The sequence below is a fragment of the Microtus pennsylvanicus genome, chromosome 5, assembly GCF_037038515.1.
Source record: "Microtus pennsylvanicus isolate mMicPen1 chromosome 5, mMicPen1.hap1, whole genome shotgun sequence".
Lineage (NCBI taxonomy): Eukaryota > Metazoa > Chordata > Mammalia > Rodentia > Cricetidae > Microtus > Microtus pennsylvanicus.
Genome location: NC_134583.1, coordinates 122,457,848 through 122,563,020, shown reverse-complemented (window position 1 = coordinate 122,563,020; position 105,173 = coordinate 122,457,848). Strand labels below are relative to the sequence as shown.

Below are 105,173 nucleotides of genomic sequence, written 5' to 3'. Positions count from 1 at the left end.
TGTGAGCCACCATGTGGTTGCTGGGAATTGAACTCAGGACCTCTGGGAGAGCAGCCAGTGCTCTTAACCGCTGAGCCATCTCTCCAGCCCCCGTTAATTTTTCTTATTATATACAATCTTACTATGTTAAACTTAAAATTTTCATTTTGTTTAGAAAGAAAAAAGGGAAATGTTGGGGAATATTATTTTCAGGTATGTGACTTTTGTTTACATTGCATTTATTTAACTCTGTGAAACTGTGATTCTTTGCTGTTTAAAACACTTGATGATCCTAATAAAGAGGCAGGAACAAGGATAGGTGGGGCTGGCAGGCAGAGAGGATAAATAAAAGGAGAACCGAGGAAGAGGAGCAAAAGAACAAGGAGAGGTGGACATCAGGGGGCAGCCACACAGCTACACAGCAAGCCACAGAGAAAGAACTAAAGAAAGGTAAACAGAAATAGAGAGAGATAAAAGACCAGAGGCTACAGGTAGTGGGGATAATTTAAGTTAAGAAAAACTGGCAAGAAACAAGCCAATTTAAGGCTGGGCATTCATAACAAAGAATAAGCCTTTATGTGTGATTTATTTGGGAGCAGGGTGGTGGGCTCCTCAAAAACCCAAAGAGCAAAACATTTCACAATAAGAACATGTGTGGTCAAAGAACAAGAGAAAGGCATAAATCAAGGTGCTTCCTGAATGCACTGGAAGGACCCCCATGCGGGCTACTGTGCAGCGGAGAACACACCTGTAGGTTTCCAGGGCTGACTGGTGAGATTTTTAGCTTCTGGGTTGGTGGAAGGCTGTGTTCTTTGATACATCTTTATTGTTTGTTTTTGAGACAGGCTCTTTATGTAGTCCTAGCTGCCCTGAAGCTCACTACGTAGACCAGGCTGGCCTTGAACTCACAGAAATCCTCCTGCTTCTGCCCTTCAGGTCCTAGGACTAAAGGTGTTCGCCACAAATGCCTAAGCAAACACATGTCCTCTCCCTTATCCTAAAAATTAAATCCCACCATTTACAGAGGCTTCCCCTTCGCCTGTCATCTGTCCTTGATGAAACCATGGATGCAATCCTCACCGTGTCCCTTCCCTTCCTGGGTATTCCCTACTTTCCTTTCCCTCACACCCTGGCTAAGTTCTCCCTGGCTGGGATGCAGGTACAGTCTGCTGAGGCCCAGGACGCCTGCAGCCCAGGCTCTGGAAGCTGAGAGCAGCTTCAGGGTGGGCCCTTGCTTGTCTCTGCTCACACCCTGCTGGTCGTCTACATACAGTCCTGGGAAAAGACAAATAAAACCCTTTCTTGGCTCCATATTCTGCTCATGCGGAGGGAAAAGGTCTCTTTGACTTCCTATAGATCGTCCCAGCCAGGGCTTGGGCCTGGAGACACCACGCTGAGCACAAGATCAAAGGAGTTGATGAGCCTCCTTAAACCCTTTCTGAAGTCGGATCAAGCAAAATAAGCTAAGAAATAAGAGGACCACAATTCTTCAAGTACTCTTCCAAAGTACTTGAATATTTATATACACTGTAGTTTATAGCTAACCAATAAAATTACTTTATTATTCACAGACCAATAAAAAGTTTAATGGCAAGTCAAAGGATCCGCTAACTATTTTGGAGTAACTTGCTAATTTTCTAGGAAGACCAATTAGAAGAAATATACCTACCACCTCCCCCCCCCCCCGACCTTCCTGAACTTATAACTGCTTTCAGGTCCCAAGTTAGGAAATCTATAGTCTTAACATTAAAAGTCATGAGCCTGGATTGGAGAGATGGCTCAGTGGTTAAGACAGCTTGCTGCACTTCCAGAGAACCTAGGTTCAGTTCCCAGCACTCACATCGGGGAGCTCATCCCACGTGTCACTCCAGCTCTGGGGACCCCCCCCCCGTCTCTGTCTCTGTCTCTCTGTCTCTATCTATTTCACAGACACACACACACACACACACACACACCTACAAACACATAAATTAAAAAAATGTTTTGGCTAGACATGGGTGCACACACCTTAATCCCAGCAACTGATGGGCAGGTGGGTCTCTGTGAGTTCGAAGCCAGCCTGGTTGACATATGTAATTTCAGCCACCCCGAGCTACACAGTGAGAACCTGTCTCAAATGAAAAATAAATAGATCAATAAACAAAATAAAATACTTTTTAAAGTATAATGCACCCCTTTTCTCATTATGCTACAGTAAGTGTTTCGTTTCTGCTTAGCATTGGCAGCTAAAGATGTGCGCGTGAGGATTTCACACACATTTGGATCGGGTGCCCCAGTCCTGTAGTCTTAAATTTCTCCACTTCTTAGTGTCTTTGTCTTTGGCGACTTTCTTTCTCAGGTTCTCCATGAGGGCGAAGGTGGCTAACAGCTCTCTAAGCTCATGTCCTCCCAGGCTAGAAGTGGACTAGATCTGACTCTTGAGTCACACACATACTTACCTGGGTGTGACTTCCAACAACACAGACCATTGCAGTAAAACTCGCCTGCAGTCTGTGGCTATCTGCCACCCTTGGAAGATGGAGGCTGTGTGTGTGTGTGTGTGTGTGTGTGTGTGTGTGTGTGTGTGTGTGTGTGTGTGATAGAACACTGGTATCATTAAACAATAACACAAGTCATTTATTCCAACCTTAATTGTTTCTAAGAGCACGGTAGGAACTGGCATCACTGTAGGCCCCTGAATGGAGCTTGTTACGTTTCTCTGCACCAAGGCTTCTCAGCCTTCCTAAGCTGTGACCCTGTAGTACAGTTCCACACGCTGTGGTGACCCCAACCATAAACTTGCTTTCGTTGGTACTTCCTAACTGTAATTTTGCTACTGTTATGAATGGTAAGACGAATATTTTTTTGAGATGGAGATTTGCCGACGGGATCATGACCCACAGGTTGGCAATCACTGCTATGAGCTGGCCCTGTTTTTACCCAAGTCCTCCAAACAGAAGTGGCTGTGTCAAAACCACCCTAGACTCTTCCACCCTCTGAGGGAGCACTGCGTTCCCTTCTCATCTCCATCCTCCCGGGGGGCTCCTCTTCCACTGTCTCTGTAGACCGCCACTAAGCTCTGGAGCATCTCTTAGGAACAGGACTTAGAATGGCTGTTTAGCTGCTCCAGATTAATACCTGCCTGGTACCCTGTGAGAGGCAGCTTCAGCAGCCTGTTCCTCTAATCGGCTTATGGCTATGACCCGGTTCACGCAAGAGAAGGCTCTGCTGTGGGGCCAAGCCATTGAGTAGCTGCTCTTCTACAGTGTCCCCCTGAGGACAGCGAAAATTCAGACCCAGAGCATCCTGACAGGCAGGGGTCACCAAAGCTGACAAACATTTTGTGTTTTGACTCTTCTGCAGTGTCCCCCTGAGGACAGTGAAAATTCAGACCCAGAGCATCCTGACAGGCAGGGGTCACCAAAGCTGACGAACATTTTGTGTTTTGACTCTTCTGCAGTGTCCCCCTGAGGACAGTGAAAATTCAGACCCAGAGCATCCTGACAGGCAGGAGTCACCAAAGCTGACAAACATTTTGTGTTTTGACTTAATGAAAATTACTGGCGGCAGAAGGAAGCATATATTTATAAAAATTTTTAAAGATTTATTTGTTTTTTTAGCCGGGCGGTGGTGGCGCAAGCCTTTAATCCCAGCACTCGGGAGGCAGAGGCAGGCGGATCTCTGTGAGTTCGAGACCAGCCTGGTCTACAGAGCTAGTTCCAGGACAGGCTCCAAAACCACAGAGAAACCCTGTCTCGAAAAACCAAAAAAAAAAAAAAAAAAAAAAAAGATTTATTTGTTTTTATTTTATGTGTGTGGGTGTTTTGCCTGTATGTGTGTCTGTGCTCCATGTACATGCCTGATTTGAGCCGAGGCCAGGAGGACATGTCTGATCCTCTGGAACTGGAGTTACAGATGATTGTGAGCGGCCATGTGGGTGCTGGGACTCAAACCCAGGTCCCCTGGAAGAGCAGTCAGTGCTCGTACCAAGTGCTCCATCCTTCCACTCTCTATAAGTTTTAATGTTACAATTGACCTTACACCTCACAAGACAACCCCATCACAACCCTCTCTATCTATCCCCCACCTTTCAGGAGGGTCCCATGTACGCTAGACTGGCTTTGAACTCATTATGTAGCCAAAGGTGATCTTGAACTTCTGATCTTCCTGACTCCACCTCCCAAGTACTGAGATGACAGGTATGTGCCACCTCGGCCAGTGTGTGGTGCTGGGGCTTGAACCCAAGGCCTCAGGTATGCTGTCAACCATTCGAACAGCCGAGCTATATCCCTGGTCCTACATAGATCTCTTCTGATTAGTTTATTCCAGTCCTCTCAACTGAGGATACTGATTATAGAACTCCGTCTGTCACGGCCTGCTAGACTCAGGACGACTCTCACTCCTGTTTACTTTCTATTGTTTTTATTTACTTACTTAGTGTTCCTGTGCATATGTAAGGGTCAGAAGGCAACTTTCCCGGAGCACACTCAGGTCCTCAGACTTGGTGGCAGCTAGCACCTTTACCCACTGAGCCATCTCGCTGGCCTGTGTGTTTTCTAGTCTCAGCTCATGATCCTCTAGTTGCTTGCTCACACCAGACCTGCTTGTGGTTCTGAAAATTTGCCAAGCTGCTCTTGGCTTCAGAGCTTTGCAGCTTCTTCTACCTGAAAGGCTCTGCCTTAGCTCTGTGCAGCGCTGATTCTTCCTCATTTTGGTCTCAGAAAATGACACATTTGCAGAGACTTCCCCATCACCTTTACGGTCAAAGAAATCTCTCGCCCTTGGTTTTAGCTAGATTCCTCATCTGAGCACCAAAAAGGAAAAAGAAATATGTTGAGTAACTGCCTTTCCCCTTCCTTCAAGGACTGTTGTGATAACTGCCAACCCTGCTGTAGCTGAGAGAAGTTAATTCTTAGATGCAACGGGTGCCCAGGCAGGGATTAATCCTTCACCATTAATCTGTTGTGTCCCCTGGCTTTTTTTCTTTACAGTCCTCTCCACTCCATGCTGATCTGGTAAATAATTTATTTCCTGTCACATCACTGCGGAATATGACTTCCAGAATGGCAGGGAGCCTGTTGTCTGTTGGGCAGGCCGAATCCCAAATGCCCAGCACAGCCCTGTTCTGTGTCAAAAGTGCAGTGAGTTTCCCATGATGAGAGGAAAAGTTATTGTGGACTGGGCGTTTCAATGTTCTTGGCCTCTTATCCAAAGACTTGAAAACAAGGGATCGCACAGATTTGCAAAAGAAGCAAAATAATTTCATTCAGAGCCAAGTAAGAGTACAGATTAGGGAGAGATCCCCTGCCAAGATTGTCAGTGGGCCCCAGGAGAGAGTGTTGAAGGGCTCCAGGCAGCAGCTGACTCTCCACATGGCCTACAGGAAGGAGGGGTTGGTCAACAAGGGGTGTATTTTGGGTGGTTCTCTTTTGACTGATAGGTTAGGTCATATATTCGCTTTTCTTACTGTGCATGTCTGTCTCTTCCTGGATTGCATCACACACACAGCCAATTATTCATAGCACAGTTGGTGAGTAGGAGTCTCTCTAAAAGGGAGGACACGGCTTCGCCTTACTGAAAACATATATAAAACCAGCCCAGGCCAGATCAGCTCCCCTCCCCTTTTTTTCTTCTTTATATGTGGATATGTCGGGAATATACTTGAACAGAAACTATTTGAGTGTTACCAGTTCCAGGTCTGGAAATGTATGCTATGGTTGGGAGATGGAAGCAGGTGTGCACTCTCACAAGGGGATGTGGAGCCCCTGACTAAATGAGAGTCTCGGGGCCCTAAACCATTCCTGGACTCGCCGGCCTCAGAAGAGTGTTACACCAGTCACCGTTTAGACCTTGGTGACGCCCTCAGGCAATTAGCCTCAAACTTCAGTGCACCAACCAAAGAACCGATCTCTGAGAGGCAGTAGCCTGGTTCTTCAGGACCTGATCCTTAGGAGAAAGGAGCATGTTTCGATTAGGGACGGGAGAGATGACTCAGAGGGAAAGACGCTGTCAAGCCTCATGGCCACGTGGTAGGAGAGCGTTGACTCCCAGAAGTTGTCTTCTGACCTCCTAGTGAAACCCCTGCCTCAAGTGTCCCCTACCCCAGTAAATAAATAAATGTTAAAAAGAGAAAAGTTTAAATAGAGCTGAGTCAAAACATTCCAATGTTGTTTTAATTTCAAAATGGAATCTTGGCTTTTAGTTCATCTGGCTTTCATAAGGAATGCTTGGCTCTAAGCCACATTAGAAAAGTGTATACACAGAAAACACAGTTGTGGTTAGTTAGTAATAACAACTTTTATCAGCCAGGCATAATGGAGCACACTTTTAACTCCAGTACCCAGCAGAGGCAGAGACAGGTGGATTTATGGGAGTTTGTGGCCAGCATGGTCTACATAGCAAATTCTAGGACAGCCAGAGCCACAAAATAGAGACCCTGTTTTAAAAACAAAAAGAGTAACGGTTATTATCTCTTTAGGTAATAGTTTTTCTGTGTTACTTGAAAAGGAGGAGGCAAGCTCATTGTTTCACAGGCAACTGAAGCATTTGCTAATTTTTTTAAATAAAAATCTGGAATATTTATGCTTTACTAAAAAATTTCTTCCCTCAGTGTTCAGATGGCAAAGGAGGAGAATAATACAGGTGACCCAGCAGTTTCTAGATAAATGCTCCAGAGAACTGGATGCAGTAACTTCAGTAGATATGTGTGCACTTTGGGTCATAGCCTTAGGCACAATAACAAAAGGGAAACCCCACTGAAATGCCCAGGGGACAAGCGCATTAACAGAACATATTGTATTTAGACGGTGAGATATATTCATCAGTAAAAAGGAAAGAAATCCTGACACGCAGTCCAGCACAGGTGGAACGAAGGGCCTTTCTCTATCTGAAATAAGCCAGACGCTAAAAGGACAGGTATTGTGGCTTCTATTTATGAAGGTGTCCCGGGTGGAGGAATCTTTGAGGATACTGAGAAGAGGGATTGCTGGGGCTAGGGAGGGGGAGTCCCTCTATGGTGAGAGCAGTTTCAATTTGGGGAAATTAAAAGGTCCTGGTGATGGACGACAGGGCGATGGTGATGGATTGTACCTACAGCCGATGAGCTGTGCGCTTTAAAACGATCCAAACGATACACTTTATGCTGTCTAGTTTACTATGATCTTTTAAGAGTAGAGGAATCCATTAACTATAGCTAACGAGAATTTTGAGATAAAGGCTTATCTTAGCTATGTGTGCATAGTGATAGAAGATGCCTGCAATCTTCAGATCTACTAGGTAGCTAGATCCCTTAACCGGGAAGTGAAGCCCTGCAATCGCGGCAACACCTCCAAGCACTTGCGATCTTTTACAAGCAGAAATCTTTCGCGGAGTCTGAGAAAATGGGGTGTCTGGTTCCTGTAGTCTGTGATTCCTTGCTTTTAAATTCTCAAAATTGTTCTGAGAGACTTTGCTCTGGAGGGGAAAAAAATAGATGGGAAGAGGGGAGAGACCTGGTGGTGCACCCTCTGCAATCCCGCACTTGGGGAGTGGAGGATGATCAAAGGTTCGAGGCCAGGCTTCACCTCGGAGTAAACTCATCGCGCAGCAGAGAATTTGAGTTTTCTAGGTTGGAGGTGGTGCGGGTGCGCGGGGTGGGGGTTGGGAGGTGGATCCTAGCCCGAGCAACGCACCGCGGGTGCCTCAGTTTCCCGGGAGAGGCCTGGGAGCCCTGGCCCTGACGTGGCGGGGCTGCGGGCTGGGCGGCCGCCAGGGGGCGCGAGCGCGGGAAGCGGAGCTGGGGGCCGCGGGGCGGAAGCGGCACGGAGGGAGGCGGGGCGGCGCGGAGTCACCCGGATCGGCCCGCCCGCCGCCGCCACCGAGGGGAGGTGACCGCGGCCCGCCCGGGCCACCAGTGGCCGCGCGCGGAGGGAACGCCGGGCGTAGAGAGCAGGTCGGTGCTGGGCCGGGCGCTGGCCGGGTGGCGGGGACGGTCGCCTGCGGGGCTGGCAGAGCTGCTTCGGATTGCGCTGCGCTCGGCGACGTGAGGCTGGGACGCCACGGGCCCTCGCTGTCCTCACGCACGGTTGCAGGGTACCGGGGGCTCCCGCAGCCCTAGAGGCCGTTCTGGGCCCGGGCGCGGGGCCGAGGAGTCCAGCCCAGACGCTGTCACTGAGCCGCCGCTGCCTCTTGGCTGGAGCTGAAGGACTCAGCTCCAGTTCTGTCCCTTGTCGCTGCTGTTGCCGGTGGGCATGCGAGGCCGGGATTGCGTGACAGGCAGGCAGGGATGGTTTCCCAAGCGAGCCTAGAGGACTATTTAGCTGGAGATGCAGCTTTGCTTTAGTGGAGTTTTTAGGTACCCAGGGCGCCTGCACTACTGCCAGGCATCCGTGTGTCAGAGGAGGGTGGTGCTGTCTGTCACTCGAATAAAAGGATATTGGGATGACCAAACAGGCCGGTGTCTGATGTGTATTAAGAACCTCGAAGAGTGTTGGGGGGCGCAGGGTTGAATGTAAAAACCAACCTGAAAAGCGTCGTCGTATGTAGAGTGAACGTTTCAGGGCTGTCGTTGTTCTGTAAGCTGCCTTTAGGTCTGTCTTACAGTAATCCTTTACAGTCACCAGAGCACCTCGTGAAACTTCCTGATTAGTAATGGTGTGGTGTGTGACAAGCGACTACGACACTGATGCACGGGTCGGAAGCATAGTTCAGACTCCACTTTACTTAGTCAAGCGCCACACAGTGCAGGTAGAACTGATTAACCCACAGTCGAATTTTGTGACGCCCCGACCTGATTTCTCAGTTAGCACTGCACTGATACAAAGTGGAAGCAAAAGCAGCGCCAGGCTGTAATGTGCGAGTTAGTGTATCCATCAGGACTCCATCTTCTAAACTACATGATCCCTCAGGCCCTCTTCCACTGCTAAAGTCTTTAATTTGAGTGTTAACTTGAAATAGATAACAAGTACAGTACAGTTGGGGGGGGGATTAATTCTATTATTCTATTGTGGGGAATTAATTCTATAATAGTTTATAGCAGACCTTCAATTTCGTTATTACTCCCAACTCTCCCACTTACATAATGAATATTGGACTAAATGAAACCTGCCCCCCCACATTGCTCATGCTTCTGTGTTAGTGTCTAGAACTGAGAACTTGGCGTGTAGTGCAGAACCACCAAGTCTGGCGTGGGAGTGGGGTACATGTTGTCACAGGTGATTTTTTTCAATCAGTCCGAGAACATTCTGACTAAAACTGATAACTTTTGTGCCGTAGTCACATCGTGCGTGTTTTTGGCTGACATCTGATAGGAGTCTTTATAGATGCTGTCCAAATAAGTATGAATTATTCGTCTTTTAATCCACCAAGCAGGCCTCCCGACCTTTTCTTCCTACACACCCACTCTTTTCTGACCCTGTTCTCTGAGCACCCCCTTTGCTTGCAGAGACCCCTCTTCACATTCCTCCTTCGCACGCAGGGCAGGGCTCCCCCAGAGTGCCCGTTGAGCTTGCATGACTTTCTCCTACAGGACGGGAAGTCCTGGATCCCGAGATACCATTTAAGATCTGAAAGCTAATGCAAGCTTTTAGATCATCGTTAACATGGACAGCGCCGCTCCTGCCAAGGGGCTGAGCAGACTACATTTGGATACTTAATGGCCACGTGTGCAGATTGTCCTAAGGGATGTCTCAGAGCAGAACCCCTTCTTCTGCCTTAGAAGGAAGCCCTTTCTGCATGGTGCATTCCTGTGCTTCAAATTCATCGCTGTTCCCAGCCCTCTGGGTCACTTTGATCTGTACTAGGCTGAAATAAACGCAAAAGGAATATTTTAAGCTACAGATTGTTTAGTCTTAAATTTGGGGGCGGATTTTAAAGAATGATTCAAAGAGTACAAGAAGAGGCTTGCTACCTATTGGCAGATACAAAATTTGGCTTATGTTTCCAGGCTTATTATTCTGTCTTTTGGGACAGAATACAAGTCAGTTAATGTCACTTATAACTTGTCACCGTTACAGGATCATCTATGAAATTCTCAAGCATATTTTCTTGTTAAAGTGTTCTTAAAATTAATTTAGAATATTTCTCAAAAGCTCTACACCCATGAATACGGAATGGTTTCCTATTCTATCCGGCCATGAAAGCATCTGAATAAAATAATTTCAAGACTGGCAAACTCAGTCTTGCTGTCGGGAGCTCATTATGAGGTAGCCTGTGGCCTGGAGAGCAGGGAGATGGAAAGGCCTAGCCATAGCCAGACCCCCACACCCTCTGCCATGAAAGAACTATTATATTCACCGGGTGCTAACTTTTGTGTAGGCAGTTAATCCTTGGTGTCTAACAGAAAGCCATGCTGCCTGGTGCGGTGTGTGGTGGCTCACGATTTAATCCTCAGGTGGATCGCTGTGAGCTCACGGCCACCCTCTATGTAGTGAGCTTCAGGCTCGCCAAGACTACATAGTGAGACCTTGTCTTAAAAAAAAAAAGTAAAATAAAAAGCAGCCACAAGGAAGAAAGTAGGCGGAGTAGCTAAAATGAGGTATTTCATTTTGGGTTTGCAAGTCTTTTCTGCAGCCCAAAGATAGGTGGCTACTAAGAACTGAGAGTATGTTAAGGTGTTGTGCAGAGTGTGAGTCCGAGGGTTGTGCTCTGACCCTCAATGGTTCGTTCGTTCATTCATTCATTAATTCATTCATTCATTCATTCATTCAGCAAGTATTTTTGGAGCACTTCTATGAGTCAGGAAAGTGGGCAAAGGCCTGGTGAGGTACAGCCCCTGAGAGACATAAGCAAGCTTAGTTGTCCTCAGAATACATGGGCAATTCTAAGCTGTGTAGATAGAAAACACGGGGAGAGGGGCTGGGGGGCTTTTACTTTTTATGCAGAGCGATGAGAGCCTCTCCTGAGAGGTTGCTTGATCTCTGACTTGACTGAGAGAGTAGGAGGTGGAGGTGGAGCAAGTCCCAGCCAGACACTGGAGCAGGAGCCTGCTGGGTAGGTGGGAGGGCTGACAGGGTCACAGAAGCCAAGCAGGGAGGCGTGGGAAGAGGCAGATTAAGAGGTGGGGGGAGCGGGGAAGGGCACCTCAGTATAGCCATTATAAAAGATCTGGCTTCCACCCCGAGGAAGGGGAAGCCTTTACGGGGTTTTCTCTGCCATTGAAGAGGTTGAGAGTAGATGTTGAGAGAGAGAAGGTTGTGTGGCCCTAAATCAGAATTCTTCTCTGGGCTTTCATTTCCTCATCTGCAGAATAATTGGGTCCCCTCTTGCTCAAGAATTTTAAGATTTCGGGTCACGTGGAATACTTCTTCAGGGAGGCAAGGAGAGCGTGGAGGAGGATGAGATTCTTAACATAAAAGCTTCAGATGACCTGAAAGCTTGATACCAACCCACCTGGAGCTGGCCAGGGCTATGAGTTAAATCCTGTCTCAAAAAAAAAAAAGTTCCTTTAAATCTTCTCACTTTCAAACTTTCCAGTCTCTAAGTTCCCTTTCTGCCTGAATCGGGATCAAAAACTGCCACTCACCCGCAGATCTGGCAGCCAGAGCATCTTTGTCAGGGAAATCTGGAACTTTTGAGAAGGAAACAGCCCGAATTTTTGTCCATTTGAGTTTAGTTGCTGTTGTTTTTGAGGCAGGGTCTCTCTGTGTAGCCCAGGCTGTCCTGGCACTCCATCTGTAGATAGCCTTGAACCCACAGAGATCTGCTTGCCTCTCCTCTGCAGTGTGGGGGATTAAAGGTGTGCACCACCATGCCCAGCCCCATTTCAGCTGTTTTATCACAATCTAAAAGATTTATTTTGTGTTCAGTTCTGTTATCCCACTCCCCTGTCCCATGTGTTCTTTAAACATTTGTTGAGATTTATTTATTTTATATAAGTGAGTGTTCTGTTTGCATGTGTACCGCATGCATGCCTGGTGCCAGATCCCATAGAACTGGAGTTAAAGATGGTGGTGACCCACCCTATGGGTGCTAGGAATTAAACCCAGGTCCTGAAGAGCAGCCAGTGCTCTAAACGGCTGAGCCATTGCTCCAGCACCTCCCAGGTGCTCTCTTCAATTTCACTGTGCGTTTTGCTTGAGTAGGATCTTACAAGGTGGAGGTATTTGATTTATGTATTTGAACTCTAGTGCTGTGGCTCTTCTTTTCCCCCGGGTGCTGTTGGTGTGTGCTCCTGCTTCATGTGCCACAATTGCCTGTTCTCTGTGTAACAGGTGAGTGCTCAGGTTGACCTACTCCCCCGCACTGCAGTAGTTACAGCAGTGAACTCTTTCTCCTATGTGTCTGCTTAGAAAGCTGTGTAACCTTTCTGTGGGATGTGAACTTAGAAGAACACTATTGCAGATGAGCTTTCATGGACTGAGGTTGAGTAAATGATCCCAGACTCATTTCTACAATAGCTGTTGTAGTTGGATGGTTTTTTTTTCCCATCCACCAGTTCCCAAATAACTGACGTGGAGACTTAATATTAATTATAATTGCTTGGCCAACCGCTCAGGCTTGTTACTAGCTAACTCTTACTTTTTAAATTAACCCATATTTCTTATCTATGCTTTGCTGTATGGCTTGTGGTTGTCCTACAGCATGACTTGCTCCCTCTGTATCTCCTGGCAGCTCCTCTCACTCTGCCCTCCTTCTTCCCAGCCTCCTCTGTGTCCGGCTGTCCCACCTATACTTCCTGTCTAGCTTTTTATTAAACCAATTTAAGTAACAAATCTTCACATAGGAACCGGCAGATGGGACAGAAAAGTCTTTCTATAAGCTGTCCCCATCTCTGTTCTGCCAGAAGTATCTGTGTCCCCATGTTTCACCAACTTCAGCTTTGCAGACCTTTTCTGACCTTGTAAGAGCCAGGTGACCGCTTGTTATCCTTATTTGTATTTTTGTCTTACTGGTCATTTCGAGCATCTCTTAGACGTACAGCTTCCTGTAAATGCAAGCTCTTTCTGTGTCATCTGTTGGTCCCTGTGGTGTCACTGGTGCAGAAGTGATTGTAATGGAAGTGCTCCTTGGTACAGAAGTGATTGTAATGGAAGTGCTCCTTGGTACAGAAGTGATTGTAATGGAAGTGCTCCTTGGTACAGAAGTGATTGTAATGGAAGTGCTCCTTGGTGCGGTTATACTCTGATGCTATCTTCTCGTCTGCTCTATTCTATTGTCATTTGTTTTTCTTTGGTCAAAATAAATCCTTAATTTTATATTATCAAATAAGTTATTTCACCTAGGTTTATGCATCTCAAATTTTGTTTTAAAAACTCCTTCCTGGGATTGGAGTGATGTAGAAGGGTCTTTATCTATCTGTTGCTTTCATTGGTTAATTAATAAAGAAAACTACTTGGCCTGATAGGGCAGAATTTAGATAGGCGGAGTAGACCAAACAGAATGCTGGAAGAAGGGAAATGAGGCACACGCTATAGCTCTCTTCTCTAAGATGGACGCAGGTTAAGATCCTTCCTGGTAAGCTACCATCTCATGGTGCTACACAGATTATTAGAAATGGGTTAATCAAGATGTGAGACTAGAGCTAATGGGCCAAGCAGTGTTTAAAAGAATACAGTTTCTGTGTAATCTGTGTAATTATTTCGGGTGTAAAGCTAGCTGGGAGGCAGGAAACAGCCTGCAGCTCTTTCTACATTGGAGAGATGCTCAGTGGTTAAGAGCACTTGTTCTTCTAGAGAACCCAAGCTCAGGTCTCAGGACCCACATCAGGCAACTCCTAAGCACAAAAGAGAATCTGATGCCTTTTCTGACTAGCATAGGAATTGCCCTCATACACACACACACACACACACACACACACACACACACACAGAGAGAGAGAGAGAGAGAGAGAGAGAGAGAGAGAGAGAGAGAGAGAGAATTAAAAATTAAATTGAAATTAAAAATTTTTAAATGCCATCTCTGGGTTACCTCTATGACTTTAATTCTTACAGATATTTTATCAATGTTGCATCCAGCTCTATTCTGTTTTCCTCCATTTGATGAGCCAGGGTTTTAAATAGCATCTCTCAGGGGTAGGACAGGGGAAAGAATTGGGGGGAAAGGGAGAGAGGGAGAGAGGGAGCAGGGAGGAAGAGGGGGAGAGAGAGTTATTGAGCCACGGCACCCTTTCCCCTTCTCTGTGATCGCCATGGCATACTGTCCTATAGCTCCATGCCCACTGGTCAGTGGTTCCACGCATGTTTCATTCCACTGGTCTGTAGTTCTTGCTCCGGGTTTTTTTGTTTCACTTTTTACTATAATGATGTCATAGTCATTTTCTGACGGCCAGCACAGCGACTCATTCATTTTAAGGTTTATGTAACTGTTCCTGGACCAAAGTTTACTTTTCCTTATAAATTTGGAGCACATTCATTAAGTTACTCAGAAATTTTATTTTGAGATATTTTTATTGGGATTATATTAAATGTGTAAATTATTTGAATAGGCTCGATATCTTCGTAATGGTGACGTGTTCTACTGAAAGAATGTAAATGTTTTTCCACTTACCTTATTTTTCTAGCATTTTTTTAGAGCTTGGAATTAATTTAAAACTGACAGAAGAGTTCTAACAATAGTACCAGGAGCTCCTGTATGCTGCTTCTCTGGAAAAACCCAATGTTAGCGTCCGGCCGTTGCTTCATGACACCCTCTGCATGTCACGTTTCCCTCATCCTTTTGAGCTGGGCACAGTCTCCTTCGAGTTTTCACCTCTAGGTACATCAGCACCTTGGGCCAAACTCAAGGCCTCGCGCATGCTAGGCAAGCGTTCTACCGCCGAGCTGTCCTCAGTCCTTCATTATGGAAACTCCTTCATGAAACCCTAGAAGGGCGTTCTTGAGACTTTATGTTTTGATCCTATAGTGAATCATATTTCTTATTTTCTAGATGGCAATCTGTAGTTTAAGATGCCTAACATGGCTTTTTCTCTCATTTTTTTGTGCCAGCTACTAAATTCTGAAACATGAATGCATTTCTGTAGGAAAGCTTACAAGTGTTTTTATTAGGAGCAATATCCTTTTTTTTTATTACTTAACCTTGGCCTGCTTTGTGGGGCTACAAAATATACAAATTAGGAAATTGGTATTTCTCAGTTCTGTATTTTCTTTCTTTCTTTTTTAAACCAGCAGCACCCGGAATGTCTCCCACCCAAGTACTAACCAAACTCAACCCTGCTTAGCTTCCCCACTCAGATTTAGGATGATGCTACTGTAGACAATTCTGTATTTTCTTAAAAATTTCAATAGTCCCATACACTATGCATTGTCAATCTTTTGTGAAAAGAAGGTTAAAGGATTTCATCAAAACTCTAGTTGAAATGTCTTTAAATTGGTACAAACTGTATATTAATATGAATATAGTCCTAGTCAGGCTTGGTGCAATCTGACCAAAGAATGCTGTGCCTTCAAAAGCCCCTCGAGGTGCCCTGAAGCCTCTGCAGGGAAACCATCAGCACAGTACAGTGAGTGCTTGACAGAGTCTACCAACGGCATTTCAAAACTAGTAACAGTAACAGTAATAAAATAATCCACTCCGGTGCTCAGCAGCAGAGGAAGGTGTTGCCATGGGATCCGAGTCTGTAGGCCTTGTGTCCTGATTGTTCTAAACAGACCTTGTGCATGGCAGCCTCGCTTCAGGGTGTCATTCATTTTGTCTTCTAGCCCCCCCCCCCCAGGTAGTTCATATCCTTGAAACAGTGGTGGTTGTGTAGCTTCTTCCCCGTCTGTGTGCCTTATTTCTTTCTCTTTTCTTATAGCGTTGGCCAGGGCTTCCAGGACCACGTCAGAATGTTCCACCAGATGCGTCCTTGAGAGGCTGAAAAGAGTAAGCCTAAATTTTTCCCACTTTGCATGGCAGCTTTTCATTTGTTTAATATTTGGTGGGTTTGGTTTTGTTTTAGACGGGGGTCTCGCTATGTCGCCTTGGCTGCTCTGGAATTCTATATGGAGCAGGCTGGCCTCAGACTCACTGAGATCCACCTGCTTCTGCCTTCCAGTGCTGGGATAAAGGCTTCTGTTCATATGTGTGCCCTTTATCAGGAGCAGGTGTTTCCTCCTGCTTGTAATTTATTGAGCTTTTCTATCAAGGATGGCTGGATAGATAGATTAAACCTTATGGAAAACTTTGCCAGATTTTTCCTCCAGGAAATAAGATGGCTCCACTCCAGCTGCAAACCCAAATCTGACGCATTATGGCTAAGTTGTTACTAGCAGGACATAAATAAGAGGCTTCAATATTTCCTCACTCTACATCCGTTAATGTATGGTCAAATCCCAAGAGTCTAACGTAAACTTGTTTCCCAGTGAGCTCTCACTTTTCCTTCTGATGCGGAGAGTCAGAACTGAAAAGGCTGTGTGAAGGAGGAAGGGTCATGGTGAGCATTGCCGCTGTACTGGTCAGTGTGATAGTCAATAAAGACACGAAAAACCAGTTCCCTTGCTCTGGGTCAGTTTCTACTCCTGGTGTAAATCTTCAGGGTATTTCAAGAGAAAACTGCAGTTATTTAGCAGGTAGAGACGTAGATGGCTCCCTGGTAACAGTTATGCTTGTTGGTGGACTGCTGGGCCGTTAGCTACCATTGTCCCTTCTCTCCCACTTCAGATCAGTATCCCCCCATTATAAAAAACTGTATGTATTAAACACAGAGAGTTTGTAAAATATAGAAAAGCAAACTTATAATCCTGGCTTTGGTGCCAACCTCTTAAAGGCTTTATTTCACTCCCATCTGGTTGTGGAGGAGGAGATGTGCTTAAGCCAAGGTTTCAGTGCCTTCCTCTTTTTTCAGGGATAATCTGAGCTCACCTTGATCTCATCTTGGTCCCCTAGGAAGGATCAAGGAGGGGAGCAGGCTATGATTAGCTTTAGGTATGGGGAGAGAAGCCTGTGGGTCGCCTGGCTGAGCCCAGGGGAGCCACCATGCACTGTACACCAAGCTCAACATTGTAGTTGAACATGGAGCATCCGTGGTCTAGAGCCCGACAGAGCGGGTCCCAAATCTGGGAGCAGAGGGTACCACTTTGGTGATTTTTACCCTTTAGCATCAATTCAGTCCCTGGTTCTTCTTTCTTCACATCACATTTTCATTTAAAGTCAGGGTCTCAGTGTGTAGTCCTGGTCTTTGGCCTGCTGGACTTGCTATGTAGACCAGGCTGGCCTGGAACTCGCAAGTATCCTCCTGCCTCAGCCTCCAAGTGCTGGGACTATAGGTATACAGTATCACACACTTGGCTTTTGTTTTCTTTCGACTCCAAAATAAACCTCCAGATAGTCATTTTGTTTCCCTAATCCCGGTCTTGTGGGCTGTCCTATATGGACATGTAACAAGCAGGGAGTGAGCAAACTCCTAGTTAGCATTCCTGTCAGCAAGTTGAACTTGTCAGCAAGTTCAACTCCACACAAGGGCGCTTCCTCCTCATGGTCATCCCTTTCTCCTGATTTGCTGGAGTGTTTGTTTCCAGTTTGCATTAACCCTTGCCTCTTTCTGGAATCCCTGAGAGAGAGAGACAAGATTTTTTTTTTCTGTCAAGTTATCCCAGGCACCTCTGTCACTGTGCCCCTACAAGTGAATCTATCTTGTGACCCAGAGACAGGAAACCCACAGGATGAGAAATGACGGTTCTCAGCCTCCTTCTAAGGTGAGGGTGGGGTAGTGGGATTTCATTGTTCCCTGAGAATGTAAAGAGGGCCAGGCACACCATCCACCCAGAGAGACACTGCTGGGGGCAGGAAGAGCATGCTACCCTTTCCTGAAAGCAGAGTAAGGATTTGTGATGGGAGAGGCACCGGGAGAGAATGGCTGGTGCTGACGTTCAGCCACGGGTCCTGGCCGCGTGCAGGCTGGGCATTGTTCTCATGACTTGATTCTTTTAGCGTGAATGAGCCTGCCTCATCAGCAGAAAAAGTTGCAATGGATGTGTCGAGCTGTACTTCACTCCCCAACCTCACGCCCCATGACCTCCTCTTTCTGGTTTGTTCTCTCCTCCCATGCCTAGTAAACTAGACACTTTTTTTCACCTTTTCTGTTGTTTCTAACAATAAGTATTATTCTGGATCTCACTCTGGGCTGTTGTGCCAGAAGTCACATTCACAGCGTGGTGTGGGATGTTAGCAGTCAGCTGCTGCAAGGTCGTGATAATGCTGTCCCCAGGCCATGGCCCCTGCCTAGTGCCCAGCACTCCAGCTACTCAGTCAGTTCCCAAGCGCTGCTGCCCCGGCCTGATCCAAAGCTGCTCCTGTACACGCATGTCCTTCTGTCTCTTCACTTTCTCCCAGTCAGCAGGTCTCTTTCTCTCTTGTAACAGTACATGTGGCAGTAGGTGTCTTATTCTAGTTATTGGTATGTCTTCTGTCCAATTTACAGTTTCATTAGCTGTCCAAATTCAAACGAAGGGAAGCTAGAACCGATGGTGGTGCACACTTGTAAGGAGGATTGCAAGTTCAAGGCCAGCCTGATTTATGGGGGAGACCTTATCTCCAATATGATGTGATGACTGATATGATAGTTAATATAATATCCAGCAGTGAGCTTGTTAGCCAGTTCCATAAATGCTCAGCTCAATTAATCTTCAGGATGATTATGTGGAAGGTAATGCTTTAGCCCTGTTTAAGGTGGAGACGCTCGATGTATATTGATAAGGAACCTTCTGTAGAGTTCTGTTGCTGACTGAAACAGATCTCTGCCCTAAAGATTTGGATTAGTTTATCCGCATAGACCCTGCTGTTTGCTGTGGTGCACCAAGGCCAACGAGGGCTAACCTCAAACTCACGGTGGTCCTGTCTCGGGGTCCCAAGTGCTAGGACTACAGAAATACACCTTCAACTTTTAAATTAATTAATTTAATATATGTGTTTATTTGCTTATGTGTGTCTCTTGTGGGTTCACATGTACCACAGTGCACTTGTGGAGGTCCGACAACAACCTTGCCCTTCTATCTTGCTCAAGACAGAGTCTTCTTGCCATTGCATAAACCAGGCTCTCACTGTGCTGCCAGCTTCTGGAGATGGTCCTGTCTCTGCCTCTGCCTCCCTGTTGGGACATGCTGGAATGCAGATACACACTGCTGCCTCCCTGTTGGGACATGCTGGAATGCAGATACACACTGCTGCCTCCCCGTTGGGACACACTAAGATGCAGATGTACACCCCTGTTGGGACATGCTGGGATACAGATGTGTGTACCACTGAGACCAGCTTTTGGGTGGCTTCTGGGGGTCATCAGTCTTGTATAGCCTAACTGAGCCATTTCCCCAGCACCATTATTTTCTTAAATAATTTATTTAAAAAGATAGATCCAAGAAAATGACAGAGTTTGTAATTCATCCATTTCTTGAGCAGTCTTTAATTTGTTTGTTCTAAATTTAAATTAAAATATTTTGCTTATAATCTGTTGAAGAAACTGGCCATTTGTCCTAATGTTTCCTACAATATGGATTTTTTTTTAAGAGCTTGGTTGGCTCAATTTCACTCTAGTTTCTATAGTGAGTTAGCTTACAACTTACCCTTTCATCTGATAGCCATTGCAAAAGGTTCCAAATTGCTCAATCACTATACATAGAATTCACTGGCCCATATAATTTGGTCTTGCCCTGAGGTCATTTCTGAGGAGTCTTCTAGAGTGTTCCAGGTGTCAGAGAGTGACATTATCTATAGCCACCCATTTCCATATCAACACATTGTGCCTTGAAAGGATTTTGTAACTATCTGGCAGGGAAGTTTCCCTGTTCCCTAGTGCTGGGGGTGGAGGGTGGGGTGGGGGCCTCTAGCTTTCTTCTTTAGGGACTGTGTGTTACTTTAAGGATTCCCAAGCTCAGTGGCAGGACCTTGTTGGCATGTCATCTAACAGTATAGATCTGTTATGGGAAAACCCTGAGGACCCCTGGAGGGGTAGTGAGGGTAGAGTGAGTTTGCTTTGGAACCATACTCTACAGGTGCATGTTGTGGTCCTAGAGACTCAGCAGCTCTCAGGACTGGGTGTCATGATGCTAATACAGAAGATTCTGAACCCATAGATTTTAGTACCCAAGGTTCTGGCTGCCGGTGTCTGGAGTCAGTAACTCTTGTATCTGGATCACTGTGGACTTCCAGGTTCCTTTCCTTTCTTCCTTTACTTTGGGGGCTTTGTTGCCTTTGCCTTCCATCACCTGGTGCTTCTGATGCTTCTGTAGGTTAGCAAACCAGTGTTCAAGTAGCACACATGAATGCTGTTGAAGTTTGATCTGTCATTGATTCAAAGGTTCTAAGAAGAAAATATATCAGTGTTGATGTGTGATTCCCCTCTGTATGCTGTGAATAAAGAAGCCGATTTGGCCAATAGCCAAGCAGAATAGGGTCAGGTGGGAAATCCAAGCAAAGATATAGGAGAAAGGGGGGCAGAGTCTGGGAGATGCCAGCAGCTGCTGAAGGAGTAAGATGCCAAAGCATTACTGGTAAGCTGTGGGGCATGTGGTCATATACAGATCAGTAGAGAAGGCTTAATTTAAATGGTAAGGGCTTGTTAATAATAATCCTGAGCTGGTAGGACAAACAGTTTGTAATTAATATTAAGCCTGAGTGGTTATTCAGGAACTGGTGGGTGGGAGAGAAACCTCCAGTTACACAGTGTCAGTATTTGAGATAGTGTCACAGTTAGTCTTAAGGTCAAATAGTTAATAAACTAAGACACAGAGAAGGACATTCAGTGAACTGCTTAGAGCCCTAAGGAGACTGGTCACACTAGTAATAGGTTTGCTTTTATTAACGAATTAGTTAACGGTAAATTACTGAAAAGCTTCCAAGTGAATTTGACCAATATGCTCAAAGTTTATTCTTATATTCCATAGAGGAAATTCAAACTGGGTCAGTTATCTCTTATTATGACTTGAAATGCTTAAAATTAAAATTAGCTTTTTGCAGGGCAGATGTTAATCAGGGCGACCTGCAGCCCTGCGGCCTCACGTTGTCTCCCTTTGCAATGATGAGAGAAAAATAAGAAGCGCTTCAGGTCGGCATGGGGGCACACTGTAATCATAAGACTTGGGAGACTGAGGCAGGAGGATTGCCACAAGTTTGAGGCCAGCTTGGGCTACACAGTGAGTTTCTGGCTAGCATGAAGTACACTGTAAAATCTTTTCTCAAAAAAAAACTCTAAAAATCAAAGGCAAAAAATTAAAAAAATACTCATTATTTATGCCTAGCCAAGGGAAGCATCAATGCATACAAAAGGTGGTGACAGAGGTGAAGGCCACCTGCGGTTGCAGGCTGGTAGTCTGACTATAGTGCTGAATTACAGTCTTGTTTTGTTTTGTTTTTTGAGACAGGGTTTCTCTGTAGCTTTGGCTGTCTTGGCTGTCCTGGGACTCACTCTGTAGACGGGGGTGATCTCTAACTCACAGAGATCCGCCTGCTTCTGCCTTCCTGAGTGCTGAGATTAAAGGCATGCGCCACCTCCGCCTGACCTTGTGTTGCATTCTTGCTGTGCAGTGAAGACAGTTGCTTTGCTGTGTCTTATTTATCTGCCTGTGTTGTTTTCACTTGGGCAGAGGGCCAAGCAGGTGCACAGGTACGTGGGGCCTTAGAGTACTGGATGGCATTTGGTTTGCCTGACACTGGGGTGCCTGATTAGGAGGAGGAGGGCAGGAGATGAGGACAAACCTGGGGTGGGGACTAGGTCTTAACAAGGTGTGTCTGCCCAGCGGGGGAGTTTTACTGCAGGTGGCAGGTGGAAGAACCCCAGGCATAGAGAAGTGTGTGGGTTTGCGGTTTCCTAGCCACAATGTGAGGAGCAAGGCAGAGGGAGATGAGATTTGGAGGCAGCGTGCAGGATCCTTAGAAAAGACAGGTGGAGGCAGATGGCTGTGTTTGATGATTTAACGTCAGAGCTAATGTTCTTTCCTAGAAGTACAGGGCATTTTTTATGTAAGTAAACAAATTAATTTCATATCCCCCTTTTATCCCCAGAAGGTATTTGGCAAAGGCTTTCTTGGACCCACACATAGGGATCTCCTTTGTGACTGCCAAAGCCTGTGGCTATTATGAACACACAGCTCGCGTACTCCTGGTAGAAAGGGATGTCCTCTGCTCTTTCCCCATGATCAGTACCCACAGAGTCACGTTTCTCCCTCTTCTCAAGTACACAATTGCAATTTAGAGAAGTTAGCTCTGCCCAGAAACGCTGCCTTGACTGTGTTATTTATGCTGCGATTAGTCTGGGTGATGATGGTCCTCCTCCTCTGTCTCTCCCCTCCCCCATGATTGGCACCATCACAGCAAGCACCTCTAGCCCCTACTCTTCCCCTGACACATGACCAGCCAGCATTTTCTGAATGTCTGCCTTTTGTTAGGAGGTGTTCCCGATGTTTAGTGACATTTCAGATTTAATCCATGTCTTACACTGTGAAGTAGACGACTATTATCTTAATTTATAGATGAAGAAACTAACATTCTGAGGAGTTGCCTATTGACTTTTCCGAGGTCACAGAGCTAGAGATGGAAGCTAGGGTTGGGGGTGTGACTCACTTAGTTGTGAGTTTGTCTAGCGCGCGTGCAGCCCTGGTTTATATCGCATCACATGTACCAGGTGCTGTGGCCAATCATGGCAGATACTGGCAGGTACATGCCAATAATCTCAGCTCCTAGGAGGTGGAGCCAGGCCATCTGTAGCTACATAGTGAGTTCAGGGTCAGCCTGGGATACAAAAGACTTGTCTAAAACACACACACACATACGAAAAAGGAGGAGGAAATTGAAACTAATGATGTCTCACTTAAGGGTCAGATCCTGTTATTTATTTATTTATTAATTCAATCTAATAGTAAATATGATTTCCCATTTTAAATTTGCTCATTATTTCTGGGTAGAGCATTGCATAGAATGCATCAGGCTCTGGGGTCAGTATTCAGCAACACACACACACACACACATAAACTTCTTTTAAGAATACTTATTTATATGTACACGACTGTGTGTATGTGTGTCTTGCTATAGCACATGTGTGGAGGTCAGAAGAAAATTTGCAGGAGTCAGTTCTCTCCCACCACGTGAGCTCCAGGGATTGAACTCGGGTCACCAGCTGAGTGCCTTTACCTGCTGATATCTCACGGTCCCAACAAATTGTTCTTTGATGTTTTCCCACCTGGTGAACATGCAGGTAACACCGCGCTGCCCTTGTTTCCATCCTAGAGCAGACAGAAGTTGCAAGAATAGAATGCTTATTAAAATATGAATTCAGGTAAAGCTTCAGGGGTAGGACTGATTAAGCTGTTAATGTGTCTGCCATTTTCCAAGGTAGAGCATTCATGTAAGCCTTTGCCATTTTGAGTAAAGTATTGAGATTTCTGAAGCAAAAGAGATACTAACTCTTTAAAATTAAAATAATCATCTATCTTAAGACATCCCAGTCAGTATATGAGCTGGTGACTTTCAGTGTGTTCCCAGCACTGTCGTCACTAACTCCAGAACATTTTCACTCCCCCAAAGGAACCTAACACTTATTAGCTCATTCCCCCATTCCTCTTCCTTAGGATCTCTAATTTTATTTTAAAGCTTTGTCTTATTTTCTTTATTTTTACTTTATATGAATTCAGTACCCAAGAAAGCCAGAAGAGAACGCTGAATCCCACAGGACTCCAGGTAAAATGGTTGTGACTGCCTGCCTGTGGGTGCTGGCACGGACGCTGGCACCCAGCTCCTTTGACAACAAGCCAGTGCTCTTACTCACCGAGCTGCCTCTTCAGCCCCAGAATCTTTCATTTTAAAACCTTGTAACACCTCAGGGCTATGAAAAAGGGTTTGAGGGCCAGGTATGGTGGCGCACGCCTTTAATCCCAGCCCTAAGGAGGCAGAGGCAGGTGGATCTTTGTGAGTTTGAGGCCAGCCTGGTCTATAGAGCAAGCGTATTTAAAAAGAACAGATGTTGAAAATATCATCCCAGAATTGGCTCTCTGCGGTGCAGATAATCCTATCTGTACAGGTGCTGTCTGAGTTCTTCACATATATGAAAATATCATCCCAGAATTGGCTCTCTGCGGTGCAGATAATCCTATCTGTACAGGTGCTGTCTGAGTTCTTCACACATATGAAAATATCATCCCAGAATTGGCTCTCTGCGGTGCAGATAATCCTATCTGTACAGGTGCTGTCTGAGTTCTTCACATATATGAAAATATCATCCCAGAATTGGCTCTCTGCGGTGCAGATAATCCTATCTGTACAGGTGCTGTCTGAGTTCTTCACATATATGAAAATATCATCCCAGAATTGGCTCTCTGCGGTGCAGATAATCCTATCTGTACAGGTGCTGTCTGAGTTCTTCACATATATGAAAATATCATCCCAGAATTGGCTCTCTGCGGTGCAGATAATCCTATCTGTACAGGTGCTGTCTGAATTCTTCACATATATGAATTCATTTAACTGTCATACATGTGGAGAAGTCAGGATGCAGAAAAGTTGAGCTGTGTGTTTTAAATCCTGAAAGTCTAGCGAGGGATGGAGCCTGGATACATATCCAGCTGGCCTGGCTCTGTAGTCTCTGCGTAATGGTTCCATGTGCCTTAAACTGAGAGTTTCTACTTGAAAATGACAGGGCGGCCTGGAAACACCGTGCTGAGAGAATGACACCAAGACCTCATATTGTATGAGTTCAGTAGAATCCAAAATGTCCAGAAGGGACAGACCTGTGCAGAAAGTAGAATAAATAGTGTTTGCCAGGGGCCAGAACAAGAGGGGAGGAGCCAGAGGGAGAGGAGAAAGGGCCTGCAGAGGGGGAGGAAGGGGAAAGAGAGTTCCTGGTTCACTTTCTGAGGCTAGGCAGGCTCTCACTTGTTAAGTCTGACCGGGTCAGAGAAGAGGCTTATAGCCTGGGGAGGTAGCTCAGTGGCAGTGCTGGTCTCGCATGTACATCCGGTATTGTGGGAGAAAGGGGGAGAATTGAGTTTTCGATATCTTATAGTTATATATAGTTATAGTTGGGAGCATAGTATAGAAATCTCTAACTAAATAGTTGCAACTCAAAACTTTGAGTTTAAAAAGGGCTAGCTAGCATCCAACCCAAGAATTCAAAAGTTTGGCGTTTGAAAATGTCACTACCGGTAGCATTACCAGGATAAGGGAGGGCAGGTGCTCATCTCAGTGGAGACAGAAAAGCATTACTAAGCTTCAACCATTTATTATTTTTTATCTTTTAAAGCTTTCTTGAAAGATTTATTTGTTGCCTCTGTGTGAGAGAGTATTGCCTTCATACAGGTGTGTGCATTGCCTGCATGCCTGTGCCTTTAGAGGTCATAAGAGGGTGATGGATCCCTAGAACTGAGTTAAGAACTGTTATGAGCTGCCATGTGGGTGCTGGGAACTGAACCCTGGTCCTCTGCAAGAACTGCTGGTGCTATTAACCTCTGAGCCATCTATCTAGCCTTACTTATCGTTGTAAAAGCAAAGCAAAATGGTGTGGAGAACTAGACAGAACAAAACAATGGCCTCTGACCCCCGTGTCTGAGCAAGAATCATAGTGCTAGCTGGCCCAAAATAGATCTCTGGAGTCTCTAGGTCAGTGGTTCTCAACCTGGGGGTCCAATGACCCTTCTACAGGGGTCACCTAAGACCATCAGAAAATATAGACATTTACATTATGATTCATAAGAGTAGCAAAACTCAGGAAGTAGCAACAAGAATAAGTTTATGGTTGGGGTCAGCACAACATGAGGAGCTGTACTGAAGGGCTCAGCTAGGAAGGTTGAGAACCACTGCTCTAGGACACAGTTCATTGGTTGGCCAGTGATTATATGTTTTTGCTATTTGTAAGTCAATTAGCTTTTCAGTCTATGTCAACTGCCAGACATTACCATTAGTATCTGTACCATAACTAAAGCCCAGGTTTTGCTCTCTGTCGTGGCAATCTGTGATTTAAATCTTTCCCTATTTCTTTCTAGCTTGATCTTATCCCAACTGCTATTAAAATAATATGGTAGCTGGAAAGATGGCTCAGCAGTTAAGAGCACTGCCCTTCACTCCCAGATGCTCTGGGTTAGACTCCCAGCACCAGCCTGGTGGCTCATAACAGTTTGTAATTCCAGTCCCAAGGGACCTGACGCCATCTTCTGGCCTCTGAGGGCATTGCATGCATGTGACGCACAGACATAAGCAGGCTGGACACTTAAACATGTGAAATAAAAACAAAGGTTTAAGCCTGGCGGTGGTGGCGCACGCCTTTAATCCCAGCACTCAGGAGGCAGAGGCAGAGGCAGGCGGATCTCTGTGAGTTCGAGACCAGCCTGGTCTACAAGAGCTAGTTCCAGGACAGGCTCCAAAACCACAGAGAAACCCTGTCTCGAAAAACAAAACAAAACAAAACAAAACAAAAAAAAAAACAAAGGTTTAAAAAACTTACAAAAAAAATAATAAATCCCCAGATTAGTCAACTTCTTACAATTTGTGTAATGTAAGTAACTTTCAAATTTCCATATGTGTGAGGTGACCCTGACTGCTTCCACTTTGAATTGCCTCATCTCTAGAAGGGTTAGATTTGTCTTCCTTTTCCTTTTTCCTTTTTTTCTTTTTTCTTTTTTTGGTGGGGAATGGGTGGGTTGAGGCAGAGTCTCACTATGTAGCCTTAGCTGCTCTGGAATTCACTATGTATACCAGGCTGTATTTGAACTCACAAAGCACATACCACCATGCCTGCCCCATCTCTGCTGACTTTGCTGCTCCTCCTCCAGGCCCTGTGACTTCACAGGCGGTGCTGTCCTTTAGCCATCCTCGTGCTGTCTGACCTTGCGGGGCTCTGTCAGGGTTTATTACTCCCTTTCCTACAAAACTTCAGCTTAGCTTAAAGTACTTGCAACCCTTTCTCCTTCCTTACGCTTATGGGGAGCGGCACCCCTTACCAAATCAGACTGAAAATCGTTAACTCCTGGTGTGTTTTATTCAGTTATTACTAATAACCAAAGCTTAAATCGAAATTGTAAAGAGTGAGTGAGAGCTGAGACTGAAATTACAAGCTTTGCTCATTCACTTTTCCATGCGCTTTCCCCACGAGGTGTGGTCCTTCGTATTTGGGGAAGGGAAGGCCTGGCCGTCTGTGTTAGGACATTAAGTCCTTTTCGACCATCTAAGTCACTTGCATCTTGGTGTTTTCTCTTGTGCACCGTGAAAAGGAACTTCTGTCTAATGTGTTGACTTCTTCTCTAAGAGGCCGTGGTCATTTTTGTTGTGTGTAAAGCTACAAGCCTATTTTCCATGGTGCTCGGTTACTGACAGTCTTTAAAATGACCCAGATTCCCTACCCTGGGAATAGATGCTGATATTCTTAACTCCAGCCAGCCAGTTTTCTCCACATTCTTTCTCTCCGAATCTTCAGTTTTCTTAATCCCTTTCTTGATTTTTTCTTTCAAAACATCAAGAATACTTTGCAGGCTAAAATAGGCTGGGGGATAAAAGAATTCCTGTGTCTTTATAAATCTTCTGAGGCTGAAAGGCAAGCTCCTACTCGAACCAGTAGATAAGAAAAGAAACACGATGCCTGCATCCGGGATCTCTAGCAGGTGACTCCGCCCCTCCTGAGAGCCTCCGGGCTGCCTGCTTCCACTGCTCACGCGCTATCTGCAGCCGCACCCTCGAGTTTCACTCAACTTTCACCCAATCTCGACTTGTGCAACCGCTATCGTATAGATTCTGTGACACGGGCACTGCGGTGGGGCTCTGGATCTTAAGGTGTTGTTAAGCTGCTCAGCTCAGACACGTCCCATTTATCTAGTGACGAGTCAGTGGGCTTTAGGTTTTCACTCATAAATGAGATTCACACATGATTTAAGATATGTCAGTCTGAGAGCATACTTTAAGGAGCTCCTGGGTTAAGTCTTTTGAAAAAAAATTCCCCCATAAATGCCTTAAAATGTTGTAGTTGTGGGGCTTGCCTCTGTTAACACGGTTTTGTTCAAAAAGAGAAAACTGATGTAAAGGTGAATGGGCAATTTCTTTTTTTAAAAAAAGAGATTAAACTGAGAAAGAGAGGGAACGTTAGCTCCCTGGGTGGAGGGTGGAAGCCTTAGTTCCAGCTCCTGCCAGGATAGTTTACAGGAGGATCATGGTATCTCCTGCATGGCATTTGCTACAACTCTGAGGACCGAAGGGCTCTCCCATAATTGACGGAAGCTCAGCCACAGACCCCAGGCTGAGAATGCTGCCTTCCTTGTCGGGACAAGTTTGAGCTGTGACGACCGTTGCAGGTGAAAGGTTAAGGCAGGCTGTTCCTGCAGACGCCTTTATTTTTCCCCCTTAGTTTCTGAAATCATTCCCTCCAAGCCAGAGTGTGGTTCCTTTGTTTCAAGGGTCCACAGGCCCTAGAACCAGAGTCCACTAGAGATGGGGGAGGAGGTGGTGCTGAGGAAAAGCCCTATGGCACTCCCTCTCGCATCTGGAGGGGTCCCCCCAGTTTGTAGCATTTACTTCCTGTTCATCCTCTGGTACTTTCGTTGAAGAATCGCCTGGCAGCAACTGCTGACCTCCTGTCCAAAGTCAGCTGCCAGTGGCACAGAGCCGTGGAGGAAATGCTGTGTCCTGGCTTCTCTCACTTCCTTCCTTCCTGAAGCTGCTCCAGACTTCATGTTCTGACACCTCCCGTCCTTCCACATGGAGGAAAGCACACTTGTCTGTGTTATCAGAAAGACATGCGCTGTTGCTTGTGATGGTGAACACTTCTCTCTGCAGGCCCTGACATCTTTAAAGTGCATTCCCCAGAGGTCATATTTTCTGGAGAATTCAGTTATAAAACTAGGGAAATCTCAATATCTTCATAAAGCATACCCAGAAAGGCAGGAGAAACAGCAGACTCTGCTGCCTTTCAGTCAAGGAGACCTCTTCAGAGAATTTGTTCTGGATGTAGATGGTGTCACTGCACTTTCTGAGAGAATAGACTTGCTAAGTTCTGAGGGAGAATAAGGGCGGGCCCAGGCACTAGTATTTTTTTTTAAGTGTTTTGTTGTTGATGTTTTTTTAAATTTTGTGTGTTTAGTGTGTTGCTGGCTTGTGTGTATATGTACCACGTGCACGTGTGCCACCTCTGGAAGCCAGAAGAGGGCATTGGATCTCCTGGAACTGGAGTTATAGGCAGCTGTGATCCACCATGTGGCTGCTGGGAACCAAACCTGGGTCCTTCTGCAAGAACAGCAAATGCTCTTAACTGCTGAACCATCTCTCCAGCTCCCTAATATGGTTTTTAAACTTTCTAAACTGATGTCCTTGACATCTCTCTCTCTCTTTCCTATACTCTTGGCTTCCCTTTTTTTTTTCAATGCATAAAGCTCTAGGCATCTTTTGGGTCTGTGTCACCTGGGGCTCAGTAGAAGCAGAGAACTTACTGTAGGCCAAGTTTTTCATCAGGCCCACTGGTCAGCTCTGTCCTGCCAGCTGGTCCCAAATAACTACACAGAGACTTAATTATAAATACTCTACTGATAGCTTAGGCTTGTTACTAACTAGCTTTTACATCTTAAATTAAGCCATATTTTATCCCTGTTCTACCATGTGCTCGGTACCTTATCTCAGCACAGCATGTTCATCTCCCCCTTCATCTGCATGTACTCGAGATTCCCAGGACTCCACCCTTCTTCCTTACAACGTTCTCTCTGCCCCCCAAATCCTCCCCAGTCCTCAGCCAGTGAGCTCTTTATTAGTCAGTGAGAGTCACACATAGTTTCAGTGTACAAAAGGATTGTTCCGTAATAGCATACTCCATCTGATAATTTGAGGAGTTCAACTTAGAACGGACAGGTGTAGGGAAAATAACAAAGGATTATACCTTCCACCAAGGCTAATAGGGCAGAGGGATGGGATCATCACTTGACTGGGGCAGGAGTTCTGTTTGGAGAGGGTCTCATGGCTGTAGCCTTTCATGGGGCAACATCACCACCTCATTCCAGCAGGGAGGGGACCAGCTTCTGCCTCTGCCTTTAGATTCCTGCTAACCCAGTGGTTGAAGCCAGCAAGAATCTAGAGGCAAGCGCCTGAATTTGGAGCTTGAGGTTGTCTTGGGGCCTAGAGTAGGCTCGAGGCCAGAACTGGGAGGACAGATGTTCTGTGTCCACAGTGTGTCCCAGGTCTAGACCTTTACCCAGAGGCTGTGCGGGAATTACTCATTAAGCTGATTGATATCAGTATCTATTGGGGTGAAAGTTTACAGCTCATGAGCTCAGATTTTTAACAGATTGTTCAGGATTGTGGATATAGTGTTTATATGTTGCTTATTAAAAATAATGTCTCCCAGGCTTTCTTCTACATTCAGTCATGTTTTATACTATGTTAGGCATGTTGGTTTTTTATTGTGGTAAATGAATATAACATAAGTGTTACCATTTTGAACCCGTGAAGTGTACAGTTTGTATCATTAGTTCTCTCACATCCATCCCTGGAACTTGCTCGTTCTCCCAAACTGAACAGCTTTGCCCACTTAACACTGGCTCCCTGGCCATTCCCGTGCTCTCCCGGCCCCGGACACTGCTGTTCTTCCTGTCTCTGTGCTCTGGCTGATCTGAGTACTTCAACTAAGTGGAATCCTGAATGTGTTTGTCCCTGTGTCTGGCCTATTTCACTTAGTATAATGTCTTCAGGTTTCATCCCTGCTGTGGTATGTGCTGCTATTTTTTTTTCCTTTTTAAGAAGGTTGAATATTTTGTTTATCTATCTTCTGATGAACACTTGGATTACATGACATGCTGTAAAGTCCTACTTGTGAATAGTTTCATTATTTTTATAGCTTTAAGTTTCATATGTTCAGGGCTGGAGAGATGGCTCAGTGGGTAAGAGCACTAGCTGCTCTTGCAGAGGACCTGGGTTCACTTCCCAGCACACATGGCAGCTCACAACCATTTGTAACTCTAGTCCCAGGGAATTCACTTTCTCTGGACTCTGCAGCCACTAGGAATACACATGGTGCATAGATATACATGCAAGCAAAACATCCACACGTAGAAAATAAAGGTATGTGCAGTCTTCAAGATGATTACAAACTAAGTCTGTGGAGTGGAAATATAGAAGATGGAGGTGGCCTTAAGTATAAGACAGGGACACCATTTGGAGGAAATAGGGATGGGAAGTATTTAAATATGTGGAGACATGTAACCTGCTATGCATAAAAGAAGTGACATGTAAACATGGGAACGAGTCTAGACACGAGAATCCAACCAAGGCCCCACACTCTTCTACTGAGCCACACCCTGTCTCCAGTTGGACTATTCGGATTGGATAGGACTACTAAGTACCGTGCGCAAGGTGGAGAAAAGTCTAAAAAAATTAAATGAGGACAAGCAAGGGCCCTGTTTTGTTTGTTTGTTTGTTCATTTCTGAGACAGGTCTCTTTGTATCCCTAGCTGTACTAGAACTCATTACGTAGATCAGTCTGACCTTGAACTCACAGAGATCTGCCTGCCCCTGCCCGAGTGCTGGGTTTAAAGGTGTGCACCACCACACTTGGTCCAAATTTACTTATGTGTATGTATGTATGTTTACATTCACACATGCATGCATACATTCTCATAAGTGTCTGTAGAGGCCAGGAGAGCATGTTGGATTCCCTGGATCTGGAATTGCAGGGGCTGCAAACCTCCTGACAGGGGAGCTGGGAATCTAACTTTGGTCTGCTGTAAGAGCAGCAGGTGGTCTCAACTGCTGAGCCATTTCTCCAGCCCCCAGATAAGTTTAAAGACATATAACTAAAGGAGCTTCTCTCCTGACTGCCATGGTCATTAATGTGTTCTGTTCCCCTTCGAGCGGGGACTGTGGTCCATAGCCTTTGAGCAGGTTTATGGTCCAAAGCTGTCCTTGAATTCATGATGCCTGTGCTGTATTTTGAATCACCAAGATTAGCATCCTTAGAACATGTTTGGGGAGGGGCGGCCGTGGGAGGGGCTAAACTAAGCTTTTTGGGTTCAGGACTCGCCCATTTCCCACACAGTTTGGATGTTCTTGGAATGACATTTGAGCAAAACTAAATTAGGAGGCACTGACCCATAATAAATGTTAAAATAGCCATAGGAGGCAGAGCTCAGTAAAGTGTTTGTCATACAAGCAGGAGGACCCAAGTTCAGATCCTCAACAACCACATAGAAAACCAGGGCGCTGCCAGGGTGCTGGCATGCACCTGTAACCCTAACGCTTGGGGAGAGGATGGTCTCGCCAAATCAGTGAGCTCTAGGTTCAGTGAGAAACCTTGTCAGAGAAGAGGTCAGCAAGATGGCTTAGTAGGGGAGGGTGTGCATCCTGATGACCTGAGTTTGATCCCCAGGACCTATATGATCAAAGGAGAGAACTGATTCCTGCAAGTTGTCCTCTGACCTCCAGTGTGCTCTGTGTCATGCATACATATGTATCACATGTACCACACATACATGCAAACATACATAATAAATAATATGTGAAAAAACACTAAAAATTAGAATACCTGACCTCAACCTCTTGTCTCCAGCACACATACACATGCACATGTACATATGCATTTGCACACATGCACACATACACACACTCTGACACACGGATGAATATATACACCTGGATACACAGACACACATGGACACACACACGGGGAGACACACATGGATGGACACACATAAACATGGACGAATGGACAGATGGATATACACACGGACATGCACAATCACTGCAGACTTAAGACATACCCTCTCCCTAAACAGATAAGGTTGTTTCCTTCTGAGCTACTGCTTAGGTTTTGTAGAGTTTACTATTCTCAGCAGGGAAGCTGCTCTGGTTCAGGTTAGATCGCTTACTTCAACAGGGAGGAGTCTAAACGCTGCTGTCAGGCCCATCCTGGTCAGAGGAGCACTGTTGGAAGAAATGTGTTAAAGGCTGTCCCGTGGCTGGTTCTCCTTCTGGAGCCAAATTTTTGTCTTGCCTGGGAATTGAATTTGATTGACTCTGTTTGGCTAGATAAATATTTGTTGACAGTTTTAATAAATTATAGAAGATGGAGAGACTTTAAATTCTAAATAACTAATGTAAAAATGATATTTAGGAAAAAAATTAATCACTGACATTTTAGTGGGCAGAAAATAATTATAATTTTGGCCAAGGGGGAAAAGTCCTTAATTTAAGAAAATAAACAAATTGATAAACAAATATAGAGCTGGGTATGGTGGCATATGCCTGTAACTGGGAAGACCAAGGCAAATGGATTGCCATGAGTTCAAGACCAGCCTAAGCTACCAAGTAAGAGCTTGATGTATCTAAAAAAGAGATAATAAAACTTTTAAAAATTAAAAATAACAGCAATGAATTATGGTTAAGACATGTATGCCCAAGTGGTGGGCATTTCTTTGATGTTTTCCTTTTGCAATCTATGAAAATATCAGCTGATGACTGGATAAGGGGCTAGAATCTGTGATAAAGTCCCTGGGGTCAGATGTCATGCTACAATTACGGTGGTGAGCATAAAATTCTGTCTATTTCCACGCTTAACAATTTCCCCGACAATGTTGATGAAACCAAGGAGGAAAGTGATGGTCCAGTGGGTTTGAAGGAAAGATTGCTGTGATCTAAGATCAGCAATGTTTTCAGTAAGACCATGAGCCTAGCAGCCCCGGGCTTGAGCTCTGCCTCTGGGTTAGCTGTTTGCTAGCTGTCGAATTTGGGTGGATTGCTAAGGTGTGGTGCCGGGATTTGAGCCTTGCTGCCCACAGTGCAATGATTGGTGCAGGCTCCTGGCACATATGGCGTGGTGGGTTCTCAGAGAGTAGCTGTTCTTAGTGTCCTTTAGGCTGTTCAGAGCCAAGAAGTTGGGTTACTCACGCCACTCCTGAGTCAAACTCAGACAAACTGGAGACTGAAGCTGTTTATGCCTGAGATGGTTGGTTTACCTTTAGGTGGGCAGAACTGTGGCTCAGATATGAGTATTTCAGATATTTCCACCAGGTCCACCAGTCACTTAAGCTTTCCCACACTGGCATTGCTGCAGATCCTCAGGCAAAGACACAAGCTCTTCCTTCACAGACTTCCCCTTCCTAAAGGGTTTGGAGAATCACCTTTCCCAGGATCTTTATATTTGACACACAGAGCACCTCTTCAGAGGAGGAAACAGGTGTTCACCAGTAGAAAGGGGTGGCGTCCAGCATCTTTTGGATGTCCCTGACACCATGCTGTATTGGACAGTAATTTCCCCAGCTTTCCCACAGCCCATCTGTCCTGTAGTTTCTTCTGTGAACTTCCATCTGGAGTTGGAACAGCTTACAGAAGCCACTAATGATTAAGCTCTGAAGTGTACCCTTGGGTTTCTATAATGGCCCCAGCACGGATGGCGACCGGTGCTTCTCAGAGTGTGTACAGGGCAGGGCAACTCCAGATGAGTCCATCACCTGCATAAAGTGGGGGACATCGACCCCACCTTTGCACACATGAATCATGGAGGCTGTGACTCTTGCACCCTTCCAGGGTGTGTGTCTCTTGGGATTACACACTCATTCCAGCAGAGTGGGAGGTCGGTTAGTAAAGACTTTATTGAACCAGGTTCTCTGCGAGTGAGTCATTTTCCGGCAGCGTGACAAGGTGCCAGGAAGAACGCCTAACTCCTTCAGCTTGCAGGACTAAAGTGCAAGGAATCCCTGGGTCTGAGGCTGTGTCCTAACAGTTCAGTGAGCAAGCTGCACAATCACTTGGACACTGAGAGCTTTGAGAAAATGTATCGGAAAATTATGTCCATCTTGATCCAACCCTGAGGACTTATTTTAATAACGTAGATGGTTAAGAGATTTGTCAAATGCTTGGTTTTCTGTTTTGGAAAAAATTCTTAGACACTACCCTTGTGCAGAAGTCTGACATCTGGTGACTTCAGATGCTTGGAAGACAGCCAGAAATGAGAAAGGGGTCTCAGAGCACGTGAGAACTGTAGGGAGCCTCCAGTGCCAATGTGCGTCCTTTACCTCTGCAGGAGTCAGCCTGCCTTCTAGAGTTGACCTACTTTTGTTTTTCTGGGGACTTTTAGCAATGTTGATGCTATGGGTTGTAAACAGCGAACTAGAAAGTGGATTGAATTGGATATGGTGGCACCTTTAGTCCCAACATTTGGGAGGCAGAAGCAGGTGGATCTCTGTATGTTCAAGGCCAGCCTTGTCTACATAGCAAGTTCCAGCATGGGCGACACAGTAAGATTCTGTCTCAAAAAAAAAATTAAAATTAAAAAAGAATGAAAAAACTGATTGGAGGGTGAGGTGGCTGAAAAGATAATTTGCTGGTTCAGAGCACTGGCTGCTCTTCTGGAGAACCCAGTGTCAGTTCCCAGCACCACATGGCTGCTCACAACCGTCTGTAACCCCAGTTCCAGGGGATCCAACATCCTCTTCTAGTAGGTGCCAGACACACATATAGGCAAAACACCCATATGCGTAAAATAAAAATAGATAAATCTATTTAAAAAAATGAAACCAATGAAGGAGATGAGCTGAAAGCAGAGCAGGCTGGCACCGCAGGAGGAAGGCCTGGGGGCTTGTAACCGCCGAGGACAGCGGCTGTGGTAAGTCAGCAGAGGGCTGTATGGCTGCAGGTATGAACTTGCTTCTGGAAGTCCGAGTAAGCCATGTTCATTTGGTGCCTTCTTTGGGAGATGTCAGAAAGACTCAGACAAGATCTGACTGCATAGTCCAGGCTGATCTAGGTCTCAAAGTTCTCCAGTCTCAGCCTCCTGAGTTCTGGGATTCATGGGCATGTACCATCACACTCCACCCCATGTGCTTGTTCTTAAACATGGTCAAAGTTAAATTAACCATGTTGAAATAGGACGTATTGAAGTGTCTATCTGCTTGAAGACAGTACATTCTTTGGTGATCAGTGGCACAGATTTGAACTTGTCGTTAATTGTGGAAGTGACTTATAGTAGACACTAATGTTTATTGAGAAGCTACTGTGCCCGTCATGTCCTTGGCACATTCGTACAGCGAGGCTTTGGTGACAGACGTTTGAACTCCCATTCTGTCCCTGACTTCCAGTGTGGCCTTAGAATTTATCACTTCTTTGAACCTGTTCCTCATCTGCCCAATGGGAACCGATGACACACGTCATTGTGAGGACTCATTGATGTGGAACACGGTACAGTGCGTGGCATGAGGAAGCACTGTGTAGATGTTGTCACTGATCTTTATCACTGTAGTCATCCTCATGACGATCACTGTGAGCGTATTAATATCTTCATCTCTCAGGTCATGGAAACGGAAGGCCTGAGAGTAAGTGATGTGTGCAGCAAAGTAGTAAAGCTGGGGTTTGAATGCCGCCCTCCGTCACGGCAGAAGCTGGGGTTTGAATGCCGCCCTCCGTCACGGCAGAAGCCTGGTATTTTACGTGCACACTATGCTATCTCTTCGAAGTATATTTATATAAATACTAGATTTGGGTTTTGGTTTGTTTGGTTTTCTTTTTTGTCTGTTTGTTTTAAACAGGTCCTCACTAAGTAGCCCTGGCTTACCTAGAGCTCATCATATAGAGCAGTCTGATATCCAGCTCACAGAGACCTGCTTGTCTCTCTGCCCCTGGAGTGCTGGAGTTAGGCACAGCTAATTAGATGGTTTTAATAGATGCTCAGTAGTAGAACACTTGTGTGGGATGCGTGAGGCCCCGGGTTCTATGCAAAGCACCATGGAAGGGAAAGCGAAAGCAGAAATCCTGTGGTGTAAGGGGGCGAGGAGTGCAGGGGCCACTTCTCCTTTTACTGTGGCCCCAGTCATCTCATTACTGAAAAAATCCCAGTGATACAGGAATAAGCTACTTTGACCAAATGTGTAATGTTTAATTATCGAGCATGGTTAAAAAAATCAATATGCTGAGGCATTTATTAGATACTTCCTTCGTTCTTTTCACACCAGTGAAAGTCATAAACCACAGTTATAGCTGTCTTACTTTCTTTCCATTAGGCATTTGGTTCTTTTTAAATATTTATATATACTTATTTACTTCGTGTGTGTGTGTGTGAACCATGTATATGTGGTTGCCCTCAGAGGCCAGAAGAGGATTTTGTTTGGATTCCCATGAGCTAGAATTATAGGCAGTTGTGAGTCACCTGACATGGATGCTGGCAACCAAACTCGTGTCCCCTAGAAAAGCAGTAAGGACTCTTAACTGCTGAGCTCTCCCTCCAGCCCCTGCTTCTCTCTCCTGTCATAGGTCCTGGGAATCAAACTCTGTCAGGCTTGGAGACAGTCACCTTTATCAGCTGAGCCCCCTCACTGGCCTGTCTTGGTGCTTTTCGATGAGGCTACTCATATGTGAGAAGAAAAATAATCTCCACCTTCAGCAACACTGAATGAGTCTTTGAGGAGCCTGGAGAGCTGGGGCTGCCCCTGTGCAGCCCCTGGGAAGGCATTTGGGGAATGTCGGTCTGATCGTGGCTGAGCCTTTCCGAGTGAACACACACATACATCTCGTGTCCTTATTTTCTAGTGTGTAGACACATTCTTAGCTCTCCAGCCCCATACACCAGGGCAATGGACCCCTCATGCATTGCAGTGTAGTCCCACAACAGTGCAGGTTGGACCACAGGCGTCTCCAAACCAGAATCAAATGCTTGATCTGCTGGTACTAAATGTCCCCTAGAGACACCATCTCTGGCCCTTTCTCATTCTTTTCATTGACTTCCTTCTGTTTTTCTGTGGGTTTTAAATCTTGGTGTACAAGTCCTATCCCTGCTGCACTGTGTCCTTGGACAAATTAGATTATCTAACTGGGTAGAGTGCCAGCATCCTGGTCTCACAATTGTGGGAAATAGATGATATGCTGTGTGTAATGTAAAGTCTGTGGGTTTTAAATACTATATTTTGTTTTTGTTTTTTTTTAAATACTATATTTTGAAAGTACTGCATTGTCTAGAACTTTAATCGTGGTAAAATGTCAGTAGCCTCACCTCCCTCTCGCGGCACTTTAAGGCCTGCCTTCCCAATCTTTTATCTCTACGGTCTGAGTCAGTTGTTAGTGTTTTGTTGTTTGTTTCCAATTCTAGACTCACACTGAGAGGAAGCTAATTAAAATAATGAGGAAATCATTATTTTTAAAGGAACAACTTTAGATTTTATATATTTTCTATCGTGTTTATATTTTCTTCATAATTTGAGTTTTAGGTTTTTAAGAAACAGGTTTCTGGTGCGTCTGAAATATCTGTGTTTTCTCATGCTTTGGGCTTCCAGGTTGTGCAGTATGGAGGCTGGCTCTGTGGTCCGAGCCATCTTTGACTTCTGCCCTAGCGTCTCAGAGGAACTGCCGCTCTTCGTGGGAGATGTCATTGAGGTGTTGGCCGTGGTGGATGAGTTTTGGCTTCTGGGAAAGAAGGAAGATGTTACAGGTAAGAGATACTCCTTCCACACACGGCCCCTCGTTTCTTTGCATATTAAAGGTAAAGCCAAATGGGAAGCCCAAGTGAGTAACTGCCCTTCTGCCATGTCTTCCTTCTGTGCTCACCATTGCTCTGGCCTGTGAGGAGAGTTTCTACCATTGCCCATCTCTCCGTATTGATTCCTTGTGGAGGCTGGATGGGTGGGCACTTCTGCCCCAGCCTAGGTTTTCTACCTGCCTTTCCTTTCCCTTCCCAATGCTCTGTCTTCCATGTCCAGTGCTCTTATTCCCCTCCTCAAATCGTACCTTATACCTCTCTTCGGAACACTTGCCCTTTACCATCGCTCTTGGCAGCAGGCTTGCCTTGGTGAGCGGGATGTAAGTATGCTCCACCTCATTCCTCCTTCAACAGCTCCTGCTCCATCTTCCATTCTCTTCAGGCAAGTCCTTCCTAGATCTGCATTGGGAACAGTTAATTAAAGCCACCCTCTGTCCTGGATGTTTCTGTCTCGCACGTTTGTGCTTCTGGCTATCCTCCTTCTGTTTCTGAGATTTCTGTTGCCATGATTTCTTCCATTAACTACCCTGAGGCATGGCAGACCTTTCATGACACATCACACAGTTAGACTCAGTTAGTCCTTAATTTACACGTGTTTGTGTGCATGTGGCTTGGAGGGTGTGGTGTAGTTCTGAGTAGGTGCTCGGAACGGAACGCTTACCAATTTTGGGGAATTCACAGACTATAGTCTAGTAGAAGTGATGTTTCTGGTCAGAGATAAAACTGGGGAGGGGGTGTTCGCAGAGAGGATTGCTTGCTCAGTGGCCCTGACATGTGCGTGAACACAGGAGCACTGAGGAAGCATGGATAGGGCACCAAGTGGCTGCGAGGTCCAGAGGACAAAGTGTGTGAAGTAAGAAGTTGAGGAGGCCAGAAACTGTGGTGCTTTTGACATCATCAGAGCTGTGTCTTTTTTTTTTTTTTTTTTTTTTTTTTTTTTTTTTTTTTTTTTTTTTTTGGTTTTTCGAGACAGGGTTTCTCTGTAGCTTTGGAGCCTGTCCTGGCACTCGCTCTGTAGACCAGGCTGGTCTTGAACTCACAGAGATCCACCTGCCCCTGCCTCCCAAGTGCTGAGATTAAAGGCATGCGCCACCACCGCCCAGCCAGAGCTGTGTCTTATAAATGCTGCTGCTGTTATTTTAAGAATGATTGGATGGGGGCCTGGAGAGATGGCTGGGTGGTTAAAGAGACTGTCTGCCCTTCCAGAGGTTCTGGGTTCGATTCCTAGCATCATATAGCAACAACAGTCTAACTCTAGTTTCAGAGGAGCCGATGCCCTCTTCTGGCCTGCACATGGTGTACAGACAAACATGCAGACAAAACACACACACACAATAAAGCAATAATTAAAAAGAATGATAGGCTGGGCCCTGGTGGCGTATGCCTTTAATCCCAGCACTTGGGAGGCAGAGGCAGGTCTGGAGATGTGTGGGCAGATTTGGGAAACATCTGTTGTTCTCCTCCAGCTGTCAGGCCCTGTCTTCCTACACCACCTCTAAAACTCTACCCATCTCAGACTGAACTGCTCTGCTTCATAAAAATCTTGTGTTCAAGCTGGGCAGTGGTGGTGGCACATGCCTTTAATCCCAGCACTTGGGAGACAGACACAGGCAGATCTCGGTGAGTTTGAGGCCAGCCTGGTCTAAGAGTGAGTTCCAGGACAGGCTCCAAAGCTACAGAGAAACCTTATCTCAAAAAACCAACCAACCAAACAAACAAACAAAACAAAAAAACAAAAACAAACAAACAAAAAAACCCACCTGTGTTCCTCCCAGCCAACTTCCATGGCCTAGTGCATAGCTGGTGTGATTTGGGTTTCAGGATTCCATTATCTTTTTTGTCTAAGTAGATTTGCAGATCTCTGAAGACCTAGACAACCCACTCACATTTCCCTCTTCAGTGAACCTGCTAGAGTGCCAGTGGTTAACGCTTACTTAGGTACTGTGTGTATGTGGAGAGCACAGGACAGAGGATTCATTTCTCTCCTTGTACCATAGGGACCTGGGAGTCTGACTCAGGTTGTCAAGCATGGCAGCAGTGCCTTTACCCGCTGAACCCTCTCACTGGCCCAATAACTGCTTTTAAATTGTATTCTCTGTCCTCTGTATACATCTCGTTCTGTGCTATGCACTTCTATAGTAAATTCTCTAATTATTAGCATTGGGTCAATCTTAATTCAGAATTGGTAAATGAACTCAGAAAGAAGCTGTCATTGTACACAAACAGAGAGAAAATTTAATATTAAAAGAGCACTCAGTGTTTAACATGTGTGCGTCTGTCTTTCAGGACAGTTTCCCAGCAGTTTTGTGGAGGTTGTGACGATCCCCAGTCTGAAGGAGGGGGAGAGTCTGTTTGTTTGCACCTGTGAATTCACATCTCGGGAGCTGAACAGTCTTTCTCTCCATCGAGGTAAGAGCGCATCAGAAATCCAAGAATCTTGAGCCAGGGTCTTTAGAGATGTTTTCATTGGAGAGTCCTCTCTGAAGTCTGCACCACTGATGGAATGCGGCTGAGAGCGAGGCCTTGTGTTAGTAGGACTTGATCATTTTCATGGGATTTTCTCAGGTATTCTTTTATTGATTTAGATTACTTGTAATTTTTTTGAGACAGGTTCTTACTGTATATACCTGACTGGCTTGGAACTTCATATATAGGTCAGGCTGGCCTCAAACTCACAGAGGTGATCCACCTGCCTCTGTCTCCCCAGTGCTGTGGACACTTTAGACAGTGCTAATCTCTTCTCCAGAAAGTCTACCTTGTATGATTTTGCTGACAACATTGCTACTTACTAATATGCAATAGGGAAGCAGTAACTTTGATGTGACCACCGAGACACGCAAGACCGCCCCATTTCCGTGCCTCCGTCGGGCAGTGTAAAAGTTCTTGTGAGAACCAGTTTAAAAGGGACCGGTTTAAACAGATGGCGCTAGCCCATCCCCAGGATACTCGGCCCTAACAGGCACGGACTTCCAAAGATGGATAGGAAATCATTTCCACAGGTCCACCTGGTTAAGCCCACTCCCTTCTACATAAACACAGAGGTGGACCAATAGTGCTGTAGCCTGAGGCTTGTGACCCACCCAGTTTTGTGATGTCCTAGTCAACATATCACAATAGAGCTTACAAGTTGTGTTGTTTGTATTTTAACTGTTCTTTTAGTATGATGCTGAAGACACAAGCTTAATTCTTACACACACACATAAACACACACATGCACGCACACACGCACACATGCACACATGGTGGGGAACACCAGACCTAGCAAACTTCTGTAGCCCCTAGTCAGTGAGAGGAAAAGAATATTGGATTTTTTTTTTCTGGATGTTCATCCTTAAGACCTGTCTTGGGAGTTTCATGCATGTTAGTCTTTGCCTTTCCCTCTGGTTTGTAGACTTCTTGCTATCCAGGGTTGGGAAGACAGTGCAACTAGACTGGAGCTTATAGCAGGATCTTTGTCCTCACTCACAGCTGTCTCAAGGTGGTCTCGAGCCCAGGGCAGGCCTCCCCAGGTAGGAGGGGAGAAGGACAAGAGCCTGTCGGTGTCTCTGCGAGCCACACACAGGATGTGAGCAGCGTGGCCACTTGTTTGTTTCAGTGTTGGAGGCTGAACCTGGCTGGGAGCACAGTAGACACAGAAGCAATCTTCATTGAGCCACATCTCCAGGGTAGCTGTTAGGACCAATGAGGTTATAATGTAAACCAGGCAGGAGAGGCACTCTGAAGTTCCCGAGGCCCTGCTGTGCCTTCCCTTCTGCGAAGCTGGTTTGGGCCGATGTTTCCCCAGAGAGTCTACCTGGAAGTGGAGTCATCAGTAATTCTTCCAGCAGGTGTCACCCTTCCCCCCTTTCCTGAAGCTACCTAATTGGTTTGGACTGTTCTTTGTGTTATGGGTTCAGAAACAAATCTGTCTTCTAGAAGAGTCAGAATTAGTGTCTGGAGTCACCAACTATCAAAGAAAAGAGAGAGAGAGAAACAAAAAGTGAAGAGAAAGTGGGAAAGGAAGGAAGAAAAGGAAAAGAATATGGCAAGGGAAAGACAAAAAGATGAGGAGATTAAGAGCAAGCAAGAAAGGACTGTATATTATGGGATGTCACCCATCATCCTCGTATAGCACATAGTGCTGTTATAGGCTTTTGTAGACATAGGCTGTCTACACCTAGCACTTCTAGGCAACCTCCTCTCAAAAGGCCAATAGCATAAATGATAATTTATAAATAAGTCTCTGATCTTTATCAGTTGACGCACAAGTACCTTAAATTTCAATGCCATGGGATGAAGTGTTAGTATAAGGAACCAAAAGAAAATACATGATCTGCACAAAGCACAGTCCCCCGGGGCCGCTAGTGCCAGGAGTGGAGTCAAGCGGGGAGTGAACCCTGCAGAGCCAGACCACTCGTATCAGAGTCTAACAAGACCTGCATTCCTTCCTGTAATCTCACTTCCAATCCACTTCCTGTTCGAAGAAAAATTCCATCCAAAGAAACAAGCAGTATGGCTGGGAGTAGTCACATTTGACCCCGAGGGTCACCGCAGTTTCTTCTTTCCTGTTCCCAATCCTGGCCCCACCATTCCAGGAATTCTTTATGTTGGTGTTTCTGAAGTCTAGAACTGCTAAAGAATAACTCAGGACTCCAGGGAGATAGCTTGCTTGACTATTTAAAACAAGAGATTTTTTGATAACAAAAACCAGAGAAACCACAACAACAGACCCACCCCAGGGACAGTTAGGCCTATAAAATAAAGGTAGTCACCAAGTAAGGGAAGAAACAAATAACAAAATCAAAAAATGCGGGGGGGGGGGGGGTTGAATCAGAGTGCCATGGAATTTGTGTGTGTCTTGTTTTGTCCTGAGAACTCCTTTATGGTCGATGAATAAGCAGCAGAGCTACGGTCTGTCCGGAAACAAAGCCCATCAAAACCGCTGTTGGAATAGACAGGAAAACAAGCCCTATTGTCCAGTTCGCGAGCGCTGGCCAGACCGACAGCACTGTCATTCTGCAGCCTGACGTGAACGAGGCATTTCAGAGCGAGCGGAGTGGGACTTATGGCATGCTTTGATTTTCCTATTCACCAAGAGGCCCATTGTGTCTGAGCAGTCATGTCTTCCCTCTGTGGTCTGGATGGCAGGCCTTGAGCCACTGGGGGAGGGGGCACTTGTCATTCTCAGGACCCAAAGCTTTGGCTAGTGCATGTGGGTTCAGAAGTTAAGGACTACAGGAATATGGGAGCATTGTTAGGTGTCTCTAAATAAAACTCTAAGTGCAATAAAGTCAAGTCAAGAAATATATGGTGTGTCTGCCACTAAGTCTAAAATGGTATGTTATGTGCTATGCACTGTGCCAACATACAAATGCCAGGACTGAAGAGAGAAATGGAATTCTTTGGTTCTTTGGTAGCTGATGTGAGCTCCTAAGATTTTTCTAAGGAAACCTTCTAAGGTTTCAGATGGAGAGAGAGGAGAAATTGTTGTTTTTTACTCTTTTACTCTTTGAGGGGCCCACCACCCAGCTCCCAAATAAATACACGGAGACATCTTGTGAATGCCTGGCCTTAGCTTGGCTTGTTTCTAGCCAGCTTTTCTAACTTCAATTATCCCCCCCACACACACACCTTTTGCCGCTGGGCTTTTCCCTTTCCTTACTTCTGTGAATCTTCCCTTCACTCTTACTCCATGGCTGGCTGCGCGGCTGGCCCCTGAGGTCCTCCTCCTCTCTGCAGTTTTCCTTTCATTTATCCTCTCTGCCTGCCAACCCTGCCTATCCTTGCTCCTGCCTTGCTATAAACAACCATCAGGTGTTTTAGACAGGCAAAGAATTACAACTTCACAGAGTTAAACAAATACAACATAAACAAAAGCAACACACCTTAAAATAATATTCCGCAAGAAGGAATAGTAAAGATTTGGAGTTGGGCAGGATGTGGTGGTACATCTTAATACGAGCACTTAGAAGGCTGAGGCTGGAGGGTTGCAAGTTTGAAGCCAGTCTGAGATACATCGTGAGACCCTGTCTCAAAAGCAAACAAAGTGAAAAAAAAAAAGAAAGGAAAAAGAAAATTCCCTTGTGTGAGATTTCCCAGGATCTCATAGGTGAGATCATGATGGATGGTTGGAGAACAGAGAGGTTGTGACTGGATAAAATTGAGCACAAGCTTGAATGAAGAGAAAACAAATGGCCTATTGTTAAAGGCCATTTAACTTCTGAGTGTATGCAGAACAAGCATGTTGTACTGAACTCAGACAATAAGAAAGGGATTGTTCCCAGCACATGGGAGTCTGAGGCAGGAGAATTGTGCCAAGTTTCAGGCCAGCCTGTGTTCCGGAGTGAGACCCTATCTCAGAAAACAGAGAAGGATTACTAGGAAAGAACTTGGTGAGCAGCAGGCCATCGTGCCTCGTGACTGGAGTTTTAGCAAGAGGATGCAGTAAAATTGGCACATTTATAATCATTTGATGGGCTGGAAGAAAAATGTTCGGGGTAAAATTCTAAAGGAAAGACAGTGGGAATTAAATTTTGCTAGGGTATTAGCAAAGAGAGAAGTAATAAATGGAAGAAATGTTTTGGAAAAGGAAATTAGAGGGAACAAGGAAGTTATCAATGTAGCCAATTTTAGATACAGGAGAATATGAATTTGGGAGCTGAAGCTAAAGAACAATCATTATTAACAAATGGATACTGAGTGTTCACTCTGCAAAAGGCAAGATCTCAGAGATCTTAAGATACAGAAGAGACATGCACCCATCCCTAAATCACTTGCATGCACTTGGGAAGATAGGGCACACAATCTTTTTAAAAGTCAGGCACCAGGCCGAGAAGTTGAGTGCTGAGTGCTCTTGCAGAGGACCCAGGTTCTGTTCCCAGTGCCTACACAGTGACCCACGACCACCTAGAATTCTAGTTCCAAGGGATCTGACTCCCTCTTCTGTTCTCAGGCCTGGTGCATAGACATACCTGCAGGCAAACACCACTACATACAAAATAAAAGTAATCAAGAACATAATAGATAGCCCTTCTCCAATGCATTTGCCTGGAAACCATGCGCTGCTGTCTCTTCCTTACTATTTGCCCCCGTTCTGTATCCCTCAAGCGGCTCTGCTCAGGAGAGTGGGACCCCTGCACAGACCTGGGTGGGGAGAGCTAAAAGCAAGATTAAAATTAGTAATCCACAAAATGAATATCCATAATTATATAATCAAGCATTTGTTATAAAGCAATTGATTGTGGAACTATGGAATGTGTTTTTAAACTGTGCTGAATCTAAACACTAAGACCAATGTGACTTTTTGGTTTATATTTTGTGACGATAACCCGAAGTACTGGTTATTTGCGGCAACAAAAGAGCAGGTCCCTGGAATTCTTTTTAAGATCTATAGGGCCAGCGAGGTGGCTGAGCAGGTGAAGGTACTTCCTGCCAAGCCCAACCTCCTAATTCTGTCTTCAGGCCTCACGTGGTAGGAGGAGAACATCTTCATGAGCATACATGCAAGCCTAGCTCAGGCCGAGGCATGAGAACTGTAGTGGAAGCCTGGGCTGCACAGTACAGTCCTGTCTGTTGGCCATAGTGTTATTCCCTGGGGTTCTGGTCAAAGCTCTGACTTCTGCTTCTTTCCTAGGAGACCTGGTGGTTCTCGATGGCGCTCCGACTGCAGGATGGCTGCAGGGCCGAAGCTGTTGGGGTGCCCGGGGCTTCTTCCCATCGTCCTGTGTTCGTGAGCTGTGTCTGTCCTCTCAGAGCCGACAGTGGCACTCACAGAGTACATCGCTTCAGATTCCAGAATACTCCATGGGACAAGCACGGGCCCTCATGGGGCTGTCTGCCCAGCTGGACGAGGAACTGGACTTCAGGGAAGGAGATCTGATTACCATTATCGGAGTTCCTGAGCCAGGCTGGTTTGAGGGAGAGCTGGAGGGGCGGAGAGGCATTTTCCCAGAAGGCTTTGTAGAGCTTTTGGGGCCCTTGAGGACTGTGGATGAGTCGGTAAATTCTGGAGGTGGAGACAGCTGCCTTGCTAATGGTGATGTGGACATCTCTACGGAAGAAACAGAAAGTGGGGCCGACGAGGATGACCGCCCTTCGGGGACCTATGGACTTGCCCTCTACAGATTCCAAGCTCTGGAGCCCAATGAGTTGGATTTCGAGGTTGGGGATAAAATCCAGATTCTGGGAACCTTGGAGGATGGATGGCTTGAAGGACGTTTGAAGGGCAGGACAGGTATCTTTCCCCACCGCTTTGTGAAGCTTTGTCCTGGCACCAGGACAGAGGAAACCGTGGTTCTGCCCCCGGAAGACAGTCTCCCTAAGAACTCTGAAAACCCTGTGGACGGGTTGGAGACCTCAGTGGTGGAGGAGGCACAACTCGAACCACAGGAGACAGGAGCAGACAGGCCTGACTGGGGTCTGTCTGAACAAACCCCAGCTCGCCTAGGTCATGGGGTCCCTGCTGGTGTTATAAATAAGAACTCTGGCCAGGGTGATGATGCCTCAGGAAGCTGCCCAGGTGTGGATCTTGATAGGCCTCTTATTAAAGACCCTTCCACACCTGACCCCTCAGAGATAGTCAATGGCATTTATTCCCAGCCTCGGGGACCTTTTCACCCCCAAATGCAGAAAAGTCAGTTTTCTTCTCCAGCAGGAGAGAGCTGCCAGAGCTCAGACCCATTCTCTGAGTTTGTCCCTCCTGAAGCCAGGACTAGGGACTACTCTAGCCTGCCTCCCCAAAGAACATATGCCCAGGGTAGGTCCCTCCAGAAGCCAGCACCCCCACTCCACAGGGCCTCCTCCCTCGTGGCCTCTAGGATAGCCAAACCTAGCTACTTAAGCCCTCGGGCTCTAGCCAGCTGTGCTCAGAAGCATCAACCATCTGCAGAAAATGCCTTCAGCCTCTATTCCGCACCAGAGAGACCAGAGAGGAGGCCTGGGCCACCAGACAAGGGGTCCGCCACAGAAGTAACCACAGCATCACAGGGGGACAGCATTGACCTGGATTCCAAGTTGACCCAGCAGCTGATCGAGTTTGAGAAGAGCCTGGCCGAGCCCAGAACAGAGTCAGATAAAATCGTCCGCCGCTTTTCAATCATGAACTTTAACTCTGAGAAGGATATTGTCAGAGGTTCCTCAAAGTCGGCGCCATCACAGGATCCCCCAGAGAAGAGAAAGGCCCTGAGGCCACCCCCACCCAGACCCTGTACCCCGACGCCCACTTCTTCCCACTTGCTGGTTGATCAGAGCTCCAAACCAGCACCCACTTTGGCTGTGCGGCCCTCCCGCCCAGCTCCCCTGCCTCCTTCTGCACAGCAGAGGATGAACTCAGCCTCCCCCAAGCCCACCTTCTGTGCCAGTTGGGAGGCCCCAGAGAAGGAGGGCCCTGAGCACGTGGAGCAGAGCCCAGCCCAGACTTCTCCGTGCCCCTCTGTGCTGGTGAGGATTCAGGACGTGGAACACGACTTGGACATGTACACCAGGGCTCAGGAGGAGCTGACCTTGATGTTGGAGGACAAGCAGGATGAGTCTCTGAGGGCAGAGACTTTGGAGAATCTCAAGTTCTATGAGAGCACCATTCAGAGTCTGAGCCTGGAGCTCCAGCAGCTAAGAGGTAAGTGACAGGAAACAGTGTGACCCTGGTTCCTGAACCGAGGCTCAGGGAGGGCCTCGTGATGTCAAAAACATCCTGATTCACACAGCGATTTATGGTCTCGTCACCCAGTTCCTCATTCTGCATCTGTGACCACTATGTCCCCTGACTTCACTTACTGCTCACATAGAGAAGCCGTGTGTAGTTTTGACACAGCACCCCTCTCTGCCACTGTGGCATTCACACTGCATTGCAGATAGGAAGTCCCTAAATGAGACTTTTTAAACTGATGTCTTCCAGGCCAAGTTTCCTGAGAAAATGAAAACTCGTATCTTTGTGACCAGGGGCCGTATGTCAGCAGTGATATCCCGTCTTTCTTACTTGTAGCATTTGTTGTTACCATGCGTTCACAGTCTTCACAGCCCTCATGGAGGTACACATAGGGATTGTTCAGATGGCCACGTCACAGAGGGAGGAACTAAGACCGAGCCGTTAAGTAACTTGCCGAGAGCTGAGGTTCTAAGCTGGTGTTTTCACTAATAGAGCTGTTTGCTTCCCACCTTGTACATTCAAAAATGTATTTTCTGTGGCTAGTGTCCGAAGATGTGTGTGTGCATGGGGCATGCAAAGGTCTATGTGTAGGTATGCATGCATATGTGTGTACGTGTGTATGGGTCAGAGTCAACTTTAGGTACTGTTCCTCAACTGCTGTCCCCTTGTTTTTTGAGATAGGGTCTTTCATTGGCCTAGAGTTTGGTTCCCAACCTTCTTAATGCTATGACCCTTTAATACAGTTCCTCGTGCTGTGGTGATCCCAGCCATAACATGTTTTTTGTTGTTACTTCATAATTGTAATTTTGCTGTTGTTAGGAATTGTAATGTAAATATCTGATATGCAACCCCACAGGGGTTGCAACCTACAGGCTGGGAGCCACTGGCCTAGAGTTTGCCAGTTAGACTAGGCTGGCCGGCCAGTGAGCCCCACCTGTCTCTACTTCCCCAGTGCTGAGCTTGTAGGCGTGTGCTACCACACCTGGGTTCATGCGTACATGCTGGGGAATGAACTCGCGTCCTGTGCTCACGCAGCAAACTCTGAGACATCTCCCAGCTCTCTCCGGAGAGTTCTTATTCGTCAGACTCACAGAAGAAGTAATATATAAAGCAGAGCTAGCTTGGTGGTGCGTGCCTATAATCTGAGCACTCACGAGACTGACACAGGACTGCCGCAAGTTCAAAGCTAACCTTGGCTACATAACAAGGCCCTGTCTTGGGGGAAAAAAGCAGAAGAATGGTGGTATAGCGTGGAGATCACAGATCTACCTCCCTTTTGACCTTAGACCTCTAAGACAGAATGCAGGAAGTAGAATTTAAAAATTCCACTCAAGGCTGGAGAGATGATTCAGTGTTTACAAGCACTTGCTGCTCTTGCAGAGGACCTGGGTTCAGTGCCAGTTTGTAACTCCAATCCCAGGGGATCTTCTGGTCTTCAAGGCTACTAGGCATGTGTGCAGTACACATACATGCATGCGGGCAAAATACCCACACACACAAATAAAGTCTTTTAAAGATCCTTTAGAGAAGTATTATTGGAAGGCCTGCAATTAAGTCATTTTCAGAAAGACAGAAGGTAGATGGTACTGAGAAAGTAAGGAACCTCTATCTAAAATATGCCAAGGAAGGTAAGCCCAGAGCCAAGACAGGCAATAGGAAGGGTCAAGTTCAATGTAACTGGGCCCTGGGTCGCCTGTGCTGAACCGGAGATTGCCTGTCTGTCTATGATAGATGCTTAGTCATCTTTCAGTAGGTGTTCCTGTCACAGAGTCACCTGAACGTTTGGAATCACAGCCACCTTGATGTTTTGAGCCTAGACTCATGGGTCCTGAGGACTGCCAATGTAGAGATGCCCACCTGCTTGCCAGACAGTTAACACAGCGAAATGTCCAGCCCTGTGCAGACCACAGCAGCTTCTCCACTGTGGCTGCTGCCTTCTAAGACCCTCAACCATGGTGTCATGAGAGCATTTCCTAGCAGCTCTTGGCTTTTGTTTCCTTTTGTTATTTTCTTCTTTCCTTCCTTCCTTCCTTCCTTCCTTCCTTCCTTCCCTCCCTCCCTCCCTCCCTCCCTCCCTCCCTCCCTCCCTCCCTCCCTCTTTCTTTCTTTCTTTCTTTCTTTCTTTCTTTCTTTCTTTCTTTCTTTCTTTCTTTCTTTCTTTCTTTCTTGTTGATTTTTAAGGGAGGGTTTCTTTGTGTAGCCCTGGCTGTCTTGTCTGTAGGCCAGGTTGGCCTTGAACTCAGAGATCCGCCTGCTCCTGCCTCCCGAGAGTCATTTTGTCTTCGTATCTGTAGTTCTCAATCTCAGGAACCCTTCCTATTGTTATTAAGCTTTCCTTTTCACCAGGCATAGGGGCACATCTTCAGTCCCAGCACTCGAAAAGCAGAGGCAGGTGGATCTCTGTGAATTGGAGGCCAGCCTGGTTCACAAAGAGAGTTCTAGAACAGACAGGACTGTTAGAGAAACCCCTGTCTTGAAAAAAAAAATAGCTTCTCTTTTCATATAGTGGCATCACTGTTTTGGTAGTTGATGTATGGTTCAAAGATGCTAAGACCTTTAGGGAACTATTCTTTTTAAGATGTATTTTTTATTTCTATCTATGTGCGCTTGTGTGTGTGAGGGAGAGAATGAGTGTATGCATGGCTGTGGGTGCTCTTGGAGGTCAGAGGAGGCTTCGGATCCCCTGGAGCTGGTGCGACAGGTGGGTGTGAGCTGCTGGTTACAAAGTTGGCATAGTCATAGAGTGTAAAGAAGCTTCCTGATATGTGTTTCATCTGTAAGTGTGAATTGCTATAATGAGCACACTGGGCCATGAGCAAAGCCACACTAATAACAGCTGCTCGTAGCAAAGCCTGGGTCCTGCCCACCTCCTTCCGTCCTGACCGCTCATCCGGGGTTGCAGGTGTCCACAGCATCTCTCCCTTGGTGGAGGTGTGTTCCCTGCTCTTGTTTTACCTTGAGCTTGGAGGACTCCTTCAAGCCCACATCTCTGAATTGTTATACTTCATTCTCACAGGAGAATTCTAGTCTTTTCTCTCACTTTCTAGATGTCTCACTTGATTTCTCTTGGGCTTTTATTTCATTCGTTTATTTATTGTGTGTATATTTCTGACTCCTTATCTTCAGAAGGTCATTGCAAAGCTCAAGGCTGGGGGAGATTGGCAAATACCGTCACGCAATGTTTTTATGATTCAGTGTTTTTATGTTTTTATGACTCTAGTTTTCCTTTTTTTAGATTTTATTTTTATTTTTAACTACGTGTATGTGTTTGAGACCCCCTGAAGCCAGGAATTCCAGCACTTGTGAGCCCCCTGAAGTGGGTTCTGGGAACCAAAACTTAGGGCTTCCCCAAGAGCAGAATATATTCTAACTGCTAAGTGCTTCTCCTGCCCAAGTTGCTCTCTGATGATCAATAATTTTATATTATTATCTCAGAATTTTAATAGTTTTAAAGATGTTTTCGATATTTATTTCTTATAATTTTTAGCTTTATTTGTGAAAGGACCGAAATAACTTAGACTTCATTATAGGAACTACATAGCTGAGATAACCAGTGTTTGTCTCTGACTGAGAACCGGGAGTTTTCATTTCAGATTATCATATGGAGTTAAGGTAGATCACCAGAAGGTTTTTTGTATTGTTGTGTGTCAGGAAAGGGCCATGTCATTTGGTACAGACTCAGGTCAAGCCAATGTCATCTAGAAAACCCCTTTATTTTTAACACTGTGCTGAGAGTATAAAATGATGAACATTCTAGAAGTGATGTTTGCTTCATGAAGTTTCCAGTCAAATGGATTGAGATCAGCAAGTCAAGGGCCATATAGAAGTACCGTGCTTTTGAGTGTGTTGGCTCCCTGGGCAACAGATTCATGTAGGTCAATCCTCAGACCTTGGGGTTCCTTAGAACTTGTTACAGTTAGAAGTCCCAGTCAGAGCTACTGAGCGCTGCCCTGGGAGAGGCTCTGGTACGTCACAGTCCTTTTCATATCTAGGTGAGGCTCACATGCCTGAATCTGACATGGAATCTCCACATGCATGCAATCCTCATTCATCAAATGCTGGCATTGAGTAGGCATGGGCCCACATGATCAGTGAGAAAGGCACACGCTTGGTATCGCTCCCATGAGCATGTGCGAAACGCTAGTGAGTCTACCGACACGGCTCTAGTTAATCATGCTTTCTGTCCTGCAGCCGTGGAATCACACCCAGAGAGTCACTCTCAGCGTGGGCCATGCCAGCACCCCACGTTCGCCCTTGCTGCAGTGAGTCAGCTTCCCTGCATTGCAAGTCTGGCTTCTGGCTCGTCATTCTAGTCTCTAATATAACGTCAGGGAAGGGGTCAACAAAAGGCACTCAGAGTTTTTGAGACAGGGTCTCACTATATCATCTAGGCTGGCTGTGTGTGTGTGTGTGTGTGTGTGTGTGTGTGTGTGTGGTGTATGCACATGTGGTGTCCAGACATATGCATGTCAAGATTAAGGAGGATGTTGGGGGCTCTACCACTTTCTGTTCTATTCCCTTGAGTCAAGGTTTCTTACTGCCCTGGAACTCACTGTTGATTGGCTAGGCCAGCTGGCTAACAAGCCCTAGCAATCTTCCTGCCTCTGCTACTCACCACCCACTCCCAACTCCCAGTCACATCTACACACAAACATGCTATACTGGTATTATATTATGCGACTGTTCCAAGTTCATTTGTTTATTTAATGTGGGTGTTGGAGACTCGAACTCAGGTCCTTATGTTTACGCAGCCCTCTTGAGCAGTGGACCAGCTCCCTAGCCCCTAACCTTGAACTTTAGATTTTCCTGCCTTAGCTTTCCTGCGCCCTAGGATAGCAGACATGTGTGCTACCACACCCAGTTCTCAGAGTAATTTTTAATAATGACTTACCCATGAGATCACAATATGTTTTTAAGGAAAGTAATATTTTAAACAAAACATTGGGTGGGATCTAAGATTCACTGAAGAAAACCAACAGATTAACCAGTGGGAGACTACTGATCAGGGACAATAATAATTGCACTAACGCAATGTGCAATATTCTAGACAGATAATCAAAATATTAAATATAATTTTTCTTTCTCTGAAAAAAAATTCTGTTTCTGAAAACTCCTTGAAATGTCTCTGGTATAAGAATTCTTTCTCCAATTAGTATAACAGGGTAAAATAGCCAAACCTGGGCCAGTGTGGTGGCACACATGTATTCTCAACATTAGGGAGGCAGTGGGAACTCCGTGGATTCTAGGCCAGCCAGGGTGACATAGTGAGACACTGAGAGACGTCCAGCACTCGGGAGGCAGAGACAGATAGATCTCTGAGGCCAGCCTGGTCTATAGTGTGAGTTCCAGGACAGCCAGGGCTACATAGTAAGACCATGCCTCAAAAAGAATGAAAGAAAATCAATCAGCTTTGTGTAGAGCTGGGGTTTAATTCAGTGGAAGAATGTGTGCCTAGGCTGTGCGAAGCCCTTCGTTCATCCTAGTATTCCCCCCCCACACACACACACACAAGGAGTAAATGTCTGGCAACAATAATCTTTTCCTTTTCCTATTTTGTCAGCACACAGGAAAAAAGCAAGTCTCCTTAACCCATGTGGCATCTGTTTCAGGGTGTTGGCTCAGTACAAATTATCTCAGTTAATTCAGCTGGATTCTATCCTGCTACAAAATAGCAACCATAGTCTGAACTCTTGAATAGCCTGTTAATTCCAAACAGTAACTAGTTTTCCCTTTTCAGGCTAATGTTTTAACGTTGTTTAGAATTGTTTACTTAGTTACTATTGATCTGTGAGTCACGGAGCTCTGCAGTCTGGAGGGTGACTTTGCAAAGGTGTATTTCCGCATGCTCAGGGTCAGGCACTGGGTGGAAAAATGCAATAGATCCAGTGAAATACTTCAGAGTTTCTGGAGGCTTTACTGGACATAGCAAGCAAGCTTGAGCTAGCATGAGACCCCAGTCATGCCTTTGCTCCGGCTGGCTGCTTTACTATTACTAAATGTCACAGGCCCTAAATGACAGGAGAACCTTTATTCATCCACTGAGTTCCTGTGATATTCAAGGTGGTGTCTGAAGTGACAGCGGTGGCCTCTGCCCTTAGTGTTACTTACTTATTGTATAAGTAAGTTAATAATACATAGCTTTTCAGAAGGAAAGGGAGCCAGGGGAGAAAAGAAAGCAGAGAGCATCCTGGAAAGTGATCGTTGCAGGGAGCCTGCAAGTCTGGTTTTGGAGATGTGAGATAAAACAGCAGGAAGGCTGTTTTGGTTCAAGCAGGGCTGGGTTTGGCAGTTCATCATCCAGAGTCAGGGAAGTCACTGTGTTTTGGACAGAGGGTATTATGGTTTGACTTAGAGTAAGAGACGCTAGACAGAGACAAGTTATTAGGTCACTGCTGTGATCTAGAGGAGAAATACCAGCAAGCTGGACCGGGGTGGCGAGAGGAACGCAGTCCTGGGATATTTTGAATCTGAGCCACTGGTACTCACTGGTTGACTGGGCACAAGAGGCAGAAGAATGAGAAGAGGACCAATGGCTCCTGAGTCTGATCAGCAGCTCCTGAATTGCCATTAGTTGAGATGGTAAACTTCAGGCTGAGCTGGATGATGAGGGAGGAGTGTTGTCCTGGTTCCCTTCTGTTGCTGTGGCAAACACCATGACCCAAAGCACCATGGGAAGTAAAGGATCTGTTTTAGCTTAGAGGTCATAGTCATTCCCATTTCAAGGGAAGCCAAGGCAGGAACTGAAGCAGAGACCATGAGGAGCACTGCTTACTGGCTTGGCACCCTTGGCTGTCTCACCTACTGTTTTTACACATGTCAGGATCACCTGCCCAGGCATGACACTGCTCATTGTGTGTGTGTGGGGGGGTCCTCTTAAATCAGCTAACAGTTAAGAAAATCCCTCCAGAGACATGGTCACAGGCCAATCCAATGGGTAACTCCTCAACTGAGATTCCTTCTTCCCACATGCATCTAGGTTTGACACAAGTTGACAGAGACTGAGATTGGGGCTCAGTTTTGGCTGAATTTATCAGACACCCAGGTAAAAGTATCGATTAGATGATGTGAGGTAAAACCCAGAGTTCAAGGTCCAGTTAAGGCTGAAGACTTGACTGGGTGGTATGACAGAGACCTTGCTGGGTCTCCTGGCATAGACCTGTAATCCCAGCTACACAAGAGACTGAGACAAGTCCAAAGCCTACTGCTGGGTCACAGCAGCACAGGGATACCCTTTAAAGCCACAATCTTTAGTGTGTGTGTGTGGGGGTGTAGATAGACTTATCTTTCCCACCCAACAGTTACAAAATAACCAACATGGAGACTCAGTATTAATTTTAAATACTTGGCCAATAGCTCAGGCTTGTTACTAGCTAACTCTTACATTTATATTTCTTATTTCTGCTTTGTCATGTAACTTTTCTCAGCACAGCAGTCCATCTTGCTTCTCTCTGCTTCTGCTCGACTCCTCATTCTCTACCCTCTTTTCTTCCATAACCCTCAGTTAGACTCTCCCACCTAACCTTATCCTGTTCAGCTATAGGCCAGTCAGCTTCTTTGTTAACCAATGAGAGTAATACATACTCACAGTGTACAGAAGGATTATTCCACAGCAGGGGGGTTGTCTGTGAATGAATATGAATAGGTTATAAAGAAGAGACATATAATAAGAGCTAAGCCTTCCTAGTAGTGGCTTAGCTATCTGTTTCCATAGAAACTAAGAGTGAATGGTAATAATAATCATAACTGTGCTTTTAGCACTTTGAAAACAGTGTGCAAGGCACTTTTATACAATCACCTAGTCCTCTAAAACTGCCCATGACTGACCGATGAGAAAACCAAGATTTTCCCAGAGTCTCACAGTAAGTTGTAGGACTGGGGTTCAAATCTGTATTCATGTTTTACACAGTCTTTATGTACTGTTTTATTGTGTCCACAGTGATGACAATGTGTTTGGACATAAAGAGGGACCACAAAATTTCCGAGATTTGTTGAGAAAAAGCAATAATTGAAAATTTACCCGTTTCCTAACACTTACCTAGACAGCTTACAGATGCCTGTAGCTCCAGTTCCAGGGGGTCTGACCCCTCTCCTGGCCTCCATAGGCACCTGCACGCATGTGTTACACACACACACACACACACACACACACACACAAGTGGACAAATATATCCAGTCTTCTTGTGTCCTAATGCTTTCTGTGTCTGTGCTCCTGTTCACTAGTCCTGAGACTCCTCCGTTCGGGACTTCCATTTGACCCTAAGTACCTTTCTGCTTCTTCATTCCAGATCGAATCTCCAGGCACAAAATGGGATCTGCTTTTCAAGTTTTCTTCCCAGCCTTAGCCTAGAGGCAGCTGTGTTAAACAAGAGGAAGAACCACATTCCTGACCATGCCCATCTGTGTGTGCCTCTTTGTGTTGAGTGATGTCTGTGCATGCAGGAGCACATTATAGAGGGCAAAGGTCAACCTTGGGTGCTGTGTGCAGGAGCTCTCTGTCTTGTTTTCTGGGACAGCATCTCCATACACCGTAGCACCCAGTTTTTATGTGTGTTCTGAGGGGTGGAACTCAGGTCCTCATGCTCCCTTGGCAAGCACTTTCCTGGCTGTCTCTGCACCCCTTACTTCCATCTTTCTTAAATCTTAACCGTGTGCTAACTAACTGGACTTAGAGAAGAATCCAATCCAGAATTTAGCATCAGAGATCTCCAGTGTGGGACACCCAGGGTGTGAGCCAGCATAGGAGAGGGAGTGGGGAAGAAGCCAAGGAAAGAAAGAGCTTCAATTCACACCTTTAACTGTGAGTTCTGGGCTAACCTAGTCTAGATAGAGTTCCAGGTTAGCCAAGAATACTCATAAAATGGACAGGAGTGCAGAAGAGCAGGTAAGGTTTGCTTGAGAAAACCGGCATGCTATTCTCCCCGTCAGTCTGGAAGCTTCTGAGGTTGCAGTAGAACAGGAAAAGCCCTGGTTCTTTACAGCCTTCTGTAAACTGTATCTTTAAGGCGTTAAGAGTAGCATGAATTTAAACGAACAAACAGAAAAAAGTGGAATTGCTGGGCTCAGTGACACATGTAATCCGAGTTGCTGGTGAGGCTGAAGCGGGCATCACGAGCTCCTGGCTTGCCTAGGCTGTTACAGAGTTCAAGTCCAGCCTATGTAATTTAGCAAGACCCTGTCTCAGAAAGAGAAAGTGACGAACAGGGCTGGGAGGGTAGGTCACTCAGTGGTAGAGCGGGACACGGGAAGCCCTGAATTAAACCCCAGCACAAACCACAGGCATCAATTCACTCCACTTACTCTGCAATATGCTCTTAGCTCCACACAGTGTCTTCCTCTGATCAATTATAAGTAGCGTCTTCTTACCTATTATTTAGTTTCTTTTTATCTCTTCTGTGGCTGACTTACCAGGTGAGCTTCTCTTATCATGCCTGCTTCATCAAAGACCGGCAGTTGCTAGAGAACTTTGTTTTTCAAAACAGTTTCCCTCCCTCTCTCCCTCCTTCCCTCCCTCCCCTCCCCCCCCCCGCGCGCGTATGTGTGTGTGTGTGTGTGTGTGTGTAGGTCAGAGGGCAAGGACAACATGCAGCAGTTGTTTTCACCTTCTGCCCGTGGGTTAGGGAGATCCAAGCCAGGCTGTCAGACTTGGTCGCAAGCACCTGTACCGTCTGCGCCAGCTCACCAGCCCCCTCCCCCTGTTTTCTGAGATTTTAAAATTACATTTATGTATGTGTGCCCTGGCATGAGGGTGGAGGTCAGAGGACAACTTTCAGGAGTCATCACGTGGGGTTGAACTCAGGTAACAACAGGTTTGATGGCAATGCCCTTCTTTACCTGTTGAACTAGCTCACTGCCCCTCCCACTTTTTGAACCTAGCTTGTGTCTAGTTTCAGACCCCCGCCCCCCAGGCCTGTACTCTTTGCTGGGATTGTTACAGCTTTGTGAGCACAGCGCTCAACTAGGATGGTTAGTCTTGTTCTGTTTTGTTTTTGAGACCGAGTCTCATCTCACTGTAGTCCTGGCTGCTCTGGAATTTGCTGTGTAGACCAGGCTGTCACAAACTCCTGAGCGCTGGGATTAAAGGCATTCACCTTCCTGAACGCAGAAGATTAGGCTTGGCTTTCAGTTGGATTAGAGATGAGCAAGAGCATCAGATTTTAGATTGAACTCAGAGACCGTGAACTTCCTCATTTCACACAGAAGAAGTAGCAGCCACTTAGCTGGCAAGAACATGGATTGCTCTGGCAGAGGATACAGGTTCCGTACTTAGCATCTACATGGAGGCTCAAAACCATGGGTACTGGTACTCACGTACACACATGCGCGCACACACACACACATATGAATGAACAGAATTTTAAAAATAAAGTAAATTTTTAAGAAAAAAGAAAGAAAGAAAATAGCCAGGAGTAACAGCACACAGTTTAATCCCAGGACTCAGGAGGCAGAGGCAGGTGGATCTCTACTGGTTTCAGACTAACCTGATTTACATCATGAGACCCTGTCTCACAAACAAAGAGAAATAACAGCTTCATTGTCTGTCAAGTTCTCTATGGATTTTGCTATATTTTTGCATAAATCTATCTTCTAAACATCGTTGCCTGTTTGTTTGGTGAGCAAATCACAGTCTTTATAAAATACTAGTCAGTCAGCACAAGCAGTCTTAGGTGCCCCTGAGGGGTTCTGGGTGTTGGTGTACTGGAGAGAGACGAGATGCCCGGTGCTGGGTGGTCAGCGAGTTAAGAATGGCAATGAGGGGATGGTAGTGTAGGGGTGGTGCATGTCTACCTCTGTGAACATTTATTTCTGAATTACCATGGTAGTGTGGTGATGTGGGAGAATGTCCATGTCAGGAGGTGGCTCTAATAGTCCAGGTTATCTGGTGCCATGAAGCCAAGCAGAGCAGGGTGTAGTAATACGGGCGGCGGGGCTGCGTCCCCAGCACCCCGGCTGCCTGGCTAGCTTATGCCCGAAATAACAACACACAAACTGTATTCATTTAATCACTGCTTGGCCCATTTCTATCTAGCCTCTTCTAGGCTAATTCTCACATATTAATTTAGCCCATTTCTAATCATCTGTGTAGCGCCCCTAGGTGCGCTTACTGGGAAGATTCTAGCCTATGTCCATCCTGGGTCGGAGCTTCATCGCATGCGTCTGCCTGGGAGCTGGGAGCATGGCATCTCTCTGAGGCGTCTGCTCCCGAGAGGAGAGCTGTGGAGTCTGAGCTCACTTCCTCTTCCTCCCAGCGTTCTGTTCTGTTTACTCCTCCCACCTATCTTCTAACCAATGAGGGCCAAGCAGTTTCTTTTTATTTAACCAATGACCTTCCTCCATCAGCAGGGTTCAGGTAGCAGTCTATGTGATCCTAGATGTTGTTCTAATATTCAGAGTCTCTGGGAACCCATACTGGCTTTGAACTTGATATTTAGCCAGGATGACCTTGGATGCCCAGTCTTCCTGCCAAGTGCTAGAATTAAATGCATTCCTAACCACACTCAACTGGATTATTTCTTTATCTGTAGTTAAAAAAAATAGTTGCCTTCTTGCTTTGAAGGCTAATAAAGATTAAGCAGGACATTCTTCTTGACTTTTAGCACCAATCATAGCTCAGCAAACACTGTGTGTGTGTGTGTGTGTGTGTGTGTGTGTGTGTGTGTGTGTGTGTGCACGCGCACATATATACACCAAAATGGTTGGGACCGTCACTGTGGCTGCTGCTGATTGAAGGATTTATGAGAACAGAATACATGGACTGAATCTCAGGGCATATCAGAAATTTTGACAAGTTAAAGAGGTTCCTCAAAGTGGACAAAATCCAAGCATGGTGGCTGAGGCCTGAAAACCCAGCTTACTCAAGAGGGTGAGGAAGGTGGCTCACAAATCAAAGTCTGCCTGGGCTACAGAGTGAGTTCAAGTCTGAGCCACTTAGGGACCCTTTCTCAAAAGAAAAAAAGCTACCGAGAGGAGGCAGGGGTGATGGTGCATACCTTTAATTCCTGGAGGTGGAGTTAGGCTTCTCTGTGAGTTCAAGGCCAGCCAGGGTCCCTCAGAGACCTGTGTCAAGTGTCAAACAGAAACAACTAAAGCAAAGGTAAAGAGAGCGGTAGACATACAGCTCAATGATAGCATGCTTAAAGAATAGACCACAACCATTAAAGAAAGAAACATTGTTTCCAAGAGCCCATCTAAGAAGTTGTGAGCAGAAAAATAGAACCAAGGATTGTGAGGGCGGGAAAGCCACCTGCCCACCTTATAGGCGGGCCAGTTGAGGCCTGGAGAGAATATAGTTTATAAGTTGTAGGATAAACTCTGAATTATGGACAGGGCATATTACTCTGGGCTCAGAGAAAAGTTAAAGTGATTGTTCTGGGCATCTAAGGGCTGAGCAGGCGGCTGGGAGGATGACCAGACTAAGGTTCGTGTGAATCCTCTCCCAGCACTTGACTGGCACCATTGCCAGTTGTGTTTGTTATGTAGCCCCTGCCACGCGCCTTTTACTTTACAGTGCATGGCTTTGGGGTGTCCCGTGTGAGCGTCCCTTTGTTTATCTCCTCTTCCTCAATGCTCATGTACAAGATCGGTAGGTGGATCTGTCTGTCTGTCTACCTCTCTATCTGAAGCTTGCGGAATTCCTATAAGTACTTTCCCACCAGCCTTTATGATTTCAAGCCACATTCTCTAGTTCTTAAATATGGTGTAGGAACTGGACAGAAATAATTTTAGCAAACGGATGGGTTTGGTGTTTTCTGAGAAGAGTATCTAAGAAGAGAGAACATGACTGTTCTCTAAAAAAGACATTTCACACCATGGTTGCCCCCACAGAGAGAGTTCAGGAATACCTAGCTAGTCTTCCTTCAGTGGGATGGCTGGTGTGCAGGCGGCCGGAGCTTGAGTGGCAGGGGCAGGGGGACGGTGAGAGGCTGGCGGGGGTGAGTGTGCTCTGCCTGGTCACTGATCTCACAGGAGCAAAGCACTCAGGGCAGGGAGAAGAGCTTCAGAGGTTCCGGCTTAGGAAACTTGGCTGCTGCCCGTGCTAGTATTTGTCTTCATCCCCACAGCGGCGTCCTGAAAGGGAGGCTGCAGGCTGACTGGAGACCCTAGCCGGGCCTTTGAAAGGGTGCTCTTGCTCTTTCCTAAAGACCTTGAGGGCATCAGAATGCCTGTACCTTCAGTGCACAAAGCAGCCCAGCCAGTCTGACCAGCTCAGGGAAACACCACCACGGCTGCCAACACCAATCACAGGGATTCTAGTTACTAATTATCTCCTGGCCTCTGAGGAGAAGATAGAGTAGCTCACTGATTGGATCCTGAAGTTGAAATGACTCCACATCTTCCCGCACTCCGGCCACAGCAACAGGAAGACTCCGGAGCTCTGGGAGACATTTTAAGGAGGACAGATACAGCCTTAGGCTACACCACACCTGTCAGCCAGTCAGTCCAGCCCAGGCCCATGGCACAGAGAAGTGAAACCTGTGTTCTCATTGAACATGAGTGAAGCTCCTGAGATTAGGAAGAAAAGTGGAGCGGAGCAGAGAGGGCCTTGGGGCTCCAGCTGGGAGTATGAAGACTGCAGGAGCCTCCGGAAAAGGAGCCTTGCTGAGCCAGGCGGGCTCCATGCAGAAAATGACTTGGACTCTACCTGCCGGTCCAGGGCGCGGAATCGGCCCTACAGAAAAAGAGATTGTGGGTACTGGGATTTTGAGCAGAGTGAACCAAACTATATGGACTCTGGGGAAACAAATGGAAGAGGAAGGGATGGTCTCTTCCCAGAGGTCTATGCTGGTTACAAGAATAGAGAAGACATAGACCGTGTGCATGTCAGGCCTGGGACAGAGGAGCGTTTGCTTCTGGGAGGCCCGCCTAGGATCCTGGAAACTGGAGAATGCCGGACAGTGAATGGCTGTGTAGAGTGTAAGGAACTGGCTTATAATCCTGAGATCACGCAAAAAGCCAAGCACAGGAACGGCTACAGGGACTTGGGTGACTCTCTGAGGAACTTCCATCAACCTCACAACTGGTACTGGGGCCTGGGGAATTGTAAAGGAATTAGCTTAGACTGTGGAGATCACCGCACTTCACGTCATGTTCCTGGGCCTTATCCCAACGGGGAGTCTGTGGAGCCTCCAGACTGGAATGGGATCAGCGAAGGTGAAGAATTTGTTAGATACTGTGAAGACGACTGGAAGGTTTGCCAAAGCAGCGCGACCTACCCCAGAGCAAAGACTTATCCCAGGGATCTAGCTAATTTTGATACAGAAAATAAAAGCGCTGATACTTTCTCTCCAAACCCTGAGCCTCATGATTATAGACAAGTCGATTCTCTGCACCCAGGGGAGGATTTGCCATATCGTGACAGTGACAGACTGGGAATGAGGGCACCTGGTGGCCGAGGAGCCATCTCTGACGGTGTGCAGCAGCAGCCTGGGGGGGAGCAAGAAGAACCTCACTTTGGGGTTCCTGGGGGCCCCGCGTTAGAAAGCACCCGGCACTTAGAGGAGGCGAAAAGGCTGGCTGGTTCAGACACCTGGAGACGGAACAGCCACTTCCGCCGCACGGCTCCCAGCACTCTGAGACACTCAGAGTTCGTGCAGAGACGGAAGAGCTCCCAAGGTAGGAACCCAGCCAGACCTCTAGCCATTAAAACGCGGCCTGAAAATGGGTGACGTGGATGGCAGTGTCATGAGATGTGCTGTATGTTTGGAACTTGACCCTCTGAGTTCTTATCAAGTGTGTTTGCATGAGGCACTTGGTTTGGAGACATGTTCTCTTGGGGTATTTTGCTGAGCAAAGGTACAAATAGTGACACAGTGATGTGCTGTGGCCCTCGAACAAGACAGCGCTCTCGCAGAAGCTGTCCTTCGCTCTTTCCATCTTTACACTAATGTTTTTGTCCTTGTGGGGACAGCACAAGTGGTATTGTGACACACTTCTCTCAGCCCCCAAACTTCTGTAGACTGTAGTGGAAGAGTTCAGTTTCGTTGTAGGTTAGTTTCTCGTCTAACCGGCACAGGGAGCCCTAGAGCTCCTGTGGAGTCCAGGGCTGTTTCAGCGCTTTGCACCTGTTCTGTTAGGTGTAAACCATTCCCCCCCCCCCTCTCTCTCTCTCTCTCTCTCACACACACACACACACACACACACACACACACACACACACACACACACAGCCTTCCCTCAGTGATCTTCCCTCAGAGTGGGAATGTCAGGAGTCCGTTCACAGGGACTCTTTCTGGCTTTGTGTCCTCAGTGTTCTGAAGGCCTTGTTTATATTTTTGTTCTTCTCAGGTGAAACAGCCTGTTCTGGCCAGTCATGGGCTATGAGGGTCCAGGTTATAACTAGAGGATAAGGGTTGGAACTGGAGAGAACGAATGATCTGGAAGACTCCCACTCGGCACACCCTTCCTCCCGGAGGGATCTTCCTCCCTTAGGGCTCCCACAGAATGGCTGCCTGCTTAGGTTTGTAGCCATCAAAGACCAAAGAGATAAACTCCCATTGTAACATGTCAATGTTTTATCCTATCTAGCACGGACCTGATGTAACTCAAAATTTCCAAACTACTGTTTGGACAAAGCTGGCTCCGTGTACCTGCACTCACGGAGATGAAAACGAGATCAACCCTGGCTTCAGTGGGAGACTGAGGAATTTAGCAACTAATCTTTCCTCTTGTCTCCCTGGAGATTCATTTTTCTGTCTGCAATGGATCGGGTGACACTACAATTCCTTTGGGCTCACAGTCTGACTGTGATCTTTGTGTGGGTTTGGATATGGCTTCTCTTCCCTCCCCCACATCCCTTCCTGGGTGAACTTTGCTTCCTACCTGCGGTTCCTTATTGTTGGAAGCCTCCTAACTGTCATCAAGGTGTTTATTCTGTTTGGTGTGTTGTAATGTGCCCTGTGATCTCTCTGAAATCAGCTCCGGTCCACCTTATCATTTGCGTTTTCACAACTCTCTGTACTTGCTCCAGACCATGGGGTTCCTCAGGGAGCTGTGGGCATTCGTTCTTATGCTCCTGATGCCCCCTTTGACAGTCATAAAATCTTATTCCCACTAGAAATCTCTAAGCTTCCTGCTGTGCTGGTAGCTGTCTCTGAGTACCAGTCATGGCCTTTACTGCGAGTTACCTAGCAACAGCATGCACTGTGGAGGAAAGCAAGTGTTCGAGTGGGTGTGCCTTGGGTTCAAATCTCAGCTCCAGTATGTATCAACTGTGTCATTTTAGGCAAATTATTTAACCTTTCTGAGCTTTAGATTCCCTATTGGCTAAGTCAAGATTTTACCCATGGATCTGGCTCAATGCTTAGTTAGGGCTCTTTCTTGCCCCTGCAGAGGGCTTAGTTCCCAGCACTCATATGGTTGCTCGCAGCCTTCTGTAACTCTATATCCAGAGATCCGACACCCACTTCCGGCCTTTGAGGACATCAGGCACACACACGGTCCACACATATACATGCAAAAAAAGCACAAACACACACTTAAAAAATGTTTTTAAAAAGATATTACTCATGTGTTTGGAATAAATATATAAGTAAGTTCTTGTACACTACCATTTGTGTGTGTGTGTTTTTTTCTCTACCCGACTCCCTTTCTCTTTACAAATTGCCCCACTAGACTGTCAACTCCAAGGTTCTCTGCAGCACAGACTTATAGTTACTGTTCCTTTGGACATTTGTAAACACTTCAACTTTAATGGGGGAGCATCCCTTCTTTTTCTCCCTTTCCCCTGTTACATTCATCCGTCCATCCATCGACCCCATCCATCCATCTGTCCATCCATCCATCCATCCATCCATCCATCCATCCATCCATCCATCCAAGAAACAGTAGCTTGTGGCTGCAGCCAGCCTCTCCCCAAGCCAGAAGCCAAGCCTTTCCCCAGCTTTCTTTCCTCCCTCCTTTCACTGACCTCACCAGATCCTTCTCCAAGTACCATCTTGGGGCGGTTGGGACAAGTCTGTTAATAGTTTTGGACCTTGGCCCTAGGGTGTGGTCCACAGACCGAGGAGGCCCTTCCCTCCTGAAGTGTCAGGTTTCTGTGAACTGGAGGTGCCGAGTGAGTGAGCGAGCCTCCTCAGTGGGCTCTGATTTAAGTGTTTTCCAGCCGCCTCAGTTGCTGACTGTCTCAGGCTTCTTCACGTCCACTTGCTGTCTGCTTGTGGCTTCCTTGGCATCTGAAATGTGTAGTCTGTTGAAGGACCTGAGAGGATTTCTCCATAGATGTGCTCTTCTCCTTGGGGGATCCCCTGCAGGACTTCCTCCCTTATATCTAACCCTTTCCTGGCCCGCAACTTGAACTCTGCCTTCTCAGTCTAGGCTGACTACTTGCTGGCTTCTTGTTGACTCCCTTCTACTTGATTTCTTTACTTGTCAAGAGGCTAGAAATTGCCTCGGGGAAAATGGGTAAATACAAATGTGGCCTAATTGCATTGTCTTGTTTTGAGTCATGTCCTCTTCAGTTTCTGCTGCTTTTGATTGTTTCGTAATGTCTACATATAATTATCGTCTTAATACCATGTCTGCAGTTGTTAATTAGTTATCAGTAGGAAGTTCAGCATGACAGAAGCCACCAGGTCAGCATCGTTAAGGTTCTACACTTGCTAAGAATGTAAGTGGTTATGACAGGAATCCCCTGTTGCTTGTGCTGAATGAAAGTGGGGATTAGGAGCTGGAGATGAAGAATTCTTTTTCTTTGCTTTGGTTTTCTTTGTATAACAGTTCTAGCTGTCCTGGTACTCACTCTGTAGACCAGGCTGGCCTCAAGCTCACAGAGATCCACCTGCCTCTGCCTCCTGGGAGATTAAAGGTTTACACCATCACACTCGGCTTAAATGTTTTTTTAGATTTGCTTTTATTATTTTGGGTGTATGAGTGTTCTTTGCCTTTGTGTGCATCTGTGCACCAAATTCATGTCTGGTGTGTGAGGAAGTGATAAGCCTCCACGTGGGTGCCAGGAGTCAAACCTGGCTTCTTTGCAGAAACAAGTGCCCTTAACCACTGAGCCAACTTTCCAGCCCTGCTTTCGTTGTTTCTTTATTGTTGTTTTGAGACTGACTCTCTCAGACTCTCAAGCTAGGTTGGCCCTAGAATTCAATGTATGGTCCAGACTCACACTGAACTCCAAGCACACTTCCTGCTTTAGCCTCCCTCCCCTCAACCCCGAATGTGTGGTTACAGCTGTGAAATACTACATCTGGTTGAAATAAAAGTTAATTTAATGGTAAATTTTAAAAGTATATCAGCCAGGCAATGGTGGTACATGACTCAGGAGGCAGAAGCAGCTGAATCTCTGAGTTTGAGGCCAGCCTGGTCTACAGAGTGAGTTCCAGTATTGTCAGGGCTACACAGAAGAAACCCTGTCTCAAAAACCAAAATAAAGAAAAAAGAAAAATCTAGTATAATCAAAACAGTGATTTATGATATTTTATGCATTTGTGAATATACATACATATATACATATATAAGCACATTTTATAAATGTATATATACACATACTGAATAAAATGTGGACAACAGTTTTGAAAAGTTTGAAAAGTGCTTAAATTCAAACTACTTAATTTTTGAGTGAGGAGAGCACACAGAAAAACTAACAAACGTCCAAGGCAATTAGACACGCCTAGACCAGGAGGGGATTGTGGTCCTACTGCCCAGACCAACACTTTTGATACATTACCAGAGTGGAAGCCAGAAGACCTGGATTCTTTCTGCATAAGCAAACTTAGAAGAGAGGGAAGCACTAGGAAGTCAGAGTGGGCTGCAAACAGAGGGGCAGAACCCATGTCACACTACAGAGGGGCCAGAAAGGATGTCGCTGGAGAGACCCATCTTTGGCAGTAGGCAGGGAGGGCACTGAACGGCTGCGGCATGGCGTTTCTTACACGGAGTGTTGAGCTTCTTCTCCTGTTCCTGGAATAAAATAAGCTGAGAAAATCAATTCAGGAAAGGAGGGTTATTTTAGATCACAGTTCAAGGTACGGAGCTGTCGGCACAGGGAAGTCAAGGCATCTGGAGCGTTAGCAGTAGATGGTCGCATGGCATTGCGTTGTGTCCTCGTTCAGAAGAGGAGGGCGATGCATGCATTCTAGCGCTCAGCTCACTTTCTCCATACCCTGCTGTAGAATTCCCAGCTCAGGGAATGGTCCGCCCACAGTTAAGATGGGTCTCCCCACAGCAATGGCTATAATTAAGATGCCCAGAGGCCTGGTCTCCCAGCACAGTATATTCCGTCAAGCTGATGATTAATCCTAATAACCATCACAGCCCCACCCCTTGTCAGCTCAACACTCAAATATATCACTCCTTTTTAAAGGTTAATAATCTTTATAAATTTTTAATTTATTGTTGGGGTGACATGCAGAGGTCAGAGAACAGCTTTTTGGTTCTCTCCTGCCATCTCTTTATGGAGCCTGGGGACCAGACACAGGTTTCAGGCTTGTGTCACAGATGCCTTTACCCTCTGAGCCCTGCCTGGATAGCCCCACCATGGGGTAGACTATTTCACAAGATATGTACTTAAGAGAACAAGTGGAAAGAATAGAAAGTAAGTCACTTAATATAAACTGAAGGAAGTATGGCTCACCAAGTAGTACAGGAAACACCCAGTAGCCAGGCATGACCCCAGCGAAGCTTGCTAACAGTGGCACATGCTGGTAATCTCAGTCTTCTGAGCCAGGAGCAGAAAGAATGCTACGAGTTCCAGGCCAGTGTGGGCACCTAGCAAGACTTTTCATGAGAGGTTTTGTTTAGCCGGGCATAGCACTACAGCAAGAGGATAAGGGTTCAAAGCCAGTCTCAACAATTTAGTAAATTCAAGACCAGCCTACGCTACATGAGATTTGGTCAAACAAAACAAAGAACAAACAAAAGCAAAATTAATGAAAGAAAAAGTTTTATTGACTGACACAAAATTCTCTTTAAAAAAAGATTGTGTGTGTTTCAAAACAGGATTTCTCTGTTTAGTCCTGGCTGTCTCCTGAAACTCACTCTGTAGACTAGGCTGGCCTCGAACCACTGGGATCTGCCTGCCAAGTGCTGGGATTAAAGGAGTGTACCACCACTGCCGGGGCTTGTCTGTCTGTCTTATATGCATATGTGTGTGGGTTTGTGCTCATGAGCACAGTCGGTCATGATCAGAGTGTGTCTGATCCTTGGGAGCTAGGGTCTCAAGGAGCTGTGACCCACCAGAAGTGAGTGCTGGGAACTGAATTTGAGTTCTCTGAAGAGCAGTGTCTGCCCTCTCTCTTGATGGAGCCATCTCTCCACTCCCTCAAAATCCTCTTATTAAGCAGCAATAATATATTGCAAACTAATTGTCTATCTTTGCCTTATTATTTCACTTCTACCTCAAGACTAAAAAGCGACAACTCGGTCTGAAGCCCCCGATGACGCCCTTTGCCAGGATTTGTGTGTATCTGGTGAAATGGTGTCTCAGTTGCCCCTGCATTCTTTGGAGTAATGAATTGCAGACTTAAGGATTAGGCGTTGGATTCTGGTTAGGAACCTGGAGAAGGGGCCTGGAGAACAAAGTGGGGAGAGGGGAGTGGCTTCTAACTAGTTCTAAGAATCTAGCCCAGCAGGAATTCCTCCCAGATAAAGGCCAAAGCAGGCAATTCCTGAGTAAAGGTCATGGGGGAAGTTTATCCTGATGCTGTTGGGATTTAGGGTCCTGAGATGAAATGGATTCGGCACTGAAGTTCAGCGATCTAAAACGTTTCCCATGGTCCCTGAAGAAAGCAATGAGCCCAGCGTGAGAGTTTGAAGAAGAAAGGACACATTGCCTCCAAACAGAAGTGAAGTGGGTGCGGGAGGGAAAGAATGGGGGCTGGGTGGGTGGGCGGGGGCCAGTGGCACGGGAATAGGGAAAACCAGGATTTATGATTCCTCCTGGCGGGGGCGAGGCTGAGCGGATTCAGAGACCAGCCGCTTCCTCTGGGGGCTTAAGCAGACTCACTACATCTATAACACTTCTACACAGAAGTTAAGGAAGCCACCTTGGTGGCTGCCATGGCTTCCCTGCTGTCTTTCACTCTTACAAGGTGTCATTTCAGCAGTGTTTTATTGGCTGCTTTGCAATCAGTTTGAAGAGATTATTAGGTCAGGAAAGAGACCTCAGGCTGTTAAGGGAAGAGTTTGAGATAGACTTACAAAGTCATTAAAAGATGAATACTCTCATGGTACAGCAGATACCCTTTTCCCACATTACTGTATGCTTGTGTGTGTGTGTGGATATTAATGTTACACATACATCAAAAAGTCAACAATTTCTACACTTTCAACATTTTCCAAATATGTGCATTTAAGGTATCTTTTCCCGGGAGCTGGTGGGATGACTCAATGGTTAAGAGCACAAAGGAGTCCAGTTTGGTTCCCAGCACCCACACTGTGTGTTTTTGTTTGTTTGTTTGTTTGTTTTTGGGTCTGATTTAATTTCTTTGGAGGCTGGAACTGATCTGTATTATCTTTTTTTTTTATTGATTTTATCGAGCTCTACATTTTTCTCTGCTCCCTTCCCTGCCTCTCCTCTCCCCACTTCAAACCTCCCTCAAGGCCCCCATGCTCCCAATTTACTCAGGAGATCTTGTCTTTTTCTACTTTCTACTTCCCATGTAGATTAGATCTATGTAAGTCTCTCAGTGTCCTCACTGTTGTCTAAGTTCTTTGGGATTGTGGTTTGTAGGCTGGTTTTCTTTGCTTTGTTTAAAAACCGTCTATGAGTGAGTACATGTGATAATTGTCTTTCTGTGTCTGGGTTACCTCACTCAAAATAATGTTTTCTGGCTTCATCTATTTTCTTGTAAAATTCAAGATGTCATTATTTTTTTCTGCTGTGTAGTACTCCATTGTGCAAATGTACCACATTTTCCTTATCCATTCTTTGGTTGAGTGGCATTTAAATTGTTTCCAGGTTCTGGCTATGACAAACAAAGCTGCTATAAACATAGTTGAGCACATGCCCTTGTGGCACAATTGAGCATCCTTTGGATATATACCCAAAAGTGGTATTACTGGGTCTTGAGGAAGGTTGTTTCCTAATTTTGTGAGAAATTGCCACACTGACATCCAGAGAGGTTGTACCAGCTTTCATTCCCACCAGCAATGCAGAAGTGGTCTCTTTTCCCACAACCTCTCCAGCATAAGTTGTCATCAGTGTTTTTGATCTTGGCCATTCTTACAGGTGTAAGATGGAATCTCAGAGTTGTTTTGATTTGCATTTCTCTGATGACTAAGGATGTTGAGAATTTCCTTAAGTGTCTTTCAGTCATTTTAGATTCCTCTTGAGAGTTCTCTGTTTAGGTCTGTACTCCATTTTTTTTTTATTGGATTATGTGATCCTTTGGTGTCCAATTTCTTGAGTTCTTTGTATATTTTGGAGATCAGACCTCTGTCTGATGTGGGGTTAGTAAAGATCTTTTCCCATTCTGTAGGCTGTTGTTTTGTCTTGTTGACCATGTCCTTTGCTTTACAGAAACTTTTCAGTTTCAGGAGGTCCCATTTATTAATTGTTTCTCTCAGTGTCTGTGCTGCTGGGGTTCTATTTAGGAAGTGGTTCCCTGTGCCAATGTGTTCAAGTGACTTCCCACTTTCTCTTCTATATGGTGGCTGGCTTTATGTTGAGGTCTTTGATCCATTTGGACTTGAGTTTTGTGCATGGTGATAGATATGAGTCTATTTTTGTTCTTCTACATGTTGATATCCAGTTATGCCACCATCACTTGTTAATATGCTTTCTTTTTTTATTTGATATTTTTTGCTTCTTTGTCAAAAATCAGGTGTTCGAAGATGTGTAGATTGATATCTGGGTCTTCTATTCGGTTCTATTGGTGCTCTTGTCTGTTCTTATGCCATTACCAGGCTGTTTTCAGTACTGTAGCTTTATAGTAGAGTTTGAAGTCAGGGATTATGATGCCTCCAGAAATTCTTTTATTGTACAAGATTCTTTTGGCTATTCTGGGTTTTTTGCTTTTCCATATGAAGTTGAATACCGTTCTTTTGAGGTCTTTGAAGAATTTTGCTGGGATTTTGATGGGCATCGCATTGAATCTGTAGATTGCCTTTGGTAAGATTGCCATTTTTACTATGTTAATTTTGCCTACCCAAGAGCATGGGAGATCTTTCTTTCCACTTTCTGGTGTCTTCTTCCATTTCTTTCTTCAAAGATTTAAAGTTCTTGTCATACAAGTCATCCACTTGTTTGGTTAGAGTTACTCCGAGATATTTTATGCTATTAGTGGCTATTGTGAAGGGTGTTGATTCTCTCATTTCTTCCCCAGCCCTTTTATCATCTGTGTATAGGAGGGATACTGATTTTTTTTGAGTTAATCTTGTATCCTGCTACATTACTGAAAGTGTTTATGAGTTATAGAAGTTTCTTGTTAGAATTTTTGGGATCGCTTATGTAAACTATCATATCATCAACAAACAGTGAGAGTTTGACTTCTTCTTTTCCAATTTGTATCCCCTTGATCTCCCTTAGGTGTCTTATTGCTCTAGCTAGGACCTCAAGAACTATATTGAATAGGTATGGAGAGAGTGGACAACCTAGTCTTGTTCCTGATTTCCACACTGTGTGGTTTGAAGCCATGTGTAACCCCAGTTTTCAAGGTTCTGAACCCCTTTTCTAGTCTCTGTATGCTTGTATGTACTTGGTGAACCTGCAGACCAACAGAGACACAGATAAATAAGAATCGATAACAACAACAAAAACAGAAAAACTTTCCCTTTTAAACAAAATCACAGTTCTTTCATAAACTGTATATTGATTGTTTTCAGCAACAGCATACATTAATATCATTGCATGTTAGTACATAGGTACCTGTACACCTATATCCCCATCCTCCTTTCTTTTGAAATAAAGCCTCATGTAGCCCAGGCTAGCTTCAGATTTACTGTGTAGCTGAGGATGACCATGAACTTCTGATTCTCCACCCTCTGCCTGCTGAGTGTTGGGATTTACAGCCTTTGCACCACCATGTGGAGGGATATTTGATCACACTGTGGGAAGAAGTTTCTTTGTTCTTCTGCACCTGTTTAAGGCACCTTCTAATCAGTTTAATAAAGAGCCAAATGGCCAATAGCTAGGCAGAAGAAGACAGGCGGGACTTCTGGACAGAGGTAGGAACTCTGGGAGGAGTTGAGGCGAGGGGAATTCAGCAGCCAGACACAGAGGACGTCGGATGTACAGTGCCGAGGAGAGACAAGATGTGGCAGCATGGAGATTAGTGTAACTGGGTTATAATTAAATAAGAAGTCTCCATGTCATTATTTGGGAGCTGGCAGTCCAAAGAAATGCTGACTGTACCACCAGGCCTGTTTTTATGAGGTCCTGGGGATCAAACTCAAGGCTTGTGTGTGCTCAGCTAGCATTCTACTGACTGAGCACATCCCTACATAAATCTTTTTTAAATTTTTATTTATATTTTATGTATATGAGTGCTCTACATATATACCTGCCTGCCAGAAGAGGTCATCAGATCCTATTTTAGATGGTTGTGAGCCACCGTGTGGTTGCTGGGAATTGAACTCATGATCTCTAGAAGAGCAGTCAGTGCCCTTAACCTCTGAGCCATCTCTCCAGTCCCTTATATAAATCTTAATGGCTATAATAGTTACTTTTTTTATGGACATGTCATCATTTATTTACACAACCTACTTTGAAGGAACATTTGGTTGTTCCTGTTTAGATGATTTCTAAGTTTATTTTTAAGCTTTATTTTTCAGTAAAAAAAAAAAATGTCTCTGCATGACATGCATACAGTGCCCACAGAGACCAGAAGAGGGCGTCAAAGCCCTCTGGAACTGGAGGTACAGAAGGTTGCCAGGCACCCTGTGAGTGCTGGGAAAGGAGCCTGGGTCACAGCTGTGCAAGAGCAGCAAGTGCTCTGCCTGCTTAAGTCTCTGCTCAGGCATGTCTGTGCACTTGCCCAATTACTTACACAATAAATTCCTAAAAGTGAGCCTTTGAGTTAAAAGATCTTTTTTATTAGATTGGTTAGTTCAGAGGTAGAGTTTGACGTCCTGGGCTCAATTCCTCATATTTCTATAAATACACAAAAAGCCTTTTAAAAGTAAGAGCTGTAGAAAATTCCGAAGTTTTACCTACTGCCCATGTCTTTGTTGGTCCTTCAGCCCTGCCCTCTGGAATGCCACTGAGCAGTCACCATGTGTGGTCAGAGCCAGGTTTTATCTGATGCCTTTTTAATTTGCTTTCTACTTAGTAGGTTTAATAGTCGTTTGAATACAGCCCTTGTACCAAGTGCATCACTGTGCAGTTATGATGGCTGACCCGCGGCTGCAAAGACTTGTAGAACTGTCCTTTCAAACTGTCCTCCTTCATCTTTAGCCACCAGATGGCTACCAAAATCCAAAAGTGGCATCTAGGTCCCAATTGGCAGGAAGAGCACCAGGAGTAGAACCAAGACAGCCAGCTCACCTGGAGACCACCCACGTCTCTGGTGAGCTGTTTCCCTACCGCTGGCATCAGTGAATTGGGCTGACAGCGGTGGGGGGCGGGGTTAGGAAGAGGCAAGCGCCTGAAGCAATGTTTGCCGCCTAGTCTAAGTGCCATATAAATATTTGTTTAAATACATTAAAAAACTCAAAGGTGCGCCCACCTTCTGATGGTGCAGGGAAACCACAGAAGCTCACCCTGCAGCCTCAGGAGGTGGGGTGTTTTCAGCTGTGGGAAGGACCACACCAAAGCTAGGGTCTCTCAGACTGCTTACAGTTTTACCTGTACAGAGTATCTTGAGATGTCACGTTTTTTCTTAAAAATTCATTATGCCCTTTTGTGACACTAAAAACCCCCAACTGGGAGCTGGCAGTGTAACTCTGTGATGGGTGTTTAGCCAGTGTGCAAGGCCTTGGGCTCCTTCCCAACACTCAGCAGAATTTCAAAGTTCTGATTGGATTCAAATCTCTCTTAATCTCAGCTTACCCGAGGCTGACTCAATGAAGAAATTGGTGTGTTTCCCTTCCAGAATGTTCTCTGCGTGCCTACGTTTTATACGTTTGTATTTAGAAATGGATGTTTCCAAGTTTTCCTTTCTTTTATCCCCCTCCCCGCCCCCCTATTTCTTTCTTTTCATTTGTTACAGAATGACACATTGAAGTTTCCTTCTCCTTAGATTCCTTTGAAGTGTAAATGCTTGCAATATGTGTAGGGACTCCAGCTGCCAATCATTCCTGGTCCTGGATTCCTACCACCCCGAGCCTGCACACCTGAGAGAGATCTGTCTTCTGAGAGTAGAACCTACAGTAGGGCTTGGTCGCCTCGGGAAGACCAGAGCAAAGTGAGGGCATTGCCCTGGCAGACAAGGTTGCCCACTTCACTCCAGGAAAGGGACAGCCTCCCCCGACAAAGTTTAGCATGTGGCTAAAAAGACAAGAGCTAATAGTGTACAAAGGTCGGATTTCGAGGGGTTTAGGACTAAGAGCAAAAGCAACCGGCAAGGAAAGGGTTGCACGCAGGCCCTGGTGTTTGGTCCAGCGGGGATGGAGTCCGGCTCCATCCTTTACCACCAGCCCCGGCTGTGCCTGCGTGCCTCGGGTGATTCAGAGGGAAATTCGTGAAGCCAGGGGAGGGGCCGAGCCTACTTGGCGGGCTGCAGGGGGCCGAGGCGCTTTCTAGGCGCTGGGAAGGGTCGGTTCCTGGGCTGATTCTCGCACACCGGCGCTCAGGTCCTCAGGGCTGCAGGTACGGTGGGAGCCGCCGGCGCAAAGAGCACAGCGTGGTACTGGGGCGGGGCGCTGGGCTTCTCTCCTGCACACAGCCGACCTCTCCCTAGGGAACCGGGCCTGGCTTTGCACCTAACGAAGCTCTGGGTCCACCCACTGCTGGAAATGAATCTGGGGTAAATCGCTGACCTGCTGAGAACTGGCCTTGGTTTGGGGGGTAGGGGGAGACAGCGACAACGGTTCCGAACCCTACAAATACTTTGTTTTGCTTTAAATCACTAAATTCGCGCAATCCGTCCCAGCTCCTTCACACCTGTAAGAAGAAAGGGCCCGCTGGTCCGCACAGGTTTTTTGTGGGTAGGCTGATGCCTCGGTGTCCTCGGTGTGACTGCTCATCTCCAGATTTGTTCTTTTAGGAAAGCAGGGTTTTGAACCAATGCATAGAGCGTTTTTTCCAATGGACCCCACTCTTGTCTGCTGCTGAGGACAGTGTCTCACCCACCGTGGGAAAAGGACTACCTTTTGTTGAGTTATCCTGCTTAATTCCCCCAAGGACTCAGCAAAACTGGTGTTCTCGGTTTACAGATGAGGAATTTGCCCAGAGGTGAACTTTTGTAGGGCTGGCTCCCAGGGTAAGCTCCAAAGCCTGTCACCGCTGCAGCTCGCTGCAGTTTTCCAAGTACTAGAATTTTTGTTTGTTCATTTTGTGGTATTGAGAATCAACTTCTGAATTCCCAGCGCCCTAGGCCGAAGCTCTACCCCCAGGTGACACTTCTAACCCTACAAAATGATATATCAGACTTTTATTATTTTAGCAGATATGGGGGTTAAAGGAATCAGTACATTTGGACTGATTTCAGACCAGACATTTTTGTCTGGAGCGCGGTCAATGGAACGTTCAGGAACACCGAGGAATTGTTAAAATACAGATTCCTGGGCCTCCCCTAGATTTGCTGAGTAAGATTCTCAGGAGTGGTACCCAGGAAACTGCAGACTTGCAAACAGTACCCCACAGAGGGCCTTTCTTTTATCTTATTAAATAACAGGTCTGGGATTTTTTTTTTGTTCTTGTTGTTTTGTTTTGATTAGCCAAGAGTCTGTCTACAAAACAAAACAAAATGCGTTCTGGAAATTTGAAGAAAAATGCATCATAACCATTATTGAAGCTTGAAAAAATAGTATACATTTTTTCTCACTTTTAATATAAATAAAATCCTAATCTCTTGGCACGGGCTGCTGGCTTCTGGTTGAGTAAGAGCTTGCCTCAGGCTTTGTCCATCCAGGCACTGCCACGAATAGATCTTTGATTCCTAGAAGACCATCTCCCGGAAACACTTTTTTAAATATTTATTTATTATGTATACAATATTCTGTCTGTGTATATGCCTGCAGGCCAGAAGAGGGCACCAGACCCCTTTACAGATGGTTGTGAGCCACCATGTGGTTGCTGGGAATTGAACTCAGGACCTTTGGAAGAGCAGGCAATGCTCTTAACCTCTGAGACGTCTCTCCAGCCCCTCCCGGAAACATTTTAAAGATGTGAAGCAGCCTGGCCTTCTCCACTTGAGAGTCCAGCAGCACCAGACTCAATGCTCAGGATTTGAACTTAATCTTTTGAGACTTGTTCCTCCAGAGCTGCTGTTTGCCATAGAACAAGCTGGTCAGCCTCCTACATCTTTGGGTTTTAATCTGTTAAGTAGGAATAATAGCTGTGGTATACTTTAAAGCTTTGGCAGAGTAAGTGAGTTCGGGGTACAATCTGTAAATTAGCTCTCATGTGGTTGGATTTAGTAAATGTTCCCCCCTTTTTTGGAGCTTTATAGTCCTGTATTATGAGTTTCTCTTGTCAGTTTGCCACTAACAAGAGCTAAGATATTTGAGAATAAAACCAATCACTTTGATTTCCGCCAGTGGTGGTGCATGTCCCTAATCCCAGCACTGGGAGGCAGAGGCAGGCTGATCTCTGGTCTATAGAGCTAGTTCCAGGACAGCCAGGGCTACACAAAGAAACCTTGTCTCAAAAAGCAAAACAAAAAACAAGTTGAAATCACTGGCTTTTGTTGTTGCTTTTTTTTTTTTAAGATAGGGTCTCGTGACTTAGTCTAATTTAGAACTCACTATGTAGCTGTGGATGGCCTTAAACTCAGAATCCTCCTGTCTCCAAAGTGGCATTCTAGACAAGTACCACCAAGTGTGCTCTGATCATCTCAACCCCACCGTCATGGCCAGCATTGTCTACTGGTGTTTTTTTTTTTGTTTGTTTTTGTTTTTGTAGCAGGGTCTCACTCTGTAGTCCTGCGGGCCTGGAATTCCCTATGTAAAACATGCTGGGGTTAAAGGCCTGCACTACCCACATCTGAAAAAGATTCTTTCTTTCTTTCTTTCTTTCTTTCTTTCTTTCTTTCTTTCTTTCTGTCTTTGTCATTTTTCTGGTTTTTAAAATTTGACATCTGCCGAGGAAGAGCCTTCTCCTCTTCCCCCTCATATACGTCAGGGCTGTGGGCTTCCAGTTCTTGCTTGAGTCAATGGATTATAGTGTGTTGGTGTGCTGACTAATTTTGATCCTGAAGTGCCTGGTTGGGCGGGCTGCTCTTCCCTGGCTCCCTTGCTTTGTTAGCATTGCCCGCCCCCCTCCCCCTTGTTCAGGACCTCCTTGCTTTGCAAGCCGCCTCCCACCCCAGTCTGTAAACACTGACATTCCTAAGGCTTTAGGATTAGGGGCAGCAGAAGAGAGTTGTGAAGAATCCAGTCTGCTGAAAAAACTGTAGTGTGAATACTAATTTTGTTGCTTTGAATTCTGCTCCGACTTTATACTGTATTTACTCAGCGAATCTGTGGGTTTTACGTAAGTCCTGGACTTTAAAGGAAATTTGGCAGGAGATTGCCTCACTGTTACCTTTCTCCAGTTTATTTAATTTCAATTTGTTTAAATGAGCAAACGCTTCCTAATTTTTTCACGAGCCTCATCCCGTGCATCCAAGTAACAGGAACTGTAAGGGGTAGCGAGGAGGATTACTTCTCTGTCATGAAGGTCTCCCTGTGGATAGCCCTGGGTGCACTGGAACTTGCAGACTAGACAGGCTGGCTTTAAACTCCCAGAGATCTCCCTTTGTCTCTGCAGTGTTGGGCTTAATGGCATGTGTCAACACACCTGGCAAGATTTTTAAAAATGAAATTTGATTAAGGAACTTAATGCCTATATTTTATACCTGTCTTTAGGACCATTGTGAAGTAACCACCACCGTGAGTCTTGATGACAGTTGGGCTAGGGATCGTTTCCACACCTAACAATGTGTGGAAATCCCCAATAGTTCCTCACTTCTCAGGCAGGGGATTCCAGTCTCTGTCCAGTTGGCGTTGCTATGTGTTCCTCATGATATTCTTTTTATTAGCTTTTTGCCTCTATTTTTTTCATAATGTTTAAACATTTTATCACATCTATTAATCTGCTCTGTGTGTGCATACATGTACATGCACGGAGAGGTCTGAGGACAACCTGAGGGAGTCAGTCTCTCCCTTGTACCATGTGGGTCCCAGGGAATGAACCTAGGCCCTCCAGGTGGCAGCGAGTGAGTTTACCAGAGTTTACCAGCTGAGCCATCTCACCGTCCACCCCCAAATTAACTTAATGGGCTGTATTTGATGTCCTCATTTCCCAGCTTGGTATTTTTGCTGCAGACATTATGAACGGGTTTTATATCTGATTAAATAAAATGAGTTCTTGATAAGGCTGGCAGTCCTTTCAACGTCACTAAGAGCCAGGAGATAGTGAATTGTCCTCCCAGAGTGGCTGAGCTTCTTTGGGGAACAAAGCGAAAGGATCCTGCGCAGTGGGAGGAGTCCCTGCGGAGATGGCTTGCTGAGCGCCCCATCCGTGTTTACACTGGATGTTTGATCCCATCTCCTGGTGGTCCCCAGTCCTGAGATCGCTGGCCCTCCAGGAATGCTGCTTCCTGGTTCCCAGTGTAGAGCGTCCTTTTTTTCACGAAGTTGCTAACGGGTCCTCCTTTCCCTTCCAGACATGACACTCCTCTCTTCTCAGTCTTCATCCCTGGTGGCCCCCTCAGGGTCTGTGTCCCCTGAAAAGCCGGAGCAGAGGATGCTGGAGAAGAGAGCCAAGGTGGTGGCTGAACTCGTGCAGACGGAAAAAGACTACATCCGGGATCTGGAGATGTGCATCGAGCGGGTCATGGTGCCCCTGCAGCAGGCACAGGTGAGAGATGGGAGGCCACGTGACCCTTAGGCCTGAAATGCTGGGGTTGGAGCACTGTGCCCTCTACTGCAGTACTACAGTTGCAGACTGAGTGCTCAGTGGCGAAAGAACAAAGAATCAGCATAAAGGACAGACTTACTGGGGCACAGTTTCAGGTTTTAGCTTGTGGTTGGTTGGCTCTGTCGCTTCTGAGCCTGTGGCAAAGCAGCGAATCATTATGCAGAGATTATGCAGTAGAACCAAACTGCTCCCTTCTGGCACCCAGGAAGCAGCGTGAGGAGGGGCCTGACTTCCTCCAGGTAGTCCCTACCTGCTGAGAGACCCATCTCCTGGTAACTCCACAGGCCTTTAACACGTGACCCTCGGGGTGGGGGGGTGGGGATACTCTGGAGATAGATTACACCCTAGGGACAAAAGATGACAGCAGAGATGAACCGAGGTGGGAATGGGTGAAGAGGATGACCTCTGACCTCGGAGTCACACGCCTGCTGTGAGTGAGGTTTCATTCCTTTCATCTCCGTGCATCTTGAGGCTTTCTTTCTCTTGTTCAGGTACCCAACGTCGATTTCGAGGGACTTTTCGGAAATATGCAGACAGTGATTAAAGTCTCAAAGCAATTGTTGGCAGCCTTGGAAATCAGCGACGCTGTAGGTATGAGCTTGTGCAGCTGTTTCTGTCATGGGTGTGGTGGGAGAGGGGACCCCTCTAGGGAATGACATTTTACATGGTGCAGGGTTTGTGGAGGCCCTGCTTTCTCTCTTACTTCAGTCTGCTTTGATGTGGTTATTGTATTAGCAGTAGAAGCTTTGGGTGTCACAGACAGGATGGTTTTCAGGAGGGTCATGAGGTCAACTTAGTGGAGAGCATTCAGTATTTAGTTTTCAATAAAACAAATGGAAAGTATCAGAATATGCTATGGTAACAGCTACTTTATTTATTCATTTTTTGAAGCTTTTATTTCAGTTCTGAGTTATGTGTCACAGTGGTGACTATAGTGTATTTGCTGCTAGGATATCGTACACATCTGGAAGTCACAAGAAGATCAGAAGTTCAAGGTCATCCTCAGCTACATAGCAAGTGGGAGGCCAGCCTGGGCTACAGGAAACCCTGTCTCAAACTTTTAAATCTTTTTGTGGATAATTGTGAAAAATATTCAAGCCAGGTGGTGGCTTTAATCCCAGCACTTGGGAGACAGAGACAAGCAACAGGCAGATCTCTGTGAGTTCAAGGCCAGCCTGGTCTACAAAGTGAGTGCCAGGACAGGCTCCAAAGCTACAGAGAAACCCTGTCTTGGAAAAAGAAAAAAGAAAAAGAAAAAAAATGAAAGAAAAGATTCAGAAAACATTCATCTAATTCTTTTAACCAAGGGGACTTACCCATTACCTCTTGCCCCATGTAAGTGGACACTTAGCAATCCGTAAGCATACTTTAGTCAGTAAACATATGTCTCTAGGTTCTGTGAGTAGGGACTGTAAGGGGCTAGGACAGGTGGCTGTAGCTTAGGGTTGGAGCTGGACTGTTGGCCTGGCCGGGTCTCAGTCTCCATGCCTTGTCACGGAAGCCTCTCTGGACTCTCCTTATAGTGCATGAGTCCAGAGTCACCAGAGGGAGCCAAGGGTGGGAGAAAACCTGGGACAGGAGGACCTCAGAAGGGTCCCTCCATCCCTTATGCCATACTCTGTTGGGATGTCGTGAGAGGGGCTGTACTATAATATCGCTGTTTTAGTAGAATCCTAAAGAAGCCCTTCACAGTTGCAGCTGTCCAGGTAAACTCAGCACCATCTAGCAACGTGCCCCTGTGTCATCTTAAGAGTGTCATTTTAGCTGGGCAGGGGGGCATCCCTGCAGTCCTAGCGCTTGGAAGCAGAGGCAGGAGGATTGAAGCAGGTTTCAGGCCAGCCTGGTCTGCATAGTGAGTTCCAGGCCAGCCAGAGCTACACAGCGAGACCCTGTTTCAAACAAGTAAGAGTGCCATTTTAAGTTTGCAGACCTTTTCTAGAAACCATCTGGTTTGGTTTCTCTTTGTTGCTGTCTGGTGCTGGTTGCCATGCCTGTGCCTAAACTGGCTACTAGAGAGAGTGGGATCATTCTTCTGCAGTTCCCTGACATCCTGAGGCTGACATCAAAGCAGAGTCAGGGCCTGCCTTCCTCAGGTGAAACCAGCGCACGTGCAGCCGGGCTGGATCTCAGTGGTTTCCCCTGTGAGCCTAGATGGTCTAACCTTGTTTACACAGGAGAAACAGACAGTGGGAAGGAAGTTTGCCCATGGTCACGCGGCTCATAGCCCAAACTCGGGTCTTTGTCATTCAGGCTGCGGCTAAGCTCTGTCATGCAGAACACTAGCTAGCACTGCTCCTGTTGTCGAGCAGTTAGAAAGCCAGGGACCTTGCTGCTAGGGAGATGAGAAGGCACACATGTGAGTATGGTGCCCAGCCTGGATTCAGTAATCAGGCTTGAAGGCTGGTGTCCGTAAGATCTTGCCATGAATTTGAAGTACCTGCAGGTGTTTTTTTGAATTAGGAAAAAGATGAGACATTTAGCTCATCTAAGGAGGATTAATACTCATTTTTCTTCCACTTTGTTTCATTATGTGTTACGTTTGGGTCCTCAGGTGGACCTCACTTCACCAGAGTGACTTCCCCTCTGCTCCCATTTATGCCAAAGATTATAAAGAGTCTTTCTCTGCCTGCCAGCCAGCTCTCAAATAACAACACAGAGATTTCTTATTAATTATGAAAGCTTGGCCTTACCTTAGGCTTGTTTCTAACTAGCTCTTATAACTTAAATTAACCCATTCCTATTAATCTATAGATTAATATAGTGGCTTGTAGCTTTACCTCTCCTCCTGCGTGTCTTGCTTCCTCTGTGTCACGCTGGTGACCCTGCTCTCTTCCCTCCCAGAGTTCTCTGCCCCAAAAGTCCCGACTAACCTCTTCTTGCGCAGCTATTGGCCATTCAGCTCGTTAGTAAGCCAATCACAGTGATGCATCTCTGCCAGGTGTAAAGGAATATTCTATGACAAAAGGTGCTTTAAGTCCCAGCTGGTGTTTGGGGCTTAGTGGACGGCACTCTTAGGAGATCGATAGTGGGAACATGGGGTGACATGGAGACACAATCAGGGCTCAGATGACCACCTGATCAAGAGGGTCCCCATACAAGTAGCTTCTCAGAGTAAGGAGTCTTCTCCCCTCCCTGGCTGCATCAGGTGAGGACAGTGAGGTGTCCCTTCGTGAACTGGGGCTTTTAAGGAGTTCTTGCAGGGGGGAGCTTTGTTCTAAGGTTTGTGAGAATTGCTGTAGGGCTGAGGTCGTTTTGTCTCCTAGAACTTTCCAGGTCAGGATGTCACACTCTGAAGTGACAGGTGTTGGCCCCACGCGGTGTTTGAGTGGACCTCTGAGCTATAATTAGTCTAACACTGTCTCTTAGAGTATGTGAGGAATTACTATAGCCTCAGCCCCACGTTCACACGGCATTGTCTGTGTTTATAGTTCAGACAATATGTTAGGCGATGGACTTCGATATGCTGAGGCATTTATGGGAAAGTAGAATGGCCTTGGAGACGGAAAGGCTCAGATCCAGGCAGGAGGTTCAGCCTTAAGGAGAAGGGTTGGTGGAAGGTGGCAGTGATGTGGGAGGGAGTAGGAGCAGGAAAGCAGACTGGACAGTAGCCCCAGTGACAAGCAACCTCAGGGCCAGCATTCAGGTAATCCTGAAGCCAGTGACGGTGGTAGGAAGTGGAAAGAAATTGAGCATCCCATGAAGGAAGGGTCTTTGAGGCTAAGAGAGCTAAATTAAAGTGTCGTGAAGCCACTTACACAGGGAAGGAATGAAGGAATGAGGAGGAATTTGTTTAATAATTCAGAGAGTTGAGGCGGCTGCTCCAAAAGAAACCCATGGGCAGGAGAGATGGCATCAGAGTTTGGATCACTCCTGTTCAGCTCCTAGGGCTCCTGCCAGGTGGTTTACAACTGCGTGTACTCCAGCTTCAGGGGATCTGATACCCTCTCTGTCCTCTGTGAACACCAGAATATGCCCACACACATAAATAAAATAAAATGTCGCTGTGTGGAACTCGACTTCAGGGTCAGTGCTCTGCCTCATTGGCTGTAAACCCCTGGTCTGTGGATAGATTGCCTAGAGTCTGTGAATTTGGATAGAAAAGAAACATTGCGTCTTTGTTTACTTTGGCTGACACTGGCTGAACTGTGACTGTAGGGAGACAGCACCCTGTTAATGTGTCACTAATGGCACGTCTGTTCATTTCTCCTTAGACTTGAGTTTCAGTCCCACTCAGCAGACATAAATGCTGTTTTAGTTGCTCACCTTTATCACAGAGTGCTCGTGTGGAGATGGCCAAGCTCGATGCTCATCCTGTGATCTGTAACGAAGCACACGTGAGGGGCTGGAGTGACGGCTGCGGTAGCCAGCACTTGCTTCTGTGCACAGAGGACCTGGGTTTGATTCCCAGCATCCACATGATGACTCACAACTGTCTGTAACTCCAGTTTCAGGGGATCTGAGTCCCTCTTCTGGCATCCATGGGCACCAGGCACACACATGGTGCATATACAAACATGCAGCTAAACATGAATTAAAAAAAAATTAAGCTGGCCAGTGGTGGCACATATCTTTTAATCCCAGTACTTGAGAGGCAGAGGCAGATGAATCTCTGTGAGTTTGAGGCCAGCCTGGTTTACAGAGGTAGTTCCAGTACAGCCAGGGCTACACAGAGGAACCCTGTCTCGAAAAAGCAATCAATCAATCAGTCAATCAACCAATAAATTTTAAAAACCAAAGGACAAGAAAAACACATACCATATTACAAATTGAGGTTTTATTTAATCACAGATATTTAAGGTAGTATAATCAATTGCATTTGTACCCTTATGTTTTTATGTTGTGCACAAAGTTAGAAAACACTGCTGTGGAGGGATATTTTTTTCATCCTTGTGCAGATGTTCCTGAAGAGTATAGAACAAGAGGGTCATATAGCCTGGTCATGTGACCATTGAAGCATGCTTGCAGATGCCATTATCTGTCTTCATGAAGAGGCCTGGAAGCTGTATCAAGGCAGAATGTGTAAATACATGTTCTGAAAAAGAAATATATGGGTGACATAGTTTTGTCAATTGTTGCTTAAATGATTTCTAATTTAAGTGATTACAGGAGTATTTATCAACTTGATGGATTATTTTATTGTTTCTTATAGCAGGAGAACTTGAATGACCATCATGTTTGTCAATATGCTTTGGACTACTAAGAGCAGTCCTGACACTGGTGTATGTTTGTGTATGCTCCAAAGGACCCGTGTTTCTTGATCACCGGGATGAACTTGAGGGAACGTACAGGGTCTACTGCCAGAACCACGATGAAGCCATTTCACTGCTTGAAATCTACGAGAAGGACGAGAAGATCCAGAAGCATCTTCAGGACTCCCTGGCAGATCTTAAGTAGGAGATTCGACAGTCCCGCCTTTGCCGCTGCTCTCACCAGCCTTTTAGATGCCCCATGGTCATGATATCTCCCACCAACCTTACTTGACGCATAAGTGACACATTATCGCGTGTCCTTTGCTGTATCTTGCTCCTTTCTGTTGTGTCATGGGAATCTTAAGTGACTTCCCGATTGTATGGCTTGGTTAGCAAGCCTCTGGTTTCAGCACTAGGAGACTGAGGCACGATTGGAGTAAGGTCAAGTCCAACATAGTCTACACCGTGACTTTCAGGCCAGCCCAGGCCACACAGTGGGGCCTGTCTGAAGGGAGGGAGGAATTGTATGTGTCGCAAACTGAGTCGGCGTTTGTAGCCTCTAAACAGCCGGGGAGATGGCTCGCTGTCTAAGCTGGGATACCCACCCTTGGCATCTATGGTTTCCTTCCATCTGCATGGCTTTTGTCTGCTGAGTAGGCTTGTGGGGATAGTGAGAAGGTCAATGCCATCCGTCTCTAATACTCTCTCTTTCTCTCCTCCTGCTCCCGCCCTATAGGAGCCTGTACAACGAATGGTAAGTCCCCTCATTTGGTGCCTGGTGCACACTATTTATTCAGTGGATTCGTCAGGCCCTCAGAAGGCTGCTTTCATTTCTTCTTAGACAGAAATCTAGACATGCTTGCCAGACTTTTTCTCAGCACTTCCCACCAACACCACTTTATTAATTTGCTTAGCGCTTGCTTCTCTTCTTCCCCACAGCAAGGCTGTCTTTGCTGTTCGGCACCTAGAGTAGTGCTGTACAGGACTGGATTTACTGGATAAATGAGAACAGAACGCAGAGTCAGAGACCAAACTGCCTTTGGGGATAGCAGATGATATCCAGAAACACCTTAGCATTGACGGTTGACAGGGGTTCTTTTCCGCTTGCTTTTACAGGGGCTGCACCAATTATATCAACCTGGGCTCCTTCCTCATCAAGCCCGTACAGAGAATAATGCGTTACCCACTGCTGCTAATGGAGTTGCTGAATTCCACCCCAGAGTCCCACCCGGATAAGGTCCCTTTAACCAGCGCGGTGCTTGCCGTCAAGGAAATCAACGTTAACATTAATGAGTACAAGCGTCGGAAGGATCTAGGTGAGGTGAAGGAGGTTGCCTGGCTGCCAGGCCCTCCCTCCAAGAAGGCTTTTCTCTAAAGAATTACTCCCCCAGGGGCTCGGCAAGGCAGGGTCCAGGTGTGAGGGGGCCGGGAGGGACAAACAGTGCTGGAATTTGGGGCAGCGGTGGCCTAAGGACAACGTGATGATGAGAAGCCACCAGTCTGGACAGTCAGGAACAAGGAAGGGTGATTAAGAAATAAGTGACGGGACAGAAAACGCCTCTGCAGGGGGTGGAGGGGCTAGGCCAGTGATTCTCAACCTGTGGGTCGGGACCCCCCCACGCATATCAGATATTTACATTATGATTCATAGCATTAGCAGTTATGAAGTAGCAGGACATAACTTATGGTTAGGGGTCACCACAACATGAGGAACTGTATTAAAGGGTGTTGGAAGGTTGAGAACCACTGGACTAGCCAGTGGTGACGGAGGGTTCTTTGTCACACAGTGTCCTATCACATCCTTGAAAGCAGCCCTTGTCAATACCTGCTTAGGTTATTTTCTGATTCATCTAATTAGAGTTTTACTGATCCCTACTAAATTCACAGATCCTTTTATTATCGCCTGTGCCCAGTGGCTTGCTTTCTGATTTAGGCCCTCATCTCCCCGCCCAGCCCTGTGCAGCCGGCTAGCTGGATGCCTACCCATTCCCCTGTGGAGTGAGCTGAACTTTTTTATTCTGTCATAGCTCGCACCGAATACTCACAGGCGCAGCATGGTGATTGCCCTGAGTCAGGGTTCAGAGGTCAGAGGTCGGTCGTGTAGAGCCCTCGGCCTTCAGCCTGCTCTCTGTGTACTGTGCTTGCCTTAGAGCAAACTTCATGAAAACCCCGCTCGTCTGCTGTGGCTTTGGAAGCTCTCTGCCCCTGGAGCCCTTCCTTTAGGTTCAGCCTCCTGATCCAGGGTGTCCTTTCTGCTCCTCCTCCATCATTCCCATCCACTGTAATCTCCAGACTTTTCTGTTCGACACAGTGGCTTTCCTTATATGCATCATTGCATATAAATAACTCATTTGTATACATGACCATCACATACTAATCTTAGATGGTTCAAAAATATTAAGCTTGAAGAGGTAAAATGGCTTTTATAAAGCTGAGCCCTGATTAGTGACAGCCCTGAGTCTTGAACTCACAGACATCCTGACCTTACATTTCTGCTGTCTTTCCTCCTATCTCAGGCCCCTTCCCTGGCTGCCAGTCTCTGTCTGCCCGGAGAGCCACACTTCTGTCTAGACTGGTTCTTTGAACCAATATTTTGTCTGTTCAGTTATAAGTTATAGAGGACAAGCACTCGTTTCTGTTTGGGTTAATTTCATTTTATGCTCCTTTTTAGAAAAACCTCTGTGTTTCTGGGCTGATACAGTCTCACTGAGTTCAGGCTGTGGGAGGAGGGGGATGGGACCTTTTTTGACCAGTAGCCTTGGCTTGCATCCTAGTGCTTAAGTACCGCAAAGGTGATGACGACAGCCTCATGGAGAAGATCTCCAGGCTGAACATCCACTCCATCATCAAGAAGTCCAACCGGGTCAGCAGCCACCTGAAGCACCTCACGGGGTTCGCTCCTCAGGTGAGCTCCGTGCTTGCAGCGTGTCCGGCAGCTCTGCAGGCCCTGGGGACAGCTGCTGGCATGGCTTGGCAAGGGAACCTTCTTAGTGTCTCCTTGGTTTTGCCTGTTAATGGAGATAGGGCCCTTCAACTACCAAGCTGCTTACAATGTGCACAGAGGCAAATGAGGAGGCCAGCTGGCCCACATATACTAGCTGTCGTGGTCTTCCTACCTCTAAGACGTTTATAATCTATTCAGAGCACCTGATGCACTGTGCAGACATATAAGCTAGAAGGGATTTAAAAGATCACCTAGATGAATGCCTTACGTTACGAAGAGGGAAACGTGAAAGGAGGAGATGGAGGAATTTGAACCACAGCTTGGCAGTTGCAGTCTCCAGACTTCATCCTGCACCACACCCAGATGGAGACGGGGTGGAGAGTACACGGAGCAGAGACTTGCTCTCTGCCTCTCACGCTTTGTTTCTGTCATACACTGGAGATCAGTGGAAGCAAGAGTCTTCACCTGAGAGGGAGCAGGGGAGGGGCTGCCAGATGGGAGAACACACAAGGGAAAGGAGAGGACAGCAGCCCGGCCAGGACACAGGGAAGTCAGTTTGGAAGTAGGCAGGTCCACATGTGATCAGAATCCAGAGTCATAGAGGCAGGTCACCAAACTCAGTTTCTTATGAAAGGAAACAGCAAGTATATATATATATATTTTGGTGAAAGATGTTTCTAAGATATTTTCCCAATAAGGTCTATTGAAAGAAATCCAGGTTTTCTAAATGCACTCCTTTTGAACAGCTAAAAGATGAAGTATTTGAAGAGACAGAAAAGAACTTCCGGATGCAGGAGAGATTGATTAAATCTTTTATCCGAGACCTGTCCCTCTACCTCCAGCATATCCGGGTAAGTGTCAGCGTGGCTCCAGTCAGGGTCGCTCTTCCTCCTCTGGCCTGTTCACAGAGCCCTGGTTAATGAAAGCAATCTGTACTGAAATGACCACTCTTCCATGGCCAGTGATTTGTATAGATGTTGTCTTCATCAATATGGTCTTACCATCAGTTTGTGGGGAGCCTTTGCAACAGCCTGAATTGTTGGCCAACCCCTTTGGCCAATAACTTGATTAGATGTAACCCATACCCAGGACTGAAGCTTCATTTAGTGATGAGAGATATCTAGTCAGGGGCTCTGTTATTTGGCAATTTCATTCAGGTCGCCTTCACTATATGTACATATATAGGAAGCTTCTATGTATCAGATTTCTATGTGAAATGGCCTCAAATGGCCCTTAATTTTAGCTGTCCCTCCCTCCTGGTTTGATCCTCCTGTTCCAGTCCATCCCTTTGCCCCCTCCCCATGCCATCACAGTCTATCCATAGCTGTCTATTCTATTTCCCCTTCCTGGGAAGATCTGTCCCTACCCCCAGTCCCTCACTCTGCACCTAAGCTCTGTGGGCCTACTGTTGTAGTTTACTAATCTAACATCCTAACATACCTAACATCCACATATTAGCAAATGCATACCATATTTGTCTTTCTGGCTCTGGGTTACCTCACTCGGGATGATTTTTTTCTAGTTCCGTCCATTTACCTGTGAATGCCATGATTTCATTTGTTAACAGCAGAGTAATATTCCATCGTGTAAATGTACCGTTTTTTAACCCATTCATCCATTGGTGGACATCTGTGTTATTTCCAGTTTCTGACTTATGACTGGATAAACAATGAACATGGTTGAGCAAGTGTCTCTGTAGTAGGACAAAGCAACCTTTGGGTATACGCCCAAGAATAGAATAAATTCCCATCTTTCTGATGAACTGCCACACTGATTTCCATAGTGGCTGTGTGATTTTGCACTCCAATGGAGGAATAATCTCCTTGCTTCCCATCTTCACCAGTGTTAGCTGTCACTTGTGTTATTGATCTTAGCATTCTGACTAGTGTAAAGTGGAATCTCAGAGTGGTTTTGAATTGCATTTCCTTGATGACTAAGAATATTGAGCATTTCTTTACATGTCTCTTGGCCATTTGAGTTCCTCTTTTGAGAATTCTCTGTTTAGATCTGTAGCCCATTTTAAAATTGGATTATTTGTTTTCTTGATATCCAGTTTTTTGCATTCTTTATATGTTTTGGATATTAGCTCTCTATCAGATGTGGAACTGGAGAAAATCTTTCCCTATCCTGTACTTAATCACTTTGTCAAATGATGGTGTCCTTTGCTGTAGAGAAACTTCTCAGTGTCACGAGGTCCCATTTATTCACTGTTGATCTTAGTGTCTGTGCTAACGGTGTTCAGGTCAGAAAGTCTTGTCCTCTGCCAAGGCTGTTCCCCACTTCCTCTCTTATCAGGTTTACTGTGTCTAGTCATACGTTGCGGTTTTTGATCCACTTGGACTTGAGTTTTGTGCAAGATGATAGACACAGATCTATTTGCATTCTTCATCATGCCGACATCCAGCACCATTTGTTGAGAGTGCTGTCTTTTATCCAGTGTGTGTTTCTGGCTTTATCAAAAATCAGGTGTCTATAGGTGTGTAAATTTATATCTGGGTCTTCAGTTGGGTTCCATTGATCAGTGTGTCCGTTTTTGTGTTCAGTTGTATTCCATTGATCAGTGTGTCTGTTTTTGTGCTAATACCATTCTGTGTTTATTGCTATAGCTCTGTAGTACAACTTGATATTTGGAATGGTGACACCTCCAGTAGTTCTTTGATTGTTCATGATAATTTTATCTGATAATTGTCACTTTAAGATCTGTGAAGAATTGTGTTGGAATTTTTATGGGGATTCCATTGAATCTGTAGAATGGTAAGATGGCTATTTTTTCAAATGATTTTTTTTTATTTTTACGTTCATTGATATTTCACCTGTATGCATATCTGTGTGAAGGTGTCTGATCTCCTGGAGCTGGAGTTTCAGGCAGTGGTGAGCTGCCATGTGGATGCTCGGAATTAAGCTTGCATCTCTGAAGAGCAGCCAGTGCTCTTAACTGCCGAGCTGTCTCTCCAGCCTCAGGATGGCCGTTTTTACTATATTAATCCTGCTGGTCCATGAGCATGGAGCTCTTTCCATCTGCTGATACCTTCTTCAGTTTCTTTCTTCAATATCGTAAACGTTTTAGTCTTAGAAATCTTTCACTCACTCAGAGTTACCCCAAGATATTTTATATTTTTTATTGAGGCTATGGTGAATGGTGCAGTTTTTCCTGATTTCTCTCTCAGCCCATTTGTCATTTGTAGTATAAATTTTTTGTCAGCTAACTTTGTACCCTGCTACCTTGCTGAAAATGTTTATTCACTGTAAGAGTTTCCTGGTGGAACTTTTGGGGTCACTTATGTGTACTATCATATCAGCTGCATATAAAGATACTTTGACTTCATTCCAATGTGTACCCCCTTGATCTCTTTCAGTTTTCTGATTGCTCTGGCTAAGACTCAAGTACCATACTGAATGGTATGGAGAGAGTGAACAACTTTGCCTTGTTGCTAATCTTAGCAGAATTGCTTTGAGTTTTTCTCCATTTAAGTTGATGTTGGCTGTGGACTTGCTATAAACTGCCTTTATTATGTTGAAGCATGTCCATGTATCTCTAATCTCTCCAGGACTTTTATCATGAAGGGGTATTGGATTTTGTCAAAGGCCTTTCTTCATCTTATGAGATGAACATGTGGGTTCTGTCTTTCGGTTAGTTTATGTGATAGATTACATTTATTGATTTACATATGTTGCCCCATCTTTGCATCTCTGGGATGAAACCTCCTTGATCATGGTGGATGATCTTTTTGAGGTGTCTTGGATTCAGTTTGCTAGTATCTTACTGAGAATTTTTGCATCTATGTTCATAAGGGGAAATGGTCTGCAATTCTTTCTTTATTAGGTGTTTCTGTATGAGGGCTAGGTATCAGGCTGTGGCCTCATAAGATGAATTGGGTTGTGTTCCTTCTGTTTCTATTTTGTGGAATAATTTGGGAAATCTTGGCATTAACTCTTTTTTTAAAAAGTCTGGTAGAATTCTGCACTAAATCCATCTGACCCTGGACTCTCTTTTTGGTTGAGAAACTTTTAATGGCTGCTTCTATTTCACTAGGGCTTATAGGTCTCTTTAAATTGTCTATCTGATCTTGATTTACCTTTGGTAAGTGGTATGCATCAAGAAAGTTAAGCATTTCTTCTAGATTTTCCAATCTGGTAGAGTACAGGTTTTTAAAGTCTATTCTTAGGATTCTTTGGGTTTCCTGGTCTCTGTTATGTCTCCCTTTTCATTTCTACTTTTGTTAATTTGGATTTTTCTGCCTTTTAGTTAGTTTGTATATAGGTTTGCCAATCCTACTGATTTTTTTCAAAGAACCAGCTCTCTGTTGGTTTTGTTTATTCTTTGTACTGTTTTTTTGTTTGTTTCTATTTTATGATTTCAGCCTTGAGTTTAGTGGTTTCTTGCTGTTTACTCTTTTGGGGCATGATTTCTTCTTTTTTTGCTGTAGATCTTTCCAATCTGCTATTGAGTTACTAGCATGAGAATCCTCTCGTTTCTTTATGTAGGCAGTGCTGTGAATCTGCCTCTTAGCCCCTCTGTCATTGTGTGCCATAAGTTTGGTTATGTTTTCATTTTTCGTTCAGTAGTGAGTTCAGTTTCAAGGAGTCCATACGCTTTCTACTGTTTATATAGTTGTTGAAATCCAGCTTTAATAGATGAACAGATAGGATGCAGGTTTTTTTTTTTTATTTTCCTATAGTGTTGAGAATTGCTCTGTGCCCGATTATGTGGTCAGTTTGAGAAAGTTCCATGAGCTGCTGAGAAGAAGGTATACTCTTTTGTGTTTGGTTGAAATATTCTGTAAATATCTGTTAAGTCCATTTGGTTTATGACATCAGTTGATTCCAATATTTCTGTTTAGTTTTTGTCTGGATGACCTGTCCATTGGTGGAGTATTGAAGCTCCCACTATCAGTGTGTGAGGGTCAATACATGGTTTAAGCTGTAGTTATGTTTCTTTTCTTAATATGGGTACCCTTGTGTTTAGGGCATAGATGTTAAGAATTTCAATGTCCTCTTGGTGGATTTTTACTTTGAGTATCTAGTATCCTTCCCTATTTCTTCTGATTAGTTTTGGCTTGAGGTCTATTTTGTGAGATATTAAAATAGCTACACCAACTTGCTTCTTAGGTCCATTTGCTTGGAATCTTTTCCCATTATTTTACCCTCAGGCCTGTCTCGATGTTGAAGTGTATTTCTTGGCTGCAGTGCAGGGGTAGATCCTGTTTTCGAATCCATTCTATTAATTTGTGTCTTTTTTGGGAGGAGTTGAGAGCATGGATGTTGAATTACCAATGAGCAGTGTCTGTTGACTTCCGTTATTTTGTCCTTATGGTGTGGTTCCCCCTCCCCCACTCATTTTGATTTGCTGGCCTGGGATTATTTATTCCCTGTGTTTCTTGGGTGAGTTTAACCTCTTCAGGTTGAAGTTTTCCTTCTAGTACTTTCTGTAGGATTCTATTTGTAGATATTTACTGCTTATATTTGGTTTTATCTTGGAATGTCTTTCTTTCTCCATCTATTGTGATTGAAAGTTTTACTGCATATAGAATCACGGGCTTTACGATAGTTGTGTTCCTCCCTCCCTTGAGGTAAAACTCTACTGCAGTCCATAGATTTACACCGCCACACCCTACGAACGGTTATTTCTTTAAGAGGAAGTAAGAAAATAATCACCTTTGACATTAGTTCTCCACTAGAGAAGAACTGAGACTCCTCAGTCTATCCTGCTGACAAAGTATAGGCTTTTTTAAAATATATGACTCCTCGTATATGTATGTTTTTAAGAGTGAAATACCTAAAAGTGTTATGAACTGTGAACATATGAGACACGGGCAGTTTTTACTAAGGGGTTTTGTTAACTTTTGAAATACACTCATGGAGGTCTTCTGTATTTGGATTTCATCTGCATTGATATCAATACAGTAGGTGTTTCCTAAACTTAAACCATCAATCATGTGCCAAGCAGATAACCTAGCTCAGGACGCAGAAACAGTCTTGATGGGTCAGGAGCCTCTCCTGTGCAGTTCACTTCTTCAGCGCGCGGACGAGGAGACACCAAGGCTCAGGGAGTCACACCACCTGACAGAAGATGCTTCTGTAGTGATGGGAGGGTGGAGGCCATCAGGGGAGCCAGAGTCAATGGGGGAAGCAGAACAGGTTGTCAAGAGGGAGGCTGAAGCAGCTGTCCTCAGGAAGGGGCAGCGTAAGCCAAGACTTGAGCAGGGAGGCCATTGCTCATTAATCCCTCAGGAATCATCCGGTTCTGAGCTGATTTGTTTACGGTGAATTAAGAAACTCTTGGGTGCGTGATTTGTCAGCGCATAAACTTAAATCAGGACATTACAGAAAAGGTTAGCATGGCTCCTGCTTGAGGATGACCCACAAATTCACAAAGCCTCCCACATCAAAAGAGAAACTCTTCCAGGTCCATTCTGAAGAACTTAGGTTTGCTTCCCAGCACCCACCTCAGATGAGCAGCTTACAGTCTGTGACCCCTCTTCTGAGGGGTGTGATGTCCTCTTCTGGCCTCCACAGGTGTCCACTTGTGCATACACACACAGTTTTTAAAAAATCTTTTTGTTTGATTTTGTTTTGTTCAAGGCAGGGTTTCTCTGTGTAACCTTGGTTACCCGAAACTCTTTGTAGACCAGGCGGCCTTGAACTCAGAGATCCATCTGCCTCCCAAGTCCTAGGATTAAGGGTGTGCGCCACCACTGCCCTGCTCTTTTGTTTTTTTATTTTTTAACTTAAACAACAACAAGACCTTTCTCTGACTGGGTACAGAAAGATGCTAAGCAGATAAATCCACCAGTCGTTCTGTACCATAGTCCTGTTCTCTGCGCCCCATCCATCCTTTATAAGGGCATGCATATTTCAGTGTGAAAATATTGCAAGAGAAGGGACTTTGCAGGCAGATTTGCCATTACAAGCTACTGCTCAGGTGACTTTTTATCTCACTTTGTCTTTCTCACGGGCTCTAGGAATCTGCGTGTGTGAAGGTGGTGGCAGCCATGAGCATGTGGGATCTGTGTATGGAGAGGGGACACCATGACCTGGAGCAGTTCGAGAAGGTGCACCGTTGCATCAGCGACCAGCTCTTCACGCGCTTTGTGAGTGCCTGTCCAGCCCCGTTTCCAGGCTTGACTTCCTTCCCAGAGTCCTCTCAAAAGGCAGCTCACACCAAAAGTCCCTTCCCGAGGCCTGAGTCACAAGCTTTAGTGTGCCGCATCAGAGTTTGAGGTAGAGCGCGGCCAGTGTGGGGACAACAGGGCTTGGGGTATTCTGGGGTCTCCCCATAACTTACGCTATTTCAGAGGACAATCTAGGGTGAAAAGCTAGGAAATGTAGTCTGGTGGATTCACTGAGTATACTGATCTCAAAAAACTTTATTCCTCCATATTTCTTTTCCAGTTAAAATATCATCAGTAAATGACTCCATAGAGAAAGTGCTACAGGGGCAGATTGCTTAAGAACTTCCAAAGAGAAGTGGGGGCGGTTGCCAACAGATTGTGTGGCTTTGTTAGAGCCTTCTGCTGGGAGGAAGGCTAAAGCGGGAGGGCGGGCATGCACACTGGGAAACTTCCAGGGGCTCCCGCAGGAAATTCTTTTAATGGTATGCCACTAGGCTGGGACAGCTCAGCTCCCAAAGAGCATGAGGACCTAAGCTCTTGTTTTGTTGTTTGTTTGGTTTTGATTTTTCAAGACAGGGTTTCTCTGTGGAGCCCTGGTTGTCCTGGAACTCACATTGTAGACCAGGCTGGCCTTGAACTCAGACATCTGCCAGCCTCTGCCTCCTGCATGCTGGGGTTAAAAGGCATGTGCCACCATGCCTGGCCTGAGGACCCAAGTTCTATCTCTAGTACACTTATTAAAAAAGAGCCGGTGTGGTGGCACACTCTTGTTTGTTTTGGTTTTTCGAGACAGGGTTTCTCTGTGGCTTTGGAGCCTGTTCTGGAACTAGCTCTTGTAGACCAGGCTGGCCTCGAACTCAGAGATCCCCCTGCCTCTTCCTCCCAAGTGCTGACATTAAAGGTGTGTGCCACCACTGCCTGGCACACTCTTGTAATCTCTGCACTGAGGAGGCAGGGACAGACAGTTGGCTCACTGATCAACTGTCCAAGCTTACTTGGTGTATTTCAGGATGGCAAGAGATCCTTTCTCAAAAGGAAGGTAAATGGCCCCTGAAGCATGACACCAAGGGTGCCCTCTGGTGTCTGCACACATGCAGATAATACACTACCGAGTGCTTACGTATATTTTTATGTGTTTAACAGCTACTCTCAATGTCTGTCTTTCTAGAGGAATAAGAGGAAAATCCTCTGAAAAGTAAAAGTGGGCACTGTCACACGGTAATGACTGGAAACTGAGCGAGAGGACACATCCCAGACTTAAGGATTATCTGCAGCTAAAATCAAGTGTAGATAAGTGCGTGGCACAGGGTGACCACACAGACTAGTCACACATCACACTGGAGGATACTTTAAGGGCTGGTGGCAAAGGCCTATTATGAGAATTGCAGGGTGAAGTACAGTAGGGCGTGGCTATGGGTCTACACGGCATCACCAAATCAACCTTAAAGTGCTTTGGAGACAGAAATGAGATCCTGACCAGCGACCTGCCTTTCTTGTCCCCACAGAAGGAGAGGACTGAGCGGCTTGTCATCAGCCCCTTAAACCAGCTGCTGAGCATGTTCACGGGGCCTCACAAGCTGGTGCAGAAACGCTTCGACAAACTTCTGGACTTCTACAACTGCACTGAGCGTGCGGAGAAGCTCAAGGACAAGAAGACTCTGGAGGAGCTTCAGTCAGCCCGGAACAACTACGAAGCCCTGAACGCCCAGCTGCTGGACGAGCTGCCCAAATTCCAGCAGTACGCCCAGGGCCTCTTTACCAACTGCATCCACGGCTACGCTGAAGCCCACTGTGACTTCGTGCAGCAGGCGCTGGAGCAGCTGCAGCCCCTGCTATCGGTGCGTCCTTCCCTCTGCTAGGACCGCGTTATCTCTGAAACACAATGGGTTCTTTCTAGAATTCTTGGTAGGGTCATTTGGTCTTGCCATCAGGGACTGTTGGTCCATTCTTGGTGTCTTGAAGCCTGGGGTTGTTCCATCTTGAGCCATTTCTAGAAGGGTCAGCTCGCAGGCAGTGACAGAGCTCCTTGTCTCTTTCATCAACTGCCGTTTTGACGCCTAACTCAGCCAACTACAGTTGACCGTAGTGTGTGTAGTTGGCTCTAAGACTTTGTCAGGCCCAGGGATCTTTCATCTGTGTTCTCTTCTTTCTGTCTTGACTCCCTACGGTCTACAGTCACTGAGAGCCACTGACCGAGAAGGCAACTTGATTGCCATCTTCCAGGAGGAGCACAGCCGGGCCCTGCAGCAGCTTCAGGTCTTCACCTTCCCTGAGTCCCTCCCTGCTCCCAGGAAGCCCTTTGAGAGGAAAACCACAGACCGCCAGTCATCCCGGAAGCCCCTTCTTGGCATGGTGAGTAGGCACCCAATGTGGTGCCCAGTGCTGATGGACACACGGGCACCTGAGCATGTCACTTAGCTTCATCATCTCTAACCCAGATGGTAGATGATAATCACCAGCCCAACTTAACTAAGTTAACATGGGGAGTCGCCCAGCACATAAGCACTGTGCAGATAGATATTAATATCGAAGACCTATTGTGCTTCTGCATGGGGACAGCTTAGTGGCAGTTTTGACTTTTCATAATAAATGGAGAATAAGAGACTATTGGGTCTGTTCCATCCCAGGCTGTTTCCCGAGCATCACCAATGTGGCTCTGGTTCCCGACTGGGACCACCTGGACTCTTGATGTGAATTTCAAGCTGCCTTCTGGAATCCTTCTTAGATCTTAGTAAAGCATTGATACATGGATGAGTTCATGAAGGGGAATGAGTTAGAGATTTACTCAGGCCTATTTTTGACCATGTATTAGAAAAGTCAGCACAACCAAATTATTAATGACTTTTCACCTGGAGTGGCATTGTAGTTTTTTGTTTTTAACAGTTCTTTCCTATTTTAAGTCTGGGGGTAAGATATTCCAGATCATGTGGGTGCCTAGCCAGAAGGACCAACCAATGATCTTCCTTCCGTAGACATTTGTTCCATAGACTCCCACAGACAGCCAGTTATTACCTTTAGCTTTTCATTTTTAAGATTTTTATTTTAAATTATGTGTATATAGGTGCCTAGAGTCCAGAAGAGGGAGCTGCCGTTGCAGATGGTTATGAGCCCTCCGACATGGGTGCTAGTTTTCTACCAGAGCAGAATTACTTTAATACCCATTATTTAGGTTTATCTAGCAATGTGATAGAAGATCACATTGGGATTTGGATTTTAAATTTCATTTATTTTGATAGTAGCCGTTGTACCAAGGCCTTACGCATGCTCAGAATGTGCTCTGCAGTTGGGCTGCACCCTCCCTACCCCAGTATTGGATCGTTTAGCACTTTAATCAAATTTTTGTTTTTCTATTTTTGCATAAAATAAGGATGTTAGCTTGCCTCATGCCTTCAGAGACATCAAAACGTTGCCTAAAGGACAATTTTTACCTAATGCATCCTGACTTGATTATGAAAGCGTCTTTTGTAGGTAGTTGAGTGGCTGAGGGTTGTGCCTCGCTCCTGAGATGGTAGATGAGATTAAATATGAGGCTAAGGTGATGGCGGGGTTCTTACCGTCCTGTGCTAGGAGGACATCCAGGTTCTTACGGTCCCATGCTAGAGAGACCACGGGGTTCTTACAGTCCCATGCTAGGGAGACCACGGGGTTCTTACGGTCCCGAGCTAGGGAGACCACGGGGTTCTTACGGTCCCGTGCTAGGGAGACCACGGGGTTCTTACGGTCCCGTGCTAGGGAGACCACGGGGTTCTTACGGTCCCGTGCTAGGGAGACCACGGGGTTCTTACGGTCCCGTGCTAGGAAGACTGCATGGTTCTCACTGGCCTTGTTCCTCAGCCGAGCTACATGCTGCAATCAGAAGAGCTGCGGGCCTCCCTGCTGGCAAGGTACCCCCCTGAAAAGCTCTTCCAGGTGGAACGGAACTTCAACGCTGCTCAGGACTTGGATGTCTCCCTTTTGGAAGGCGACCTGGTGGGTGTGATAAAAAAGAAAGATCCCATGGGCAGTCAGAACCGCTGGCTCATCGACAATGGAGGTGAGGACTGCAGGCTCTGGGGAAATGTGACCCAATGAGGAAAAGACATGCGAGCTTTTGGTTAAGGGGGTGTGATCATAGACTGTCCTGGTTTCTAGAGAGAGTGTGGCACCCAGGTTGATAGTGAAGCCACATGCTTCGGATTGCATTTTTTTGACAACTTTCAGAGAAGATTCTGTTATATTTATTTTTCCTGAAACTGTTGCCATGGGTTTTTTTTTTTTCTAAGTCACCCAGGCAGCTGCCCTCTGAATCTGTAAACTGTATGAATTAAAAACCTGTGGTTTTGTTAGCTGTCCCTGTAATAATGTTACTTCATGGCTGTTTAGAGAGGGACGTGAAATCAAACACTTCACAGCTTTCTTTTTTTGGAGGAAGATTATAGACTTCAGTATAATCCCTTTTCCCACAATCTCCAAATCCACAACCCCAAGTTTAGACCAACAGGGCTCTTTCAGAACCTGTTTGCCAAACCTGCAGGAGCCGCAGGGCAGGGCTCACAGTCATCACTAGCCTTTCCAGCAGGAACCCTTGTCTGTCTGCTGTGGAGGGTGGGAAAATAGATAAATGTTTTGGTTTGAGGAATATCCAATATTTATGAGTTCTAAAGCTTCCAGCCTAAGTATTCTAAGTAGAGTTTGGGGGGTATAGGCCAATTTTAGCATTTTGGGGGTTTCTTTAAAAGCTTCTTGTGGGCTGGGGAGGTTGATGAAGAGCCCTCCAGGTCAGTGGTTTAGAGTTCAGACTCCAGAATCTATGGGAAAAGCCAGAAGACATACCTCATACTATATCCAAAGACATCCTGCCACGAGAGGGACCTGCCATGTGGGGTCCCAGCCAGGATCATCCCTCAGCTCTAGAAACCTGGATTCCTTCCTGAGCAGAGTCCTGGGACAGAAACAAAGAAAAATTGTGATAAGATTAAAATGCCAGCGTTTAATAAGAAAGAAACCGTAAGGGAGACATTCTTTGGGCATGGAGTTGCATGCCCAGGGACTGTGCTCCTCGGATTTCTTTCTTATGAGAAACATCTTTGTGTTTGAAATATGTGGCCCGGAGCCCTCCATCATCACCATAGACATTTTGTTGAGGTGCACACGCTAGACTCAGCGTCCTGCGTTATAGTACTCATGGCAGTCCACGGCTTTCCATGACCCTAAGATGGTTCTGGTATATGGAGAGGGCAGGCACAGATGGCCTTCCTGAGCGACTCAGCACAAGGACAACCTTGAGATCTGTTTTTGACATGGTGTATTTGAATTTAAGCTTACCCGAGTCTTCTCTTGTGTGGTCTGGGTATCCTGTTACATTGTCTTTTGTGCCTGTTGCCAAACGTGATACTTTTGTTTCCTTTTTTGGTCCTGTTATTTTGCAACAAGATCTCACCTTGTGGCAAGGCTATCCTTGAACGTGGAGTAATCTTTCAGTTTCAGTCTACTGAGTGCTGAGGTCACAAGTAAGAGCCGCCAAATTTTGGTGTTTCATTAGTTATTTTTAAACAAACATGATTTGTTTTGTTTTGTGTTTTTCACCAGCCTGTTAATTGCCCACAGACATCCTTGTCATTTTCATGTTGTGCTGCTATAATAATGACCTGGAAGGCAGCCACGGGTTTGGGGCATTTTCTGGCTTTGGCTGTTGTAAGCCATCATGTCACTAAGCACTTGGGTTTTACCTTCCTTGATCTAACTTTTTTTTTATGAGTATGGTGATTTGGCTGCATGTGTGTCTATGCACCACATTTGTGACTGAAGGTAGTATTGAACCTCCTGGAATTGGACTTTATGAATAGTTGTCAGTGCCTTGTGGATATTGGGAATTGAACCCAGGTCCCCTGGAAGAGCAACTGGTGTTCTTAACTGCCCAGCCATCACTGCAACCCCATTGATGTAGCTTTTAAATTAAACACACACACACACACACACACTCTCTTGCTCCAGCTTTAGCTGCTGTTCTTTCCTTCTGCAGTCACCAAAGGTTTTGTGTACAGCTCCTTCCTGAAGCCCTACAATCCTCGGCGCAGCCATTCGGACGCCTCCGTGGGCAGCCACTCATCCACAGAGTCAGAGCAGAGTAGCTCCTCGCCCAGGGTCCAGCGGCAGAACAGCAACAGTGCCTTGACCTTCAACTCCAACATGACTGTGTCCTTCACCTCAGGGCTTTCCCCAAAGCAGCCCCAGGACGCCTCTTCACTGAAGGAATGTGACCAAGGAACTCTTGGTCTGTCCTTGAATGCTGGGAGTGCAGAAACTGGGCCTTCCAGGTGCTTTTCAGACCCAGACTCTACCTGCCAGCTTAGGTCAGGGGACTCTGCAGATGGTGCCAGAGACGTAAGCCAACCTGTTTCAACCCTGAGGGGCTGCCAGCGAAGTTCCAGGCATCCAGACGTGGACTCTGCAGATGGTGCCAGAGACGTAAGCCAACCTGTTTCAACCCTGAGGGGCTGCCAGCGAAGTTCCAGGCATCCAGAGGTGGTAGGTTACTCTGTACCAGGGCGAAATGAACAAGGTAATGACTCGGTAAAAGGAGGTGCAAGAGCCTATCCAACTCCAGAAGACAGGAACCCAAGAGCCTACCAGACTCCAGAAGACAGGAGCACAAGAGCCTATCCGACTCCAGAAGACAGGAGCGCAAGAGCCTACCAGACTCCAGAAGACAGGAGCGCAAGAGCCTATCCGACTCCAGAAGACAGGAGCGCAAGAGCCTATCCGACTCCAGAAGACAGGAGCAGAGGGCTCGGAAGCAGTGAGACGGAAGGTAACCAGGTACGCACACCCCGCCCCTGTGTGGCTCCCAAGCAGGAGAAGGCCAGACAGGGGCTGTAACCCTATCCTGTCATTCATGTCACAGAACCCCACTGTCTTAGGGAGCAGCCCCCCTCTCCTGCACAGAGCTTCCACAGACACTTCCAGGCCCCTTCTGCTTTGTCACTGGATGCCAAGATAAAATCTGTTTTTACTCTTCAAACCTATGCATTCATCCAGTGTAGGGGCTGCTATTTAACCTACCCAGCCAGGCTTTTGTCCCCTAGCTCTAGCTTTATTCCCAGAATTTAGAAATGGAAGTCAGTGCCGTTTCTGCTTTTCCTGTTTTTGCATGCCCTGCTCCTGCCTCGTGAGCCAGGTGTCCCCTTTCTCTCACACATTTTGGTCCCCCACGGAGCGAGGCTCACACAGCAGTGGGTTTCCTGGTTAGTCATAGATGTGTTATGTTGCCATGGCTGGAGTCTAGATTCCAAAAGCCTCCTCTCCAGTTCGGCTTTCATGTCCCAGGAGAATGTGACACCTGCTTGCTTCTGCCTGCTGGTTCCCTCTGCCGACAGCCTAGGGCAGGTTTCCCAGTTCTGGACCCGAGTGGACCGCATCTTCTGACTTATTAACAGGGGGCTCAGTTCTAGCCTCATCAACTCCTGAGCCTGGGCTGTCCTGAAACTATGGCCCTTGTGGCCTCACGGCTTCTCCCATCATTGGAGTCCTCCCCTTCTCCATGCTGTGCTCCCTCCTGACGGCACCTACTGTTAGATATTTTACTCTTTTGACTTTTGGGGGGTTCACCACCCAGCTCCCAAATAAATCATACACAGAGACTTTTTCTTATTTATGAATACCCAGCCTTAGCTTGGCTTTTTTTTTGTTTGTTTGTTTTTTTGTTTTTCGAGACAGGGTCTCTCTGAGGTTTTGGAGCCTGTCCTGGAACTAGCTCTTGTAGACCAGGCTGGTCTCGAACTCACAGAGATCCACCTGCCTCTGCCTCCCGAGTGCTGGGATTAAAGGCATGCGCCACCACTGCCCGGCTTTTGGGGGGGGGGGCTTATTTCTTGCTAGCTTTTCTTAAATTATCCTGACTACCTTTTGCCTCTGGACCTTTTCCTTCTCTTCTGTGTGTCTCACTTTCACTCTTCCTCGTTGGCCCCTGATGTCGTCCTCCCCTTCTCTTTTCCTCGTTCCTCCTTCTATTCATACTCTGCCTGCCAGCTCCTTATTAGACCATCAGGGGTTTTAGACAGGCAAAGAATCACAGCTTCACAGCGTTAAACAAATGCAGCATAAACAAAAGCAACACACCTTAAAATAATATCCCCCAACAATCTACAGATAGATGTTTCTTGCTTTGAGATTAATCATGTGTTATTACTTTAGTTTGGTTTGGGATTTTGTTTTTCTTTCCTGTTCTGGGAATGTAGCCCGCCCAGGGTTTGGAGCAGGCTAGCCTGTGCTCTGAGCTCTTAGCCTAATGGAGACTTTGTAGTGGAATATAGAATTGGGGTAGACAGTCCCCTCGCAGCTCACCATCTTTCATATTGCCAAGGTTCCTGCTGTTCTTTAAGGCTGCTCTGAAACAATAAAAAGGTCTGCATGTTTTGAGAGTTTTTGGTTGTGAGATGAGTCTCACCAGGTAGCCTAGTCTGGCCTGTAGTTGGTGGCGCGCCCCTTGCCTCCGCCCTGTTCATTATGGATTACTCCAATCATATGCAGCTATTTAAACTGTAATCAGATTAGAAATTCACCTTCAGCCCAACAGTGGTGGCGCACATCTTTAGTCCCAGCACTCAGGAGGCAGAGGCAGGCAGATCAGAGTTCAAGGCCAACCTGCTCTACAGAGATTGTTTCAGGACAGCCAGGGGGTACACAGAGAAACCCTGTCTTGAAAAAAAACAAAAAGATTTAAAAAAAGAGAGAGAGAGAGGAAGGAAGGAAGGAAGGAAGGAAGGAAGGAAGGAAGGAAGGAAGGAATTCCACTTCCAGGCCCACGGGTGACCAGTAGACTCAGTACATATTGCCCTCACAGGGCTGCTGCAGCAGGTTCCTAACCCTCTCTTTTCCTTCACATAGGTCTATTTTGCCGTCTACACCTTCAAGGCACGAAACCCAAATGAACTGAGTGTGTCGGCCAATCAGAGACTCAAGATCCTTGAGTTTAAAGATGTCACAGGCAATACGGAGTGGTGGTTGGCTGAAGTTAACGGGAAGAAGGGCTATGTCCCTTCCAATTATATCCGGAAAACTGAGTACACCTGAGCCCAGGTTGGCCCCACCCTCCCTTGCTGCCACTTTCAGCCCGCTGAAAGGATCTGTGGGCCCCAGGCACCCGCTCCTGAGCGCAGGCCCCACCACACTGCCTATCCATAACTGGAGTGCAAGCTTTGTTCTCGATTGGGTTGTACACCGTGATGCTCGCTAGAATTTGAAGTGGACCCCAGTGCTTGACAGCGATTCCCTGACCACAAGCAGCAGCCAAGTGCTGGTGTTGGCTTTGGGAAATGAGAAGTTTCCAATCAGAAAAGCAGTATTGGATGCAGGAAGCTTGTGCATTGGTTGTTGCAGCCTCTGTGGTTGACTGAGCAGTCAGCTGAGAGGAAGAGGAGCATGCTGGGAGAACCCTGCCACCATGCCTCTGTGCTTGGTAAAGGTTTCGTCACGATCATATTAAACCTGGTGCATCAAAGTGACTGAGACACCCCCAGTACCTGGCACCCCTTCTCTGACGTGCTCCCGATTCCTAGTTCTTGAAATGCTAACCTGTTCTTTCTCGCTGCTCCTCTGTTAGGTGTTTACAGTCCTCCTTTCCTTTTGACCTTGTGTCTGGAGGGGGTTCTCTTGCCTTGTCAGACATGGTCATCTGCCTCCTCCTGATACTCATCGACCTTATGTAGTCTCTGTGTGATGTCACCTAACCTTTCTCCCTGTACGCCATTAACTGACAGACTTTCCTAGACTACCCTGAGGGCAGCTCTCCAGCTGGCCCCTGAAAGTATTCACTCTGCAGTAATCTCCAACCGGTTGAGCCTGGAGGAAGCCTGGATGCCTTTGTCTTCCACCCGAGCACTCTGCTGCCATCTAGTGGCGTCCACACATGCTCACAACAGTCGTGGCTTATTTGAAGCAGGTAGAATCAGTGGCCACAGAAGCAGCTTGTCTCAGACTTGGAAACATGTTTTTCTTTCTCTCCAACTGCCATACTTCAGACATAATATTCAAAGCCAAACAGATACAAAAGTGCCTAATGAGACCTCACGCCCAAGGCTGGAAGGTGTATGCTAAACCTCTTGTGAAGAAATGGCCTGAGGCTTGTCTCAGCGGGCTCTCAGACTCCAGCTGAGCCCTTTTGGCCCAGCCTTCCAGCTGCTGCTCTTCCAACTACACATTTGGCCTTAAAATCCTGGTGAATCAGGATGTGCCTGTGGACACCCCAGCCACAGCTTCTGCTCCACTGGTCGGGGCCTCTTATGAAGTGTTTATATTTAGAGATGTTTATATTTAAGTAGCTATTTTATAAATAAAAGTATTTCTATTGGCCATAAGTGTTTTCTTCATCTTGATTGTGAGTTTTTTTTCATCCTTGCCCAGCCGAGTCTCAAGGGGCCCTGTTTTCTTTCAATACTAATACAGCAGTGGTTCTCTTTTTTCTTATTTTTTTAAAGTTTTTTTTTAATGTACATTAGGGTTTTGCCTGCATGTATACCTGTGTGATGATGCCAGATTGCCAGGAACTGGAGTTACAGTTGTGAGCTGCCGTGTGGTTGCTAGGAATTGAACCCCATTCCTTGGAAGAGCAGCCAGTGCTCTCAACTGCTGGGCCATCGCTTCAGCCCCCCTACGGCAGTGTTTCTCAACCCATGGGTCATGACCTCTTTGGGGATTAGATATCCTATATATTATGATTTATAACAGTCACAAATTATAGTTATGAAGTAGCAATGAAATAATTTTACAGTTGGGGTCACCACAACATGACAAACTGTATTAAAAAGTTGCAGCATTAGGAAGGTTGAGAACAGTTTCTGGTCATAGATTTGAGTCTTTAATCCACTTTGGGGTGTTTTCCCCTTTTTTGGGGGATGCAGTGAGATGATCTTATGAAGTGAGATCCTTTTGCCTCACCTGGGTTTTGGGGTTACGAGTATAAGTTTACTCTGCCAGCCAGGAGGTTTTTTTTTTTTTTAATATGTCTGGTGTATGGTGCACACCTTCAGCCCCAGAGCTTGGAAGGCAGAGGCTGGAGGAACACATCACTTTCCATTGAGTTTTTTTCCATTATTCACATAGAGCGGCAAGCTGTTCTAGAACCCAGGACCTCGG

The 105,173-nt window shown here is 46.0% G+C and overlaps 1 protein-coding gene, 1 long non-coding RNA gene and 1 other non-coding gene across 8 annotated transcripts; 2 read left to right on the top strand and 1 right to left on the bottom strand.

Annotated features, from left to right (window-relative positions):
- The first annotated feature begins 7,803 nt into the window (after positions 1-7,803).
- On the top strand, positions 7,804-104,394 carry Dnmbp (dynamin binding protein). Of its 6 annotated transcripts, XM_075974155.1 has the most exons (19): positions 7,804-7,888; positions 15,668-15,735; positions 38,052-38,206; positions 40,541-40,663; positions 45,867-47,846; positions 78,563-78,756; positions 79,308-79,407; positions 84,059-84,206; positions 84,742-84,759; positions 85,122-85,321; positions 86,780-86,910; positions 87,696-87,800; positions 93,912-94,040; positions 95,567-95,899; positions 96,237-96,413; positions 97,896-98,094; positions 100,063-100,730; positions 100,796-100,859; positions 102,927-104,394. In XM_075974155.1, exons 3-18 carry the CDS (start codon positions 38,062-38,064, stop codon positions 100,841-100,843), a joined length of 4,698 nt encoding a protein of 1,565 aa, XP_075830270.1. In that variant the 5' UTR covers positions 7,804-7,888; positions 15,668-15,735; positions 38,052-38,061; the 3' UTR covers positions 100,844-100,859; positions 102,927-104,394. The 6 variants fall into 6 exon arrangements, with proteins under 6 accessions (XP_075830270.1, XP_075830267.1, XP_075830272.1 ...); XM_075974152.1 differs by having other exon boundaries at positions 100,063-100,859; XM_075974157.1 differs by lacking the exon at positions 15,668-15,735 and having other exon boundaries at positions 7,818-7,888.
- On the bottom strand, positions 38,098-47,668 carry LOC142850499 (uncharacterized). The gene is made up of 3 exons (XR_012910700.1): positions 47,581-47,668; positions 38,503-38,653; positions 38,098-38,181 (listed from the first exon to the last, which is right to left on the bottom strand). It is a non-coding gene; the product is annotated as an uncharacterized LOC142850499 (long non-coding RNA).
- On the top strand, positions 93,235-93,339 carry LOC142851443 (U6 spliceosomal RNA). Its single transcript, XR_012910763.1, has one exon. It is a non-coding gene; the product is annotated as a U6 spliceosomal RNA (small nuclear RNA).
- Positions 104,395-105,173: the final 779 nt, after the last annotated feature.

Coding starts and splice junctions, on each gene's coding strand:
- Dnmbp (XM_075974152.1), top strand. CDS start 38,062: ATGGAGGCTGGCTCTGTGGTCCGAGCCATCTTTGACTTCTGCCCTAGC. Junction 38,207..40,540: donor AAAGAAGGAAGATGTTACAG/GTAAGAGATACT, acceptor TCTGTCTTTCAG/GACAGTTTCCCAGCAGTTTT. Junction 85,322..86,779: donor CAAGCGTCGGAAGGATCTAG/GTGAGGTGAAGG, acceptor CTTGCATCCTAG/TGCTTAAGTACCGCAAAGGT.